Source organism: Diceros bicornis, chromosome 12, assembly GCF_020826845.1.
Source record: "Diceros bicornis minor isolate mBicDic1 chromosome 12, mDicBic1.mat.cur, whole genome shotgun sequence".
NCBI classification, from domain to species: Eukaryota; Metazoa; Chordata; class Mammalia; order Perissodactyla; family Rhinocerotidae; genus Diceros; species Diceros bicornis.
The window spans coordinates 37567010-37711188 of record NC_080751.1 but is presented as its reverse complement, the minus strand read 5'-3'; the positions used below and the strand labels follow the sequence as shown (position 1 = coordinate 37711188).

The 144179-nt window shown below is 39.0% G+C and overlaps 2 protein-coding genes across 6 annotated transcripts; one reads left to right on the top strand and one right to left on the bottom strand.

Annotated features, from left to right (window-relative positions):
* The first annotated feature begins 25602 nt into the window (after nt 1-25602).
* MSH6 (mutS homolog 6) lies at nt 25603-46491 on the top strand. Of its 4 annotated transcripts, none has more exons than XM_058551283.1 (10): nt 25604-25906; nt 35363-35562; nt 37253-37422; nt 39014-41558; nt 42972-43240; nt 44765-44882; nt 45192-45281; nt 45750-45904; nt 46008-46207; nt 46321-46491. In XM_058551283.1, exons 1-10 carry the CDS (start codon nt 25662-25664, stop codon nt 46400-46402), a joined length of 4074 nt encoding a protein of 1357 aa, XP_058407266.1. In that variant the 5' UTR covers nt 25604-25661; the 3' UTR covers nt 46403-46491. The 4 variants fall into 4 exon arrangements, with proteins under 4 accessions (XP_058407269.1, XP_058407266.1, XP_058407268.1 ...); XM_058551285.1 differs by having other exon boundaries at nt 25618-25883; XM_058551284.1 differs by lacking the exon at nt 25604-25906 and adding an exon at nt 26504-26560.
* A 516-nt stretch (nt 46492-47007) lies between these two features.
* FBXO11 (F-box protein 11) lies at nt 47008-140043 on the bottom strand. 2 transcript variants are annotated; one of them, XM_058551289.1, is made up of 23 exons: nt 139056-140043; nt 73272-73399; nt 73046-73127; nt 72485-72626; nt 70792-70921; nt 69759-69842; nt 69293-69425; nt 67809-67915; nt 67612-67723; nt 67407-67513; nt 67192-67329; nt 57519-57736; nt 56482-56567; nt 55476-55570; nt 54398-54520; nt 54224-54309; nt 53088-53164; nt 52854-52997; nt 50100-50210; nt 49005-49112; nt 48582-48690; nt 47869-47967; nt 47008-47782 (listed from the first exon to the last, which is right to left on the bottom strand). In XM_058551289.1, the coding sequence occupies exons 1-23, from the start codon at nt 139276-139278 to the stop codon at nt 47653-47655; spliced, it is 2772 nt and encodes a 923-aa protein (XP_058407272.1). In that variant the 5' UTR covers nt 139279-140043; the 3' UTR covers nt 47008-47652. The 2 variants fall into 2 exon arrangements, with proteins under 2 accessions (XP_058407272.1, XP_058407270.1); XM_058551287.1 differs by having other exon boundaries at nt 72485-72629; nt 139056-140042.
* Between the last annotated feature and the right edge of the window lie 4136 nt (nt 140044-144179).

The window sequence follows — 144179 nt, the reverse complement described above, 5'->3', positions numbered from 1 at the left end:
AAAAAAAAAAAAAAAATCAAGCCAGAGACACATTTTGGGGTGGCAAATTCTCCCCTACGACAAACAAGACTACTCACCCCATAATCATGTCTGAACACAGATCAAACACGAACATTGTCCAAACTACAAAAACAACCAGACATCCCTCCTATTTGTCTAATATGAGTTACTGCTGCTTCTTTACCAATTACAGCCTTAGCCTCGCTTCATTCTGCCTGTCTCTAGATAAGAAATATTAAGATTCCCAGTGATAGACTTTCCTCCACTTTTGGACACTATCTAATTCAGAGCAAAGCCCTGCTTCTTTGAACACTCCTCAGAATTGCCTAACACAAGCTCAGATCCTTAATAAGTCTTTAGCATACAGTTTGGTGAGTTGTGAGATATAATTACTTAATTCAAAGAGGAGGATCCCAGTGGAATTACAGGAATGACAGCAGGGCCATTGGGAAGCTTTCTGCGTCCCTCAGATCCAAAGCCTTCGTAGAAACCTGGTTATGCTTAAAATGTGGGTGAAGAGTAATCCGTGAATCTGTCACACATTTTGGATCAACACAAAATCTGACTAGGAACATGATATCTGCCTCTTACCCGCCCACCCATGCCAGGCTCCAGATTATCCTGACAGAGGGACGTGCTCAGTTCTATTGTATTAAAGAGAAGAAAAAATTTAACCGCTCAAAAAATGATTGGTAGAACAGTGTCTGCCGACAGAGATTGCTTCAATAATGGAGCCCAAAATAGAGCAAACAAATAAAGCCGTTGAGACATCTATGGGTCTAGCTTCAGCAAGTGTTCCCGCTATCTAGAAGACATAAAAATGATCTTTGCAATGAGAAAGCAGTGTTTTATTTTCTTAGGGGAAGTATTTCTCATTTAACCTATTTCCTTTCCTTTATGAAACAGGAGTCCAATGTCTCACTCTTCTGGAAGGCAGTAGCTTATAAAAACACATCTGAGTGTAAATGTGAGACTATTCAGCCCATTATAGTTAAAACTTTGAAATTTGGGCTAATGTTTTATTTTATTTTTTTATTTTGTATTTCTTTGCTGAGAAGATTCACCCTGAGCTAACATCTGTGCCAGTCTTCCTCTTTTTGTATGTGAGCTGCCGCCACAGCATGGCCACTGACAGACAAGTGGCATAGGGCCACACCCAGGAACCAAACCCAGGCTGCTGAAGGGGAGCGCGCGGAACTTAACCACTAGGCCACTGGGGCTGGCTCTGGACTAATGTTTTAAAGGTAAGAAAGAGAATTGATAGTGCAGACAATGTGCTTCATCTCAGTCTTCTGTTCCCAGGGTTGTTTCAAGAATTTAGGGCCCTTTAAGCAGAAAGGAAGTTTGCATTTCATCCTGTGCTGGAGATGGGAGCAAGTCAGGACCCCATGGCATGAGGCGCTGCCCCCTCCTCCTCTTACCTTCTTAGGAACTATGTGGATCCGGAAGCAGCCCCAGACTGGCAGTCCATGGTGACTTTCCACTCTGCCGACTGTGTTCCTAGCTGCTGTGCTTCCGCAATGCCCGGTGTCTGCCTGTGAGCAGGAAGAAATCATTATTTTCTCCTATATGGCAGTGTTTTCTTTTTTATTGCTTATTGAGCTATCATTAAGTCATGGGATTCTCTGGGGAAATCACTTTAATCTCTTCAGTGTGTCTTACAAGCCCCTGAAGGTGATTCAAGTACATTCAGGCAATATTTCACTACTGAATCAGGGAATGAGCTATTAGAAAAACTCATTTGCTGTTTCACTTGAATGTCTTTCTCTCCAGAGGCGGCCTCAGCAGAGCAGCCTGGCTGACGGGGCACGGCCTCCTTGCACAGGCTGCTCCCCTCCTGCTGCCTTCTAAACAGCTGCATCCCCCTTTTGTGCTCTGCACCAGCTGACTCCTAACCCCCCCCCCCCGCCCCCGCTACCGTCTTAATCGCTAACTGCCGGAGGCTCTAGAAGACCACAGCGGGAGTGCGAGATCTCTGTCAGGGGTTTCTATGATTCAAGACACAGGAAAACCTTCAAGAACCAAAGTTATTGTGGTGGGATTGTGGGGGAGGAGAAACATCTTCTCCCTTCTACCCTTCCGTCTAGGTTCTCTGCTGGGTCTCTGTAACAGCAGACAGATTAACAAGAGAAAAGCATACACATTTATTTAATGTGAGTTTTACGTGACACGGGAGCCTTCATAAGGCAATGAAGACCTGAAGAAAGTCGACCCAGAGCAAACCTAGCAGTCTACGCTAGGTTCCATGAAGAGCGGAAAGTCATGGAAAAATGTGATGGGCCAAGGCTATGAGCTAAGTGTAGTAAACGGGGAGACTTAGCGAGGCCTGTTTATTTGGGTTCCTCTCCGCCATCCCCCCGTCTTTGGAGAGAGGAGCTCTCCTTTCCTCCTGGTTCAGGGAGGGCTCCTCCCACGTGAGGGTTTTATGACCTGCTTCAGGGGAGGTCAGAGAGTCCCTCTTGCAATTGCCGTTTCTCAAATTCCTTCCACTTAAAATGTTCATATGCCAGTTTTGGGGTGGCGTGTCCTGACCCCATGCAGGATTACAGGCAGTGGGGCTGATATTCTGCAGCAGGAGGGACTACTCCAGGCGTTAGCGCAGTCTCTCTTTCTCTCTCTCTTTCCCTCCCTCTCTCCGCCTCTTTCTCTCTCTCTCTCTCTCTCTCTCTGGTTTGCTTTCCTTGCTTCCGGTCCTGATGAGCTCAGTATTAAGTTTCTGGACACACAAGGCTGCCAAAGACTCCTTTTAAACTTGCAGGTTTTTCACCCATCCCCACCTTCCAGAAATTTCTCCAACACAGATATTTGCTGAACAGAATTGCTAAAAACATTGGGCTTCCTACTACAGATTCTGCGAGTAGCTGGACTCTTGCCAGCTCAGTCCTCTTCAGCCTTTTCCTATTCTCAGTTTCTCCATCTGTGAAATGGAGATAATCAAAGGGTGGGCTAGCAGGCAGTCCTTGCAGGATTCAATGGAGGATGGGAAGCAGGATGTTTCCAGAAGGTGGAGAAAGACTCTTTATGAGTTTTTTTCCCTTGAGATCTGAGCATTTAACTGTATACTCCTGAAAATAATTATTAATATGCTCTTTTTTTCCCAGAGCAATATGATAGAGTCTCTACTTCATTAACTTGACCCAATCAAGGCTCACAGATCATAGAGCTGGAAGAGACCTGAATTAAAGGACCATTTAATTCAGGGGTTCTCAATTGTGACTTCTCTTTAATCACTTACTGAGCTTTTAAAAAAGTATCATGCCTGGGCCCCATCACCAAACCAACTATATCAGACTCTCTGGAGGCCAGCCCAGAGCCTCCTTTGGTTAAAGCTCCCCGGGTGACTTCGGTGTCCAGCTGGAATCAAGCATCAATGATCTGGTCTAACACTCTCTGAACAAGGGTGAGACAATCTGGAGAGGTGATGTGAGTGAAACTAAAGGCTCATGGGACTGGGATCATATGGCTTGTGGCAGCCAAATGGAGGCAAAGGTCACACAAGGACTAGGAGGGATGGAGAACCGCAGGAGAGCCTTGTCACCGTCACCCAGACAATCCACCAATTGGAATACCTGCTGTGTGCCGAGCTCTGGACTAAGTACTGGGGTTAAAAGGACACAAAAATGAATTACTCACACTGCTCTCAAGGAGAAAACTATTTGCTGCTGGACTTGACCTCAATAACTGAAGGAAGGGGAAAGGGGACCCTATGTTCAACGATGTTCATTGCAGTGTTATTTACAATAGTGAAAAACTACAAATATCTGTCCAGTCATAGGAGAATTCTTAAGTAAACATTAGGTCATATCTATGTCAAGGAGGGAGACATTCCCCCTTCTACCCTTCTTGTGTTCTTGTGACTGGACTAATAATAAAACTGACACAAGACCAGATTAACAGCAGAAAAACCCAATTCAATGCGTATGTATTGGGAGCCTAGAGAAATGATGCTCAGAGAGTGAACAAAGCAGGCAGTATGTATATCTGTTACACAAAGAAAGATAAATTTGTAAGGAATGACAGGAGAAAGACACTTAGATTTGAGGTATGTAATTAGTGAGAAATTTAAGCAGAGTTTAGGCTTGAGGTAGTAAATTAGCAAGGTTTGCTTATGCAGGCTTCTCAGCCCTGAATTCTCTAGCTCTGGTGATAAGGATGCAGGGAGAGCACCTTTCACATGGGAGACTTATTTCCTGTTTTCAGGGGAACAGAGACAGGAGGGTCAAAAATGCCCTTTTTTTGCATCAGCTGCAAGTAACTTGAATTCAAAATAATCAATATGGGGGCCGGCCCCATGGCTTAGCGGTTAAGTGCATGCGCTCCACTACTGGTGGCCCCGGTTCAGATCCCGGGTGCGCACCAACGCACCGCTTCTCCGGCCATGCTGAGGCAGCGTCCCACATACAGCAACTAGAAGGATGTGCAACTATGACATACAACTATCTACTGGGGATTTGGGGAGAAAAAGGGAAAAAAAGGAGGAGGATTTGCAATACATGTTAGCTCAGAGCCGGTCTTCCTCAGCAAAAAGAGGAGGATTAGCATGGATGTTAGCTCAGGGTTGATTTTCCTCACAAAAAAAATAAACAAATAAAATAATCAATATGCCATTATAGGATATTTTGGGTCAGCCTGCCCTGGGCTGACATCTACTTAAATGCAATATTTTGAAGTTGTTAAGCCCAGTTTTCCACAGAGAGTTTAATATCACAAGGAAATGTCCTCATTATAAGTGGAAAAAATAAGATGATGAAGGGGAGGGAGACTATCCTCTTCCTACTCTGGGTCTTTTCTGGCATACAAATTAAATTGAATAAGAGACCAAATAGTAGGAGGAAATCAAACAAAGCTTTATAACATGTATACATGGGAGAGACCCAGAAAAAGCTGAGTAACTCAACAAGATGACAGACGTTCTCTTCTGAAACAGATTTAGGTAAAGACAAGGGAGGATATTGCGGGTGGGGGGAGTCAGTTATGGGAGATTACCAGAAAAGCACAGTAAGGTTATTGTGCAGATTTAAGGCCTTGCCTTCCGCATTGACAAGTTTCTAGAGATGAGGTCATCCCCCCACCTTCCCAGTACAGAGAGGGAGATACCTTTACAAATGGAGATTTCGCTTACAAATGTAAATGTTTGATAAACAGAACTTTGATAAGAATGGGTTTAGCAAGGACCCTCTCAATCTATCATACCCAGAGTTATCTATGGTGATGGTTTGTCCTGCAGACAGGCCTTCTACCTTAAATCCTTTTAGGCAGTGTGGGGGAAGGTCAAATGTCCTTCATGATTCTTCTGAGCCTTTACTGTCTTCATCTTCAAATAATCCACATACCGGAGTGGCACATCTTGGGGCAGCCTGCCCTGAACCCCATCAATGACCTTATACATAGGCTATGATCATAAGTTATACGCACAAGGGGAAGACTAGAAGGAAACACATCAAATATTAATAGGTGCTGGGAAGAGGGTGCTTCATTTTTTTTACTTCTTCCTTCCTTTTCTCTATTTTTTGATTATTTTTAAGTGACCCAGGCCAGGGAGTGGGAACTCATTGGGTGAACAATGGGGGCCATCCTAGCCTCTGTAACCTTCAGAGTGCCCGGCAGTTTGCACCTCATCCATGCAGGGGTCTTCATCTGCAGGCCTGGGCTCAGGGAGACCTGCCAGGGATCTCCCAGGGGTTAACTGGAAAGTCAGAGATGGAACCAAGTCTCCTGTTTTTCAGTCTGAATCTTGGTGCATCTGCACAGTCTGAGCACATGGGTAGGCCTGAGGGATAGAAGCAAGGCTGTGATGATGAGGTGTGCCCATTCTGGGGGAGTGGAGGCTCGGCCCGTCCCCAGAGGACTTGGGGTCACTCCCATCTTCCTCACCCTCTCCTGCAGGAATGGAGACTCGTGAGTAGCAGACCTTACAACCAGGTGATGCAGGAAAGGCACCTGTGGGAGACTGACTCCTTGAAATGATCACCAAAATGATCTTTAAAACCAAAATAAGTTTGTTCTCACTGTGGTGAAGCAGAAACTACTTCACTAGAGTCTTAGGAGCATCTTGGAGGAGGGAGGGCAAAGTCTGGTTGAAGGTGGGTATTTCGATGCAGGGACTTGATCAGAATTGAGTGAGGACCATATTGTAATAGTTTAAAATTGATGGACACAGCAGGGCAAAGGCTTAGAGGCAAAGATTTTGAAGAGTCTTGGAGAGCAAACTGTCTTTTGATGTTTTGAACTGTTAAAAGATAAAATCAGGTGTATTAAAATTTTAAGAATTTATTTGAGCAAAATTGATTCAAATTGGACAGCGCCAAACCAGAAGTGGTTAGAAGCCCTCCATGGAGGAGAGCTGGGGGAAACTTTTATAGAGAAAAGGCAGAAGCAAAGTAAGGAAATTATTGATTGGCTATAGCTTAAAACCTAGTTGGCTGTGATTGGTTGTCCTTAGGTTTAGATTTGGTAACCTTGAGGTATTACAGGCTCAGACTTTGGTTCGCTTATGTAGGCCGCCTTGGCATTAGAAACCCCTGAGTCTCATGGCCTTCGTGTTTAATTAATGTCACACTACTGAAGAGTTGAACGGTTTGATGTTCATTTAAATCATTTTCTCAACCTTGGCACTTCTGACATTTGGGGCTCAATAATTCTTTGTGGCTGCCCCGTGTGTTGTAGGATATTTAACAGAATCCCTGGCCCTTACCCACTAGCTGCTATTGCCACTCAGCCCCAGTGGTGAAAACCAAAAACGTCTCCGTGAATTGCCAAATGTCTCCTGGGGGGTGTTTAAATGAGTCTTTCAGGAAGTTCCTGGAATGAACAATAAACTTATTTGCAACTTTTATCATCCTTGGCAAGAGTTCCCTAGAATAGTAAAGTCAGGTTGATCCAGACAATGGAAGAGGCAAGTCATGTTAATGTCGCCTGCTGGGTGTGGAGGGTTTCTGTTCACACGCCTAGCCTCCAGCCTGCCTCTCCTGCAGTCTTCAGCCTCTTGCAGTCTCCTGTTGTGGTCAGCTTTTAGCTAGAAGATATTACACCTCTAAAGTCAAGAATCAGTAGCTTCTGGAATGAAAAGAAAATGTGCTAAGGTTTATTGAGCCCTTACCTGCACACCACAGACTTCACATCACCCAGTGAAGAAGTATCCTCACCCATTTTATAGATAAGGAAACCGAGGCTCAGAAAAGCGAAGAGACCTGCTCCTGTCACTCAGCGAATGGTGAGGTTGCAATCTGAATGCGACGGTCTGGCTCCAAACCAGGTGGCCAGATTGAGCAAAACTATCGTGTGGGACATTTATACTACTCAAAAAGTATTTGCTGTTTATCTGAAATTCAAATTTAATTACGCGTCCTGTAATTTATCTGGTAACCCCACTTCATTACCCCTTCTCTGATCCCGCGGGACCAAGGCCAGGGGTGTAGGGTGCTGCCCACTGAACTGCTGGATGGGGACAGGCCAGGGAGCCCACGGAGCGCTGGCGAGAGGAGGTGAGGCGTAAAGCCGGCCGCAAGGTCTCTGGTTTGAGCGCCTGGCGAGGAGTGACCCCTGGTGGCCGCGCAGCGCCCTGCAGCCACCGTTGCGGTAGGGACAGGGCTTTCAGGGGCGGGCATCTGTTCTTGGCTCTGACCTCTGCCAAGAGCAGAGGTCCGCCCAGGGACTGTGGGGAAGGAAGCCAGGAGGGCGGGCCAGGCCCAGACCACCTAGGAGCTTTTTCAAACCGTTCGGCTGGACTGGAGGTCCGTTCCTGGGCTGGGTCAGCCACTCTGTCGCCCCCAGGTGGCTGATCTGCAAAGAGCAGGTCCTCAAGCCCTAAAACTTCAAGGACCAGAGGAGGCACGGCAGAAATCCGTGCCTCCCTATCCCCTGCCCCGCGCCGGGCCTCCCGGCCCTTCTGGCCACTCCGAGTGTGGGGAGTCAAGTCCAAACTGAAGGCAGCACGGGAGGCGAGCTCGTTCTTCCAGTCAGCATCAGGAGGACGTGTCTAGGGTGGAGTCCTGAGTTACCTTCCTGTAAATCTGCTTTTCAGTAGATCCCTTCGGAGCCATACAGGTTCCACATGTCCCCCCTTGGAGACTCATTCCTTTCAGTCTTTTGCCGTGCCCTACTCTGTGCCAGGGTGTGTCAAGCGCTGAAGGTCGTGAACATGATCCACACGGGGCCCTGCTTTCTCCGCTGTTGAGGGGACAGGCCTGGACACACGGCTCGGAGAGTGCCTCCTACCCAGGCCTTAAGGAACCCCCTTGCTGGCCCTTTCCTGAGAGCTGCAGAGGCCAAACTCTTGACGAGGTGGTGAGCTGCCACCCCAGGGGCCGCCCCTCCGCTGGACCCAGCTGACTTTTCCTGCTCTTTGTCTGTTTTGGCCCCAAAGGACTCACTGGCAGTACCAGCTTGGCCAGGACTCATCCCGCTCTCTGTTTATGGCTGAGGGCCCTACAGAACTTGAGAGGGTTCACGCTCTGTGCCTGTGTTGCTTATTCTCCTTCTTCCTTCCATATTCACTCTCTGCCCTCCCCCACCCTGCTCCATGCCAGGAGGCTGACTGTTCACCAGGGCTCCCTTGTCCTCTGGCTTCAGATTGGGTTCAGCCAAAGGGGGGTGGTCACTAGCAAGACACAGAGGGGTAAGAGGGTTGCCCCTCTCCCCTCCTCACTGCTGGCCTGAGGGTTGGCAGTGGCTGTGTTTTTCTATCTGAGGCCACAGCTTTATGGATGACCCTCTCCTGTAGCTGCAATCTCCTTCAGTTCTGGTAAGGGCTCTTTTCCTTGCCCTTTTAGGCCTAAGCGGGTAATGGCTTGAGGAAAAACTTTTCCTCTACTCTCTTAGGTTCAGTTCTGGAGGCCTGCAAATTAAATTAACAAATGACAGATTAATAGGAGAACAGGCACACAATTTTTATTAATATTTACATGCATGGGAATTCACAGAAAAGAAGTGAAACTCGAAGAAGTGGTTAGGCTCAGAGCTTATATACCATTTTAACAAAGGAAAGAAGATGTGGGCTTGAAGAGATGTTAAATTGTGACTAGGAAATATATGGGGGAAGCTAATGGAAGATAGGGGTTATTTTAGTAAGTTTGTTTATGTAGATTCACCTTGATGCTGACTCTCTGTCTCTGGTGATAAGAGTCACTCTCCTCTTCTTGATATGGGAGAGTGGGACACCATCACAAAGGGAAATTTATGCCCTGCTTTTAGGTGAATAGTGGGGGAGCAGAGAACTCTTCTTGTATCTGTTGATTCTCCATTACCTTCAGCTCAAAATAATCCTTATGCTAAAGTGGCATATTTTGGGATGGCATATCCTGATCCCCTTCACTTCTTTTTTTTTTTTTTTTTTGCTGAGGAAGATTGGTCCTGAGCTAACATCTGTGCCCATCTTCTTCTATTTTGTATATGGGATGCCACCACAGCATGGCTTGATGAGCGGTGTGTATGTCCACACCCGGGATCTGAACCTGCAAACCCCGGACCACCAAAGTGGAGCATGCGAACTTAACCACTATGCCACTGGGCTGGCCCCCCCCTTCACTTCTTCCCATTGCTTGTCCTCTCATTATCCATCATTATCTGTTGTTGATTTCAATTAACCACGCCAGAACTTTTAATTTTTTTATTTTTAAATTTTTGTATTTTTTTGCTGAGGAAGATTAGCCCTGAGCTAACATCTGTGCCCATCTTCCTCCACTTTATATGTGGGTCGCCACCACAGCATGGCTGATAAGTGGTGTAGTACACGCTCAGAATCTGAGCCCGTGAACCTGGGCTGCTGAAGTGGCGCGTGCTGAACTTAACCCCTACACCATAGGGCTGCCCCCAGACCTTTTAAAATAGTCCCTTACTAAACAGTTTGTCTTGCTAGACTGGTGGAGCACCAAGACCAGTCTCTGATTTCTATCACCGCCCCCTCTCTCTTCAAACATATGTGCAGTACCCAAGATGTCCTAGGCATGTAGTTAGAAACAGAGGGATGATAAGACTCTCAAGGCTTTCATAGCCTAGTGGGAGAAAGAGAGACCATGACAGGTCAGTAGGCTGTGGCAGGAGCTTGGAGAGCCACCCAACCCTGCGTGTTACATCAGGGGTTTTTCCTGAAGAACAAGGAAGGATGAACTAAGTGGAGGAAGGCAACAACGCGGGGAGAAGCAGCATGCACAAAGGGTTGAGCGCAGAGGAGTCGAGCATCAGGCACCAAAATGGCCACAGGGAGGCCCGGCCTGGAAGAATGTTGGTTGTTTAGCATGGCCTGAGCAGATAGTGTGCCCCTGCTCTCAGCACCTCCAGTCTGATTGGAGAACAGCAGCAGCCATGATGCAGAGAGAGTGCATCTTGAAAGGGCCAAATGAGGCCCAGGCAGTAGGTGCTGAGAATGTTCAGGATGTATGCGTGTGTGTCTTGGGGGAGGGGTCCAGCCATGCCCATGCACCCACCCTCCAACACTGTGGAGGTGAGTTTCTTTACCTGTTCTCTGGGAACCAGCAAACAGCTGTCCCTTCCATCTTAGGATTTGAGCAGACTTGAGAGGCTGCCCTCATGAGACTGTGGCTGGTTTTGGATTGGGGTCAGGCTGGCTGCCTCCAGGAAAGAATGGCTTCTTGGACAATGGCTGAGGAGGTGGAAGGCCAGGGGATTTCTCAAGCCAAGTGGACCCCTCTCACACCCCCGACCCTCAGCATCCCACCTGCTTCCCTTGCAGGGGATTTGAGGAGAGCATCAGGCCCAGGTTCTCTACTGGAGACCCAAGGCTGGGCAAATCCCACTGACGCTGTCTGTCTTCCCCTCCTGACCTGATGAAATCCTGTTAGAACCTCACAGAGAGGAGCTTAGAAAGGGAAAGGTAGCCAGAGAGAGAGTGGGGAGGGCAGGGAGAGAGCTTCTCCTTTTGCTTTCTTGCTGGCAGCAGGACCCCATACTGCCTTCGGGGTGTTACCGCACAAAAGTGGGGTTCTCCTACCCGATGCACATAAACGAGCCAGTTAATTATGGCATCAGCGTTTGGGAGAGAAATCAGCTTTATTCAGCAAGATTGGTCTGCAGTGAGACAGGGGGCATGTGCCCTCAGATCTGCCTCTCAGATTCAGGATTTGGGGAGAAATTTAAGAGGTTAGGGAGAACAGGCTGGTACATGGAAACACTGGTGGAACAGGTTTTGATTGGTGGGATTTAAGTATTTATGGTAAGGTTCTAAACATTTGTGATGAGGTTTTAAAGATTTACGGTAAGGTAGGGAAGGAATTTTAACACTGAATCTTCGTGAATGACGGACACTTTGCTTCTGATAAGAGTCCAACTTTTAAGTTGCAGTCATGTCTCAGTCCTTTGGTTCCGTGGGGAGGAGAATCTTTGGTTCCACAGTCATTTCAGGTCAAGATATCTTCTTCTGCGCATACTCTAGCTACATGACTTTGCAAATTTTCTGAAAGCAAATCTTAATCACTCTGTTGATAAGATAGGTCAGGTCCTGGAGGGCCTGCAGTGACAAGGGTAGTGCGGTAGGCAGAATGTCCCACACCCTATGTTATCTCCTCCCCTTGAGTGTGGGCAGACCTGTGACTGTGAGAGAATGTCACTCCTATAATTGGGTTGATAATCAGCTGACTTTGAATTAATCAAAAGGAAGATCATCCACAATGGGCATAACCTAACCAGGTTAGCCCTATGTAAAGAGGGCAGGGCTGGCCCAGTGGCGTAGTGGTTAAGTTTGCACGCTCTGCTTCGGGGGCCTGGGGTTCACAGGTTCAAATCCCGGGTGTGAACCAACACACCACTCGTCAAGCCATGCTGTGGTGGCATTCCACATACAAAATAGAGGAAGATGGGCGCAGGTGTTAGCTCAGAGCCCATCTTCCTCAGAAAAAAAATAAAGAAAGAAGACAAAGTGTCAGAGAGATGCTCTCCTGCTGACCTCAAGAAGAAAGCAAGTGTGGGGCCGGCCCCATGGCTTAGCGGTTGGGTGCTCACGCTCCACTACTGGCGGCCCGGGTTCGGATCAGGGGCATGCACCGACACACCGCTTCTCCGGCCATTCTGGGGCCGCATCCCACATGCAGTGGCTGGAAGGATGTGTAGCTGCGACATGCAACTGTCTACTGGGGCTTTGGGGAAAGGAAGGAGGAGGATTGACAATGGATGTTGGCTCAGAGCTGGTCTTCGTCAGCAAAAGGAGGAGGATTGGCATGGATGTTAGCTCAGGGCTGATCTTCCTCACACACACACAAAAAAAGAAGAAAGCAAGTTGTCATGTTGTGAGAGGCCTACGGAGGGGGACACGTGTCAAGGACCTGGGGGCTGGAGCTGAGAGTGACCTCTGGCCAACAGCTAGTGAGAAAGCGAGAACTTCAGTCCTACAACTGTGGGGAACTGAATTCCGCCAACAACCTGAGCTTGGAAGAGGACCCTGAATCACAGGTGAGATCACAGCCCTAGCTGACACCTTGATTTCAGACTGGTGAGATCCTGCCCAGAGGACAGAGCTAACCTGTGCCCAGACTTCTCACAGAACTTGTGAGATAATAAATTCTTCTTGTTTTAAGCTGCTAAGTGTGTGGCAGTTTGTTAAGCAGCAACAGGAAACTAATATAAGCAGGGTCTACTGGCCTCACCTTAGCTCTGGGTGCCTCCATTCTGGAACATTCCCACTAAACCCTGGCTTCCTTCTTAGCCAGAAAGAGCAATAGAGCTAACTCGACCCATACAATGTCCCCAACATGGGATGTGCTGAAAGGGAGGTCCCTTAAGCCCAAAGAAATCTCCTGTATCTCCTGCCCTGCTCTAGCGTCTAAAATTCACCAGTACTCACTTAGCCAACACATATTCATTGAGTGCTATATCAGTTATCTACTATCAAAATAATGCTGTGTAAGAAATTACACAAAAATGTAGTGAGCTAAAATAGTAACTATTTATTATTGCTTGTGAGTCTATAGGTTGGTTTTTTGGTTTTTCTGGTCTCAGGAGGCTTACTCAGGAGGCTGCAGTGAGCTGCAGGGCAGGTAGGTGGTTCTGCTGATCTTGGCTGCCTCCTTCGCACACCTGAGCATCAGCTGGCCGTGGATGGCCTCGGCCAGGCTCATGCAGGTCTTCTCTGCATTCCTCTCACATCCCTTCAGCAGACTGGTGGGGTATATTCTCATGGCAATGGCAGGACCCAGGAAAGAACAAGCCCAACTGTGCACAGGGCAAGTGTAAGTGCACATGCGCATCTGCTTGCAGTCACGTTTGCTAACATCCCACTGGCCAAAGCAAGTCACATGGTGAGCCCAATGTGGGAGGGGCCTATACAACTGCAGGAAGGAAGGAGGCCATTAATGCAATCAGCCTGGGACAAATGTACACAGGCACCATTCGGGGTGTTCACTGTATGGTGGTCAACAAGCTTTTAAAGCTTGAAGTACAGTGGAGAAGCCAAGCAATAAATTAAAAAAAAAACAACAACACATAATTAGAAACTGTGATTGGTTCATGACAAAAAAAAAGTGTGATTGGTGCTTTGGATGAGAATAGTAAGTAGGACCTACTTTAGATTGCGGAAGACCTGGAGGGTGAGAAGGAGCCCAGCAAAGACCAGACAGATGGCACAGCCAATGTGAGGGCTCAGAGATGAGAAAGAGGATCTGGCTAGAGTGGCTAGAGTATAGTGAGCAAGGAAAGTAAAGGTAAAGCTGGGTACCTGAGGGTTCCTGTAAATATTCAATAAGAACATGATTACCCTTCGACCTTGTTCCCAACACAGACACAGATGAAAAGAAGTTAATCTTGTTAATTTGCTGTTTTCTTGTTTAACCTGAGAGGTGACTCCAGGGCCACAAAGATTTATGAGCTTGTTTTGCAGAAGAAAAGAATGCCTTTGGGCCAGCCCAGTGGCGTAGGGGTTAAGTTCCAGGCTCCCTCTTCAGCAACCCAGGGTTCGCAGGTTCAGATCCCAGGTGCAGACCTACACCCTGCTCGTCAAGCCATGCTGTGGTGGCATCCCACATACAAAATAGAAGATTGACACAGAGGTTAGCTCAGGGCCAATCTTCCTCACCAAAAAAAAAAAGAAAAGAAAATAATGCCTTTAAGGAATTTACAATCACCAGATAACCAGCCCCCAGCTGCCATTGATGCCCAGAAGTCTGATTACCCAAAGGCTTATCTACAGTGAAAGAAACACAGTTTTCCCCTTTGTTTCTCTGAAACTCCTCCTCTCAAGCCCCTTAGCTCTATAAAACCCCCTGCTTTCTTCTTTTGTTAAGTCAGATTTGGGAGAACCTATCCTCCCACCTAATCATTTTGGCCAATTTCAATAAATCTTTCTCCCTCTCCAAGCATCAGTGTCTCAGTGATTGGCTTATTGTGCATCAGGCACACAAACTTGAGATTAAAGAGTTTCAGTATCGAGGGCATAAAATAAGATTAAAGATGTGGCAGGACCTGTGGTATGGAGTTTGGATTATATTCCAAGTGTGATGGGAACCCACTGGAAAGTTCTAAGGGAGTGGGGGTGACAACATGATCTGATTAGTGCTTTTCAAAGGTCGCTCTGGCTATTGGAGCGACCGACCATGGAGAATGGATGAATGGTAGGGAGACAAGTTGGGAGGAGGATGCTGGGAGTGGTGGGGAGAAGGGAAGGGACAGTTGTGTGCTGTGTTTGGAGGTGGAGCTGGCAGAAGTTGCTGAGGCTTTGGATGCGGAGAGTGAAGAGGTTCAGAACAGACTTCCCCAGGGCCGGCCCTGTGGCTTAGCGGTTAAGTGCGTGCGCTCCGCTACTGGCGGCCCGGGTTCGGATCCTGGGCATGCACCGACGCACCACTTCTCCGGCTATGCTAAGGCCACGTCCCACATACAGCAACTAGAAGGATGTGCAACTATGACATACAACTATCTACTGGGGCTTTGGGGAAAAAAAAAAGGAGGAGGATTGGCAATAGAAGTTAGCTCAGAGCCGGTCTTCCTCAGCAAAAAGAGGAGGATTAGCACGGATGTTAGCTCAGGGCTGATCTTCCTCACCAAAAAAAAAAAAAAAGAACAGGCTTCCCCAAGATGTGCCACTTTGGCACAAGGAATATTTTGAGCTAAAGGCAATCGAGACCCTGTGGGCTCAATAAACTTTTACCTCTCCCTTAAAGAATTTAAATTGGGGGCCTTGCCCATAATGAGTTATTACCAGAAATAACTTTTTGTGACCTATCCGTATAGCAAGGCAAATCTCTAATTACCGAACATCTGCTCCTCTTATCCTGTGAATTACTCTCCTCCCCTCTGAAGCCTCAGGCCCCTCTCCCATTCCTCAGCTCAAGGTGGTATACACACCTCATTTTACTTTTTTTTTTTTTTTTTTTTTGCTGAGGAAGATTCACTCTGAACTAACATATTTGCCAATTCTCCTCTTTTTGCTTGAGGAATATTGTCCCTGAGCTAACATCTGTGCCAATCTTCCTCTATTTTGTGTGTGGGTCACCGCCTCAGTATGGCTGCTGATGATCGGTGTAGGTCTACGCCTGTGATCCAAACCCGCAAAGTGGAGCACACTGAACTTAACCACTAGGCCACAGGGCTGGCCCCTCATTTTACCCTTTTGTCTCTGAACCTCTCATGTATGTGGGGTTCCTGTACGTATGCAATTAAATTTGATTTTCTCCTATTAATTTGATTCATGTCAATTTAATTAGACCAGCCAGAAGAACCTAGAAAGGTAGTGGAGAATTTCTTCCTCCCCCACAAGAGTAAGGGAGGAGGAAGTATCAAAGATGTCTGGCTTAAGCCACTGGGTGAGCAGAAAGGTGCCACTTACTAAGATGGAGAAGAGACAGGACAGGTCAGGAGGAGGGATCAAGGGTTCAGCTTTGAATGTGTTAAGTGTGAGATGCCTGTGAGGCAACCAGGCAGTTGGATGTATGGTCTAGAATTCCAGAAAGAAGTCTTGTGTGGTTGGGTCTTGCAAGGGAGGAAACTGGTTGGATGGGGCAGAATTTATGACTTAACGGATTGCTTTGGTCTTGGAGGCAAGGGTCTTGAAAAAGACTTAATAAGTAAGCTGTTAATATTGATAGTCGACTGCTTAGTTAGTTTACAATCTTATCTTTCAGGAGCAGATATTTCCTGGAGCCAGCAGCTAAATTACTTTGCTTGGTCCTAGTATTGTTTAACAAAGGGACAGGAAAGTGTGTTCATTTCAGTTCTCTTCATTAACTAACTGAGTGTCCTCAGGCAAGCAACTTTTTAAAAAAAAATAAATAAGTGTTATATAGTGCTTACTCTGCTGGACAACAACCCAGTGGGATGTGCACTGTTATTTGCCCCATGTTATAGATGTGCCTCTTCTAAGCACAGGTTTAAGGAACCTGTCTGAGGTCACAGAGCTGGTTAGGTGATAAATCTGGGCCCCAGAGTCCAAATTCTTAATCCCTCCCTTGTTTAGCTACTTAACTTCTAAATTTCTCTTTATATGCAATGAGAGGTTGGCTCTGATGATAAGGGCTGTAGCTGTGGGGGAGGGTGGAGTGGAGATGTTAAAGAAAGAAACATTCCTGATGCTTATTAAAGACAGTAATGCAGACTTTATTCAAGAGGGGCTATTACAATGGGGTTTTGTAGTAGGAAGAGAGAGCGAGCTCAACCCCAAATACAATAAGCAAAAGTGGGGATTTATAGCCAAGCAGGTGGGGGAGGGAGTCAGCGGATAGAAAATTACTACAAGGTAGCGTAATTCTTTGCTAAACTGACCAAACAGGATTTTTGCTGAAGGCAGGCCAGAGTGAAAAGAGATCAAGGATGGTCAGACCAATGGGAGGGATTTTCACTAAACTGACTCAGGAGGATTCTTGATAAACTGGACAATGCAGAGATGAACAGGAAGCCCAAAAGTCAGGGCCTACTCGAGAAGAGAGTTCAGAAGAGCCTGACAAGAGTTTGGTCAAGGAGAGAATCTTGTTGGGAGGAAAACTTTTCCTCTACCATTTTATGTTAAGTGAACGGGGCTTGCGAATTAAACTGACAAAAAACAGAATAGCAAGAGAAAAGACAGAGTTTATTTATGCATGCATCCTGCACACACGTGGGAGTGCTCAGTGAGTAACTCAAAGGGGCGGTTAGAATTTGGGGCTTATATATCTAACTTAGTAGGGAAGGACGGGGAGAAAAGCCTGCTATGGGAAGAACAAGTAGATTTCTTTAGGAAAGACAAATGGGTTTTTAGGAGAATAACCCAGGGAGATAAGAAAGTTTGTGATAATGTGTTTATGTAGGTGTGAGTGGTCTTTCTGTCTTGAGAGTCATAAAACTTCTCTGGAGAGGGGATTTATGGGACATTTGCTCTTGGTCTTTTCCTGGGAGCAGACCCCCCCCCCCAAAGAGGGAATTTATGGCAGTCCTCACTTAGAAGTTTCTGCTTTTAGTCAGATAAGAGAAGCTCCGAGAAGGCTTCTTTCTGCATCTGTTGAATCTCAAATGTCTTCAGCTTAGAATAATCCTTATACCAACTCTGGGGTTCCGAGTGGGTCCGCACAGGGCATATCCAATTCCATCATTCTTTGGCTCACCATGAAAAGACAAATGACAACCCGAGATATATCACAAGAACCAAATGCATGCCACACTGTTGTTTGAAACTGAAGCTCTCCAGATCAGGGAATAATGTATCCAGAGGAGGGGCTGGGCTGGGCAAGGACTTCAACTGAGCTGGAGAAGGCTTTTTGGGTTGGGATTGGTGAGGGGAAGTGGGCAAGAGCATTGCATGGGGCACAGACAGCACAGAGAGGGAAAGGGTTTCTATTTGTAGGGCACACATGATATGCTTGGTAGCCATCTTGACTTCAGCTGATTCTATCCTCCCAATAACCCTATGAGATAGACATTAGTTGACCCCCATTTATCAGATTGGGAGACTAAGGCTCAAGTGCAAGTAATTTTCCCAGGTTGCCATGATTTGTGTGTGAGGTTGCCAGGATTGAAACCAGGTCTGTGTGGCTTCAGGGTGGGGACCACCCCAGAGCAGTGAAGGCAGAGGGCAGGAATGGCAGTCAGCTGGGAAGGGAGACTGGGGCCAGTCTTTGGAGATCAGAGGCTGAGATCATCTTCAACATGAAAGAGATGCTCTAGTATTTAGAAAAGTAGCTGGCAGTTCCAACCAGGATGGCTCTGGGAGCCAGAGAAGTGCCCTGGTAGCCTTCCTGCGGCCTGAGATAATATGAAAGTTTCCAAGAAAGCCAGCCACAGGCGGGAGAAGAAAGCAGGGGTGGGGAGCGGAATGCCTCCAGGCTGTGGAAGCCCTCTGGCCTTGTCTTCTCTCTCTCCAGGTGGTCTAGACCCTGTCCTCCCCCAGCCAGGCCCTCAGCCTCCACCTCACCTGGGCACTTTGGAGAGGACACCGGCGTCTTTCATTTCTGTCCCCTTGCTGCTGGAAATGCAGGCTGCTGCTGTTGTCTCCTTCCACCTGGCTGCCACAAAGGTCCTCCCCTCCCTATTTCTCGGGATGGAGAAAGTAAAAAACTAGCAAAGAATGAGAAGTTGAAAACGTGCCTGCCCTTCATGGGGCTGCGATAACAAAGATAAAGCCGGCTACAGAGTTAAGCAGGAAACGCTATTTCTCCCAAGGACCAGCTGCAGCTGCAAAGTGGCACAAGGACTGCAGCCTTCTTACTCCCCGAGAAGCCCTGTTCTCTGCAATCACAGACCATCAGAAGTTTTGTTGTTTGAAATTGTATCCGCGGGAATGAAACACCCCCCTCTCGCCTGGAGCCTCTAATTTACTTTGACACAGAGAAGCAGCTTCGATTTACAACCCAGGTGGACAGCACTCCATACTGGTCCATATCTATTTTAACTTTGTAGCCTCGGGGTGGGGAAAACCCCCTTTCCTCCCTTCTTGTGTTCTTATGTCTGGACTAATAATAAAATGGACACGAGACTAGACAAACAAGAGAAAAACCCAGTTTAATATGTACAGATCGGAGATCATAGAGTAATGATGCTTGGCGAGTGAACAAAGCAGGTGGTATATATATCTTTTACACAAAGAAACAATAAATTTGTGAGGAATGACAGGACAAAGAAACTTAGGTTTGAGGTACATAATTAGCGAGGAATTTAAGCAGAGTCTAGGCTTGAGGTAGTAAATTATCCAGGTTTGTTTCTGTAGGCCTCTTGGCCCTGAATTCCCTAGCTCTGGTGATAAGGATGCAGGGAGAGCACCTTTCACCAGGGAGATTTATTTCCTGCTTTCAGGGGGACAGAGACAGGAAGGTCAGAAAGCCATTTTTGCTTCTCAAGTAACTTTAAGTCAAAATAATCAGTACGCTATTGTGGAGTATTTTGGGGTGGCCTGCCCTGGGACCCAACAGTTGTTTCCAAGGAAACGGGACCTTGCGTCACTTTGCAGTCTAGATTTGACTTTATGCACAGCTTTGCTTTGAGCCTATCCAAACACGGCTTCAGGTAAATCTCTCCTCATCTCCACCCTCCCCTAAAGCACACGACAACTGTAGGTTTTCCTTTCTCCGGTGAGATGCCCCTGGTTCCTCTCTGTGCTATGGAGTCTCCCTCCTTGCAACTGGCCAAAACCCCTGACTTGTCAGACAATAGGCTTGTCCCTGGTGATAAAGGAAGGGCTGACTGGGGTAGGATAGGACCTTCACAAAACACTCCCTCTTTTTTCCAGACAAAGGACGTTATCTCCCAAGGTGCAGACAAAGGCCTTGTTGTGTCAGCCTGTTCCTTAGATGGGCAGAAAGGGAACACAGAGCACTGCATTCTTCTGGAAAGCCCTCAGAGCCTTCTTTATATAAGAAATATGTCCCATTTATCTGGTGTTCATGGTGGGGCAGGCCCGGGGCTGAGGGCTTTACAATGCCAGCTCACTCAGTCCTCACCACGACCCCAGGAAGTAGGTCCTGTTATCATCATTCTCACTTTACAGGAGAGGAAACTGAGGCACAGGGAGAGGTTAAATAACTTGCCCAACAAAGTCATGCAGTTAGTACGAAGCTCAGCTGGGATTTCAACACATGAAGTTTAGGTACTACAGGGGAGCAGAATTTGCCACCCCAAAATGTGTCTCTTTGGCTTGATTATTATTATTATTATTATTTTTGGTAAGGAAGATTGTCCCTGAGCTAACATCTGTGCCAATCTTCCTCTACTTTGTAGGTGGGACACCACCACAGCATGGCTCGATGAGCGGTGTGTAGGTCTGCACCCGGGATCCGAACCCATGAACTCCACGCTGCTGAAGCAGAGCATGCAAACATAACCACTATGCCACCGGGCTGGCCCCTGGCTTGATTATTGTTAAGAACAAAAGACTGGGGAAGAAACTTTCACCTTCCTCCTAACTGCCTAAAAGAATTTAAGACAGAAGGCCTGTTCCAGGAAGGAGCTAATACCATAGATAACCATAGTGTAATATGAACGAGGTGTGAGACAGGGAGGAAACTAGCAAGGCCCCTTTGATCAAAGTCCTCTCCATGTCCCATTGTCTCTGCAAGGCAGGGCAAACATTTGTTTACCAAACATTTGCTTTTTCTTCTCCATGTAATTGCCTTCCTCCCCTTTGAAGTCCCAAACCACTACTCCCAACATCCTCCTTTATCTTTAGCTGAAGTTGGTATTGAAGGTAGTGGCTTCAGCAATTTTGGCAAGTTACTCAGTTTTCCTGGGCTGCTCCCATGTACACGTTATTAAACTTTGTTTGATTTTCTCCTGTTATTCTGTCTCATGTCAATTTAATTCTTAGATCAGCCAGAAGAACCTAGAAGGGTAGAGGAAAATTTCTTCCTCTCCTACAGTAGAGAGCTTGAGTGCAGAGTTTGAGTACAGAGACCTTAACCACTAGGCCAGAGGCCCCTAAACCTAAAACTCTAGTGTCATTAATATCTCAGTACTTTCTTCACCAAACCCCCTAGGCCAAAAGAAATACTTAAGAGTTCCACTTATTAAGCTTTATGTCCATACAACTTAATAAGCATTTGTGTTCTAACAATTTATTTAGTAGCTCTTTTAAAAATATAATACATATAAATTAAAAGAAAAAGTAATATTTTGATTTCATTCTTAAATAACCCATACATAGTAATGGGCTGGGTGTGCCAGTTGGGCACTGCACAACTTCTCAAACTTTGGAATCAGATTTGGATACCACTACCCTTATTCCACATTAATTTTTTTCATGGTACTTGCTTTTTATCACAGAAAACACCAAAACCTCAGCTTCACAAAGATATGATGTTGTGGGGGCCCATTTAGAACCCCAAAGTTGGTATAAAGATTATTTTAAGCTGAAGACATTTGACATTCAACAGATGCAGAAAGAAGCCTTTTTGGAGCTTCCTTAATCTGACTAAAAGCAGCAGTTTCTGAGAAATGAGGCTGCCATAAATCTCCTCTCCAGAGAAGTTTCGTGGCCATGAAGAAGACAGAAAGACCACTTGTACCTGCACAAACAATTATCACAAACTTCCTTGTCTCTTGTTTGTTCTCCTAAAAACCCATTTGTCTTTCCTAAGAAAACCTATTTGTCCTCCCTATAGAAGCCTTCTTCCCCCACTCATTCCCCTGATAAATTAGATATATAAGCTCCAAATTCTAACTACCTCTTTGTGTTACTCATCACTGAGCACCCCTGCATGTATTCGCATTGCATGCAAAAATAAACTCTTTCTTTTCTCTTGCTAATCTCTTTCATCAGTTTAATTCACAGACTCCCAAACTGAACCTAAGAGGCTAGAGGAAAGATTGTTTTTTCCTCCCCAACGATATCATCAAAAGCAACTAGCATGATTTAATGTTGGAACTGTGAACTAACTGAAGTTGGTAGTGTGCACAGTGTCTGACAGATGTCACTGAATTTCCCTTGAAATTTAAAAATACCCCATGGTGCCCCTGTGAATTTGCTCTTGTTCCTTGGGGTACCTTGGTGCCCAGTTTGGGAAACACGGCACTAACCTAAATTCCTATCAAGGTGATCTAACATAATCTACAAGCCCGCTAGGACTGGCATACTGTAACTGCTTGTTTTCTCAGCAGTCTCCATCTCCTCGGGACGTGTGTGTCTGGTTCATGGCTGTATTTCCTGTGCCAACATCAGTGCCTGGTACAAAGTAGGAACTCAGTTGAAGGAGGTGTCACGTGAGCTGGCGGAGCACAGATGCAGAGCACACACAGTTAACTCTTGGGGGATATTTCACCCTCCTCCACTCATGGGTCATCCCAGAGTAAATGGGTCCAGACTTTTGGATATAAATACCATGAATTCCTGCTCTTTTGGCTCTTTTTCTCTAGACTTTATGCAGACCATACTCTCCCTATTTCCACACTCTTCTGTAGAGAACAATACAGCTGAACTAGGTTACTGTTTACCTTACTACACTCTATTCTCAACACAGCAATCCCTGTCAGAGCAGGTCACTCATCTGCTTAAAACCTGCAATGGCTCCCCAGCTCACTCAGAGTCAAAGCCAAAAGTCTCGGAAGGGCTCGGATGATCTGCCCTGCCTTTCTTCTCTGACCTCATGTCCTACAACTCCCCCAGCTCATTCTCCTCCAGCCATTCCAGCCTCCTCACTGGTCCCAAGCTCAAGGCATTTGCTCTTCACTTAGAACTGTTGACCTCTACCTGGAAGGCTCTTCTCTCAGACATGTGGAAACAGTTAAGACCACCCCAGTGAGAACAAGCAAAGGCTATTTATTCAGAGCTTGCTACAGCAAGGGGGGTCAGCCACCATCATTCGTGTTTGGCAGCAACTCAAAGGCATTGCTACGGGGGTTGTTGTATGGCTCCCTGGACTGGTTGCTGCAGATATGGTTGACTTCCTGAGCTGGTTGCTGCAGACTGAAATCAAACCACAACCTCTGCAGTCATCAGGCCAGAAACCAAAGACCTCTGCAGCAAGTGCCCCAGAACGGTCAGGCTTTGGTCAATGACTGATCAGCTTCTCTATTTGTTGTCCCCCCTTCCAACCCAGGACCAATCAGAGAAAGCTAGGTATGCTCTCCAAACCCATCACAGAGGATGCTCTGCTTCTAGTTAGCCCACCTCCAGCTTCCCCATGCCAACCACCTCCAATCACAGCACATTTGCAGCCTCCCCTTTGCTTACTATGAAGTTTTCCTACTCCTCTGCCTGCCTTTGTCTCTGCCAAATGCAAGCCATGGTAGTTGACTCCCCTGCTGTCGCAAGTTCTGAATAAGTAGCTTTGTTCTGTTTGTTCTTATTTGGGTGTTCTTCATTTATTTCTACACACAGTATGTGCCTTCTGGAGATGGCTGGGTGATCTCACCTACCAACGGATTGTGTGTTTGACGATTCTAAGATACATGACTTCCTACTGGTTTAACTTTTATTTTTTTTTTACAATTTTATTTATTTTTTTTCCCCCAAAGCCCCAGTAGATACTTGTATGTCATAGTTGCACATCCTTCTAGTTGCTGTATGTGGCACGCGGCCTCAGCATGGCCGGAGAAGCGGTGCGTGGGTGCCCACCCGGGATGCGAACCCGGGCCACCAGCAGTGGAGCGCGCGCACTTAACCGCTAAGCCACGGGGCCGGCCTGGTTTAACTCTTAATGAAGTTTGTGGGAGGCATCTAACTGTAGCCTCCAAATTTGTCCCAAAGTTAATATCGCTCTCATTAACAATGAGGAAATAGGTTCAGAGAAGTAAAATTACATGGCTGGTGGGCCAGGTCAGAGCCCAGGTCTCCATCTACCCGTAAGCGCTGGCTCTTAACCTCTGTCCCGTATCTGGCCCACTCCCTTTGAGCCTCCATTTCCTTTTGGTAAAACAAGAATAATATATTAAGTTGAACCAAATGGAAGAGGATTTGTGTACTTCAAAAAAAGGTTGAATATTGGCAATTTCATACTGTTCAACCTAATCCAAGGTTGCTGTGGGGGTTAAATAAAATGTTAAATTGAAGGCAGTATAACATTTCTGGACTTTTTGTGTGTGTGTGTGAGGAAGATTAACCCTGAGCTAACATCCATTGCCGATCCTCCTCTTTTTGCTGAGGAAGATTGGCCCTGGGCTAACATCTGTGCCCATCTTCCTCCACTTTATATGGGACACCACCACAGCATGGCCTGACAAGCGGTGCATTGGTCCGTGCCCGGGATCCGAACCTGAGAACCCCTGGGCTGCCAAAGCAGAGGGCTTGAACTTAACTGCTGGGCCACCGGCAGGCCCCCAACATTTCTGTTAATAACACAGGACTCCAGAAACAGCTTCCCAGGATTTAAATACCTACTCCATCACTTTCTAGTTGATCTTGGGCAAGTTACTTGACCCACCTATACCTCAGTTTCTTCAGCCATAAATGGAGATGTAATACAGGTCAACAATCCCTTACCTGCAATTCTGAAATCCAAAAAGCTCCTAAAACCAAAGGTTTTGTGGCAAACTCATCTGGTAGCAAATTTTGACCTGAGCTGATCTGAGGCTATTTGTAGTCTATATTTATCCTACTTAGTTTGAATAAGCATATCTTTTGCTGCAGAAATAATATGTTTGATTTCTGGGTGTTGCCTCAGACTGTCTGGGGGGTGCACATATTAAACTCACGGACGGAAGCGAGTACCTCCCACATGTATCTGAAACAAAGCTGATTTTTTTCCTTGCCTAGGGAAGGAGAACCACGTGGCAGAACACTGCCTGCCCGAACAAAGCAATCGGCTGATCTTATATAGGTTTTGACCAAAGCACAGCTGTTGCTGATTGGGGCTGGTTTCCGGGATTCTGGATTCCACAGTAACTTATTCACATTTGGGATTAGGGCCAAAGAATTGTCAGTCTTCCAACTTCTTTCTTGAATTTGGAGCACAGGAACATTTTATTCACACCATGTTACCTTTCTGAAATCTGAAAAACCCTGTATTCTGAGACACACCTGGCCCAAAAGGTTCAGATAAGGGTCTGTGGACCTTAAGGACACGTCCTAGGATATTGAGAGGATTTAATTAGTTAATGTACGTAAAATGATTGGATTGTTGCCTGGCAGAGGAAAGCTCTGTGTAGCTGGCAGGCTTTTACCATAAACATATAAAGGGCCCGCCGCTAGCGTTCACTTAGCAAGTACTAAGTGCCTACTATGTGCAACGCTCTGCGACTTCAACGTGAATGGGAGACTTGATCCACTGCTAAGTAAAGTCTGGATCCTTTTTTTTGCCGGTTCCCTGGCGGAAGCGCTGTAACCGCAGGATTTTTCATGCAGGCGCTGGCTGGCGTTTCTCCGCAAGGCCCTCTTTCCGCGGCCCTTCGGTTCGCCCCCTACACCGGGGCCACGCGGCCCACGCGGGCGCCTCGTGCTCGCGGCCCCCACGACCGCCCGTCTCCGAGGCACCCGCTTCCGGCCGGGCTGTTCCTGTCCTGACCAGCCCCCGGCACCAGCGCGCCAGGCGCACAGCCTTTCCCGCCGCGGGGGCTGGGGCGGGGGGCAGCGCGGGCAACTGCACCGCGCGGCGTGCCGGCCCCTCCCCTTCCCACGTCGCTGGCGCCCAGAGGGGCGGGGCCGGGCCAGCACCGCCCGCGCCGCCGCCCGCGCACGCCCAGGCGCCCGCCGATTGGCCGCTGAGGCGAGCGTTCCTCTGGCGGAGCGCGCCTCCCCCCAGATTTCCCGCCAGCAGGCGCCTCGCGGTAGATGCCGAATCTCTAGGCGCTCGGTCCGCCAGAGCGGTTGGGCCGCGCCGACCGTCGCCATGTCGCGACAGCGCACGCTGTATAGCTTCTTCCCCAAGTCTCCAGCGCTGAATAATGCCAACAAGGCCCCGGTCCGGGCCTCAGGGGAAGGCGACGGCGCCGCCGCTGCCACCGGGGCCTCCCCTTCCCCCGGCGGCGATGCGGGAGCTGGGCCCAGGCCCTTGGCGCGCTCCGCGGCGGCGCCCGAGGCGAGGAACCTCAACGGAGGGCTGCGGAGGTCGGCAGCGCCTGCGGCCCCCGCCAGGTAGCTGCGTGGGGGGGTCGAAGGCGGAGGCACGGCGGCGGGGCGCACGGAGCCCAGGGAAGGCAGCCTCGCCTCTGGGCCCTGGGCTCGGAGGAGGTGGGGCTGCACACTTGGCTTCGTGAGAGCGCAGGGGCTGACTTTGTAGCATGGTGGGGGTTGTAGATTGTAAACAGGGTGGGAGGAAATAGGCTGCAGGAAGAAGGGTGGGAGGGCAGGGAGGGGAGGCGCGCAGAGTTTGAAGGAAGACGACGAGATGCGTTCCGCCAGGTGGGGGGCTGGGTGGAGGAGAGGGAGTGCAAGCTGCTCGGGGTAGGGAGGAGAAAGGAGAGATGGGAGCACGGGGGTGGGGCGGGCAGAGAAAGGAGCCTTGCCTGCTCCTAGCAGAGTGCGCACCCCGGGCGGGGGAGGGGGTGGTGCCTGCCTGGGCGGGGGAGGGGTGGCGGGAACAAGGAATGCCTCGGGGTAGGATGAACGCCTGCAACCTGGAGCCTCTGGGGGCGCGGCGTGCAGCGAGTGGGATGCGAGGAGGAGGTTCCTCCTTAAGAGCTGGGATAGTGAATTGGGGGTTCAGTAGACGTTCGGGGAACACACTTGATGTTTGGATATGAACTTCGGACGCCCAGACGCTACGGGGGCGGTAGGCCCTCGGCCTGGGTGTGTGGGCTGAGTCGGGGGTGGGAGTGGGAGTGGAGGTGGGCCGGGAGCTGAACGCGCCGGGGGTGTGTCACGCCGCAGACGAAGGGGCCTGATTGGTCCGAGTGAGGATTGCAGGGCGGGTGGGGGGAGCACGAAGTGTTGGGATCCGGGTTGGTCATCCCGTAGGTAGATAGCGTAGGCACCAAAACAAATAAATTTAGAAGCTGTATTAATTTTGATACACGTAGAAGTATTGTGTCGAGTTGAGGAACAACGTTATTTTATGAAATAGTGCATCTTTTGTTGACGATTCCATGGGAGGATGGGGCACCGTGATTTTTTCGGAGTTGAATGAGCCCCTGAAGGGCTCGATCTGGCCCGGGGCAGGGATGTATGGACGCGATTGTGGGGAAGCCTGCCCGGAGCTGTCCGCCTCGCTTTCTGGGCAGTTCGATGTTGTTCCAGGGCTTGGCTGGCCTTTTGTCAGAGCAGCGGGCGACATTTTGAAAAGCCTGCGTTTACTGTAGTCCAGGTATTGTGTTAGGCACCCAGTGTAATGGTAGCCGTTTCAAAGGATGAAGAAGCAGAGGTTCAGAAAAAATAAACTCATTCAAGATCAGGGAGTGGGTTAGTCGTTCTCAGTAGACGATTTCAAATGTAAGTTTTAGGTGTCCTACAGATTTTTCAAACTTTTAAGTGTAATTTTGGTGTTACCTTCGTTTAAGGGACCCTTTCAGGCAGTTTAACTGTAGTAGTAGGATATGCCTACTCAGAATATGCCTCTTTCGCATAAAGATTATTTTGAGCTGATTTTTTGAGAAACACAGGAGACTCAAAACCGTAGAAGTTACTCTTCTGTAAGGGAAATTAACATTTATAAAGGAAATCTCCATTTGCAAGGGTGTCTCCCTCTTTGTACCAGGAGGAGAAGGATGACTCTAAATCACTAGGAACTCTTGTTAATGGAGAAGGCACTGATTTAAATCTGCATAACAACCATGCCCTTGTTTACTGTGCTTTTCCTGGTAACTGCCCCCCTCCCAACATCTTTCTTTTTTCTTTAGTTGCAGATGGTATTTAAGGTGGTGATTTGGGCTATTTCTGGGAGTTACTTTTCCTTAGCAGTGTTACTTCTCCTGTATAGGAGAGATATACGTGTTAGTAAACTTTTGTTTATTTTTGTCTTATTAATCTGTCTTAATTAGAGGGAGTCTCAGCCAAGAATTCAGAAGGGTAGAGGGAAAATATTTTTCCTTCCCTACATGTGCTTTCTCCATAACAGACTATCTTTCATGGTGAGAGATGCATGATGTTTACTTGAACATGAATTGATTCTTTCTGCATCCATGCTAAACGGCCATATTTATTGTATGGTTATTCTTTATGTATTGAATGGCATATACTATTTGTTTTTTGAGGTCTAAATTCAGGAGACTTGTAAAAGCATAACATTGTTTACACTTGACCTCCTACTGTGGGGGACCATTTCCAGAGTGTTCAAGAAAGAAGGACATTTGATACTAGGCTTTTAAAGAAACTCCGGTATATAGATTTGGCCTTCATTCAACAAATGTTGGTGTACCTAGTCAGCTGGGCACAGTATTAGGCACTGTGGATCCTGGCTACTACAGTGAACAGGACAAACAAAAAGGCAGTTATAGAGCATAGTACAGTGTATGAGCTCTGTGCACTTTAGGGGGAGGAGGAGGTATGTATGGGTCGGGGTAGGCTTTCAGCTCTTTAGGCTGAGACCGAGGACAAATAGGAGGTAGCCAGGCTACGGTAGGGTGAGGGGGTTTTTAGGAAGCCAGTGCAGGAAGAGGAAGGTCCTGCAAATTGTGGGCAGAATGAAGAGAGGAGTTGGGAGCCTTGGAGAAAGGATGCACGGATTCAGTCATGAACAGGCTGATGGGCCACAAAGACATTTGGACTTTTTCTGAGGGTCATTTGAAAGCTTTAATGTTTGTCATTTAGATTTCCTCTTGTGTTCACTTGTTTTTTTCTAGTTCGTTGTCAGTCATGTGTGATGCAAAAGTCTTTTTCCACCCTGGGTTGTCCTTCTGCACAGTTTAGGACATCTTTTGAAAGGAGTTACTGATTGTGATGTAGAGTTGGTCAATCTTTTTCTTTATGGCTAATGCTTCTGTAGGTTTTATTTAAGAATCCAGGGCCTGGCCCGGTGGCGTAGTGGTTAAGTGCATTCGCTCTGCTTTGGTGGCCCCGGGGTTCACAGGTTCAGATCCCCGGGGTGCACCGACGCACCGCTTGTCAAGCCATGCTGTGGCAGTGTACCATATAAAGTAGAGGAAGATGGGCACGGATGTTAGCCCAGGGCCAGTCTTCCTCAGCAAAAAAGAGGAGGATTGGCATGGATGTTAGCTCAAGGCCAGTCTTCCTCACAAAAGAGAAAAAGAAGACTCCATAAGGGAGATTGATGTTTTAGAAATATCACTCTGGCTGCAGTGTGGTGTTTGGTGGGGAGACCAGCTCGGAGGCTGCTTTGATAATGGAGAGAGGATGTGGTAGTGGCAGTGGGGCTAGAGAGGATTTAGAAGAGTTGAGAGAGACCGAAGTGGTAGAGTAGGCAGGTGTTGGTGATGGTTGAGATTATGGAAGATGAGAGAGAGGAAGGAGTTGAGAGGACATCAGTTTGAAGTAGATGGCTGTGAGGAAAGTAGTGGGACATGTGCCCTGGGCCTGCTTCTCAATACTTTATTTTTTCTGTAGTTTATTAAGGTCATAATTGAGAGAGCTGTAAGCAAGGCTTCCAACCACTTAAATCTGGCTCTTTTTTTTTTTTTTTTTTACAAATCTTGGCTAGTTTTTCACAGTCTCATTTCAGTAATTATCTCTGTTGATTATGGGTGATGAGGACAGTATATGCCCTTGTCCCCATTCATAGACAAGGAGTGATGTGTCAGACCTGACAAATCTTTTTTTTTTTTAAAGAGCCTTTGGGTAAAGGTAACTCTCTGCCCCACTTGAGGATGCCTTTCCTGAGGATTTTCATACAGTTAAAAATATTTATAGTAATATATTTTTCCAAATGATACCACTCCTAATATTAGTTATTGTAAGAGAAAAGAGTTCAAGGTTTTTTATTTTTTTTGTGGGGGGAAGATCGGCCCTGAGCTAACATCTGCCAATCCTCCTCTTCTTTTTTTGCTGAGGAAGACTGGCCCTGGGCTAACATCTGTGCCCATCTTCCTCCACTTTATATGGGACGCCACCACAGCATGGCTTGCCAAGTGGTGCGTCGGTGTGCGCCCGGAATCCGAACTGGCGAACCCTGGGCCGCCGCAGCGGAGCGCACGCACTTAACCACTTGTGCCACCGGGCCAGCCCTAAGCTTTTTTAAAAGTATCAGTGTGGACTCAATTTCACAGACCTAACTTGTTTTAATTGATATAATTAAAGCAGGTATTTAAAAAGATGCTCAACTTGTCATAATTTGGTCAGTGGAGCCTCTTTTAAGCTGACTTTTGTGACTTTTTAACATTACTTCAGAACTTTTGAAAACATTCTTTCAATCTGATGACAGTTCTCAATTGTCATGCTTCAAGGCATGGAATTGAGCTGCTCTCCAAAGAACCCTGGTTTCTTTTCTAATACTGTTTAGAAAATAACTTTAGAGGCCAGTTTGGATGATAATTTATATGGTCACCCTAGACCTCGTGCCTCAGTGATGGGCCGTGGTTACCCAAGCTGACGGAAAGAAAGCAGGGTGTATGGGCAGAGGTACAGGTGGAGGTACAGGTATATGGTACATATGGTGAGAGCCCTTGGAATTAATTGTTCTGATTACTTCCCTTTTTTCAGTAGTGCATTTAGTTATTTGAGGGTAGGGGAAGTTTGCTGTAATGGTTCACCTTGAGAGGTAGGTGCAAACACTGTTTGATTTTTAAAGTTGGTTTGAGAGTGTTTTCACATCTGTAATGACTCGGTGTTTATGAAAACTCAAGTTTTTGTTAGACAAACCCAGTTTATCTTTTATTGTTTATAGAAGCAAATTCTAGCAATGCTTTGGTATCTACTGATTCTTTGTTTTTTTTTAATTGTGAAATTTTTGTTGTACATTATTGTTTGTCAGTCACCGTATAAATGCATCCCTTCACCCCTTGTGCCCACCCCCCAACCCCCTTGCCCCTGGTTCCACTGGTTCTTTTTTTTTTGCTGAGGAAGACTGGCCCTGGGCTAACATCCGTGCCCATCTTCCTCCACTTTATATGGGACGCCACCACAGCATGGCTTGACAAGCAGTGCGTCAGTGAGCGCCCGGGATCCAAACCAGCGAACCCTGGGCCGCAGCAGTGGAGCACGCACCCTTAACTGCTTGCGCCACCGGGCCGGCCCCTACTGATTCTTTTTTAAAAAGAAAATAGTCAAAAATGTTGATTATAAATTTAGGGCACAACCAGTAATTGACAAGGTTATGGACTAAAAAGAAAGCAAAAATGTGATTTTAAAGTAAAATTTTAAAGATCTGTTCAGTGTATATTTAGCTTTACTAAGTCATTTCTTATTTTAGTTTTATGAAGGCTTTTACATTTGTTTTTCTGAGCTGTCAGTTTTTCCTTTTTCCTTTTTTCCACCGTCGTTAAAATCCCAAGAATATCAAATATTTAAGATATTAAAGTTTTAAAAACACTTGTAAAATCATAAATGAATCTTATTTTTAAGTAAATCATAAGATAATTCCAATATTTGTTTTGGCATTTCAGCTTGTGCTTTAGGAAGAGCCAATGTATTTTACACTGTACTTAATATAATACTTAGATGTGAGGTGACTTGTTGGCCCAGGTATTTTCAAACTAGATGTACATTGCATAGGGCTGGATGATCCTTGTTAATATTAACACAGTCTTAGTTATGAAAAGAGAAACATGTTAAGACTGTCAGAAAACATAGCCAAATATTAAAATACAATGAAGTTAATATACAACTGTTAAAGTTTTAAGTAGAGCCAGTTGTATAGGTCTGTGTGATTTTATAAGATTGCTCTTATAAGGACCAATGTATGAAAGATAGCAGGTATTCAAACTATAGCACATTCCAACTGTGATCCCATGCTTAACTGTGTTTCTGTATTTTTGAAATACAGTATTTAGTATTGGTAGAAAAATCTGAATATTTGCATGGATTAAAATATATGTTCCTTTCATTTTGGCATTCTTTGGAAACTGCACAACTACTAAAGATAAAATTTTTAATTACTTGTGAGAGAATTAAAGTTCACACAAAAAATTAATGAATAGATTAAAAAATTGTTAGTATTGATTGAAGAAAATTTTAATTAAGGAGTGTTTAAAATTTTTAGTTTTACACAATACATTTTATTACCTGCTTGCTTCTCTTTTTTGCTGGAAATGACTGTTTCTGGGGCCGGAATTTTTAAAGTGTCACTTTTAGAATTGGAGGAACCATGCATATTACTAAATTTTTTAGTCTGAGCATTTTATAGTGTACTGGCAATTCTTAACAGCAGAGAAGTTGAGTTATGTATAAGATTCTGTAGGTATAAGGTTATATTTACGGTAAGGTGATGGGGACAAAATTTTTGTTTAAACAGTTCGTTTATAATAGCACTTTAGCTTTACAGATAAGGAATTTATTTCAAAACTGGTAACTGTTGTAATTAGCTTTTTACACATTTTTCCCTCTAGTGAGGATGTGCATTTGCCATTCAAATAAATTTAAAGACATTAAATTGGTTGCTTGGAAAGGAATCTTCCAGTCATTTTTGAGACCTTTGAACACCATGTTACAGTTTAACAATTTGCACTGCATTTGTACAGGTGACACAGTTTTAACGTAACAGTCGTCTTAGAATGCTCAAGTTATTTCCTCTGGGATAAAACTAGAATGATGAACTTATTCATGTTAAAACTACTGTTTTATTACATAGTACATTATAGGTATGAAACTCAAAACTTTTTTCCACATGTCTTTTGGGTCTCTGTCAGCAACTGGAGTTACTCTTAGTTGAGGATAGAAAGGAACTTGCAGGAAGCAGGTGTGGCCATCTCATATTTTCTGCTCAAGAATTTAGATCTAGTCCCTTTAGTTTCTCTAGGAAGCCCCTAAGACAACTGAGATTCCTGCAAGTGCTTTGTTGCCTCGTCCGAAGTCCATTGGGTTTGGGGCATCTTGCTCCTTTGAACTTCAAATATACTGCCAAGATGTGCATCCTTGTCATTCTCTGATGCACTAACTCCATTCTTGAGAATTTGTAACTTTTATAGACATGTATGTAATGAAATAGCTGGTGACCAATTGAACCCTTTTTTAGTCCTTACCCTCCGTGACTCAGTTCACACAAGCAAGAAAAATAAGTCATCATCAGTTTTGTAAATCTCACTCTGTACTGGTCAGCCTCAGAGCTCATCTAGAGATATTTAATAATTTCAATACAGAGAGGAGGAATTGCCTCAAATTAGCCAGTGATGGGGTTAAGGCTTCTCTATTTACACACCAAAACCTTACTCGAATCTCCCTCTCTTAAAGGATTTAGTTGCCTTTAAGAAGGGCAGCCAGGCTTGACATATGGGTATCCCTACTGGCCCCCCTTCAGAAAAATCTGCCTTGGCCAACACACAGTTTGAAGGCTGATGTCTCAAGACTACATAGCCAGAGATATGCTTCCTGTTGGAAGACATGTTTATTGACATAACATCTATTTTCTCTGTTTGGCCAAGCTAAAAGTTAATGTTAGAGTTCAGACTCAGAACTGGTAGTGTCTTTTTTTTTTTGTGAGGAAGATCAGCCCTGAGCTAGCATCTATGCACCCTGGCCACCAGCAGCGGAGCGCGTGCATTTAACCGCTAAGCCATGGGGCTGGTCCCCTGATAGTGTTTTTATAGACAAAGGTTATTTCCCTCCTTTAGCAGCAGGAAAAAAAGTACAACTTTAGGGTACTCTCAGGTACTTAGTACAAAGAAAGCTTGTGGTTTTCTGATACCAGTGTGATAGGCCGTGTGCTTAAGTGGCTACCTGGCCCGAGTTAAGGGAAAGCCTGCTTGATGGTAGGGAGACTTGTATACAAACCATTCCACACAACCATGAGGGTCTTTGTCTCCTGTTAATTAATGAATATGTTAATAAGGAGGAAGCACTTGTGGTAGAAGTTTGAGTTGAACAGACACAGCTTCCTGTTTGAAGATGACCTGTGTGGTGAGCTTGATGGTAATATTTATAAACTTGTGCAGGTCACTATAGATTTCTGTAAGTTGAGAGAAGAATGTATGTACTGTAAAGGTCCTGAAGACAAGCACCAGCTGAAGTCATGCTCCTGTTCTTGTTTCTCTTCTAATTGTCTAGCCTAGGAGTTTCTTTTTTTTTTTTTTTAAGATTTTATTTATTTTTTTCCCCTTAAAGCCCCAGTAGATAGTTGTATGTCATAGCTGCACATTCTCCTAGTTGCTGTATGTGGGACGCGGCCTCAGCATGGCCAGAGAAGCGGTGCGTCGGTGCGCGCCCGGGATCCGAACCCGGGCCGCCAGCAGCAGAGCGTGCGCACTTAACCGCTAAGCCAAGGGGCCAGCCCTAGCCTAGGAGTTTCTATATTCCATTTTTTCAAGAAAGGAATACTTTAATTTCATGATTGGGTCTGAATGAGGTGGCCTCAACTGACTAATAATCACTATCGCAAAATGTTGAAAATACTTTTTTTTCTTTTTAATTAATTTATTATTTTTTTGTGAGGAAGATTGGCCCTGAGCTAACATCTGCCAATCCTCCTCTTTTTGCTGAGGAAGACTGGCTCTGGGCCAACATCCATGCCCATCTTCCTCCACTCCATATGGGATGCCGCCACAGCATGGTCTGACAAGTGGTGTGTCAGTGCGTGCCCGGGATCTGAATCGGCAAAACCCCAGCTGCCGCAGCGGAGCGCGCACACCTAACCGCTTGCGCCACCGGGCTGGCCCCGAAAATACTCGTTTGTAATGTACTTATTTTACTTTTGTAGTTATCCAGTGATAACCTTTAAGCGGGTTTAGGAAATCTTGGTATATAGTACTTTAGCAGGGTTTATCAGGTGTTGTGGCCTCTCCAGCACTGAGGGACTCTTCTGTGGTCTTAGATTTTTCTTCCCCTCCTCCTCCCCCTTCCTCTCTTCTCCCATTCTTAAGAAACCCTCAGGGCTAAATCAGTTTTTGTGAAGACTGAATCTCTGGTTTTGATTTTGTAGGCGTATGTACTCAGTATTTTAGGCACATTAGGCACTTAATCTGTTGACTTGAGTTTTTCCATAAAACTAGATTTTTAGGGGCAGGGGGGTAGTATCATGCTAGGTAGCTTTTGGAGTGTTGGAATACACAGCTTAACTAGAAACAGATTCCAAGCAAAGTCTAATGAGGTAATATTTAATATAATTAGCAAATTACATAGTTGGTATATTTGATATTAATACTCTGGGTCAGATCCTGTTCCCGATATATACTGTATTATAGTACAGGTATGATTCCTTATAATTTCAAGAGTATATACAAAATGAGTCTATGCCTTTTTCCTGCCATCAGTATTCTACCATAGTTTTTAAACTTTGAATGATTCTGAGAAATAATTTCTCAACTTAATACCAGAAGTCATTATATTTGTGTTTGTCTTAATAGTTAAATAAGCATTGTGATAGTTGCTTATGTTTTTAAAAATGACTTGAACATCTGATTTTAAAAAATTAATTCTAGAATTTACATGCTTGAATTTTAATGCCAGAAGACTTTGAAGGAGTCTTCCTTGGAATGGCTTTTTGGTAGATAATTGCCTTTAATGCAAGTTAATCAAATATTAACCAAGTTATGTATTTCCTTTTGGCAACAGTTCTTGTGACTTCTCACCAGGTGATTTGGTTTGGGCCAAGATGGAGGGTTACCCCTGGTGGCCTTGCTTGGTTTACAACCACCCTTTTGATGGAACATTCATCCGTGAGAAAGGGAAGTCCATCCGAGTTCATGTGCAGTTTTTTGATGACAGCCCAACACGGGGCTGGGTTAGCAAAAGGCTGTTAAAGCCATATACAGGTAAGAGAGTCACTCTGCAGAGAGAGAGTGTGTGTGTGTGAGTGCACACATGGCGTGCATATGAGCATCAGTCAGTCTCCCATACAGTGAAATTAAACGTATTTTACTCCAATAAATTGCAGGAGTGTGCGGTGAAAGCTTCTAGCATGGTTTGGATAAGATGCAGCTAGTCTTCAGCCAGTTTGTTGTGTGGAGTGGAATTTTTATGTCTGCTTTTGAGTGTGACTTAACAGCAATATCAAATATCATGCCCTTAAAGGAAAAAGAATTTCATGATTGGATCTCATGATTTAGACCAAAATACCAAATTCAGACCAAAAAAGGGTAAATTAAACAGTGTCCCCATCTTAAAGGACCCAAAAGAAAGGCAGTGCAGTCAGGATACATAGCATATAGATCAATGACATTCTCTAGGACAGATGGAGATGCATGCAACCTGGCCTTCAAAATCCTCACCTATGAGCACATCTGAGTTGAGTTTCACATCAGACTTCTGGAACTTGAACTTTCTCTTCCCAGGCCCAGCCTTATTTATCACAGACATAGCAGTCCTGCGTATGTAGCTTCACTTGGGCTAGGTGTACCCTATCAGTCTCTCTCTCTCTTTTTTTTTTTTTGTGAGGAGATCTGTGCTAAGATCTGCCTCCTCTTTTTTTTTTTGCTGAGGAAGACTGGCCTGGGGCTAACATCCGTGCCCATCTTCCTCCACTTTATATGGAATACCGCCACAGCATGGCTTGCCAAGCAGTGCGTCAGTGTGCACCTGGGATCTGAACCGGTGAACCCCGGCCGCCACAGCGGAGCGCAAGCACTTAACCACGCCACCGGGCCGGCCCCTCAGTCTCTTGAATTACACAGTGCATACACAGTATGATTGCAGGATACAGTGCCTGTACACCAAAGCATGAGAACAAGTCCTTATCCATTATCCTCAGACTCTCCAGGGTACGATGTTGTTGAACTCAATGTTTTGGAAACAGAACAAGGGTCAGTTTCCCAGAAGTCTCTGGGAATCATGCCTTTTGGTTATAGTGCTCATCCTGCAGGGCAGGGAGGGCACAGTGAAGAAAGTTAAATCTCACAGAAATCTGATGTGCAGGATGGAAAGAGAATCAGGAAATTTGGTTCTGTATTCTCCACTAATTTGCTGTACAATCTTGGCCAACCAAAGTAACTTATTTTCTGATAATATTTACTCATATATAAAATGAGAGAGTTGGACCAGATAAGAAATGAGGTCTTTTTTCCAGGACTAATTTTGAGATTCTAAACAAAGCTTAGGTAAAAGGACTTTTAGAAGATCAAAAAAAAGGTAACACTTATGTTATTATTTTATAGTCACCCCTATTTACTGCTCTTTCCCTTTTAAATTTCCAAATTGTTGCAATACACATATGTGAATAAATCAGCAGAGGCATGGATGAAAAAAAAACTTTCTTTTTTTTTTTGCCTTGGAATTTTAGAGTTTGCATCGGGGTTTTTGGGAGTGACGATGTTATTAGATAGCTGCAGCAGGCACTTTGGAAAAAGTTCAGAGCCACCCTCCAAATGATTTTGATTGTTAAAATTTGTAGCTTTAAAAATTATACTTGATTGTTGTCATTCTTGTTCTTTAGCCACGAGTGTTGTAGGTTGAGCCAACTCTCCAGCTAACAGTCTGTATTTATAAATATATATATATATTTTTTAGGTTCAAAATCAAAGGAAGCCCAGAAAGGAGGTCATTTTTACAGTGCAAAGCCTGAAATACTCAGAGCAATGCAACGTGCAGATGAAGCCTTGAATAAAGACAAGGTTAAGAGGCTTGAATTGGCAGTGTGTGATGAGCCCTCAGAGCCAGAGGAGGAAGAAGAGATGGAGGTGGGACATTGCAGTCAGTCAGTTGTTATTTCTGTTAGGAGAATGGTGGTAAGGGGGGGGGGAGCATATTAAAGTGATGTTCCCTTGTTTTATTTACACACACACACACACACACACACACTTTGGTACTCATACACATAGACATCTATACTTGCCTGGACTGTAGGTTAAGTTAGATTACTTAGAATTGCAGCAGCTTGGCACCCCATTTTACTTAAGTTCTCAAGCCTGCTGGAAGACACATGCTATAAGAGGTGGTACCATTTTGGTAACAAGTAAAGAGCTAGGGACAAGGACATGGTGATAAAATTGGTCATGGTGTCTGGTAGTAAGCTTCTATATGAGGGTGTGGTCAGGCCCTGGAAATTAATTTTCCAGTTTTATGCTCTATTACTTTTTGTTGTATTTTGGATTGATAAGAATAGAGCTTGAGTAACCTGGAAATACAACCTTGGTTTCAAATGTTAATGGTCACTATTTGAGTGAATTAAATCTTGTTAAGGAAATGAACAAATAATTGGTTCATTTAAAACAAACATGATCATTCTCTAATTTAGTAAATTAATGAGCTATGTGCTTAAAACAGATTTCATCTATAACTAAGCTTGATTTTATGTTTTATTCTATTGTCTTATAGATGAGATCAGGAATAAGCAAGTTAATATAATGGGTATTTTAAGAGAAGTGAAAGAAAAGTTTTTAATCTTATTTTTGAGGTTGAGACCAGGGATCCTCACATTAATCAGAGGTTTAGAACTGGATGGTAATTACCAAGATCATTTAGCTTCATACTACTTTACATGTGAGGGAGATCCATGATAAGTGAATGTGCCTTGCCCAAGATGATATAGCTGGTTTGTGGAAGAGTAAGGGCTAGAACCCGTATATGTTGGTTACTGCCTTATACTAAGGAACGTATAAAATGGTCAAGTTCATAACATGTCCATCTGTAACGAGGAGAGGTGACCCTGGAAGAAAGATGACTGAGGGAGATTGATTTATTTTTTATTGATTGATTGATTGATTGAGGAAGATTACCCCTGAGCTAACATCCACTGCCAATCCTCCTCTTTTTGCTGAGGAAGATTGGCCCTGGGCTAACATCTGTGCCCGTCTTCCTCTACTTTACATGGGATGCCACCACAGCATGGCTTGACAAGTGGTGCATTGGTGCGTGCTCGGGATCCGAACCTGCAAACCTCGGGCTGCTGTAGTGGAGCACGTGAACTTAACTGCTATGCCACCAGGCAGGCCCCAGGAGATTGATTTAAAGTTGTTTATTTCCACAGCTGACTGTTAATGAGGCCATCATTTATGGGTATTTGTGATTTATGGTCATGCTAATAGCTTCATCACTATGTATAAGATAAGACTCAAATGACAGAATCACTTAATATTGTAGGGTGATAACTTGTTTTAATGTTAGGTGAAACTGAAATTGATATTCCTTGAGAAAGAATAGTGTCTCGTTTCTGGAGGTGGGTTCTTCTCTTGGTATATGAAGTTGCAGCATACTCAGAAATACTCCACAGCAATATTGTAATTTTCCAAATTTTGCTTTGTTTTTAAATGCTCTTTCCTTGCCTGTCAGGTAGGTGCAACTTACACATCAGATAAGAGTGAAGAAGACAATGAAATTGAGAGTGAAGAGGAAGTACCGCCTAAAGTGCAAGGATCTCGGCGAAGTAGCCGCCAAATAAAAAAACGAAGGGTCATATCAGACTCTGAAAGTGACATTGGTGGCTCCGATGTGGAATTCAAGCCAGATGCTAAGGAGGAAGGAAGCAGTGATGAAATAAGCAGTGGAGTGGGGGATAGTGACAGTGAAGGCCTGGACAGCCCTGTCAAAGTTGCTCCAAAGCGGAAGAGAATGGTTACCGGAAATGGCTCTCTCAAAAGGAAAACTTCAAGGAAGGAAATGCCCTCAGCTACCAAACGAGCAACTAGCATTTCATCAGAAACCAAGAGTACTTTGAGTGCTTTCTCTGCCCCTCAAAATTCGGAATCTCAAGCCCACGTTAGTGGAGGATGTGATGATGGTAGTCGCCCCACTATCTGGTATCATGAAACTTTAGAATGGCTTAAGGAGGAAAAGAGAAGAGATGTGCACAGGAGGCGACCTGATCACCCCGACTTTGATGCATCCACACTCTATGTGCCTGAGGATTTCCTTAATTCGTGTACTCCTGGGATGAGGAAGTGGTGGCAGATTAAGTCTCAGAACTTTGATCTTGTCATATTTTATAAGGTGGGGAAGTTTTATGAGCTGTACCACATGGATGCCCTTATTGGAGTCAATGAACTAGGTCTGGTATTCATGAAAGGCAACTGGGCTCATTCTGGTTTTCCTGAAATTGCATTTGGCCGATATTCAGATTCCCTGGTCCAGAAGGGCTATAAAGTAGCACGAGTGGAACAGACTGAGACCCCGGAAATGATGGAGGCAAGATGCCGAAAGATGGCACATATATCTAAGCACGATAGAGTGGTGAGGAGGGAGATTTGTAGGGTCATTACCAAGGGTACACAGACCTACAGTGTGCTGGAAGGTGATCCCTCTGAGAACTACAGTAAGTATCTTCTTAGCCTCAAAGAAAAAGAGGAAGATTCTTCTGGCCATACTCGAGTGTATGGTATATGCTTTGTTGATGCCTCACTGGGAAAGTTTTTCATAGGTCAGTTTTCAGATGATCGCCATTGTTCCAGGTTTAGGACTCTAGTGGCACACTATCCTCCGGTACAAGTCTTGTTTGAGAAAGGAAATCTCTCAACGGAAACTAAGATGATTCTGAAGGGTTCATTATCTTCTTCTCTTCAGGAAGGTCTGATACCAGGCTCCCAGTTTTGGGATGCAGCCAAAACTTTGAGAACTCTCCTTGAAGAAGGATACTTTACGGAAAAGTTAAATGAGGACAGTGGGGTGATGTTACCCCAGGTGCTTAAAGGTATGACCTCAGAGTCTGATTCTATTGGGTTGACACCAGGAGAAAAGAGTGAATTGGCCCTTTCTGCTCTAGGTGGTTGTGTCTTCTACCTCAAAAAATGCCTTATCGATCAGGAGCTTTTATCAATGGCTAATTTTGAAGAATATACTCCCTTGGATTCTGACATGGTCAGCGCTGCAAGACCTGGTGCTGTCTTTGCTAAAGCCAATCAACGAATGGTGCTAGATGCTGTGACATTAAACAACTTGGAGATTTTCCTGAATGGAACAAATGGTTCTACTGAAGGGACACTGCTAGAGAAGATTGATACTTGCCATACTCCCTTTGGTAAGCGGCTCCTAAAGCAGTGGCTTTGTGCCCCACTCTGTAGCCCTTATGCTATCAATGATCGTCTAGATGCCATAGAAGACCTCATGGATGTGCCTGACAAAATCTCGGAGGTTGTAGACCTTCTCAAGAAGCTTCCAGACCTTGAGAGGCTACTGAGTAAAATTCATAATGTTGGGTCTCCTCTGAAGAGCCAGAACCACCCAGATAGCAGGGCTATAATGTATGAAGAAACTACATACAGCAAAAAAAAGATTATTGATTTTCTTTCTGCTCTGGAAGGATTCAAAGCAATATGTAAAATTATAGAGATTATGGAAGAAGTCGTTGATGACTTTAAGTCTAAAATTCTTAAGCAGGTCATTACTCTGCAGACGAAAAATCCTGAAGGCCGTTTTCCCGATTTAACTGTAGAACTGAATCGTTGGGATACAGCCTTTGACCATGAAAAGGCTCGAAGGACTGGACTGATTACTCCCAAAGCAGGATTTGACTCTGATTATGATCAGGCTCTTGCTGACATAAGAGAAAATGAACAGAGCCTCCTGGAATACTTGGAGAAACAGCGCAGTCGAATTGGCTGTAGGACCATAGTCTACTGGGGGATTGGTAGGAACCGTTACCAGTTGGAAATTCCAGAGAATTTCATCACTCGTAATTTGCCAGAAGAATATGAGTTGAAATCCACCAAGAAGGGCTGTAAACGATACTGGACCAAAACTATTGAGAAGAAGTTGGCTAATCTGATAAATGCTGAAGAACGGAGAGATGTATCATTGAAGGACTGCATGCGGCGACTATTCTATAACTTTGATAAAAATTATAAGGACTGGCAGGCTGCTGTGGAGTGCATTGCGGTGTTGGGTAAGACTTTGAACAAGTTTGTTCCTACAGCTTTGGTTATAATGCCCTGTGTCCCGGTTGTACATTAATAAGAGTTAAATCCATTGGAGAGTCCCCATTGATGCATATCCCTCAACACAAGTAACAAGGTATATAGTCTGACAAGTATATACTTGCTTCCTCACTAGGCAGAATGACTAGGTTGTCCATAAGCAATTTAAGTTGTTGACCGGAAATTGACTTTTAATTATTAGTAGCCCTCTGGCCTTTCTTCAGTCTTGAATAACTGAACAAAAGATTGATAAAAGATTTTTAGTACTTTTAATGAGACAATCTTTTAGATCAAATTTCCTTTTTTTATCTGAATTTTTAGTAGTTGATAAATACTTTTTAAGCTTCTGTTTTTTATTACACACCAATGTAAAACTATCCTTTTACCCATCACTTCTTTATTTTTATTGTAATCTTTGCATTCTTTAGTATTTCTGTATTCAGTACAGTATTCAGCACTGTATTTCAGTGAATCTCTTTACATATATATTTTGAAAGATTTTAATCTTCCCTTTTTCTCTTAGCCCAAATCGTCACACTTTCTTTCCTGTAATTGATTTCTAAGATCCCTGATTTATGTGTTTGTAATTTGGTAACCTGATTTTCAGCTTCATAAATAATTTCCTTTTTCTTTAAATTTCATGGCCAACTTATTTGGAGCCTTTCAGTTTGTTTTTTTTTGTGTTTCAAAAATATAGCACCCATAATTTACCCAAATTTGTAAGAAAACTATTTTGATCTGAACACAGCTGTCCAGAATAGAACAGTATCTTTCTGTTTGAGTGTGCCACATTTATTCCTTGAACCAATACAACTTCAAACAATTTGGCAGGTAATTTAAAATCTTCTCTCAGCTTAGTTGTTCAAAATCAGTGAATTTATTTTCCTATTAAGATTGTCTATATCAGTGTGCCTATTGTCAGAATGTTCTGCTTCGCCTAAAATGGGTTGGGTTAGCTCCAGGATTATATCAAGTCAGAGAGATCAGTATAGCATGTCTCTGCTATATCTTTTAGTTTGCCCACGGCATTCTTCTGGTCCAGATGTTAGGGGACTAAGTCTTTGAGGGGAGAGATTCTTGGGCTGAAATTGAAAGTTATTTCTCATTTCACTACAAGTGCTATAATGAAGACACACAAAACAGGCTGATGACTCATTTTCAGTAAATGAATGTGTTAACAAAGCATTTTATGTATTGGTGCAGATAGTGATAATGTCACTAACTACAGTGCCTACTGTTAGAAAAAAGCTGCTATGTCTAAAAAGCAAGTAGAATACCACCTCCACTGAAAATGCATTTTTGGAAGACTATAGAAGTTGAGTCTTTGTGCTTATCAAAAAACCTCAAAAGATGAAGCTTCACTTTTACCCTCTCTTTAACAGATGTCTTACTGTGCCTGGCTAACTATAGTCGAGGTGGTGATGGCCCTATGTGTCGTCCAGTGATTCTGTTGCCAGAAGAAGACACTCCCCCCTTCTTTTACCTTAAAGGATCACGCCATCCTTGCATTACGAAGACTTTTTTTGGAGATGACTTTATTCCTAATGACATTCTAATAGGCTGTGAGGAAGAAAAGGAGGAAAGTGGCAAAGCTTATTGTGTGCTTGTTACTGGACCGAATATGGGGGGCAAGTCTACACTCATGAGACAGGTAAACTGACCTTTAAGGTATTATTATAAAGTCATTTAGAACACTTTACTACATATTTAGGCCATCCTTTTCCAAATAGCACATGAATTACATAGAACTCAGTCACTGACTTATTAGGAAACAAAAGGAAACTTCTTGTGTTGTAAAATGGAGAATTGTATTTACCTCATTGGTCAAATATCTGCCTGATGTTAGGGGGAAGTATATACTAAAAAGGCGAGGGAGGGGCCGGCCCGGTGGCGCAGCAGTTAAGTGCGCACGCTCTGCTTCGGCGGCCCGGGGTTTGCACATTCAGATCCCGGGCGTGCACCAACGTACCGCATGTCAAGCCATGCTGTGGCGGCGTCCCATATAAAGTAGAGGAACGTGGGCATGGATGTTAGCCCAGGGCTGATCTTCCTCACACACACACGCAAAAAAGGCGAGGGAGGTTTCAGTTCATGATTTCTTTACAAACTCTTTGACTTGATTGAATTCATTTTCTTTGAAGGTAGATGTATTCATAATGAATGAAATTTATGCAAATGTTGCAGGTTTGTACTCAGGTTACACTCATTTGTAGGAAACTATCACAAAAGAATCATGGCAGACTTATCAGGTAGGACAGCAAATAAATTCATGACCTCTAGTAACTGCTGGGAGCTGCTTTTAGGGAAGACAATAAAAGTATTTGTCTTCTTTTATACCAGGGGTTGGCCAGCCACTAAGCTAAACATGATTGTTACATATTTATTGGGTTGTAGGAAAAAAAATATGTGACCGAGACATTAGGCCCTTGACAGAGAATGTCTGTTGACCCCCTCCATGATATTATACTTCTGTTCACCAAATTTGCTAACTAGAGAGAGGCAGTATACTGTAGTACAGTGGTTTTCAACCTCCATTTCATTTTTTAATCAAAATCACCTGGAAAGCCCTACAAAAATGTACAGAGGGGTTCCATCCTCTGAAATCAATTCATTTGGTCTGGAATTAGTTCTTAGCACCAGTAGTTTTAGAGCTCTCAAGTGATTCTACTGTGTAGCCAGTGGTAAAAATCACTAGTGTAGTAGGTTAGTGTACAGGCTCTGAGGTGTTTTTTTTTGGTGAGGAAATTAGCCCTGAGCTGACATCTGTTGCCAATCCTCCTCTTTTTGCTGAGGAAGATTGGCCCTGGGCTAACATCTGTGCCCATCTTCCCCTACTTTATATGGAGGCCGCCACATCATAGTTTGATAAACAGTGCGTCTGTGTGTACCCGGGATCTGACCCAGTGAATTGCGGGCTGCCAAAGCGGGGCACACGAACTCAACCACTACACCACCATGCCGGCCCCCAGGCTCTGAGGTTTTAAGCCCAGTTAGGCCCCTAAGCCTCTTTCTTCCCTTTATAAGCCTCACTTTTCCTATAAATGTTCATTAGCTTGGCGTATCGTGTCTCTCATGGATATGTCGCTATCTCTATGTATGTCTATGTCTCTATCTCTATGTATGTCTATGTTCTTGAATACCAGTCATAAAAGACCTTTTCCTCCCTCCTTCACAGGCTGGCCTATTAGCTGTAATGGCCCAGATGGGTTGTTACGTACCTGCTGAAGTGTGTAGGCTCACACCAATTGATAGAGTGTTTACTAGACTTGGGGCCTCAGACAGAATAATGTCAGGTGAGTTTCTCCACCTAAGGCTTTATTATTTGACAATTCATTTCTATATTTTAAATGATAAATACATCTGCCTCTAAATTTGTATGACCCATTTAAATTTGATGTTTGATTTTTCTGATGTTATGCAGAATGCTTTCAGACATTTGAAAACATTACTTCTACTATTTAAAATATAAGGTTTAACCTTTAGTACCACTGAAACTGAAGTATTTCATAATAGATTCGAATGATATGAACCTAAAAGATGAATCTACTGTTACAGGATTCTTAAAACATCAGCCATTTGTGGTTTTTTTTTTTTTTTTTTAGGTGAAAGTACATTTTTTGTTGAATTGAGTGAAACTGCCAGTATACTTACCCATGCAACAGCACATTCTTTGGTGCTTGTGGATGAATTAGGTAAGATTAAAATTTCCATTTGAAAGGTATCTTTAAAACATTAGTACAAAGAATTTTTCTGGAAGATGGTCTGAAGGACATCTCTTAAAAAAAAAAATACGAATGTACTCACCTTGGTGCCATAGACCCGTACTTAGAGGTAAGAGATAATGTGCAAGGTCTTTATTAATTTCTTAATCTTATTAAAATTTAGTTGTTATAATATGGGGATAATGAAAATACTTATTGGATAATGATAATATTTAAGGAGAACTAATAGGAAGTTGCTGAAGATCAGTGGTACTTACTAGCAGGTATTCCTGCTAAGCAGGCCTGTTTAGCTGAGCAGGGCCCATTTACAAGAAGGCTCTTCCATGTATTAACTGATGATACTTTTCTATCCTTTTTTTTGCATTTCTTTGAGGTACATTCTTTTTGGTATAAGGCAGATTGTATAATATATAATTTATGCATATTTTACTTTCACAGGAAGAGGTACTGCAACATTTGATGGGACAGCAATAGCAAATGCAGTTGTTAAAGAACTTGCTGAGAATATAAAGTGTCGTACATTGTTTTCTACCCACTACCATTCATTAGTTGAAGATTATTCTCAAAATGTTGCAGTGCGCCTAGGACACATGGTATGTGCAAACTGTTTATTCAAAAGTTGCTTAGGTTTTTGAGAGAATCAAGTTGGGTACTTGCATTGCTGGCACATGAATATAACTAAGAAATTTTTTTTAGGCATGCATGGTAGAAAATGAATGTGAAGATCCCAGCCAGGAGACTATTACCTTCCTCTATAAATTCATTAAGGGAGCTTGTCCTAAAAGCTACGGCTTTAATGCAGCAAGGCTTGCGAATATTCCAGAGGAGGTTATTCAAAAAGGACATAGAAAAGCAAGAGAATTCGAGAAGATGACTCAGTCACTGCGATTATTTCGGTAATTATAATTAGATACAATTTTGCCATGCAGTTGACCTTATTAAACAGTAAATAGGGATGGATGATGCATTCAGACATGTGAAGCAAAACTTTTTTTTTCTTAATTTTAAGGGAAGTTTGCCTGGCTAGTGAAAGGTCGACTGTCGATGCTGAAATGGTCCATAAGTTGCTGACTTCAATTGAGGAATTATAGACTACGTTGGAAGCTTTGCGTTGACTTTTGACAAAGGTGGTAAATTCAGACAACATTATGATCTAATAAACTTTATTTTTTAAAAATGACCATTTTTCCATTTTCTTTCTAGGAAATTAAACCCTTTTAATTCTTATCTACCTTCTACATAATGGTTATTGAATACTCCACAATATATTAAGTCTAGATGTTATGGTACATGCATACACTTTCAGGCTGTTTATACCCACTGTCACCAATACACATAAATGGGGGAAGGGAAAGCTATGAAACTGTATAGGGCTGTATATATACTTGTCTCAGCTTAATGCAGGAAATTGTTTTAATTTCCAGCAATTTGTCTAAACTGTTCAAAAAAAAACTATGAACAGAGTTCAAATACAGGACTGTTTTGAAGAGACTTTCTAAAGTGTACTTTAAAACATAGTAGTTTTTACCTTTCACAAAACTGAGTTACAAGAATACTTTTGTTTTACAGTGCATCCCTTCCTAGGAAGTCTCATTAAAACACTCACTTTTCTAGGGGCGATTTTGAATGCTGCAAAGGGAAGGGAAGGAAATAATAGTCTTAACTTTTCTTAAAGGATACCAGAAACATTGCTGGATATAATTTAAGATTAGTGTTTTCTCTTTCATAGAAAGAACGTACATACTGGGACATGAGTACAGTTACAGCAAGTCTAGGTGTGCTAACAAAACAGGGCACATTCAAGTACAATAAGATTTTGCTTGAAATTAAAAACAAACTACATGAGATTAAAGCATTAAAATCATATTTCTCAATCTGAATACATGTTAAAAAAAATCAAAAGAAACGCAGAAGTGCTAGCTCACATTTTTACCATATTACAAAAGCAATTGGTACCCATGTCCATAAAGGCAGCAACAAAGCTGCTTGTCTATTGAAGAGTACTACTGCAAATTGGACTGCATTCAATGCTAGTTGTAAAAACACCAGCTTTTTTTCAGAAGTTGGTATCTGTACAAAATTGCAGCTTATTTTCTTCACTTCTGTCCCTTCAAAAGTCTTTACACAGTAATGCTAAAACACCCAGCTTTGAGATCCTGAGTCAATATATTGCCACTTTCTTTTTGGTAGCTTGAGCTTCATAGTGTCAACTGACCTCGTGTATCCATTTTTAATACAGTCTCTTCCTGTAGCATGGGCAAATACTTTAAATCTTCTTCCAAAAAAAAATGTTTTAAGTTATGATGTTAGAATGGCAGGACTTTTTCTTTAGGGAAGGAATTCAGTTGTGCTGCAATGTATTAGATTCTATAGGTGGAGCAGAGTCATATAGTGTGTCTGTATCATGTGTAGGCTCACCAGCTAATGTACAAGGATTAGACAGTGTTCCAGCACCACAGTCACAGAAAAACCTAAAGCAAAATGAAAACCCAAAAATTAGGAAAGTGAGGGGGGAAAATAATTGGGTATTAATAGAGCAAGCAAGTGCGCTACATACCTATCATGTCTAATAAATTCTACATCATGTCCCTGATGGCACTTCTTAATGCAGTTCACACATATGGCATTTCGATCTGTGGTGTTACAAGTATGACATCTAAAAAGCAAAAGCTTACATTATTTTTCTTAAACATGTTAAAAATACTGCATTTTGTTTATATATTACCCCATGACCTTGGGCTTACAAGAAAAAAGAGGACCAAAAAAATTTGGACTTAAAGGGGATAAGTGAATCTCCTGTTGTGTTTTCTGAGGAAACACTGCTGAAAGGCAGTTGAAACTTTAATTTAAAAAAAATTAATCACGCTCCTGTCAAATATTTACTGAACCATTTTGGGGAAGGAGGAGTAAAAATCCACTCTGTGACTGGGATACATGGAACACTTAATGACAGCTTTACTTTGAAACTCCTAGGAAAACAATATTAACATTGTGTTCCACATTTCTAGTGATATCAATAGTTACTGCAGTATTACATTTTTCATTATTTATGGTCCCAAACAGGATCCTCAAGTAGACTGATAACAGAACTCAATGTGGACAATTATAAAATTTTCAGTTACATTCTCTTTCCACTAGCAAAATACCCAGTTTACTCTGTCTTAGCTCATACATTTAAGGCAAAGAAAGCTAAAAATGCTAAATCTTGCCAGTTTAGAAAGGAAATCACTATCTGCCCCTTTTCAAGACTCAAATAATTTAGAAATATACCTGTAGAAATCATGCATGGGATAGCTGGTATAACTTGATATTTTATATAAACATTGGCCTCTACTAACAGCCTTTTCTATAGCATCTTGATTGTTCATTATTTTGTTATCTGTAATAAAAGAAAAAATAAATTCTAGAGGACAAAGACTTAAGATAGAAATACAGACTATAGGACTATTCGAATACAAGTCATTAAGTGCTTTAAAAGAGGCTAGCCAATGAAGTAAAAAATCAGCTAAGAGAAATGGAATCCAACTATTTAGAGCAAGTCAAAACAAAACTTTCAAAATAGTTCTCTTGAGTTAATGCTAACTTTGTAGAACAGTGACAGAAGGAATCAAGTTATTGAATAAAAAGGGCTTCTGATTATATCTTTTCAAGGCATATTTCGTGTATTTATAGGCAGAACAGACTCACACATACCTTTCATTGTCACATTAACACCAGATGCTAAAAATAAGCCTCCAAACCGGTTGTTAAAAATCTGATTGCCTTCTAGTGTTGCAGTTGCATGATTTGTAATTTCAATACCTAAAGTAAAATTTACAAACAGTAGATACATCACTTTATATACTTTCTTAAAAGAAACCTGAAATATAGCAAATGTAGTAAACTAGTTCTTTTACATAAAATGTATATTGACATTTAACATCTAAATAATAGAATGCAAATGTTTATTTGAATTATTGACAGTAACATTCACTTTCCACTGTTAATAGTCCACATCCTTGCTAAAGGAAGGAATGATACAGATGGTTTATAACTTACTACTTTTATTAATACATTATTTTTTAATTTCTTTGCAAACTATAAGAGGATAGTACCCAGAAGTATGTTTAGGTAGCAGCCAGTTTACATACTGAAGAGAAAAGCAGCTAGATAGTTATTTGGAATAATTAAAGTAATTGTCCTCTTCACTGGCAAAACGTTGAAATATATATGCATGATACCAGGAGTGGCTATACTTATGTCAGACAAAATAATCTTTCAGTCAGAATCTGTTCACAAGAGACAAGGAGGTCACTATATGTTGATACAGGGGCAACTCATCAAGAGGACATAAAAATTATAAATATGCTGCACTCAACATCGGAGCACCTAACTATATAAAATAAATATTAACAGAAACGTGGGGAGAAATTGAGAGTAATACAATAATAGGAGGGGACTTCATTACCCCACTTCACTTATCAAGATTAAAAAAAATGTGTTTGGGAGGCCAGAGGGCTTGAATTTATCTGTATTCGTAATGGAAGTACAAGCCTGCATTTATTCTATCCCAGTTAATATTTCATAATACTAATGAATAGCAAGAGCAATATTATAAGTTTGGCTTAGAGTGGAAGTATCCAGAACTTGGATTAGGTGCTCTCATAAGCGATTATTAATAGACAGGCATTCAGCCACTTTTGCAGCACACTTTGCACACCTTTAGTTATTAAGCAAAAGAGAATTAATATACTAATAAGCAAACACTTTATCAAAAATAAGCTACAGGTAAGAAAAGAAAATACAAACCTGCAGCAAATCCATCAAATATTCTGTTTTTCCTTAAGACTGGATGACTATTAGTGCTGATGAGAACACCTGCTTGAGCATTCCTGAAAATATCATTTTCTTCAAGGAGACCTATAATAGAATATTTCCTCAGATTAAGGCTAATGCATATGACAAATTTTACTAGCCCTTTTGGTGGTATTTAGGTTTTCTTTTAGTTTCTTATTAACTGCATTGTAAAATTCACAGTATTAATTTTTCAGCTAAAAAGAAAGCTTTAGTAATTCAGAGCTATTTGGGTAGGATTTAACCAAAAATTGCTAAAAATGGTAGGTAACCATTCTAACCAATCAACTGGAAAGTTCCATGGTAGCAGGGACCATGTCTAGTTTACTCACATGGCATCCCCAGTGCCTGGCACATAGTTGATTCTCGCTGAATTAAAATTAATTCCTTTGCAATATTTTTAGAACTTTTGCACACTCAATGTTTTAGTCCAAGCCCTGATATTTCTGGCCACTATTACTATAATTGCTTGGTCAATTTTCTTTACTCCAGTCTCTGCTGCTATATTTTTCCCAGTTTCTTACAGATCTATCATGTCCCTTTTTCTGCTTCAAGAACTACTTTGAGTAAAGTTTAAAATTCAGTTGCCATTTAAAACCTTTAAAAACATTCCCCTAACCTACTCCTTTGTTTCACTACATTACCTATGCTGTGAATATGCTATACATTTTTATCCCTAATGTCTTTGGTCTATATTATTTCTTCTTCCTGGAATAACCTGTACTCTTTCTTTCTACTGTCACTTCCTCTGGGAGGTTTTCAGTTTCCCTCCATCAAAATTATATAATTCTGGCAGTATAACATAATGATTAAGAGTAGGCTGAGGACTCAGACTTCGTTTTTTTTTTTTGTGAGGAAGATCGGCCCTGAGCTAACATCTGCCAATCCTCCTTTTTGCTGAGGAAGACTGGCCCTGGGCTAACATCCGTGGCCATCTTCCTCTACTTTATATGGGATGCTGCCACAGCATGGCTCGACAAGCGGTGCGTTGGTGCGCGTCCGGGATCCGGACCGGTGAACCCCGGGCCGCTGCAGCGGAGCGCGAGCACTTAACCGCTTGTGCCACCGGGCCAGCCCCAGGAATCAGACTTCTGATCTTCAAATACTGATTCTACCACTTAACTAGCTCTGAGTGGGCAAATTACTTACCTTCTCTTTGTCTCAGTTTCCCTATCTGTAAAATGGGCAGAATAGCATCTACCACATATGGTTATTATGAAGAATAAATGAGTTAATACATGTAAAAGTACATAGCACTAAATAAGTATTAGCCTATAAAAGCTTTTACTTATGTACAGTGAATTATAATTAGTTGTCTACTAGTGTTTCTCTGCTCCCTGAAGATGTGAAACATGTTTTTATTTCTCTAGACATTTGACCCGTCTGTGGTACTTCACAGTATTGATTTCTAAATTCCTTTTCCTTGCCTCTAATCTTGCATATGTCCACTACAACCTCTTCAAGTGCTACTGCTAAGATCTAGTCCAAACTCTCTACTGCATATAATACAAAGCCTCTTATGATTTGGCTCCGCTCCCTTTCCAGCCCCAATTTTCAGTACCTCTTCTCTTACTACACCACTCTGTTTCCTTTCGACTTTTGTTTATAATGTGCCACTCAATGGAGTTACAAACTTTCTGGATGTACTACTGTTTTATTCACCACTATATGTTTAACATCTGTATCACAGTGGTTGGTACTGAGGTGTTCAATTAGTAAATATGTACAGAACAAATGAAAAGAGTGAAATTATCATGCTTTCTATACTTGGAATGGCCTGCTCTCCCCGCCCACCCCACACCCCATTTACCAGTGAATACTATTTTTCAAGACACAGCTCAAGAGTCATTTTACTCCATGAAACTTTTCTCAACACCTTAGAAATAAAACTGATCATTCTGTATTGTGTTTCCTCATTATATCTTGTAAAGACTCCTATAAGAGATATGTCACTATTGAATTACTAGATTATAAGCTCCTTGAGACTTTATGTCATTAATGGAATCATCACTGCTTGGTTGTAACAGTAAATTTTGTTGATTAAATCTTGGTATGTTAGAGTAATATCTAGCTATCCTTCCATATAAGATATGTACAATGTTGGGTTACTAACATTTCAGAAATGGTGATAAATTTGCATTCAACATTCTCGTCCAGTCTCTTTATGAACAACATGTATTTGCAAGGGGCAGGGACTGGAACTTTTGCTTCAAAGCAAAGTGAGTTGACCTTTACGGTTACTAAACCAGGCACACCTCAGCTTCACTAATTCCATTCTCCAACAAACACAGCTGTAAACAGGTACAAAGCAATACTTATTTACTATAGATATTTTCATATATTTACAGACCAATTAATTTCTCACATCTAGTTCTATAACTTGACTTTGAAGTTTATTATAATCGTATCACTGTTCTGAATAATAAAAGGTCCAGAGAGGATGTAAACAAATTCTGTACCTTAAAAAAGCCTTACTAACAACTGGTACACTCAAGGTGGCTACAAGAGGAAAAGAAAAATTCTGTAAACATTTGTCTCCTTTAACTGTAGGCACTAATCTAAACCACCTCAAGACCTGATACGGAAAAAGACGGAGATTCACTCATTTATTAAATAATTTACATTAGTTGGCAATGTCGCTGATCATTAAAGATATGGAAGAATAATGGAAAACTGGGTTTTTTACTAATGCAAAATTAACAACAATACCTCGACCCCCATTAAATATACAGATGCCACCATCTCTTCCATCATGGATTTTATTTCTTCTTAGTGTAGGATTACTATCTGTCTTAATCCAGACTCCAGCCATTGCATTGTCAAATATTTCATTGTCTTCTATACAGCCTAGACCTATAAATGTAAAAATTTAGGTTATGTTATTTAGAAAGTATATTTCCAAAGACTATCAGCACTGAGAGAACGATGAAAGATTAAACATACCAGAATTATAAACCAGAATTCCACCATTCTGTCCTCCCCAGATTTTGTTGCGTCTAATTTTGGGGTTGCTTCCAGTCCTATGAATAGAAAATAATGCCATTTCAATTGCCTCTACTCCCGTATGCCATGTTAGATGAGGTAACAGTGGAAATATACAATAGAGTCCTTCCAGATGCTCTGAGAAGTCTGTCACTAAAGAAACTGGTTTAATTTTGCTTAATTCTACTTCCCATACAACACACTTAACTATAGATTATATTATTACTATAAGAGTCTCCTAATAGGTAAACTAAACTGAGAAGGTTAGATTAAATATTATTATATACTCCCCTCATATGTAAAATGAAGGGCTGAATTATATGATTAGGATTACTCAGGTTCCACGAACTGTTAAAATACAGGAAAGAGGGGTGTAAAAAACTATCAATTTTACAGAAATAGCATAAAAACAGAAGCTTCCGTGTACTGAGTACCTACAACAAGCCAGGTATAGCTGATAAGTATTTTTTTTTAAAGATACTTTTATTTTATTTATTTATTTATTTTTGTGAGGAAGATCAGCCCTGAGCTAACATCCGTGCTAATCCTCCCTTTTTATGCTGAGGAACACTGGCTCTGAGCTAACATCTATTGTCAATCCTCCTCCTTTTTTTCCCCCAAGGCCCCAGTAGATGGTTGTTTATGTCATAGTTGCACATCCTTCTAGTTGCTGTATGTGGGACACAGCCTCAGCATGGCCGGAGAAGCACTGCATCGGTGTGCGCCTGGGATCCGAACCTGGGCCGCCAGCAGCAGAGTGCGTGCACTTAACCGCTAAGCCACGGGGCCGGCCCATTCACAAGTATTTTTATATAGCCTTCCCACTCTCCAAGTATTTGGAGTACACTGGCAGCTGACATTATTGTCATAGTGGATGACAGAACAGTGGAAATGAGCTCTTGTGGCCATTCGCTGCTGTCTCAGCTAGTCCAAGAAAAGTTTTATTTTGACAATTTAAGCCAAGAGTGCAACAGATGTGACTATATATGCGAAAGGAGGGATAAAGACTGAGCGTTAAATAACAAGGAAATTTTTTCTACATACCCCACATACTCCCAACAGCCCCCCAAAAGAAAGCCAAATGTGAAAACATTTACCTTATCTGAACCCCTGAATACATATGATTATAGATATCATTGTCCTCTAGCACTCCATGTCCATTGTCATAAAAGTAAACACCAACCTAAAATTAAGAAAATTTTTTTTCAAATGACAATAAAGTGTTTTACAAAACAATATATTTCCCATACAAGAGTCCAAGATAATCTTACCTGCTTGCCACTGTGTATCCTGTTTCTTCTCAGTACTGGAGTGCTGCCAGTTGTCACCCAGACCCCAGCCAGAGTATTACTATAAACTTCATTCTCTTCTATTACACCTTGTCCTTTCTCATGCTAAATAAAAGTTACAGTGATTATAATATGTATCTTGTGTAAGTACTTTATAGTGTGTTCCTCCCTTTAAAGACAGTTATGTCAAAAAAATTTTTCAATTTTTGTTTTTTTCCTCTGGATAAGGAGGTAATGATAACATTCTTTTATGTAGCCTCTACATGAGTTTAAACTTTCTAAATTATTATATTGTTCTTTATGTGGTTTTGTACTTTTAAATCTATTTTAGTAAGAGAGTAGTAGCATTCAATTTTCTTTAGCAAAAGAACAACTTATTTCATTCTAAGAAGTATAACAAACTGAAGATCTCTCATTTCTTAAGTTAATAGTTATTTCAAACTTATCACTGGTGAAACAACTTCAAAATGATAAAGTCTCAGGTTACTGAAATTTTTATTTTTAGCAGAAGATTTAAGACACGGAAATTTCTAGAACTGTAAATAGAAATTAGAGCCACAACTGGCATTACACAAAGACCTTGCTGAAATTTCCCACATCTTTTTACTTGAATCAGTTGTAACAGTTTCAGATACCACGGTGACAGAAGACAGGACTAACACACAAGTTTTAAAATTTTGTAAGATGCTCAATTGTGTTTCAATATAAATTCAAATGAAAAATTGGCTTTTTCAAAAGACAAAAATATTCAAGTCTAGTATTACTAGTACTTTCAGTGACATTATGATTTTACCTAATACTTTTGGAAAATTTCAGAGACTCACACAGTAGTCACATTGGCAAAATTCCAGTGTAACACATATACCTCAGATTGCTAATCAGTTATGAGTTCAGCCCATATTGCCAATTATAATTAAAGACTTTATGTCTAAATATTAAAGAAAGTCATAAATTTATACTCTAAAATTTGAATATGGCCTACCTAAAGCTAGACATAATTCTGCCCCCCCAACTTTTCTCCCCTGGTTTTGATGCATGAGAACTGTATTTATTAACTTACCACATAAATCCCACCATGCTGGCCATCGTGAATTTTGTTATGCCGAACAATTGGACAACTGTTTGTCCTAATCTGAATTCCTGCTAATGCATTGCCTATTTAAAAATGAAAGTTACAATATCAACATAAAGAGCCTAGTGGAACATAGTTAAGCATTTTACATTATGCAGTTGTTAAAATTCTTACTAGAATTTTAGTAAAAGCACGATTCTATAAAATATGCCATATTAAGAACGATACTTACAGCCTATGAGCACTACAAGACAAAACTAAGAGAACTAGGAGTATAAAAAGCAGCAGCAGGATTGTGGGCAGTACAGGTATAATGATCAGAGTAGAGACTTTGGAGCCAGGCTGCCAAGTTTTGAATCCTAGGAATTCTACCTACTTCCTGTGTGACTTGGAGTAAGTTATTTAACCTCCTTGTGCCTTTGTTTCCTGATCAATAAGTGGGGGATATTTAAAAGTGTCTACTTCACAGGGTTGATGTGAATACTATATGACTTAATTCAGTTAAGGTGCTCAGAGCAGTGCCTGGCACTGAGTATGCTTTATGTAAGTATTATCTAGTTAAGCGTTAGCAAAAGGGAAAGTCCAGGAACATATCAGTGTCTAGCACATAGATATCTAATAATTGTTCGCTGAATTAATACCTCAAAAGTTTTAATGAGGAATAAGTAGTTTCGCTTTATAGTTAGTCCCAAAGTGTATTAAACTATACCAAAGAAATAATTTATTAATTGTTAAACAATGGAGTGAGTCTAAGGAAGCTGTACTCTTTGAGACCAGAGTTTTATTTATATCTTCATTCCATTCTGACACAGTGCCTGGTACACAGTAGGTACTCAGTAAATGTTTGTTAAGTGAATAATCACAGAATAATCTTTATTGAGAATTTAAAGAAATTGGATCAGTTCTACTTGGATGGTTTCAAAGTGGTCCATTTTGCTAATGTCAGAAAACAGGCCAAGCTCTAAAATTTTACAGAACAAAACCACATGCTTACCATAAATGTCATTTCCTTCAATAAGGCCTCGTCCATCACCAAAGATGTAAACTCCCCCTTGATTTCCATTAAATATGGAATTCCCCCTATAATTACATGAAATAATAAAAAATAAGCATCTACTCAGCAAAACTTGTTTTAAACAATTAATTGTAAGGCCACTCACAGTCATGTGACCTTGGAAAATTATTTAACTTCTGTGGACCTCAGTTTCCTAATCTGTAAAATGAAGGACTCAGACCCGATGATTTCTAAATTTCCTTCTAGTTCTTTCTAAGACTTAAAGCTTTGGAAAAGCCACTTCGAATTTGAGACAAAAATTCCCCTCACAACAGCTAACACATTCAAAAGGACTTTTTTTTTTTTAACCTGATCTAGAAATATTTGCTGAATATTAACAAGATGGAAATCCCATAATCTACTTTCATATAGCCAGTGGAAAATAAACTTTGACAATTAAAAATAATTCATGGTCTTTGATTAAATCATAACAGCTCTGTTCTCCAGTCTTCAATGCCTTGAATACTAGATCTGGTTGTTTCCTTACTGTAGCCAGAGGGAGTGGTAGGAACTACTAAAAGAAAAGTGACAGCTTGAAGTTTTGACTTTTTATTATTCTTGGTCTCTCTGGCCATAAATCTTTGAGTAATTAGTTTCCTGAGTTATTCTATCTGCTGACTCTCAAAAAAAAAAAAAAAGAAGACAAGGTCATTCAGGTTCCAAGGGAAAGTCACAGCCCTATTTACTCATCTGTAATGCAGTTTGATGAATTTAAAATAAAAATCATAGCATTTGCAATTGTTCATAAAATAATATCATGCATGGCTTAGGTCACTAATAAAAAACAAACAGAACACCCAAAAATAAATGCAATATCTATGCTCATTCAGATGCACAGACTTTTACTAGGAAAATCTATTTCACAGTAGTCAGGTGTCTAGGAAAAACATTAAGAGTGAAAGCTAAGTATCTTGACTTTTCTTATAACAAAACATAAAGTGAAAAAGTAATTTCCACCCATAATTATATATAAATACCTTATTGTTGGGTCACTATTTGAGGTAATCCATACACCTGCAAAATTGTTTGCATAGATTTTGTTCTCTATGAATTGTCCTCTTCCTTTCTCATGGACATATATTCCTCCAGTCTGCCCATGATGAATTTCACATCGAACCACTGTGGGGTTAGCATAGGCTTTTACTTCAAAGCCTGCTATCCTGTTCCTGTGTATGTTGCAACTTTCAAAGTAACCCTGAAAAATAAAGAAATTAAACCTGTAGGTAAGGCTACTTTCCAAAAAGAAATGACATTAAAAAAACCTTTTTAGTATATACCTCAAAATTAAGTATCAAAAATGTTCGACAGTAAGAATGAAACACAGATAGATATACAATAAATTTAAAATGATAAACATGGAAGGAAACAGGTTTATGTGTTTTAGTAAAACAGAGAACTGCAAATCCTCTAATTAGTCTGAGTACATTCAAAGCCAGGAAAGAAAAATAGGGAAAGATTTATTCAATAAATACAAATAAATAAGTATATATATATCCTTCACCAAAAGACTTATAAGTATTAAAGAAAATAAACCCTCGTAGCCTTAAAAATGTCCCAAGAAATCAACTTCTAAAATGTTGACCTAAGGACAAAATCAGAGACTACTTGACAAAGACATACAAAATAATGTTCATCTTAGCCCAATAACAGGGAACTGGCTAAAGAGAATGTTTTTGAAGACTTATGCTTATGCTGTACAGCTATCACGTTAAATGAAAAGAACAGTATATACTTCAAGATAGTACAGTATATACTTCAAGATAGTATACGTTAAGTATGATCTCAATTTTATTTAAAGAAAACTTGAAGGATGAAACAAAAATATGACAGTGTGATTATCTGAGTAATGGTACTATGGATGATTTTTGTATCCTCTATACTTCTCTGAATTTAAATTTTCTATAAGGGACATGCTTTACTTATTTTATAATGAGAATAAAAGTTACTGTAATACTGATATCCTAAGTTCTAAGACTCAATCAAGACCGAATATTAAGAGAAAAAAAATAAGAAACATAAAAGATAACACTTCTAAAAGCCATTTCATCCCCCTTTAACTGAATGTGCTCTCCTCTCTTCAAATACCCTTTAGCACTAAGTATTTTCTTATGCTACTTCCATGTCCTACCTTGTACTACTATTTCTATATTTGTCATATCCATTTCTACCTGATCGAAAGCTCCCAAAGAGAAAGGAAAATACCAACCAACTTCTGGAGCATCTATACAAGACTTCACACATAGCAAGCATTCAAGTAGGATTTGATGAACTTTTTGCTAAATCTAGTAGAAGTTAAAAACAGAATGTAATTCTGAATACTCTAGTACATTACATAATTAACTCCTTAAGAAAATGGACCTCTAAAACAACATTGAGAAGTAGTTTTCAGGTTTCATTTTCCACAAATAAAGTGCAAATTATCTATAACTTATATTTCTACATTTGGATTATAATCTTATTATTTTTTTTTTGAGGAAGATTGGCCCTGAGTTAACATCTGTTGCCAATCTTCCTCTTTTTTCTTTTTTCTCACCAAAGCCCCAGTATATCCTAGTTGTAGGTCCTTCTAGTTCTTCTACGTGGGACACTGCCTCAGCATGGCTTGATGAGCAGTGAGTAGATCCACGCCCCAGACCCGGGCTGGTGAACTCTGGACCGCTGAAGTGGAACATGCAAACCTAACTGCTACGCCACCGGGCCGGCCACATCTTATTCTTTTTTTAAAAAAACTGAGGATTACATCAAAAATACCTTCTTTAAATATAAAAAAGTTTTTTCTTCTTCGATTTTATACCAAATAAAAATGAACGTACACTGGGTGTATACACAGACTGTTATGACAAAGCTCAAAGAAACAAAAACAAATTTAAAAAGAGGCTAGACTAAAAGAATGTCAGATTGGTACGATTCAACATTTCTGATGTTATCATCATTGAGAAGGGAGTTCAATTAGTCTCTTAGTCTCTTTCCGCCAGGAGTTGAATGACATGTTAAACTCAGGAAAGAATGAACTGGGTATGCTCAATTCAGCTTCACCCTTTTCCTCATAGAAGTGAGCTGCCCTTAGGGAGTATGCCTTCTGCTACTACTCCACAAACACTGCCAGTGACTAAGTTGGTGAACCTATTTAATTTGGGGGTTGGTTCTCATTCTAAGCTGTATCCTCCAACTCAACCTTTCAGAATAATAAAGGTGATATTTCAGCCTCCTCATGCTACTTCATGGCTGTATTTCTTAATTTGTTCAGACTGTGGCAGGGAAAGGTGTGCTCTTTATTGGGCTTCTAGGAAGATTCCGTATAAGCCACTGTCATGTCCTGGTTATACTAGTTAAGCATAAAGCAGTGCAAGTATATTTTGCTATATATTGACTAAACATTATTCAAATACAAGGATGCTCTTTCTCTGTTTTCTTTGGGTTTTGGTTTTGCACAGTTAAAAGAGAGTCAATCAGATTTACAAGTTTATTAAGGGAAACAGCAACTCCCTCTCCTCATTTTCCCTTATCCAGAGGCCCCCACTTTCAATTCTTTTATATCTCATTCTTTTGATCTACCTCCGTATTTTTAAGTAAAGATTCGTATTGCTATATCTTGAGTTTACAGTTTTAGATATTACCTACTGACTTCCTACTATGGAATATGAGAATTTAGCTTTCCTATCTTTCTATGCCCTATTACACACATTCACATGCTGTATCCTTCCAATGTAGTTATATCACAATTTTGGTTAGATTAGTGTGTTATTCCGAGCTGACTCATAAAGTATAACTACATATTCTTTGCTGCACAACTTTTTGTTTTCCCTGAAGTATTTATCTTGTTGTTCTCCTTTGCTTAGATCTCTAGTGATAATTCTAGCTTAAACTTGCTACTAGTTGTTTAAATCACTTCTTACTATATTTACATTCACATTAGGTTTACCAATTTATCTTCCTAAATAAAAGATTTTATAAACTGCTCTAATCTGGACTGGATGCCCTGCTCGTAGCGTAGGCGCATGGTCATTTACCATATTGTAATTTAGATTAAGGGTTAAAAACATCCCCTAGTCCCATCAAAGACAGAGTTTGTAATCTGTACCTTTTGTTTTAGGGTAACTTTAGAGAAAAGAAAAGAACAAAAGAAAATTTTTCCTTCATGTTCTTAAAACCAGAAGCCTCTAACATTGTTTTAATTGTGATTCTATTACATTCAAAAAGCACAATGATTGACTGACATAGTTTTATAATTTTACAAGGAAACCTAACTCTTATTGTTACTGGTAAACGGTTCAGTTAAAGCAATACTGTATGATTTCCTTCATTAAGTAGTAGATAATAACAACAATAAACAAACACATAGGGACAGAGATTGGATTGGTGGTTACCAGAGGGGAAGGGGGGAGGGAGGAGGGTGAAAGGGATAATTTGGTACATGTGTGTGGTGGTGGGTTGTAATTAGTATTTTGGTGGTGAACATGATGTAATCTATGCAGAAATAGAAGTATAATGATGTACACCTGAAATTTATACAATGTTATAAACCAATGTTACTGCAATAAACAAAAAATTTAAAAAAAAAAAAAAAAAAGGTAATTTTGCTTTAAAATACATTTTAGGGGCCGGCCCTGTGGCGCAGTGGTTAAGTGCATGCGCTCTGCTGCTGGCAGCCCGGGTTTGGATTCCAGGCGTGTACCGTTGGAGCGCTTATCAAGCCATGCTGTGGTGGCGTCCCATAAAAAGTAGAGGAAGATGGGCACGGATGTTAGCTCAGGGCCAGTTTTCCTCAGCAAAAAGAGGAGGATTGGCACGGATGTTAGCTCAGGGCTGATCTTCCACACACACACACACACACACACACACAATAAATAAATAAATAAATAAATATTATAAAATACATTTTAATGGAATGCATCTGTTTTGTTAAGAGATGCCTTTAGTGCAAAATACTTTAATAATACAGAAACGTAAGTTAAATTTAGACAGAATTCTACTTTGCCTTTTAAGATGCAAACCACAAAAGCTCCAACATATATATATAAAACTCTAAAGGCAGGGACATCTTACCGGACAACCCCATATTATAAAATGATTTATTTTCGTGCCAGAAAATACCAGAATGCTAAGAGGCTTTTTCATATTTAAAATAAAACCTTTATGTTAACTTCTCGGCACAAGCATTTCTAAATCTCTGCTATCCATGTTACTGTAAATCTTTGAAAATTATTCTATCAAGTTAAAAACTTAACACTGATGATAAAAATAAAAGGTGAGATTAAGTATTTTTTCATTTTAAGTTTTTTGAAGTGAAAAAATCTTTATGAAATATGACAGACAAAAAAGGCATTTAAGAGTTTCTCTTAAAACTTTCCAAATAAAAGACTCATAAGTTTTTCTTGTTACCTCCTCGTTAACTGCCTAAAAGAATTCAGATAACACCACCTGTCTCAGGAAGTGTATCACCTTAGCATACATGAACTAGGTGGTAGACAGGGAGGAACCTAGAAAAAGCCTGTTTGTTGGGCTCCCCTCTGTGTTGTTCTGTTTCTGTGTGGCCAAACACTAGTACTCCAAATGTTTGCTCCTTTTCACCTACCTGTGACATGCCTTCCTTCCCTTTGAAGTCCCTGACTCTCCCCACTCCTCAACATCATCTTTTGTCTTTAGCTAAGGATCATACTAAAAATGAGGGCCTTCAGCCAATATGGTGAGTTACTCAGTTTTCCTGGGTTTCTCCCATGTATACATGTTAAACTTTTGTTTTTCTCCTGTTAATCTGTCTCATGTCAATTTAATTCTTAGACCACGCAGAAGAACCTAGAAAGGTAGAGGAAAACTTCTTCCTCCTCTAGAGTACTTACATAAACCCAGATGGTATAGCCTACTACACACCTAGGCTATACGGTACTAACCTTATGGGACCACTGTCATATATGTGGTCTGTCATTGACCAAAATGTCATTATATGGTACATGACTATACTGTGAAATCTGGATAAGGAAGAGTAGGGTGCTGAGAGCTAACAAATGTTACCTTAGACCTTCAGCAAGGTAATTACTCCCAAGTAACTGTAGGTTCTAATAAGCCTAGCCAATGATCTTCTACTAAAGTGATAAGATCTAGTGGCATGAACAGAGCATAAAAGCAGAAAGAAATACTCCCATAGCAATATTCTCATAGAAATAACTCAGGCACAAGAAGTAAATCTGAGGAAGAAAACACACTGATATGCAATTTCTGTCTAAAATTTGTTTCCTATCTAAGGGAGACTATCCAAAGTAAAGTGAAATGAAAGAAGAGAAACAGATTTCAACATAGAGAATCTGTCATCTGTCAAGAGTTAAATTCATAAATTTAAAATAAATGTCTGGGGCCGGCCCTTTGGCTTAGCGGTTAAGTGTATGCATTCCGCTACTGGCGGCCTGGGGTTCAGATCCCGGGCGCACACCGACGCACCGCTTCTCCGGCCGTGCTGAGGCAGCATCCCACATACAGCAACTACAACGTGCAACTACGACATACAACTATCTACCGGGGCTTGGGGGGAAACAAAAGGAGGAAGATTGGCAATAGATGTTAGCTCAGAGCCGGTCTTCCTCACCAAAAAGAGGAGGATTAGAATGGATGTTAGCTCAGGGCTGATCTTCCTCACAAAAAAATAAATAAATAAAATAAAATAAAATAAATGTCTCAAAAATTTTACAGCAATTTGGCACTGCTATGACATTTTAATTTTATTTAAAAAAAAAAACCCACTGCAATAGACTGAATATTAAACAAAAAAATATAAATGGGGAACTGTGAATATTAATAGAAAAATTATTTTTAGGAGTGAGATTGGCATTGTGGTTATATGTAGGAAAGAAAAAAGAATCCCCATCTTTTAAAGATACATGCTGAAATATTTATTGATGAAATGATGTCCAGGATTTGCTTCAAAATAATCCAGAGAGTAAAGAATAAATGAGGAGGTACAGATGAAACAAAATTGGCCATGAGTTGATAGTTGCTGAAGATGGAGGATGGGTACATGGGGATTCATTATACTATTCTCTCCACTTTTATGTATATTAGGAAGATTCCATAAAACAAAAATACATTAAAAAATTAGAGATAAAAACCATACCGGAAACAAAACAGAAAAAGAGAGAAAACTATGGAGACATAGGAAGGGACACAGATTTGAGAAAAATCACACAAAACTTAAAGGAAAAGAACACAGCAACATAAATAATAGAGATGATAGCCAAGTTACTAAAGAAAGGAACATATGCAACTGAAAAATAGTAAGATAACACAACATTAACAACAACAAAAATCTACAGATGGATACTGAAGTAGAAAAGCAAATCACCACCAGAAAGAAAAAAAACCCACAATGATTTCAGACTTCTCAGCCACACTCAATGCTAGAAATATAAAAATGACTACAGAATCCTGAGAGAAAGTAAGTATCATCAAAACTGTCTACTCAGGGCGCCTATCCCATGGCCTAGTGGTTAAGTTTAGCACTGTGCGCTTCGGCGGCCCAGGCTCAGTTCCTGGGTGCGGACCTATACCCCTTGTCGGCAGCCATGCTGTGGTGGCAACCCACATACAGAATAGAGGAAGACTGGAACGGATGTTAGCTCAGGGCAAATCTTCCTCAAGAAAAAATAAAGAAAAAAACCTGTATATTCAGTTAGGTTAAAAGGTAACAGGTAGGCATTCTCAAGTGGCAAGAATTCAAGCTACAATACCTATAAACCCTTCTTTAAAAAAAAAATTGCTAGATGACTAAACTCAACCATACCAAGACTGAAACAAAATAAAAAAACTTAGGAATGGAGAAACTGTGATAAAAGGACTAAAGGTAAATAAATATAGAGTAAATATAGACCACTAACTACAGGAATGTAAATGTTATAAACCTTTACAAAGGAAAAAAAAGAATATAAATGATGGGGTGAAGATAGGTCAAAATATAAAGCATGTTTATTCCTCATTTTTCATAGGGGAGTTCATACCTTATTCTAAAGTTTAAACATGTAGTCAACAAACTCTAGAGTCATACCCTTTGAAATCCTAGAATTGTCTTTTATACTGGGAATGTAGTATTTTTCCAAAAAAATTAATTTCTTTAAAAAAGAAAGAGCAGAAAATCTTTTATGATTCATTCTTACAAATACAGGAATTTAAATGCAAAGTATTTAGTCATAGACAAGGAAAAGGAAAGAAAATTTCAGAGAACAAACAATAAATATAAATATATTTAGACATAGAGGACATAAAGAAACTAGTTTTAAATGTTTATTCTGATATTCTTTGAAGTTCCATAGAAAACAAAATCAAATTTTAAAAAGGTTATCCTTAGTGATGGCAGCCCATGATTGGTAGGATGACAACGCAGAGAAGACAAGCCAAAAGAATATTTGGAATGGAAGAACATTCTACCAAAGGATTTTAAAGAATTGTGTCACAATACTAAAACAGAAGATAAGCCCAAGATATGCTTTATTTCCATCCTTCCCTTACAAATTCATAATACTTTACAAATCTCTTCATTAATCCTTAATGGGAATATCTATCTATAGTGTTGCCTAGAGTTGTTTTTTATTTAAAGTTCAAAATTTATAAACCCAAATCTATAAAAAATTAACTGTATCGGGGTGTGTGATGAGGAGTAAATTATGACGATGAACTTTAGTAAGCGACCATCACCACAGGTCTTTTAAAAATGAGGAAATGTACTCAGGTTAAAATTATCTCGGCACCTCAAATCATTTGTGAATGAGACCAGAGGCATGCATAAATATGATACTTAAATTGTATGTAACTCTGGGGCAATGTCTAAAGGCAACATAGGCAAAGAAATACTAACACAGAATAGTTCCATTACAAAATGCGAGTTCCATTTAGGAACTGTAGCCAATAACAACCCTCTAAGGGAGGACAAATTCTCAAGACTCATATATTTTGACATCCTCCATACCTCTGCCCAGACTTCTCAATTCCCATGATCTCCTACACCCTTCCCCACTCTTTGGGAAAAAAAGCTACAACTTGCAACAAAATGTCAATTTCTTTATTCCAGCTGGAGAAGGGCAAGTGGTCATCTTCACTCTTCTTTCTTACCTATAGGCCCAAGCTATAGCCTGAGTTGTAAGTGAATGTTTTTCTCAGGTTACAGTTGCCCCAGGAATATGATGAACTGGATGGTCTGAAACTACTGAGGTCTAATCAGAACTTGATAAAAGGGTACTTCCTCAGGGTCTAGTTCAGTTTTAAAAAAAGAGTTCTGCATTAGGGTTTTAGGCACCAACAATGAAAACAAAAAATCTCCTTTGCTAGTCAACAATTTGTATATGTGAATCCAATGGTCGTAAGTTGCTTGATTAATTTATCATATAACAGCAATAAAACTTCACCATAACCCCCATCTGCCACCATGTCACCACCTCCTCTCCTATCTCTGACTCCTTAACAAAAAATGTTGCCAATCGGTACTAGGACTTGAAAATTACCTCAACGAGAATTACACATTAAATGAAAAGAATAGCTAAATATACACCCAAAAACATTATTTTGAAATGTGGCCTAAGAGAACTCAAAAAATCATATCTCTAGAAAAACTGTATAAAACGACATAGTAGTATTTAATAATTTTATTTGTTTATTTTTCCCCCCCAAAGCCCCAGTAGATAGTTGTATGTCATAGTTGCACATCTTTCTAGTTGCTGTGAGACGCGGCCTCAGCATGGCGGGAGAAGCGGTGCGTCGGTGTGCACTCAGGATCCGAACCCGGGCCGCCAGCAGCAGAGTGCGCGCACTTAACCACTAAGCCACGGGGCCAGCCCAACATGGTAGTATTTAAAACATAACAGCATCCACAAAGATGCCTAATTAACTGCTGCATAACAGATTTATTTATTTATTTATTTTTAATTAATTAATTAATTTATTTTTGTAAGGAAGATCAGCCCTGACATCCATGCCAATCCTCCTCTGTTTTGCTGAGGAAGACTGGCCCTGGGCTAACATCTGCGCCCATCTTCCTCCACTTTGTATGGGAGGCCGCCACAGCATGGCCTGACAAGCAGTGCATTGGTGCGCGCCTGGGATCCGAACCTGGGCTGCCAGCAGCGGAGTGTGCGCACTTAACCACTACCCCATGGGGCCAGCCCCTGCATAACAGTTTTAGAAGTGATATTTTATTATCACTCTATTATTAAAGTTTTGCCAGTTAAAAAAATTCTAAGAGGAATAAAATAGAAGTCAAGCTAATGATGAAACCATTATTTCTCAAAGTGTAGTCTACAAACAATCTGCATTAAACTCACTTGCAGTACTTATTAAAAACGAATATGTTGGGCCCCATCCTTGAAAATTCTGATTTATTATATCTGAGTGATTTTTACACACACTTAGATTTGAGAAATACTGGATTAGACAATACTCGTCTCAAAGATCACATCAATTCCCTAAGGATTCCATCTTTTCTACATGTGTATAATGTTAGATCCATGAATTAACAGAATGAACATTGCGTACTGATTTTAAAATATAATGCTGAAATCTCTTTAAATCTATACTCTTCACTTCAGGCAGTTTGATGATGAGAAAAATGCTGAAATCTATTTGAAATTTAACTGATACAAAGGCAGTTTTTCTATTAAGAATAAATGTTCTTACCATGCCATGATCAAATGTGAACACACCAACGTCACGTCCATGATGAATATGATTCCGTCTAATAATTGGGTTTCCATGATTTTTAACCCAAATCCCAGCTAAAGCATTATTGGAAATTTCATTATCCTCATATATTCCCTATAATAATCAGAAATAAACATTAGTAGAGCTTTAAAAAAAATTAAAAAAGAAAAAAATCCATAAAATTTAAATACCTGGGCATGATCTGTTATATAAAGTCCAACATTTTCACAGTCGCTGATGTTACAGTGCTTGATGGTGGGACATGCTCCTTGACCACTAACACATACTGCAGAGCCAACTGTAAAAAAAAAAAAAAACAAAAAATGTTTATTTAAAAATCTATTGGGCAACAACACGGTGACTCATTTTATAATAAAACATAAAGGAAACACTAACCTGTACATGTACTTCGGATGATACAGTGATCAATAATAGGGCTACAATTTACTGTAATCTCTAAGCAGTGGTGTGCATTGTGGTGTTGAGCAGATTTGTCATCAGGGTTAAACTGAAAAGTAGAAATTTTGATTGAAATAAACCACCAGTGCCTTAAGGATTTCAACATATATATTTTAAATCTTAAAATTTCTTACCCTTATTGTCATATATCCAACATAAGCATCCTCAGAACCTTCCATAAAGACGAAGGTTGAATCTCTAGTGTTTTCAATTATAACTTTGTCTGCTACTTTTCCAGGTGCTGTGGAGAAGATATTTTAAAGCATATTACCTTTATCAGGCAGATGAAATGCAAGTAAAAAATTACTTTTTTAATCAGTAAAAATACTCTGCCATAAAACTAGTAACACAATAGAACCCTTCTGTTTTTAAGTTGGGTACTTTTTTTTTGGAGGGGAAATTTTAAAAAACATTAGTATTGAGTAGATAGGACTAACATTCATTTTATCAGATAACTATGTTTCACTGGCCTTTACTACAAGCAGTCATATTTAATGTGGATATTATTTGAATACTATTATACTTATATCCATGTATAATCAAACTTCCAATAAGATTCAACTACAAAGAGTATTTAGTACCAAATGCAATGGCATATTAAAAAATGGTTTCTGGTGGAAACAAAATCACCACTAGCAGCACCAGAAAAAGAGCCTCAGGGAGAGGAAAGAAAAAGAGAACAATGACTAGGGAGAGAAAGAGAGAAACCTCTTTATCTGAACTGATTTCCAATACTGGCCTTGATTTGGAAAATAATGAAAATCACTAGGCAAACATTTTCTATACCCTCCTCTGCCTTTTCTTTGTGGTGAAAACGGGGAAGGGAAGCAGAAGGGGCAGTAAATGCAAACTTCATTAGCAAGTAATAATTACTAGCTGTCTTAAAATAGTCTCTGTGCTGTATCCTTAAAAAAATCAGAGATAGCACAAATCTTCAAATGACTGATCAGTGCTCAACAAATATTACTTTTTTTTTTTTTTTTTTGTGAGGAGATCAGCCCTGTGCTAACATCCGCCAATCCTCCTCTTTTTTTGCTGAGGAAGACGGCCCTGGGCTAACATCTGTGCCCATCTTCCTCCACTTTATATGGGACGCCGCCACAGCATGGCTTACCAAGCAGTGCGTCGGTGCGCGCCCGGGATCCGAACCAGCGAACCCCGGGCCGCCGCAGCGGAGTGCGCGCACTTAACCGCTTGCGCCACCGGGCCGGCCCCAACAAATATTACTTTTATTCTTAGAAACTTGAGCATAAAAATAGCTTTGAAATAGTACAATATTTAAAAAGTATATTTGTTTCATTGAAAATACAGCAATGAAAACATTAGCATCTTTATTTTCAAATAAAAGATAACACAATATTTTTTTTCCTTAATGAACAAAGTACTGACATCAAGAAATATATACATGTAAAAGAAAAGAAATAGATACATCTATAATTTCTGAACTCTCATGTATCCATTTTCATCATGTAAAATATGCAAGATATTTAATTCCTATTCTTTCCTACCATTAACGTATCATCAAAGTTCACCTAGACTTTTAAAAGTCACTAGCATTTTAAAAACCCATCATGTAAATAAAATGTTAAAATTCTAATGACAATGCATTTCAAAATACCTGCACCAATCATGGTGATTGGAGATTCAATATATATCCATTCATCAGTATATATTCCAGAATGAACAAAGATAAGTCCATCAAAATGAGCTTCTTGTACCCCACCAAGGGCATCTTCAATTGTATCATAATACTAGAAAAAAATAAAAGTGTCAGTGCAGAACTAAAAGACTATTTTTTTTTTTTGAGGAAGATTGGCCCTGTGCTAACATCTGTTGCCAATCTTTCTCTTTTTTCTCCCCAATGCCCCAGTACACAGTTCTGTATCATAGTTGTAGAGTTGTAGTTCTTCTAAGCGGGACGCCACCTCAGCACGGCTCGATGAGCAGTGAGTAGGTCCGCGCCCAGGATCTGAACCAGGGAACCACAGGCCGCCAAAGCGGAATGTGCAAACTTAACCACTATGCCACCAGGCCGGCCCAAGATTACTATTTTAAGTCTTATAAAAATGCAAACAACAACATACCAACATATTTTCTCTTCCTTTGTATCTTGCAGGGTTACTGTAGAAATGCTCAGCAAATCCTGGCTTTACATGTGCACCTTTATACTAAAATGTCAAAATAAACAAACAAACAAATAAATAAATAAAACAAACACTGACTACTTTTTCTTTTCTTTTTTTGCTGAGGAAGATTCACCCTGGGCTAACATCTGTGCCAATTTTCCTTTTTTGTAAGTGGGTCGCCGCCAGAGCATGGCTGCCGATGGGTGGTGTAGGTCTGCACCAGGGAACCAAATCCGGGCTGACAAAGTGGAGTGTGCCAAACTACTAGGCCACAGGGCTGACCCCCAAACACTGACTACTTGTATAAATATTATATTCTAAATTAATTTAGTACTGTATGAACATTTTTTATTAAATATCAAAAACAATTATCAAATATCATATTCCAACTAATTTTCTGTTGCATAGCACAATGTAAAATCTGGAACAGTTTATGGATTCAGTAATATCCAGTAAGAAAGGACAAGGTTTCTCAATCTCAGCACTACTGATATTTTGGGACAGATAATTCTTTGTTGTGGGGGCTGTCCTGTCTAGTGAAGGATGTTTGTTTAGTAGCATCCCTGGCCTGTACCCACTGTATACCAGCAGCACGCTCTTCTCCAGTTGTGACAACCAAAAATGTCTCCAGACATTGCCAAATGTCTGCTGTGGAGCAAAATCAGCCCCAGTTGAGAAGCACTCATAAAGGACCATATGAAAATTAAGCTAAATGTGAAACTCCAAAACAACCACTGAACACTAATAATTGAAATAAAAGTTCAAACAGACCCACAGAAAGTATAACTGCTTTGAGGCTACTGATGCTTACTCCCGCTGTTTAAATTATTAATAGATATGTTAGTAGTGAAAAGAATTATTAAACTTTTTGATGGCTGGCAAATATTCATTGGCTTGAAACCTATTCTTGAGCTTAAATTAATTTCTTAAAAAATAACTTTTATTTACAAATATATAATATAAATCAATATTTTCTATTTATACTTCATACCAACTGCTGGAAACTCTCTTTCCAAGGATTTGGATGTTCATATTCTTCTGGATTAATCTGGTAGAATTTGCCAGGTTCAGGATGCATCATAGGGCGGGTATATTCAAATACTTCCATGTATAATCGTTTCCTGAAGGGGGAAAGGAATTAAAGATTTCTTCGTAAAATGTCCTTTAAACAACTATAAAAATTATTTGAGGCCTCAAAAACTTACAAGAATTGCAAAGAACAGAATTTCAAATATAAAAATCTAGTTTTTAGCTAAAACAATATAACTGCATATGAAAATAGTCTACCCAAAAGAATAAAAAATCTCAATTCTTCAAAATTTGACTGTTCAGTCAGGGGGAAAAAAAAGCCACCCTTATTACAAAAGCCTCATAGAGTTATTATTTAAGAAAATGATTTTCAATAAAATACTTTCAACTTAACTCTTCTTCTACCTTTAGTTCATTTACATCCTACCAAGAACCATCAACTCCTAGAAATGGAGTGATAGTAACTATTATCACTTCCTGTACAAAGCAAAATGTTTCTTATTCTGCTCTTCATTCTCTTTTTCCTTTCTAAAACAAATATAATTTTTTTTCTTAAATTTAAGGTGTCCTTATTTTTTATTTTTATTTTTTGTGAGGAACACCAGCCCTGAGCTAACATCCAATGCCAATCCTCCTCTTTTTTGCTGAGGAAGACTGGCCCTGGGCTAACATCCATGCAGATCTTCCTCTACTTTATATGGGATGCTGCCACAGCATGGCTTAACAAGCAGTGTGTTGGTGCGCGTCTGGGATCCCAACCGGCGAACCCTGGGCCGCCGCAGCGCAGTGTGCATACTTAACCACTTGTGCCACCGGGCTGGCCCCCTAAGGTGCCCTTACTGTTAGCATCATAGAAGTAATACATACAGCTGCTGTAAAGTATAGAAAAGTATAAAGAAAAGAGATAATCTATACTTTCAGTATATTCATTAACGGTTTACTATATTTCCTTCCTTTTCATCTACATAGTTTCATTACAGTTCTAATTATATAGCTTATAAAATTCTGTGTTCTCCTCTTTTCAGAAATTTTTTTAACATAGCATTTTCCCATGTTCTTAAAAGCTCTGTAAAAATCAGTTAATGATTATATCACAACCCTGCAAGAAGACATTACATTGCTTACTTAGTCCACTCCTTTACTGCTGGACATTAGATTATTTTTAATTTCCTCCCACTATTAACTATGCTATTATGAGAAATCTGTACATAAGGCCAAAAAATTTTCAGAAGTGGAACTGCTGGGTCAATGGGCTTGCATATTTTAAGGTTCATGAATACAAATGTCAACATTTTCCAAAAGTGATGCACAAAATTTACATTTTCACTAAACTATAAGATTAAATTAATTAGCTGTTTCAAATTAGACTTAGTTGTTTCTAAAAAGCAAATAAAAAACATTTCCCACAATCACTCAGCTGCTATTAACTGATAAAAAGTACTTTATTGTCTTATAAATACCACCTGGACTGACAACTCACATTTATGATAAACAGATAACTTGGAAGTTATAAGCATTCTAATTTTGTTCTGACTATTTAACTGTAACTAACAACTCACTTTAACTTCCCTACCCTCTTTAGCATTTTCAGCAGTAAATAATATATATATTATATATATTGATATACATACAATAAGAAATAAATTTTCACTTACCATAAAATTGGATCATTAGCAAGCTCACTGAAGCGTTTACACACACAAGCTGCTCTACACAGATCCTGTTCCAGCAAGTAAGAGAAGATTTTTAGAACCACTTCATCTGGCAGTTTCTCCTGAAGATATTGTTCAGCAGGTGCTGCTATAAAGAGATTAACAAACAGAATATAAACAATCTATCATGCTAGCAACAACTTTCTTAAAAAGAGTATAATTTTTCATTTTATCTGATGAATAACTTTTTTTGATGATAATCATTTTATAAGCATTTTGCTTTCATAGATGACAAACATTTATCTTCTTTTATCTTGACTTAACAGGTATTCTTTCTTTATGTACCATTTCAGAAACTGGTTAAAATAAATATATAAAAAGTATTTCTATACAAGAATTAAAGTCAAAGAGGGAGAGGTCAGGGTTCTCATGTTTATTCTACCATAATCACCTTCTCAATCCTAAATGTAACACTTAAACTACATTTAATTTAATTTTTTGGTATCAAAGAAAATTAAAAAAAATTTTTCTGACCCTATTTCTTAGTTTTCCCATAGGGAATACCTGATAGATCTTGTGATTTTCCAGATACTCTTGCGCGTTTTGCACGATGACCAAAGTTCTCTGTAGTTGAAGTTGAGGCACCCTTCAAAAACAAAATGAAAACGAATTAAGCAAATATTTTTGCCATACATAATCATTACTTCTAAAAAATTATGACATTCCCTTTTATGTTTGTTTCATAACAATTCTTTCATTACAAAAAGAAAAGCAGTTACATTTAACTTACCTCCATACTGCTCTTTGTAGGACACGCTGTTCTTTTCGGCAAAAGAGTTTTTCTACGAAGTTGGTATGGACTATTTTGTGCACCAGGACCTGATTCTTCTGCAACCATATCTGCAGGTGCATCATCATCTGTTACAAACAAAAGCAATAAGAAAAATGACACCTATTTTTTTAAAAAAGCTCTATGGATGCAGTAAACTTTTTAAAAACTTCATATATTTTTTTGGGAGGTAGGGGGGAAATACAACTTTTATATAAAATTCCAGCCAACTGGATAACCATCTGAAAGAAATGTTGGATTTCTACTTCGAAATAAATTCCAAAACAGACCAATACCAAAAAAAAAAAAAGGAATAGAATCACTAGGAGAAAACAAAGATTATTTCTTACAATGTTAAAGTGGAGAAGCTCTTTCAAGGTATGACACAAAACTTGGAAGGCATTTAAAAAAAAGGTAAGGAGGATGTTCACCTTTTAGAGTGAGAAGGGTAGCCTGGCAAGTGGTGTCAGAGTCAAAGCAGGGAGAGGAAGGTGTCCATGGAGAGGGACAACTCAGTATAGGGTATCAGATACCAGGTAGAATGAGAAGAGCATCCATGCAAAGGGTAGTCTGGCATAGGGTGTTGGAGCTCCCGTAAGACAGAAGTCTGCATGGGGACAAGGTAGCCTGGAACAGAGAGTAAGAGCCAGAGCAGGGAGAGAAAGACATCGCACTGGAGAGGGTACGCTGGAACTGGAAGACTGGTTACATACAATACAGGGATTGATCAAATAATTAAATAGAATAATGGAAGTCAAGTGTCTGTCAGAGAAGAGAGTTAAAATATAAAAAGAGAAAGCCAGAATACACTCTATGGTGTTAGACTGGAATTAGAGGTATCAATGTGAATGCATGGTTTTTAGTAGATAGACAGATATAGAAATAAATATGGAAGTAAATGTTTGAATGTGTGTGGATATGTGTGTGTATATTCCCTAGTTCTAGCCACTGACAAAGACTGGAAGCAGTGACACTCCAATAGCAATGAGCATGACTAGCATTAGGATCTTAGCTTCTGAATAACATTTTCTTTACACACACACACACACACACACACCTTTTTTTGGTGAGGAAGATGGGCCCTGAGCTACCTGTGCCCATCTGCCTCTATTTTTCTGTATGTAGGACCCCGCCACAGCATGGCTTGATGAGTGGTGTACGTCCGCACCTGGGATCTGAACCCACGAACCTGGGCCGCTGAAGTGGAGCGTGCCGAACTTAACCACTATGCCACTGGGCCAGCCCTGAATAACATTTTCTATAAAAGGAATAAAGGCTCCTTGGAGCAATGGCTGATTCCAGGTCAGGGGAAATATAAGATGAGCTTGGAATATCTTGTGGCAGAAACAAGAAAGTGCTCAAGAGAATGATGAGTACATGGACAAAAGAACACAGAAATCAACCTGAGTGATGAGCCTGAGTGATAACCTACTAGCACAAGTATGTTGGAGCATGAAAACTCATAAGATAAGATAGTAAAGGGATTATAACCCACTGAACGGACAGCAACCCATAAATTCATGCTGCTATAAACAAACGAATGAATAAATTGCAAGTTTGATAAAGGAATGGGATAAGTAAAGTACCTCCCCCACAAAATACTTATTAAGTAGACAGGGAAAAAGAGTAACTTTATAGTAGCAGTGCCAATCAGACACTGCCTTAATCAAGCGATCAAAGTGAACATCATCGTTAATAGGACAAATTGAAACTGTGTGCCACCTAACACACGACAAGATCACCGCATTACTTCTATGATACTGCTGACAAAGATGCATAACCTAAATCTAATTATGAGGAAACATCAGCTAAACCTGAATTTGTTCTAATTTGTTTTAAATTATCCTCAAAATTGTCAGTCACGAAAGTCAAAGAAAGTTTGAGGAATCGTTCCAGACTGAAGGACACTGGGATTGAAGGAGATTGAAGAGATATGGCAACTAAAGCAAGTGTGACTCTGAACTGGATCCTTTTGTTAAAAAGTTGCTATTACGACAATAAGTGAAACTTGAATGGGTGGGGGTCTGAAGATTAGAAGACAGTAATTTGTCAATGTTAACTTTCTGATCTTAATAGCTGTAGTATAGTTATTTAGGAGAATGTCCTTGTTTGTAGGAAATACACATTAAAGTATTAGGAGGTAATAGGACAACAGGTTGGCAACTTATTCTTGAAGGTTCGGGGAAAAAAAATACTTCTTTGTACCGTACTTCTAACTTTTCTAAGTTTGGATTGTTTAAAAAAGAACTAATAAATTTGAGTAATACATACAAATTTAAAAATTCTACTTGGAAAATGAACACTGTAAACACAGTGAAAAGAAACAACACAATTAGGAAAAAATATTTGCAACACATGTCACAAAAAGGTAATTTCCTTATCATATCTGAGTGCCTACAAATCAATATGGAAAAGATCAACAATTCAATAGAAAATTGGGCCAAGGACATGAACAGACAATTCAGAATTAAGGAAAAACAAACCAAATGCTAATAAAAACAATAAGATAAATATTTTTTGTGTGTGAGGAAGATCAGGCCTGAGCTAACATCCGTGCCTCTCTTCCTCTACTTTATATGGGACGCCGCCACAGCATGGCTTGGGCTAACAGCTGTGCCCATCTTCCTCCACTTTATATGGGATGCCGCCACAGCATGGCTTGACAAGCGGTGTGTCAGTGGGCGCCCGGGGTTCCGAACCTGCGAACCCTCAGGCAGCTGAAGCGAAGCGCACCCACTTAACCGCTGTGCCACCGGGCCAGTCCCACAATAAGATTTATATTTTTTTATGTAGCAAATTATCAAAGATCAAAAAGTAAGATCACATACTAATATCATCAGAGGATAATCTGAGAGAATAAAGTTCTTAATTGCTCTAACGAGAGCGATTTGGCAATAGCTGTTATTAGCAATTCCATATCTGGGAATTGATTCTGCAGCTATATTCACATACATGGTCAAAGCAGTATCTACCAAGATATTCATTGCAGTACGCTTTATAATACTGCAGGGTAACAATCAAAATGTTCACCAATAAGGATTCGTTAAACTATGGTATAGCTATACAATAGCTACTATGTAGTCATTACAAAATATAAAGCAGTTGTATATAGACTGATAAGGAACTATCTCCAACGTAAGTATTAAAAACCAAAAGATACAGAACAATGTGTTTAGTATATGTGTACGTGTTTTAAGGTTATACATACATATGCTTATATATGCATATTAAGCTCCATGATGGCAGGGAGCCAACTTGAAGAGGATCCCACTGGCCAAAGATGGGACAATCTGATAATCAGTAAGAATAACTGAAATGAACTGAAAGAAACATATTTAAATCCATGAGTTTATATGATATTTAAAAAAAAAAAAAGGTTACTTTGAAAGATGCTAGTGAAAACCAACTCATCGTTTTGAAAATTGGTGAATAATGGGAAATAATTAAACATTTATTCTTCCTCTCTTACATAACATGAACCACCAGGTAACCAAGTATTAGATTGAGGGGAACAATCCAGCAATAAAGGAAGAAGAAATAATAAAAATTTGCCATCTCTGAAGAGTTAATGATTTAACCATTGAGTATCAATAGTTCCTAATATCACAAAAAGAAAAACAACCAGACATTATATATCTCCTAAAGAAAGAACACACCACCCACCTACGAAGTTTTGCCAAGAACATCAAATCTGAATGTGATCAAACCTGTAAGCAACTCTGAAAGGTCAAACTATACCAGTTTCTTCAACAAATAAATTGCATGGGAAAAACAGTGGGGAAAAAATAATCAAACTAAAGCTTACTGTTTAAGAACGTACACTTCAGTATTAAAATTATAAAGAAAAAAGCCAGAAAATAATTACTATAAAAATACTTTTTGTGGGGAAGAAAGCGGGTTATGACTGGAATGAGGCACATAAAAGGGTTCTGCAAAGGCTGGCAAAGTTCTATTTCTTGACCTGTTGGTATTACAATACCAACATTAATAATAATTCAATGCCTTAATAATAATTCAATAAGCTACATATTTGTTTTATATGAGTTTCTCTACCTCTATATTTTATAATAAAGGTGTTTTTAAAAGGTGGGGGGGATGTAACAGTGTAATTTTTTTTTTTTCATGAGGAAGATCAGCCCCGAGCTAACATCCACACTAATCCTCCTCTTTTTGCTGAGGAAGACCGGCTCTGAGCTAACATCTATTGCCAATTCTCCCCTTTTTTTTTCCCCCCAAAGCCCCAGTAGATAGTTGTACGTCATAGCTGCACATCTTTCTAGTTGTTCTATGTGGGACACGGCCTCAGCATGGCCAGAGAAGCGGTGCCTCGGTGCGCGCCTGGGATCCGAACCCGGGCCGCCAGTAGCGGAGCACGCGCACTTAACCGCTAAGCCACGGGGCCGGCCCATAACAGCGTAATAATAAAAAAACAGGTTTTTCCAACAGCAGACCTTGGGCAAATTAACATTTCTATGCCTGAATTTTTATCATCTATTAAAGATGATAATGGTATCTTATAACTCATAGGACTGCTAAAAGGATTTAAACAAAATTACATATGCAAAACAGTAGTATGCCTGGCTCATATTAAGTATTCAATAAATATTTTAGCTACTATTATTTCATTTACATATTATTCTATTAACATCACTTTCAAATGAATTTGGAAAACCAAGTAAATTTTCTCTGTACTGCACTATAGTCAGAAAATACAGTCAGTGTGATATGCCTGGGTATTTTGTGAAGTCATCCCTTTTTAGTTTAATATGTAGTTAATTTCCATAGACGTTTCATGTGTGCTTGAAAGGAACATCTACAGTCTATCTTTTAGAGTAAATGCATCTAAAAGATCAAGTTTGTTAACTGTGGTGTTAAATTTTTGTTGAGGTGGTAGTAGTGGTGGTCTGATTTATCTATTGGCTTCTGAAGTAAATGTGCTAAAATCTCTAAACATATCTGTAAGTAGTCCATTTATTTTTAGCATGTACATTTTTGCTTTATATACTTCGAGAAAATGTTATTTGGACATACAGATCCAAGATTATTACTTCTTCCTAGTGAATTACTTATTTCATCACTATGCAATGGCTCTCTTTATCCTTAATAATGCTTTTTGCCTTAAAAATCTACTTTTGCCTGATAATATTTCCCTAACAGACTTTGATTTTTTTTTTTTATATCATCCTAGTATTTTTTCAACCCTACATTTTCAACTTTTTACTTTTGGGTCATTACATTTTAGATTTAGGTCTCTTTAACCATTTATTGTTAAGATTTTCTTTCCTTTTCAGCCAAAGCAAGAGTATCTGTCTAATCTGCTATTTAACCCACCTAAAGCCAATTTCCATGATTACATTTTTAATTTCTGAAAGTTGATTTGGTTTTTCAAGTCTTCTTGTTTCTTTTTCATACTAGCCTGTTCCTTTTTTTAATCCTTTTCATCATTATACACACATTTTTTATTCTTTTAGATTGTTCTATCGTTGGGCACTTTTTAAAATCTGTGCACAATTAGGGAAGTTGTTTCAGGTTCTAGGTGGCATGCCTGAGTCTTAGTGCTAGCTCTATTTTGAAAGGGCCCAAGGCCACATCTCCTAATCCAAATATGTGCACTAAAATTCCACCCCAGATTCCTTAGGACATATATCTAGGACTAAAAAATGTCCCTGTGCTATTTTATATAGCAGCACCAGCTCCCACTTACTGCTCTGATTTCTCTCATTTCTGGCACCTAGGAATTTCTTTCTCTTCTTTCCTTCCTTAGAGTTTAGCTGTACATTTAGTTTTATGTTACATTTCTACATGTTTGTAGTGTGTATGCACGTGGGGGTGATACCTCTATCAGCTTGGTTTATCATGCGGCTAGTAGTCAATTTCTACAACACTCAGAAGTATATTCTCAAACTTTTTATCCTATACAACCCTCTCTCTCATTACACTCCCACTCCTGTTTAAAATCTATAGATCTTATTATTACCGATATCCACCTACCCACCCCACCCCGCCGCCGTCCTTCTTTCCTTCTCACTGCCAACACAGCCAATATTAAAGACTGAAAAGTAAGGAATTCAGAGGTAACAACAGGAAACAAAAAGTGATGGTTAATTCAGCTGCAACCTGAAGTTCCCACTAAAGAAACACATGAAGCTACATGATTTGAATCATGTAATGCCATATAGTAACCTCAATTTCCCCTTTGTAAATACTGTCCTGTTCTAAAGCACTCAAAGCTCAGTTCTAAAAGAACTGTATTAAACTCTTATTTATGCTGAGGTAAAGAATCTGTGCTAAATTTCTATATAGTTCTCATAATAAATTATCACTGACTGTTCTGAAAATCAGGCACAGTGCCAGAAGGTATTTACAAAGAGGTCATTCTGAAAAGATCACTTGGCTACTATTATAAAAAGAAGCAAGGAAGACAGCTTTAAAAAAACCCAAAAAACACGTCTAGCCATTAGTGTTCTTTTCATCTTCTGAACTCCTGTAGAACTGTAGATATACCATATATTCTTTACCATATCATAGCTGCCTTCCGTTATTTACTTTTTTGGTATATGCCATATTTTCCTAATAAAACTATAAGCTCTGAGGGCAAGGCCCCTCTTTTATATTTTTCCTCAGTGTTTAGCTCAGTACCAATAAATGTTGATTCTCATCTATGGAGAACCCTTTAATTTTACTCAATTCAAGGGTTTTTTCCCAGATACCATCACTAGTGGTAGGCTATGATGACCTTACATACTACTTTACAGAAAATAAAAACCTAGACAGGAACTGCTTCACTTCTTCCTACCTTCTACTCCACGAACTCCATTTATATGCATATCTATTATTTTTTGTTCCCTTCTGAAACTATGGAGAAGTATTCCGCAAGATAGATTAGGCACATATAAAGCAAACAAAAAATATCTATTAAATAAATAAATGAAACAATAATGTGAATAATTCATCGTTGCTGCCAAACTGGCTCCAATATAAGAACCAAGAAATCATGAAAGATTAGTTATAGTTTTGTTCCAACAACAAAGTCTAAAAACAAGACCTCAAAATAATATTTTGTTAAAAAAATTTTAACTTTATAGCTTTCACTTTTGCATCTAATATTAGAATGCCAACATATGGATGTCAAGCTGTAATCTAAGACTAATAAAAAATAATTCTTAATACCAAAAATGTTCAATTTCTATCATAACTTACAGAAAACTTAACTTACAGAAAACTTAATTTTCAATTAGAAAAAATGGCTCGACCACAGATGTCCAAAAGAAACAGAATGTGATCCATATATGCAATTTTTAATGTTCTAGTAGCTATACTAAAAAAAAAATCAGTGAAATTAATTTTAATATAATTTTTAATCCACTATATCTAAAATTTATCATTTCAACATGTAATCAATATAAAATTGAGGTATTTCTTTTTTTCATACTAAATCTTTGAAACCAGTAAGTATTTTTAACACAGCATGTCTCAAATTTAGACAAGCCATATTTCAAGTGCTCAATAGCCACATGTGGCTAGTGGCTACCCAAATTGGACTGTATATACAAACACACACACACACACCCTTTTTAAACCCTTATCAATCCTCTTAAAGGATAAAAAGTTAGTACCATGAAATTTAAAGGGATGCTACATGCACATACATAATATCAAAATTTATTTTATAATTTTTAGACTTTACTACCAGTTCTATATAAATATACTTGAGTCTTCACTATTAATAGTAACTACAGAGAAAAGTAAAGGATTCTGGAAAATAAGCATGCTTCTTTACCTGAAAAATTATCTTTGAAATCTTTGATATTAAATAGCATTGAAAACTTATATTAGGATTCATTTCAACAAAAGAAGAGAACTAAGTCTATACATTCTGGGGTAGCAGAATACCTTAATTTTTACATACTTTTACAAATGTCTTAAAGATTTACAAAAAACTATACTATACACTATACAATAGTATAGTGTATAGTGTAAAGTCTGTACACTTTAGGTTATAGACTAAGCAAAAGTTAAAGGGTAGTTTATGGAATTTAATTTACAGAACTCCCCCCCCCCCCAATACCATACATATTCCACATTACTTACCCCATAGCCACAGATCAGACTGGAAACTTAGGCAAATCTGTGCTAGTGACTGTGTGTTTAGAAACAGCTCCCAGTCTCACCATGTAAAAGAACCACACTTGACAACTGTTTCTAACACAGTTGGGAACTACCACAGCTTTTTTCCAACTACTAAAAAAAAAATCCACGAATAAACTGAAATCAAGACAAAATTTATTTTAAATGCTTTTTAATTTAAATATTTTACTTAAAATTTAAATATTTTACTTAAAAATTTACTTAAATATTTTAAGGTAGGGAGTTCAGAAGTTAAGTCATTATAAAAAACTGGTTCTTAAAAACCTGACTTGCTGTAATTAGATGTTTCTAATTATATTTTATATATAGTTACAAACTTTAAAAACTTAATTATTCAAGATACTGTTATATACTTCAATTAATGTACTCTGTTATTACTTATACACACATGCACACAAACACACACATATATATTTCTGCTAATTTTTCACCACAACATGAACTATAGGGATTATCTAAGATGGTCAAAGAAAATATATTTACACTTAGACCACTGAATAATAATCTTCAGAAGGCACATCTTTGATATTAAAAAAACTACTGAAAAGTCAAAGGAGGCTTCATTTCAACACAAGAAATTTAGACCAATTCATTCTAAACTGCCTAACACAATGTGTGTTCAACAAAAATTTACTGAATGAGCGAAGAATAAATGAATAAATATGCCATGCGCTGTGTGAAGCACTGGTGAAAGAGCAACTAGTAATTCTTCTTGGAATGTTTGGTAGAATTCACTAGTGAAGCCATCCGCTTCTGGACTTTTGTTTGTTGGGAGGTTTTTGATTACTGATTCCATCTCCTTACTAGTAATTGGTCTGTTCAGATTTTCTATTTCATCATGATTCTGTCTTGGTAGGTTTTTATCCATTTCTTCTAGGTTGTCCCATTTGTTGGTGTATAATTGTTCACAGTAGTCTCTTATGATCCTTTGCATTTCTGTAGTATCAGTTGTAACATCCCTTCTTTCACTTGTGATTTTATTTATTTGAGTCCTCTTTCATTTTTTTGGTGAGTCTAGCTAAAGGTTTGTCAATTTTGTTTATATTTTCAAAGAACCAGCTCTTATTTTCATTGATCTTTTCTATTGTCTTTTTAGTCTCTGTATCACTTGCTTCTACTCTAATCTTTGTTATTTCCTTTCTTCTATTAACTCTGGGCTTCGTTTGTTCTTCTTTTTCTAGTTCCTTGAGGTGTAAAGTTAGGTTGTTCATTTGACTTTTCTTGTTTCTTGAGGTAGGCAGTTATCACTATGGACTTTTCTCTTAGAATTGCTTTTGCCGCAGCCCCTAAATTTTGGTATGTTACATTTCCATTTTCATTTGTTTCAAGGTATTTTTTGATTTCTCTTTTGATTTCTTATTTGACCCACTGGTTGTTCAGTGGCATGTTGTTTAATTTCCACATATTTGTGAATTTTCCAGTTTTCTTCATGTAATTAATTTCTAGTTTCATACCATTGTGGTTGAAAAAGATGCTTGATATGATTTCAATCCCCTTGAATTTATTAACACATGTTTTGTGGCTAAAATATGATATATCTTGGAAAATAAATCTCTTGTAGGCAGCATATTGATGGGTCTTGCTTTTTTTTTTATGACGGGTTCTTGGCTTTTTTAATTGATCGGTTCTCATTTTTATGTTCTACTAAACATTCAAAGAAGAATAATATCAATCCTTCTCAAACTCTTCCAAAAAATATAAGAGGAAGGAACTCTTTCAAACTCATTTTATGAGGCGAGCATTATTACTCTGATACCAAAACCAGACAAGGATGCCTCAAGAAAGAAGAATTACAGGCTAACACCCCTGATGAACACAGATGCAAAAATCCTCAACAAAATATTAGCAAACCAAATTCAACAATACATTAAAACAATCACACACCATGATCAAGTGGGATTTATTCCAGGGATGCAAGGATGGTTCAACACCTGCATATCAGTCAATGTGATTCACAATATTAACAAAATGAAGGATAAAAATCATACAATCATCTCAATAGATGGAGAAAAGCATTTGACAAAATTCAACATCCATTTATGATAAAAATTCTCAACAAAGTGGGTATAGAGGGAATGTACCTCAACTTAATAAAGGCCATATATGACAAGCCCACAGCTAACATCATACTCGACAGTGAAAAGCTGAAAGCTTTTCCTCTTAAGATCAGGAGCAAGACAAGGATGTCCACTCTTGCCCCTTTTATTCAACATAGTATTGCAAGTCAGGGCTAGAGCAATCAGGCAAGAAAAAGAAATAAAAGGCATCCAAATTGGAAAGGAAGAAGTAAAACTGTCACTATTTGCAGATGACATGATATTATATATAGAAAACCCTAAAGACTCCATCAAAAAACTGTTAGAACTAATAAATGAATTCAGGAAAGTTGCAGGATATGAAATCAATACACAAAAATCTGTTGTGTTTCTATACACTAAGAATAAACTATCAGAAAAGAGAAATTAAAACAATCCCATTTACAACTGCATTAAAAAGAATAAAATACCTAAGAATAAACTTAAGCAAAAAGGTGAAAGAACTGTATATGGAAAACTACAAGACATTAATGGAAGAAACTGAAGAAGACAGAAATAAATGGAAAGATATTCCATGCTCATAGATTGGAAGAATTAATATTGTTAAAATGTCTGTACTACCCAAAGCAATCTACAGACTCAATGTAACCCCTATCAAAATTTCAATGGCATTTTTCACAGAAATAGAACAAACAATCCTAAAATTTGTATGGAACCATAAAAGACCCCAAATAGCCAAAGCAATCTTGAGAAAGAAGAACAAAGTTGGCGGCATCATGCTCCCTGACTTCAAACTATATTACAAAGCTATAGTAATTAAAACAGTATGGTATTGGCATAAAAACACACACACAGATCAGTGGAACAGAACAGAGTGCCCAGAAATAAACCCACATATAGATAGTCAATTAATTTGGAAAAAAAGGAGCCAAGAATATACAATGGACAAAGAACAGTCTCTTTGATAAATGGTGCTATGAAAATTGGACAGCCACATGCAAAAGAATGAAACTGGACCACTATCTTACACCATACACAAAAATTAACTCAAAATGGACTAAGTCGTGAATGTGAGACCTAAAACCACAAAACTCCTAGAAGAAAATAGAGGCAGTGAGCTCCTTGACATAGAGCTTAGTGATTTTTTTTTTTTTTTTTTGTAAGATTAGCCCTGAGCTAACATCTGTTGCCAATCCTCCTCTTTTTGCTGAGGAAGATTGGCCCTGGGCTAACATCTGTGCCCATCTTCCTCTACTTTTTATGGGATGCTGCCACAGCATGGCTTGACAAGCAATGTGTTGGTCCATGCCCAGGATTCGAACCTGCGAACCCTGGGCCACCAAAGTGGAGTGTGTAAACTTAACTGCTATGCCACCGGACTGACCCCCTTAGGGATGATTTTTTGAATCTGACATCAAAAGCAAAAGCAACAAAACCAAAAATAAACAAGTGAGACTATCAAATTAAAAAGATGCACAGCAAAGGAAACCATCAACAAAATGAAAAGGCAACTTATTGAATGGGAGAAAATACTTGCAAATCATATATCTGATAAGGAGCTAATGTCCAAAATACATAAAGAACTCATACAACTCAATAGCAAAAAAGCTCAAACAATTAAATTAAAAAATGGGCAGAAGATCCAAACAGACGTTTTTCCAAAGAAGACATACGGATGGCCAAAAGGTACATGAACAGATGCTCTAGATCATTAATCATCAGAGAAATGCAAATCAAAACCACAATGAGATACCACCTCATACCTGTTAGAATGGCTATTATCAAAAAGACTAGAAATAACAAGTGTTGGTGAGGATGTGGAGAAAAGTGAACCTTTGTCCACTGTTAGTGGGAACGTAAATTGGTGCAGCCACTATGGAAAACTGTAAGGAGGTTGCTCAAAAAATTAAAAATAGAATGACATGGATGGATCTCGAGGGTATTATGCTAAGTGAAATAAGTCAGACAGAGAAAGACAAATAGTGTAGGATCTCTCTTATATGTGGAATCTAAAAAGGAATAAATAAATAATCCCAAGCTCACTGATACAGAGAACAGATTGGTTGCCAGAGGCAGGCAGTGGGGGCTGAGCGATATGGGTGAACAGTTTTTGTCGTTTTTTAGTTTAAATAAATTAAATTAAAAAAATAAAAGAAAATATTTTAATTAAAAAAAAAAGAAAAGAAAAGAAAATGGACCCAAAGAAAGTAGCTCCAAAGTTGTTGGCAACCATAAAAAAAAAACAAACAAAAACAGAGCAACCAAACAGAATATTGTACTTGCCCTCCAAGAGCTTAGGAGAGACAGAGACAACTAAACAGGCAATAATTATAATAGAGTATTCACATGCTGTAATAGGGATAACCAGATAGTACTATGGGAACACACAAGAACATCTAATCCAACCTTATATGATGCTTTGGTATGATGTTGGGGTATTAGTGAAGGTTTCTTGAAGGAAGTCCAAGCTGAGATAACTGGGAGTTACTCAACCAGAAGGAATAGTGTGTGTGATGACCTGAAGGTGCTCACCTCTGGCAAAGGTCTCAAGGAACTGCAAGTTGTTCTGTATGGCTGAATCATGTAGCAGACGCCAGATTACAAAAAGTGCTATAAAAACTTTAAAGAATATACATTTTATCTTGAAGGCCAAGGATAGCCACTAAATGTTTTATATAGAACAGTGTGACATGTTCTGATTTGTGTTTTAGGAAGATTACCTGAACAATGTAAAAACAATTGGAAGTGGATGGCTCTGGTGGTGGGAGACCACTTAGGAGGCTATGGCAGTAATAGAACGGAGAGATGAATATGGCTTGAACAATGGTAATAAAAATGGAAGAACTCAATAGATTTGAGATATATTCATAAGGTAAACTGATAAAACTTGGTGACTGAATGAATATGGATGTGGTGGAGAAGAGGATGGAGCCAGGAATAATATTAATTTGGGCAATCCAATGGATGGTAGTGCCATGTAATAAGGCAGGGACTTGTGCAGGTAAGGCAGGGATGGGGAGGGGGAAAAAAAGACAAGCTCAGGTTTGGATTTTGAGTTTTGAGGTATCTGTGGGACATTCAAGTGGAGATTCTCAACAAAACTAAATATATGAATCTCAAGCTCCAGTGAGGGATTTGCGTTGGAAATAAAGAATTAGAGAATTCTGTCACTCTGAAAATATACTACGGTAGGACTGGAGAGTTAGAAAGTATAGATTAGCTATCATTATTTACATGTGGCACACTACTGATGTTTCATAGTAGATGCGCCATCCAACTCTTGAGAAATAGTTATGTAATATAAAGTGAATTGTTATCTACTGATGTCAAAATTATCAATACTGTATATAAAAAAAGTCTGTGGGTCCCAGAACCGACAAGAATTCATAACTCTAGCTTGATGAAAAACATAAGAAAATATCCAACTGACAACTACTAATTCAAGGATTAATATCCTTTGGGAATAGTTTAGCTTTATTTTCATTCTTTTCTGTTACATATCACATTCTGTTCTCCTAAGACATTTTCTCCTATCGCTTTCAGGAAAAAGAGAAGTATATAACAGCCCCACCCCAAAATGGAACATCTTAGAATTCTGTCTTCTATTCTCATATTTTTACCTCCAGTTTTGCATTTTCAATATTTCCTAAAGTGACAAAATTCACAAAATATAATCACTTTTCTATTTTATCAAACAAGAAAAAATTATTTTTAAAGCCAGTAACTTTCATAAATTTTAAGTATTTTTAAGTTCAATGGGACAACAATGTAATTCAAAAGGAGCATTCAAAGTAGAAGCTAATACGATCAGAGTATCAAGTGCAGCATTAATTCAAGATCAGAATGACCATGGGCCCAAATCAACAATTCAGACAAACCTAATTTTAGGCTAACTTAAGATTCATATAAGGCAGCAATTAAAAGATGTTCATTTTCATCTAATATTTGATAGTCACTATGAATATAAAGATCTGTTATAGAGGGACTCAATCTGGTAGGGAAGCTAGACATGTAAACAAATAATTGAAGCAATATAATAAGTGCTATATTAAAGGCACACACAAGGTGTTAGGAAAGTATAAAACAGGACACACACACAATCATAATATGTACTCAACTTAAAAGAAAACAATTCAGCCTGTCCCTAGTTTTATTTTCACACTAAACTTAGAAATTTTTAGAAATGCCTTTTATTAGTTTAGTTTTATGGGGAAGGAAGAGCCAAGACCAGGAGAGTAAAGTATGAAGATCAAAACGAGAATAAGCCTATACTATATTTTTACAAGCATTAAATGCTTAACCTTCGTTGTGAATTCACGCAAGAAACTACTTTTAAGAAGGAAAATGGACCTCAAAAGAAAGGGGGGTCGTGCTGAGCATGATCAGTTCTCTTTCTTTCACAGTTCCATAGTTAGACCATAATTTCTGGGACTGCAGGATTTCTAGTAATGTTTTACAGATCAAAAGATCACTTGACAGGAAAGCTACTATTAGCCTGTTTTACTGATGGGGCACCTGAGGCCCATTAGAGGTCAGTGAAATGCTGAAGGTTAAAAAAGCTAGTAAGTGGTGGCAAAATAATTTTTTGGTCAATGAACTTCAAGTACAATGTTTTTATTTATTTATTTTCACTAAAAGTAAAGTGGATGTCTTAAAAAAGTTGATTATATAATCAAATGAATGATGATGATGATAATGATAGTAATTGGATATACTACTGGTGTACCTAACACTGAAAACTTACAAGTGCAGGCACTACTGTTTCAAGTGTTTTATATACGTATTAACTCATTGAATCCTTATATCAACTCTATGAGGAACATATTATTATTATTTTCTAGATAAAGAAACTTGGCACAGAGGTTAAGCATCTTGCCCAAGGCCACACATATTAAGTAGCCAAGGCAGAATTTGAATTCAGTCTAGCGCCCTAGCCCTATAATCATAACCACTGTGCTATCTAAATACAAATTAGTCTTGTTAAATACTATTGGATATACTTATTACTAGGAGTATATTAGCATATAAAAGAATACCATGAAATGGAACATATACTTTTGGAAATATTTAAAGAATTTTTAAAAAATCAAATCATACTTTTTCATGTTTTATTTTATTCAAAATGTTAATGAGTTAACATTTTATACAAAAACACCACAATAGATATACATCAGACCCTTTATTTTCATAACAGGTATCTCCTCAGATCTTTTTGTATTGTGAATATTAATATTTGGAGATAGTACAGCACAACAAATCTAGAAAGATTGGCTCTTGGTTAGAATCTTGGCTTAGTAGCTGTGCAATCTTGGACAAGTTCCTTAATCTGTCTGATTTTCAGTTCATCTATAAAATGGAGATAATAATGGTGCTTACCTCATAAAATTGTTGTGAAAATTAATACTTAATACAGTACCCGGCAGAGACAACATTCCAACATTAGCTATTATCGTAACTGAGATGGGATGCTGAAAGTTAACCATGGTGTACTCAAAATATATTTCAAATTCCAGCTAGAGGTCCTTTTTTTTGTATTACCCAATTCAATCTTCAAACAAAAAACCTCAATGAAATAGAAATAATGATTCCTATCACAGAATACTACTCTTGAGTGTTTAGAACAGTTCTTGAATAGCAGAAAATAAAGTGTGAAATCCACACTTTATTGTGAAACTAAATTGTGAAATCCACAAATGCCAAGGGCTGACCACAGATAAAAATGAATACTGTCCTCTTTATTTTTATTTTTTTATTTTTTGTGAGGAAGATCAGCCCTGAGCTAACATCCGTGCTAATCCTCCTCTTTCTGCTGAGGAAGACCAGCTCTGAGCTAACATCTATTGCCAATCCTCCTCCTTTCCCCGCCCCCGCCAAAGCCCCAGTAGATAGTTGTATGTCATAGCTGCACATCCTTCTAGTTGCTGTATGTGGGACGCGGCCTCAGCATGGCCGGAGAAGTGGTGCGTCGGTGCGCTCCAAGGATCCGAACCCGGGCTGCCAGTAGCAGAGCGCGCGCACTTAACCGCCAAGCCATGGGGCCGGCCCAATACTGTCCTCTTTAAAATATCAGTAGTCATTTGGAAGGGTATAAAATTATTCCAATGACCCTGCCACAATTCAAAGTATGTGTCACATTAATTTTTTTTCTAATTATAAAAATACGTTCACTTAGAAAATGTGAATAAAGAAAAACACCAAAGAAAAAAAAGCCACTCAAAATCCCATCACTTCCAGTTTATTACCATTAATATTTTAGAATATTCTTCTAGCTATTTTTCTCTATACAAATTATATAACTTAATTGAATCACTGTATGCACTGCTTTATATCTTGCTTTTTCATTTTCATTGTATCATGAATATGAAATATGTTCATGACAGAGGTCATGAACTTTTTTCTGCAACATGATTTTCAATGGCAACAGAATATAAATGTTCCATGATTTATTTAATCAGTATCTTGTTGTTAAATTTATTTAACCACTTCTTTCTTATTAAAGTTTCCATTTTTCTTCTCGGCCAGATTTGTGAACTCTTTCTATCATGACAAAAATTTACTCTTTCAGGACAGATACGATTTTTGACATTAGCTTTATGTCATTCAGTCAAATAAAGTGACATATCAAGCTAGAAAGTAATGATAAGTATTAAATAATAGTTAAATAAACAGATATTTATTACAGCATCTATTATGAAGCAGGCACAGCATCAACAAATATTATCTCATTTAATCATTACTACCACCCTATAAAGTTGATGCTATTAATCCCATTTTACCAACGTGGAAACTGAGGTTTAGAGAGATTAACTTTCTAGAAGTCAAACAGCTAGTAAGTGGCAGGGCTGGGACTTGATTTAGGAACCCAGTCTTAACTTCTATTCCACACTGCTTCCCTAACAACAACAACAAAATCAACAACACAACCAACAACAATAATAATCTGCAGCTAACATATTATCAATGTGCCAGGCACTGTGATCATTATTTTACATATATTATCCCTATACGCCTATAAAGAAGACCTACTGATTATTAGTCCAACTTGTCTATTCTGTTCCCAGGATATATTTATATCTATCTATATCTCCATGCCTTTATTTTATTTATTTTTTTTGTGAGGAAGATCAGCCCTGAGCTAACATCCATGCTAATCCTCCTCTTTTTGCTGAGGAAGACCGGCTCTGAGCTAACATCTACTGCCAATCCTCCTCCTTTTTTTTTTTCCCTGAAGCCCCAGTAGATAGTTTCATGTCATAGTTGCACATCCTTCTAGTTGCTGTATGTGGGTCGCGGCCTCAGCATGGCCGGAGAAGTGGTGCGTCGGTGCGCCCCAAGGATCCGAACCCGGGCTGCCAGCAGCAGAGCGCGCACACTTAACCGCTAAGCCACAGGGCCGGCCCTCCATGCCTTTATTCACTGTGGTCTTCAGTGCTTACAATATCCATCTCCTTTCTCTCTACATATATAAGGTTATAATTCAGTGTTCTGTCAAGTCCCGCGTTCTCTATAAAGCCTTTCCCAACTTTCCCATCTCAGATTGCTTTCTAACTGCAACCTGTAAAAAGTCAAATCAAGTGTAGAGTATTAGAAAGAAAACTCTACCCAGCTGTATGACTTTGTACAAGCCAATTAACCTCTCCATATCTCAATTCTGTGCCTACAAAATGAGAGGGATGGACTAGACCAGCAGTCCTCAAACCTTAGCATGCATCAGAATCATGTGGAGATCTTGTTAAAACACTGCTAAGCTCCACCACCAGTGTTTCTGAATCAGAAAGGGGGCAGAGGGAGTGATAATCGACACTGCTAACAAGTTTCCACGTATGCTGCTGCTGGGCCAGGGATCACACTTAGAGAACCACTGGAGCTTAACAAAGAAAAGTCCTGAAATGCCAAGGTAAAGGGTTTGGTCTTTATTCTGTAACAAAAAACCTTAAAATTTTGTATCAGTGCCATAGCATTTATTAAACCTTTTGTTAAGAGGTGGCTTAGGCAGCAATGTATATAAAGAAACTAGGGCACAATAAAAAGACTCCTTCAATAACTGCAACAAACCAGAAAGCCCTGGATTAGGGTGATGGTAGTAAAAACAGGAGAAAAACAAAAAAAGCCCCAGAACATTATGGTTGGCACTCTTCCCTGCTAATGTTTGTGCCATTATCCACTGGAAAGCTACATGTATACATACTACTATTACCTATAAAACACAATGTGAAATCAGGAATCACTTTCCGGTATACTGAAATCACTATGATATCATTGTTAGGAATCTAATGTTCAAGTTACTTTCTTAGTATTTCAACTTTAAACTTTTAAAAATAACAACCTGGGGGAAAATGGCAGGGTAGGTAGACTCATTTTATGTCCAAAACTCCTTTACATTATTAGTAAGGAAATAAAAGGATATAAACCCCTACAACAAAGAGAACAGGATAAAGCCATCGTTACACAAGAAATATTTCAATGGATTTCTGGAAGACACAAAATAAGAGTGTTGACTGGTGAAGCAAAGTAGAAGTGATGGTCCTGTAAGAATAGCACCATGTAGCCTAAGTGTGTAGTAGGCTATACCACCTACGTTTGTTTAAGTATACCCTATGATGCTCACACAACGAAGAAGTCGCCAAATGATGCATTTCCCAGAATGTATCCCTATTGTCAAGCAACATGATTACATAAAATGCTATCTCGGTAGTACAAATGATTTCTATAAAAGAAACTATAGAAAAACAATTAAAATAAAAGTAAATGCTGTCCACAATCAAAGGGGAAGATTTCACAGAATGGGCAGAGGTAGAGTTTGAGGATAAGATACGAAAGATAAGACTACAAAAGATGAAAAACTAGGTGATTCAGAAAAGAGAATGGACATAGAAAACACGAGCAAAGGTAAGCAGGGAGTCCAGTGGCCCTGTCTTACTCAGGAGCTTTCATGGGAAGACATAGAAAGCTATAGAAGGAATTCTTCAGGAACTCAGAGGGACTGAATGAATATGCCAAGTGGCAGAGGTAAGAGTACAGAAATATTTTTTAGACAAGCCTATTTCTGACCACCAAACTTTCAAGGAGATAGCCTTAGTAGTTGGAAATATAGGAATCATAAAGGCAGCTCTGGGAGATTAAAGAAAAACTCCATTATTTTTGTACTTTATATGCATAAATAGAAAAAATATATATATTCAAATCTACCTACAAGTTTTACCAAAGTAGATGAAATATCACATTAAAGAACAGCAGATGGCGCCAAAATATTATTTTTTTCTATTGCCTTGGGTCAAATAAATGATTAACTGAAACCAAAGGAAAAAACTCTTCATATTAGAGCTGAAGAGTATAAAAAAACTTCACAAATTATCCAGGTTTTCATGTGGTATACCCACAGACTGATGTCAATAACTATGTTCTAGAGCATGAATACTGAAAATCACAAGGTTACATCAAACGCAAAAACCTTAACTAATAGGAAGTACTTTTGGTTTTACTAAAAATTTAACTATATTTCTTACAAAGGAGTTACTAGTCTAGAAAAAGTACTAATAACTACAAAATTAAAAGGATTCATTCAACATCTACATAATAAACTTAATGGCACTAACAGAAACGTTTGATTGGCAATATGGGTAATTTAAAGCTACTCTTCACAGAATATATTTCTCTTCTTGATTCTTAGATGTGTTAAGAGGGAACACTACCACAATAAAATATACCCACTGATCTCAAGACCATCCAGATTTTATTTTGATTTTAATATCAAAATATTAAAATATAAAAATTAAAAATACACTGGAAAACAACTTGTGTCAACATCAACGGTTCACTTTTATGACGTCTGTGTTAGGTTAAGATTAAACCAATTCGCACTGATTACGCTAGGCGGAGAGGGAAAAATTTGGCAAGATTTAAAACTAATAGGTACTGGATGATTTACAGAGAAAAAAATAGTACATTTTCATAAATTCATAAAGGGATGAGACCTCAAGAATGATTCTGGTCCAATCCCTTGTGTACAAATAGCTAAAGCTTTACTGTGTCTTATCTGTAGCCCTCAAAGCAAGTGTTTTCATAGCTACTTTTTCAGCATAGCTGAGGGTTTTACACCCTTCAAGCACCAAAACAGAATTTTTCTAACAAAGCTATTTTCTAGAGTAAGTTGTCTTAAACTGCTGGGTTTCTTGTGTTACTCCTGCAGTACACTTTTTTCCTCCCTTTCTTGCTGTCATATTGTTAGCTGTCACTTCTTCTAGCTGTCCATGAGACTAACTACAGACTCCTCTTTTCTCTGATAAACCAAAGAAACAGCTTGCTAGACTTATCTATTTTTATTTATTTTTTATTTATTTTTTTTGTGTGTGAGGAAGATTAGCCGTGGGCTAACAGCCGTGCCAATCTTCCTCTACTTTACATGGACGCCGCCACAACACGGCTTGATAAGTGGTGCATCAGTGGGCGCCCGGGGTCCGAATCTGCAAACTCCGGGCCGCCAAAGCAGAGCGCTGCGCACTTAAACGCTACGCCACGGCTCCCTAGACATGGCTATTTTTAAAGTAAGGGTAAACAGGCACTAAATAGGAGCTTAGGAGACTTTTCCAAGAGTACATGAGTTTTAGAACTATGTCATGCTGCTTAGAAGTCTTTATTGCTTCTGTTTCTTAGCGTTAAGATAAGTGAGACTGCTGGGCAGCTTTATTCAAAATAGTTAATTCTTTTTATCACTGTGCTCTGAGTGGTTAACTCATTTGCCATACAGCACATAGCCACAAGATCTCTAACAACAGCCACCACATTAGAAATAGACTATATTTCACATGACTGGTTAATAAATTCAAATGACAATTATGAATCAAGTTTTCAATTCTTATCCTTAATTAATAGTTATTTTTCCCTGGAGCCTTAACCAAGGCTAACCAAACTTTAGCCTCTTGAGCTCAAATCAAGAAGATAAGTTAAAGCAAACTGTCCTTTGCCCCACTGGAAAATGGAAAATAAAAAAAAGGTTTTCTTTCTTCTCTATTATTTTTTGAACTGGGAAGTATAGCAGTGCTCAAACGTTACTGAATCACTTGCAGACCTCATAAAAACATATACATATATCCACACGTTACTTCCTATGAAGTGGACATTGTGACTGACTTCATAATATCCATTCCAGCACATATGAATAGTCTGGCTATTTATGGTAATTCCATACGCTTCAAGGATGAGCAGGCCTAAGCCAGTTTGGCCTACTGAGACACAAGCAGCAGCCTGCTTTTTGGGCTTCTGGGTAAGACAGGTCCTTCTCTCTTTCCTCCTAGTAGATACAAACAAGGCTAAATGTTGCCTTTATGGTAGGCAGCCATCCTAGGTCCTTGAAGGGAACCAGCTTGAGACAAAACTTCTTGTCATCTGAGCTAAGTTTTCTTATTGTTTAAGCCAGTTTGAGTCAGATTTAAGTTACATCGAAAAGCATCTTGAATTTTGAAAAAAAGCTCCACTGTTCATGATACACAACAAGGGGTAAAAGCCACTGGACTAGAGAAGTAATAATCTGAAATTCAAAAGGAATTAAAGAAAGCAGAGTGATGTGAAGAACTGGGAAGGAACGGGAAAAATAAGAATCAAAACCCAATCTATGGGGCAAACTCTTAATCATAAAAATATTAAGTGCAAATCTCAGAATATGCACACATGTCTAATTCTTTCTTTGGATCCTCCTCCAACAGGGATTATCACAGCACCAAGCATACCAATGCTGTTTAGTAACTAACAAATCTAAAACAATTAGTCCAAAGACTTACATTAGCTTCAGATACAATGTTTTCCTTCCCTGCCTTCAAACCTGTTTCAGCATAGAAAATAAAACCAAAAACACTGTTGTTAAATTAGCTCAATATGACATTGTCTCAAGTTTAAAATGCTGCAAATCTGTTGGTACCATTGGAAAGCTAATGAGCTAATTATTAAATGATAATTCTATTTACATATTTTTGTCAAAAATATCCACTACTTGATTTTATAGGAGTTCTTCTGCTTTAAGGCTAATAAAGAACAGAACTAAAAAAAATGTAATTTCCACCACTGTTGTGGTTAGCTCATTTACATGGCTCTGAAATAATCCAGTTACAGAAAACTTAAGTGAAACCTCTAATAAAATCATAAGGGCATTAGTTTAATAAATTGTTCAAAACAAAGGGTCTATAAACAGCTCCTGACTTATGAAGGACCTAAGTAAAAGTTATAACTTTATTTCAAAAGTTTCACAGTTTTCATTAGACCTAGTATTTTGGGGTTGTAGTTACAAAAATTTTCAAAGGTACTGGCTGACTTTGAAAAAATATAGCATCTTCTACTAGGCCACAAAGATAAACCTAAAGCTGGATTTATGGTTTTGATTGTTATTTTGAACAAAATGGTAACCAATTTACAAACTGGCATATTTGCTGGAATTTTACATTTATGGAAGTTAAAAAGTTGGTAATTTGGTCATGTTTACAAAGGCATGTGACTGTGCTGATCCTCAGTTTATAAGACCATTACCATAACTAAGAGAGTTAAACAGAATCTATCCTAAGTAAATATTCCTATTAAATATAAAAAAACATTTATTAAGTACTGCTACTGCTTGAGAAACCACATGAAACAGAAACAGAAACTACCTCTGAATAACTCATAATTAAAGAAAATAGCAGCATAAGTACCTAGATTTAATAAATTCTTTATGTTATATACAAGCAATAGGGTCTTCTATCAAGATAAGTAAAAGTCCTTACAGAGGTGAGGTAGATCACTAACTCATATTCACTAGGGAAATGACTTGCATATCAGTTAGGTATTTTTGACCCACCAGTAACAGAAGGGAAAAGTAAAAGAGGCAAAGCCTTGAAATTTGATTTTACTTTTTAGATTCCTACATGTCTTATTAATCATACTCTATTTGTTATGTGAGATAACAATACTCTCTTCTCATTATTTTGCCAACAACATTTTAAAGTAAAATAGTAATCTAACACTTTCAGACTTTTCTTCTATATGTACAAACATCAGAGTACTCTTTATTTTAACCTATTTAGAGTAAAAATTTCCTAACCTGTAAATGAACACAAGAATTAATAGTTTATCATTGTATTTATTTATGAACCACAGTGTGTGGTACTTAATAAGTGCTCAATAAACACCTATGAATAAACAATTTGAAACAAAACTGATTACATCATTGTGACAGCAACTGCTATTACCCCAAATCTATTCATCTCTTCTGTGACAGACCCTAGATTTTAGCTGACCAGATGACCATCTAGAAGACAGCTCCCATTTCTCAGCCTCCCTTCCTGCTGACTAGGTTTTGGCCAAAGGGATATAAGCAGAAGTGTCCTGTATGACTTCTGGGGTAGGTTCTAAAGGGAAGGAAGAGGGCCTCTTCACCCTTGCTGCTTCTTGCTAGCTAGAATATTGGAACATGAGCAGATATTTTGAACCGTAAAATGCAAGTCTTGTGTTTAAGGATAGTGGAGTAATAAAACAGGAGCCTAGATCCCTAATATCACGGTGGATCCTTCATACCAACCTTAGATGCTTACTGCCAGACTTTTATCACAACAGAGAGTAATAAACTTCTATCTTTTTTTTTTTTTTTTTTTGTGAGGAAGATCAGCCCTGAGCTAACATCCATACTAATCCTCCTCTTTGTGCTGAGGAAGACCGGCTCTGAGCTAACATCTATTGCCAAGCCTCCTCTTTTTTTTTTTCCCCAAAGCCCCAGTAGATAGTTGTATGTCATAGTTGCACATCCTTGTAGTTGCTGTATGTGGGACGCGGCCTCAGCATGGCCAGAGAAGCGGTGCATCGGTGCGCGCCCGGGATCCGAACCTGGGCCGCCAGTAGCGGAGCGCACGCACTTAACCACTAAGTCCTGGGGCCAGCCCAACGTCTATCTTTTTAAACAATACTTGCTTTGGATTTCCTCATTCTGACAAATCTAATTTTAATTAATAATCACACAAAGTAACAACATTCTGTACATTTGTGTAAGAATCTTAAATACACTTAACGACATTAGTGGAAACAACATGGGCTATCAGAGTCAACAGAACTTGTTCAAATCCCAGCTCTGCTACTTAGCTATATGATCTTGGGCAGATTACTTCGCCTCACTAACGCTTAGTCTCCGCAACTGTAAAATGGCAGAAAATATCTATTTCTTAGAATTATTGTGAGGATTAAACATAATGAAGGGGGAAAATGAGGAAGCAAAAGGAAAACAAATGTCAGCAAAGAGAGCTAAGAAAAATATTATCTGGGAAAGAGAAATCAAAATGGTATTTTAAAACTTAAAAACAATGTACAAAGTAGGTAATTCAAACATGTTCTTTATTTCACCTTTTATAACATATAACATCTATAAAATAAGGGTGTCATGTTACATGATATCTAAGGGTTCTTCTAGCTCTAAAATTATATCACAAAATTATGTCATGTCACAAATATCTATAATGTAGCAAAGTTGCTTAAAAACTTTCAGCTCCATGACACTCTAGAGAAAAAATAAACACACCTTTGATAACAAGCAGGATTCTCCATGATAAGCCTTGATCATCATCTGATTATTTTTATGTACGTAACACTGTGCTGACTCTACAAAATGTTCTGTGATCTCTGGCATATCTTTTCTGCATACTCTCAAAGTTACAATTTCTAAGAATTAAGTCCTTTGATGACACATAAATAACAGTTACCCTAAAGACTAAAAACAATCTTCTAATAGCTTGCAGGTTACAGATTTTGTTTAACATAGCTGCCTTTAATTAATTGTTTTAATTAGCTAATTACATCATTCTTTCTTCACTTGATTGCTACAGTGTAGTATCAGTCAGATAGGCTAGGTTAAGCTGCAGTTAATGAACAACTCCAAAAATCTCTAGCTTAAAACAACAAAGATTTATTTCTTGCTCACTTCACATGTCTATTGCTGGTTAGTAAAAGAGCTCTGTTGTGTATAATCCTTCTCTAGAACTCATACTTATGGAGCAGCCACTCTCTGAAACACTGCTAGTGGCAGCAGCAGAAAGAAAGAGAACTCTGAAAGGTCTCATACTGGCAATTAAATGATCAGCCTAGAAGTGACAGACTCACTTCCATTCACAACTCTTGGGCCAGAACGGCCCAATGACAGAGGGGTCAAGAAGTGACAGATGGAGGAGAGCCAAAAGTATTTAGCAATCAGTATAAATGACTACCTCAAGAGCCCAGCCTAATGACACAGAAAGAAATTAAATAGATGTTTTTCAGTGATACAGATTTGAGAAATTATTAGCTCTAATAGTCATATCATCACTTAAAAAAATTAGGACCTTAAGAAACGTCACTGAATTCATCAACATTCTTCTTATAGAAACTACCAGACTCCAGGGGGATCCATATCAAATTCTTTGAGCATACATATCTATGTTTGTATCTATATAGATATCTATCTATAGACAGACATAGATACATACATAAACATATTTTCCTAAAGACACAGTACAGTTCAGGGAAAGAGAGATGGCAATGTTAGCCCAAAATCGAGGCTTTTTAAAAAACCATTTAATTTATCATAATTAGTGTTAGTTTCCCATGCCACAATCAATTAGATAAAACAAAATTTTTTCTTTTCTTTCTTTCTTTTTTTTTTGTGAGGAACATCAGCCCTGAGCTAACATCCGTGCCGATCTTCCTCCACTTTATGTGGGACGCCACCACAGCATGGCCTGACAAGTTGTGTGTCAGTGCGCACCCGGGATCGGAACCGGGCGCCAGCAGCGGAGTGTGCGCTCTTAACTGCTACGCCACGGGGCGGGCCCCAAAACAAAATTTTTAAAAAGGCTCTGCATATGGGCCAATAAGGTAGCAAGGGTCACACACTTACATGCCGCCAAAGGTCACAAGTAAAGAACGTGAGTGAAGTGAATCATTAAGAAATGGTGAGGGATGCAGAGAACTGGAGCATTTCCGGCTCATGCAATCTTTACCCAGCGCTAAACCCTGGCTAACTGTTGCCATGTTGGAATTCAAACCAGTGATATCAGAAGATCTGAAACGTTAAAGAAACTTGGGAATCAAGATTATGTGAAATCTCACATTTAAAATGTTGGAAATGAACTGAATTTATTTTCTAGGGCACACTGTGCAGAACGAATTAAACATTCTATTGACCAAATCAGTCTGCGGGCTGCAAATCTGAAACCTTTGGTCTAGGCAAAGTCAAAGACCTTTTGTGCACACATCTCTTGGGAAGCTGCTCAATTCTTGACTAGTTGTCTCAGAGGCATCTTAGAAAAAATAAACCCTTATTTTATGGGAGGGGGGAATTTTGAGGTAAACTAGGAGTCTGACAGAATAGATCTAAAATAGTTTATACAAATCTGCTTTTGAAGTTATTTAAAACACATAAATATAAAAATTACTGTAAGAAGCATTTTTAGCAGAAGCTCCTAATTAAAGTAGTATTTTAATGAAGTCAAGGCATGAGAGTTTAGTTCTTTCGTAGGCATTAAACAAAGGGAACCAACAGACATCCAAGAAGATCTCCCAAAATCAATTAAAGAGTTCAGATTTTTCTGAAGTAAAAGTTGTCCTTTAAATATAGTGCTATACGAGGGCCAGCCCCCTGGCTTAGCGGTTAAGCGCGCGTGCTCCGCTGCTGGCGGCCCAGGTTCGGATCCCAGGCGCGCACCGACGCACCACTTCTCCGGCCATGCTGAGGCCGCGTCCCACATACAGCAACTAGAAGGATGTGCAGCTATGACATACAACAATCTACTGGGGCTTTGAGGGGAAAATAAATAAATAAAATCTTTAAATATAGTGCTATACAGAGCCAGCCCCATGGTGTAGCGGTTAAGTGCGCACACTCCTCTGCTGGCGGCCCTGGTTCGGATCCCAGGCGTGCACTGATGCACAGCTTCTCAGGCTAGGCTGTGGAGGCATCCCATATAAAGTGGAGGAAGATGGGCACAGATGTTAGCCCACGGCCAGTCTTTCTCAGCAAAAAAAAAAAAAAAAAAAAAAAACAAAAAAAAGAGGAGGATTGGCATGGATGTTAGCTCAGGGCTGATCTTCCTCACATACATACATAAACAAATAAATATAGTGCTATACTATGGAACCCTGATAGACATGCCTTAGGGTTGGTTTTGGGAGTACATAAAAGTTTTTTTTAAAGGTATAGTTCACCCTAGTAATGACTGATAGGGATGCATTTGTGAGACTGTTTATCCGAGATTAAAAATAGGTCTTTTTTTTTTAAAGATTTTATTTATTTATCTTTTCCCCCCAAAGCCCCAGTAGATAGATGTATGTCATAGCTGCACAACCTTCTAGTTGCTGTATGTGGAACGTGGCCTCAGCATGGCCAGAGAAGCGGTGCGTCGGTGCGCGCCCAGGATCCGAACCCGGGCTGCCAGCAGTGGAGCGCGCGCACTTAACCGCTAAGCCACAGGGCCGGCCCCCCCCCCCCAAAAAATAGGTCTTTCTATGTGAAATTAATTTATATGACCTTTACTTCATTTAGCACTGTTTTCAAATTAAACTTAACTCCTAAACGTATGCTCATCACTACTTTAGAGCTATGCTAAAGATACGGTGCTACAACATTTAATTAATAAGCTAGAGAAACAACTTACTTTTTTCCTTTAGTCTTTCTATGAAAGACAAAAGTAAAATTGTTCTAAAAAAAATTATATATACGGATAGTCTTTGAATTTCAAGTTTTTACTAAGAAACACAACTTCCATACATTTATATTATAAATTATATTAGATTATAAATACATTATATATTATAAATCTATTTATATTCCATACATTTATATTATCACCTCTAGACACGAATTTCAAACTTTTAAACTTCAACTGATAAACACTGAGTTATTACAAGACAGACTTTGCTGGCCAATAAATCAACTTCAGCAGTTGTCACCATATTTTCTGTAGAAGAGTATTTATTTATCTGATTATTTTACAGTAGAAGTCTTCAAATTGTGTTTAAGGAAATGTAAATGCCAAAGTGACTGAAGTAGAACAGAGATGGAAAGAAGAGACTGAGGGTTTATATTTAATGTGTGAATGATTATTAGTAATAATTATCACTTTCTGTATCCTTTATCTGGTTTATGTTTATTCCTAGCATTTATCACAACATCTAACATTATTTACCATTTGTCTTATACTAGACTATAAGCTCCATGAAAACAGGACTCTGGTCTGTACACTGCTATACCATTAATGCCTAGTTCCTGGTAGATGGTGGATGCTCAATATCTGCTCAATGAATATGCTGAATACTTTTACTCCTTTAATTTGTTGGAAGTGACAGGTTACATTAAGAGGTTTTCTGGTATTAAACCAACTTTGCATTTCTGGGATTAACTCCACTTGATTGTGATGTATTCTTTCGTTAATATAAACTGGGTTTAATTTGCTAATGTTTTAAGATTTCTGCATCCCTATTCATAAGATTTAAGTGATATCTTTTCTTGTACTGTCACTGGCTGCTTTGAGTATCAAATATTTTCATATTATTTCACTCATGTATACAGTATAGACTCTAAAAATATTTGTTGTAAAATGGACAACTCTTCTTTTCTTCTCTGTAACCACAAAATTTGGGGGTCTGGTATACTTTTGGTGCAGCAGTTGGTACAGCGGAATCTGTTTTTTGTTTTCTACTTAGCATTTACTGGTGGTTAATTTATTAGTGTAATCTATTTCTAAGGTTAATTTTGGCAAATTACATTTTTGTAAAAAATTCTTCATGTCATCTAAGATTCAAATTTATTTGCATATTCACGGCATTATCTTAGGATTCTTAAAATTCTTATTCTCTCTGTGGTTATATTCTTTTCCATTTTAACACTGCTTATTTGTATCTTTTTTCCTTAATCACTCATTAGAAGTTTGTCTACTGATCTCATATTGATATGTACATTTCAATAAGTTTGTCTATTGACACATATCAATATGTATATTGGTCTCATTATCTGTCTTTTATTTCATTAATTTCTACTTTATACTTATTTTTATTGTTTTTGTCCTTGGTTTTATTCTTTTGTTGTTTTTCTAGCTCCAAGAATTGAAGACTTAATCACTTTATATATTCAATCCTTTTACAAAAATCAGTATTTTTAAGCCAACAAATGCCTGCTCACCACATTAGTTGCAACCTACAAGTTCTGACATGTAGTGTTTCTGCGTCAGAGTTCTAATATTTTGTAATTTCTATGATTTTCTCTTATGTCGTAAGTTATCTACATTTAGTTTTCAAATGTAATTTGTAAAACTCATTGTTGCTGATTTCTCGAGATCCAAGAATATGCTCTAAATGACAGATTCCGTGAAATCTGATGAAATTTCCATCGTGACTTAACATAAATTTAACTTGCATAACTTCAATTTTGTATACTTGAAAATAATGTATATGCTCTATTCATGTTTGTGTATACAGGGTTCTATATCTTTGGAATCAAGCTTGTCAATCGTATAGTTTAATCATCAATAGCCTTACTAAGTTTGTGAGGTATGACTATGACTGAACTTGTCCATTTTTCTGTACTTTCTGACTTTATATTTTTCTTCATGTATTTCAAGGGTATTTTATTCTACTTCACACTTGATTGACAGTGTCCTTAAGTAATGAATTCTAAGGTAGAAATCATTTTTCCTCATAAATGTGAAGACATTGCTCAAGTGTTTTTCAGGTTTGTTTTTGAGAAGTTCAATGATATTCTGACTCCAGATCATTGGTATGTGACAACTCCCCTCCCCCAAAGCTTTTAGGTTTTCCTTTTTATTCGTGGATGTCCTAAAATTTCATCATGATATACCACAATTTGGGTCTTTTATCATTCACTGTCATGAATGCTTGGTGGGCCCTTCTAACTTGCAAATTCATGTCTTATTTTTGAGAAATTTTCTTGAAATATTTGTTTGAATTACTTCCTCTCAATTTTCTTTTTCTGGAACTCCTGGCGTTTGAGAGTTAGGCCTCCCTAACTGACAATTCTCTACCTTTCTTACCCACAGTCCATATTTTTGGTCTTTTGAATCTAGTTTCTGAGAGACTTCCTCAGCTTTATCTAACAATTCTATCTGTATATTTTAAATTCTTGTTATTTATTTTATCGTCATTTTCCACTTTCATTCCCCTCCTTATACAAAAGGTAACTATTCTAAAATGTTTAACATGAATCTTTGTTTTTATTGCAAACAAGCTATAGTTTATATAATGATGAGGGATCTTGATCGCCTTTTCCTTTCACAAGATATCACAGTGGTTTATTACATTGATGACATTACACTGACTGGACCTAGGGAGGAACTAGTTTACGTAGACTTATTGGTAAGACATTTACATGTCAGGAGGTGGGAAGTAAATCTGACAAAAATTCAGCGGCCTTTAACTTCAGTAAAATTTCTATGGGTCCAGTGGTGTGGGGCATGTTGAGATATCCCTTCTAAGATGAAAGGTAAGTTGTTGCATCAGGCTCCTCCTACAATTTAAAAAAAAGCACAATGCCTAGAAACACAATGCCTAGTGGGCCTCTTTGGATTTCAGAGGCAACATATTCCTCATTTGGGTGTGTTACTCTGGCCCATTTACTGAGTGACCTGAAAAGCTGCTCGTTTTTAGGGGGGCCCAGAACAAGAGAAGACTGCAATAGGTCCAAGCTGCCATCTAAGCCACTCTGACACTGGCCATATGACGGCAGCAGATTCAATGGTGTTTGAAGTGTCAGTGGCAGACAGGATGCTGTTTGGAAACTTTGACAGGCCCCTATAGGAGAACAGCAGCACAGGCCCTTAGGCATTTGGAGCGAAGCCCTGCCATCCTCTACAGATAACTACTCTCCTTTTAACAAACATCTCTTGGCCTGCTACTGGGCCTTAGTAGAGACTGAATGCTTAACCATGGGTCATCAAGTCACCATGTGACCTGAGCTGCTCATCATGAACTGAGTATTATTTGACTCATCAAGCCATAAAACTGGGCATGCACAGCAGCACTCCGTCATCAAATGAAGCAGTATATGTGAGATTGGTCCCGAGCAGGTCCTGAAGGCACAAGTAAGTTATATGAGGATGTGGCCCAAATGCCCCTGCTCCCTACCCCTGCCACACTACCTTCTCTCTCCCAGCCTACACCTATAGCCTCATGAGGAATTCCTTACAATCAGTGGACGGAGGAAGAGAACAACTCAGACCTGGTTTACACGGCTCTGCATGATATGCAGCCACCACCTGAAAGCCAATAGCTACAGCACTACAGCCTCTTTCTGGGACATCCCTGAAGGACAGTGGTGAAGAAAAATCCTCCCTGTGGGCAGAACTTCGAGCAGTGCACCAGGCTGTTCAATTTGCTTGAAAGGAAAAATAGCCAGATGTGATTATATACCAATTCACGGGCTGTGGTCAATGGTTTGGCTAGATAGTCAGGGACCTGGAAGGAACATGACTGGAAAATTGGTGATAGCACAGTCAGGGAAAGATGTATGTAGACAGACCTCTCTGAATGGGTGAAAAACATTAAGATATTTGTGTCCCATGTCAATGCCCACCAAAGGGTGACCTTTGCAGAGGAGGATTTGAATAATCAAGTGGATAGGATGACCTGTTCTGTGGATTATCAGTCAACCTCTTTCCCTAGTCACCCCAATGGGCTCATGAACAAAGTGGCCATGGTGGCAAGGATGGAGGTTATGCATGGAGTCAGCAACATGGACTTTCACTCCCCAAGGTCAAACTGTCTACAGTCATTGCTAAGTGCCCAATCTGCCAGCAGCAGAGATCAACACTGAGTGCCCTATATGGCACCATTCCCTAGGGTGATCAGCCTGGTAGCAGGTTGATTACACTGGACCCACCTTCATAATGGAAGGAACAGCATTTGTTCTTACTGGAATAGACACAATCTGGATATGGATTTGCCTTCCCTACACACAATGCTTCTGCCAAAACAACCATCTGTGGACTTAACAGAATGCCTTATCCATCCTCATGGTATTGCACACAGCATTGCTTTTGATCTAGGGAACTGACTTCATGCAAATGAAGTGAAGCCATGGGCCCAAGCTGATGGAATTCACTGGTCTTACCATGTGTCTTACCATCCTGAAGTAGACAGCTTGACAGAATGGTGGAATGGCCTTTTGAAAACTCAGTTACAGCACCAGCTAGGTGGCAATACCTTGCAGGGCTGGGGCAAGGATCTCCAGGAGGCAGTATATGGTCTAAATCAGCATCCAATATATGGTGCTATTTCTCCCATAGCCAGGATTCACAGATCCAGGAATCAAGGGGTTGAAATGGAAGCGGCACCACTCACTATTAGCCCTAATGACTCACTCGCTAAATTTCTGCTTTCCTGTCTCCATGACCTTATGCTCTGCCCTAGAGGTTTTAGTTCCAAAGGAAGGAATGCTTCCATCAGGAGACTTAACAATGATTCCACTAAACTGGAAGTTAAAACTGCTACCGACATTTTGGACTTGACCTCATGCCTCTAAATCAACAGGCAAAGAAGGGAGTTACTGTGCTGCTAGAATGACTGGACTAAGGGGAAACCAGACTACTATTCTACAATGGAGGTAAAGAAGAGTATGTGTGGAATACAAGAGATCCCAAGAGCATTTCTTAGTATTACCATGCCCTGTTATAAAAATCAATGGAAAACTACAACAACTCAATTCAGGCAGGACTAGTAATTGCCCAGACCCTTCAGGAATGAAAGTTTGGGTAAACGCACCAGGTAAAGAACCATGACCAGTTTAGCTGCCTGCTGAAGGCAAAGATAATACAGAACGGGTAGTGGAAGAAAGTATTTATGAATACCAGCTATGACAATGTGATCACCAGCTATGACAATCTGACCAGTTATAGAAATGAGGACTGTAATTGTCATGAGTATTTCGTTTTTTGTTACGAATATGTTTGTGTGTGTATAAAGTAAATATCTTTGTTTTTCTTCTCTCTTATCCCCTTATCATTTAACATAAGATGTACTGACTTTATGTCATAATACAGGCATACCTCAGAGATACTGCAGGTTTGGTTCCAGACCACTGTAATAAAGCAAATAGTGCAATAAAAGCAAGTCACATAAATTTCTTAGTTTTCCAGTGCATATAAAAGTTATGTTTACACTATACCACAGTCTATTAAGTGTGCAATAGCATTATGTCTAAAAAAAATGATGTACACATCTTAATTAAAAAATACTTTATTGCTAAAAAATGCTAACCATCACCTGAGTCTTCTGGGAGTCATAATCCTTTTGCTGGTAGAAGGTCTTGCCTCAATGTTGATGGCTGCTGACTGATCAGGTTGGTGGTTGCTGAAGGTTAGGGTGGCTGTGGCAATTTCTTAAAATAAGACAATAATGAAGTTTTTCGCACTGACTCTTCCTTTCATGAATGACTTCTCCGTAGCATGAGATGCTGTTTGATAGCATTTTACCCACAGTAGAACTTTGTTCAAAACTGGAGTTGATCTCTCAAACCCTGCTGCTGCCTTATCAACTAAGTTTACGTAATATTCTAAATCCTTAATGTTGCCATTTAAACAATCTTCACAGCATATTCACCAGGGGTAGATTCCATCTCAAGAAACCACTTTCTTTGCCCATCCATATGAATAAACTCCTTATCCATTAAAATTTTACCACGAGATGGCAGCAATTCAGTCACATCTTCAGGCTCCACTTCTAGTTCTCTTGCTATTTCCAACACATCTGTAGTTACTTCCTCCACTCAAGTCTTGAACCTCTCCAAGTCATCCATGAGGACTGGAATCAACTTCTTCCAAACTGCTGTTAATGTTGATATTTTGACCTCTTCCCATGAATCACAAATGTTCTTCATGGCATCTAGAATGGCAAATCCTTTCCAGAAGGATTTCACCTCACTTGGCCCAGATCCATCAGAGGAATTGCTATCTATGGCAGCCATAGCTTTACGAAATGTATTTCTTAAATAATAAGACTTGAAAGTCAAAATTACTCCTTGATCCATGGGCTGCAGAATGGATGTTGTGTTAGCAGGTGTGAAAACATTAATCTTGTCTGTCTCCATCAGAGCTCTTGGGTGACCAGCTAGCATTGCCAATGAGAAGTAATATTTTGAAAGGAATCTTTTTTTCTATGCAGTAGGTCTCAACGGTGGGCTTAAAACAGCTAGTAAACCACGTTTCAAATAGATTTGCTGTCATCCAGGCTTTGTTGTTCCGTTTACAGAGCACAGGCAGGGTAGATTTAGCATAATTCTTAAGGGCCCTACGATTTTTGGAATGGCAAATGAGCACTGGTTTCAAGTTAAAGTCACCAGCTGCATTAGCCCCTAACAAGAGTCAGCCTGTCCTTTGAAGCTTTCAAGTCAGGCACTGACTTCTCCTCTCTATCTATAAAAGTCCTAGATGGCATCTTCTTCCAATATAAGGCTGTTTCGTCTACAGTGAAAATCTGTTGTTTAGTACAGACATCTTCATTATTTTAGCTAGATCATCTGGATAACTTGCTATTTCACCTTGCACTTATGTTATGGAGATGACTTCTTTCCTTAAACCTCATGAACTAACCTCTGCTAGCTTAAAATTTTTCTTCTGCAGCTTCCTCACCTCTCTCAGCCTTCAAAGAACTGAAGCGAGTTACTAGGGCCTTGCTCGAGATTGGGCTTTGGCTTAAGGGAATGTTATGGCTGGGTTTGATCTATTCAGACCACTAAAACTTTCTCCATATAGGCATTAAGGCTGTTTTGCTTTCTTATCATTCGTGTGTTCACTGGAGTAGCACTTAATTTCCTTCAAGAACTTTTCCTAACTGTTTGGCGCAAGAGGCCTAGCTTTTGTCCTATCTTGGCTTTTGACATGCCTTCTTCACTAAGCATAATCATTTCTAGCTTTTGATTTATACTGAGAGATGTCTGACTCTTCCTTTCACTTGAACACTTAAGAGCTCATTGTTGGGTTATTAAATTACTTAATTTCAACATCGTTGTGTCTCAGGGAATATGGAGGCCCAAGGAGGGGGAGAGAGATGTGGGAACAGCTAGTCAGTGGAGCAGTCAGAACACACACATTTATTGATCAAGTTCCCCGTCTTATATGGGTGCGGTTTACGGCGCCCCAAAACAATTACAATAGTAACATCAAAGATCTCTGATCACAGATCACTATAACAAATATAATAATGAAAAAGTTTGAATTATTGTGAGAATTACCAAAATGTGACACAGAAAAACTAAGTGAGCAAATGCTGTTGGAAAAATGGTGCCAACAGACTTGCTCAAAGCAGGGTTGGCACAAACCTTCCATATGTAAAAAAACACAGTATCTGCAAAGCGCAACGAAATGAGGTATGCCTGTACGTAAAGTATATATAAAAATAACATCATAGTATTTAAGTTATGGGATATCAAGACGACGACTAAACATCATCCAAGGACTTTGTATCTTTCTCTGAGGAAAGGGTTAGTGCGTCTTTGATTGTATGCAGGATAGTTGTATGTATCAAATTAAGTGGAAGTACAACCTTGTTACTGTCTTTATTTGGAGACTAAGTATGGTTTAAGGAGATGTCCAGGGGTGTCAATTTGACAAGGGGCGGACTTCTGATGGTTAATTTTATTTGTCAACTTGGAGGATGTTTTGGATAAGATTAACATGGCATCAGTAAACTTTGAGTAAGCTGATTGCCCTCTGTAATGTGGGTGGGCCTCACTCCATCAGTTGAAGATTTGATTAGAACAAAAAGACCAGACTCCTCAAGGAAGAGGAAATTCTCTAGTAGACTGTCTTTGGACTTCATCTGCACCATCAGCTCTCCTGGGTCTCCACCCTGCCAGCCTACACTGCAGATTTTGATTTCCTAGCCTCCATAATCATATGAGCCCATTCCTTACTTCCTCTCTCTAGATAGACAGAGAGACAGATAGATAGATAGACAGACAGACAGACAGACAGGTCAATCGATCTCCATCCTATTGATTTTGTTTCTCTGAAGAATCCTAACACACAGAGATTTTTCATTTATATAAATGTTATTGTTACTACCCCCTCATTCTGTTTCTTTTATTTTCCACTATGTACTACGTGCATGTGTACATCTAATCAGTTGCTTCTGATTGCTGCATAATAGTCCATATGTATATGGGTTGAATTGAGTCTCTCAAAGATATGCTGAAGTACTAAACCCTGGTACCTATAAATGTGGTCTTATTTGGAAACAGAGTTTTTACAAATGTAACAAAGTCATTAGGTCATGAGGTCATTAGGGTGGGCCCTAATCGAATATGACTGGTGTCCTTATAAGAAGAGGAAAACACCATGTGAAGACACACAGGGAGAATGCCATGTGACAATGGAGGCAAAGACTGGAATGATATAGCTGCAAACCAAGGGATGCCAAGCATTAACAGCCACTACCATAATCTAGGAATAAGCAAGGAAGGATTGTACCCAGAGTCTCAGAGGAAAGAGCATAGCCCTGCTCTCACCTTGATTTTGGACTTCCAGCCTCCAGAACTGTGAGAGAATTTCTATTGTTTTATGCCATTCAGTTTGTGGTACTTGGTTATGGCAGCCCTGGGAAACTAATACAACATGCATTCACAAATTTTTACCTATCCACAATCAGACTGGCATATGAGACACCTAGATTGCCTCCAACTTCCTGCTGCTACAAATAATACTGCAATAAACATCCATGTATATATCCCCTATGAACAAAATTACTAGGTCATACGGCATTCATATTTTTAACCTAAGTACTGCTAGATGGAGCTTCAGAAAAGACTGCAGTCTACACTCCTACTAACACTTGGCATTATCCAGTGTAGTAATTTTAGAAAGTCCACAAATTCTTTGATACTTCTCCCTTCACGAATGAAGCCTTATTCTCCTCCCCTTAGGTATTGGCTGGACTCAGTGACTTGCCTCTAACAAACAGAAAGAGACAATATGCAAGCAATTTGGGAGAAGAGGTCATAAAAGGCACAGTGGCTTCCTGTTTGCTCCCTCTTGGATCACGTGCTCTGGGGGAAGCCAGATGCCATGTGTCTTAGCTCAGACTGCTATAACAAAATACTATAAACTGAGAGGCTTATCAACAACAGAAATTTATTTCTCACAGTTCTGTAGGCTCTAGAAGTTCAAGATCATAACGCCAGCATGGCTGGGTTCTGACTGAGTGCCCTCCTCCAAGTTGCAGATGACTGACTTCTCCTTGCATCCTTACATGGAGGGAAAAAAGTGAGCTCTCTGGCCTCTTCTTATAAGGGCACTAATCCCACTCATGAGGGCTCCACTCCTGTGACCTAATCACCTCTCAAAGACCCCACCTCCATATATCTTCACATTGGGGATTAGATTTCAACATAAAAACTTTCAACTTATAAACTTTGTGGGGGATGAGGAACACAACATTCCGTCCGTAACACCACGTCATTAGGAGCAGCCTTATGGGTCCCCTCAAGCAGCCCTGTGGATAGGCCCACGCAGTGGAGAACTAAGACCTTCTGCCAACAACCAGCGAGGAACTGAGTCCTCCTGCCAACAGCTAAGTGAGTGAGCCATTCTGGAAGCAGATATTCCAGCCCCAGTCAAACCTTCAAATGACTGCAGCCCTGGCTGACAGCTTGACTGTGATACAACATCATGAGAGACCTTGAGCTAGAATCATCCAGCTAAGCTGCTACCAGGTTCCTGATCCTCAGCATCTGTGAAACGTTTGCTGTTTTAAGATGCTAAATTTTGGGGGTAATCTGTTATGAAGAAATAGATAACTAATGCATTCAGTTTTCTCATTTTGTCCAAACTAATAGGTATACAGTGATATCTTACTGTTTTAATTTACATTTTTCTGACAACTAATGATTTTGAGCATTTCTTCATAGGCTTATTAGCTTTGGGGTTCCTCCTTCTATAAATTGCCTCTTTAGAACCTTTATATATTTTTATATTGGGGTGGTCGTCTTTTTCCTTTTGATTTTTAGTAGTTCCTTGAATTGCCTGGCTGTTAAATTCCTTGTTAGTTTTTACATTCTACAAATATCTTCTCCCATTCTATCATGATGTCCAGAGCTACTTAATTCTGATGTAAACAAATTCATTCTACTTTTTGACTCATACAATGTGCTTTTGAAGTTTTGTATACGAAGTTCTTCCCCACTCATATGTTACAAACATAATCTGTCAACATTTCCTTCTATTACTTTATAGTTATACCTTTCACAATTCATATCTGCTCTGATATTTTTAATTTGGAGCTCATTTTTACTCTCTGATGCTCCTTATTTATAACCTCTAGCTCTGGTTTCACAAATACAATAACTTCTTTTAACCTTCTAAGGCTATTAGTTTCTTTCAAGTTTCCTTTTCCCTGTACCATTCCTGCTTCTTCCAAGTCATTTGTTTCCATCTTTCTGCTTTGGCTTCCATCTTGCATGTTACAGATTTTCCTCAACTGTCTGGTAATCTCCAGCTGTCCATTTATATATTAGAATAAGGCACTAAATGCTATTTAGAAATTCTGTGTGGGGTTATGACTGGGGGGCTTTACTGTAGAGCAGCTCTTCTCAAAGTGTGGTCTGGGAACCCTTGGGAGTCAACAAAGAATGACTTTCGGGGACTATTAGGGTCAAAACTATTTTCATTGTTAACACAAAGACATTATATTTTTTCACTCTCATTTTCTCACAAGTACACAGTGTTTTCCAGAGCCTACATACGTGAAATGGGATTATCACATCTGACCAAATGCAGAAGTAGATATTAAGATCCTGCTGATTTCTTATTAAGCTGGACAACAGACTTGCGAAAACGTAAAACAACGCTACTCTATTATTCTGTTTGGAAAATAGTTATTTTTCATAAAAGCATGTTATGTTAACATAGAATGGGTTTACTGTTGTTTTAAATGAGTATCTAAACGTTTTAATTTATAATATAGTAAATAGCTATAATCCACATTTTAAAAAGCTCTTAGAGGGTCAATCAAAATAATGTGAGAACCACTGCTGCAGAGTAATAAAATTGCGACACAAAAAGTTTCAGTGTCAGTATTGACTAAGTCTATGGTTTTAGACAGGTATGTTTTCCCAGAAAGTACTCTTCTAACCTCTTTCCTGTAAGACATAAATCTATAAATCAAGGAGGTAAGGAGGATTAAGGCACTGGGATTTTCAACTTTTCATATGCAGACTTTCCATTTAATCATCATTTTAGATTTGAAGGCCCTACTCTCACCTGTGTGTGGTATATTTTCTCCCATAATAAACTTTCAGCTTTTTGCCTTGATGGTGAAGAGGCAAATACCTAGTTGTGCAGGACGCAGGAAGGGAGCTGAAGTTGAACTGTTCTTTTTAAAGTCTTACAACCAATACTCTGGGCTTTAGCCTTGTCCTACACTCAGCCTTCACAGGTACCTGTGTCACTAATTCCTTAGTCTTTTGGGGGATCTTAGCATGATTTGGCTTGTTTCTTGTAGCTTCCATTCCTGCAGGCTTACTTTCAACTTTAATGGGTATGCTAAGTTGGTTACCACCCATTCATTCATTTTTCAGTTTCCAAAATGCTAATTTATTTTGTCTCTTTTCCCCTTTTTCTCTATTTTTGTAGGTTTATGCCTCTTAAAAATTATTTTGCTATAACATTACGGTGTTTCGAGAGGAAACAAAGATACACACATGGATTCAACTCACCACATTTCCATCCTTTACTTTTTTTGTGTGTGTGTGTGAGAGGAAGATCAGCCCTGAGCTAACATCCGTGCTAATCCTCCTCTTTTTGCTGAGGAAGACCGGCTCTGAGCTAACATCTATTGCCAATCCTCCTCCTTTTTTTCCCCAAAGCCCCAGTAGATAGTTGTATGTCATAGTTGCACATCCTTCTAGCTGCTGTACGTGGGACGCGGCCTCAGCATGGCCGGAGAAGTGGTGCGTCGGTGCACGCCCGGGATCCGAACCCGGGCCGCCAGTAGCGGAGCGCGTGCACTTAACCGCTAAGCCACGGGGCCGGCCCACCATCCCTTTACTTTTAATTTGTGTTCCTTTGCTTTCAGTATACCTCTTGTAAGCAGCAGTTAACTTGATTGTTTTTTAAAAAACTTATAAAAATATTATAACTTTTAAATACACACATTTTATCCATTAATTGTGATTAATTATATTTCTACTTTTTTGTTATTACATTTATTCTGCTTTTTCTTTACTTCCCACTCTCCCCTTTCCTGCCTTTTTCTCATACTTTAATCCATAGTATAACCATTTACCACCTGGGTCCAATAGACTCCTTTAAAAAATTTTAGGGGGCTATTCCACTTTGGTGGCTTGAGTTCACAGGTTTGGATCCCGGGCGCGGACCTATACCACTCATCAGCCACGCTGTGGCAGCAACCCACATATAAAGTAGAGGAAGTTGGCAAAGGTGTTAGCTCAGGGCTAATCTTCCTCAGCAAAAAAAAAAAAAAAAAAAAAATTAAGGTCATTTTACAAATAATTTACAGAAGAAAGGAATAGTGAAAGACAATCTTATTAGAAATTTTAATAAGAATTTAAACATAGCAAACCTCTTTGTTCTAAGTAATTTTTTACACACAAACATCATACAAGATGAAAGAACACTGCCACAGGACCTTTTTTAGCAAAAAAGGATAGTCCAGGTTTATGTTACAAAGTATTCCTGTTGAATGACTACTAATTAGAGGAGAATATCATATTTCTTTTTGTCCTTAGAAATAGATTGTGCATTCATCAGAAATATATTGTCTGTTCACCAATTCTTGATTTGAGAACATTCATACAGAATATGTTCATCTCAAATCTCATAATCTGAGATTTCACGTATATGATCAATTTTACTATTACGATTAGAGTCTAGAGCAGTGACATCCAATAGAAATTTCTGCACTGATGAAAATGTTCTGTATCTCTGCAGTCCAAAATGGTGGCCATGGTGAAATGAGGCTAATAGTTATATTCCCTCTACATAACCATTTCATGGTTAGTGTAACTGAGGAACCGAATTCTAAATTCTATTAATTTTAATTAATTTAAATATAATAGTAACATGTAGCCAGTGGCTACCATATTGCACAGCTTAGGTCTAGAGTGCTATTGCTCTCTATGCATTTATTTTCTGATCCGTATGTCTCTCATCCTCTTTTATACCTTTTTGAAGGAGGATGCAATACTTGAGCAATGCAATAAAAAAACCTTAAAAATGACTATTTCCCTATTGCATCTTTCTTCTAGGAGATTCCATCATTCTTGCTCTCTTATTAGTCTCTTCTAGCATAGTAGGAAATGATTGGTGGTAAAGATGAAATTCCTAGAAGTAAATAGCAAAATATTTCGAGATATAGGAGAAGTAAGATCACTAAGATCTCACATCTCCGTTACATTTATAAAAAGGGTCTGATGGACCCATACGGTAATTGCAAGATAGAATAATTTTTTAAAAAATAAAATTTCTCTGTTCTTCAGAAGATCTCTAAGAAAGAATAAAAGTCATAAAATACCAACACTTATAAGTAGTTAGAACTGCTCAAAAAAGAAAATAAAAAACTAAATTTAGTCCAACTGATCCTAATGGTTATACTGAGGGTTAAGCTTTCATTACTTTAAATGAAGTAAACTACAGTTCTGCTGGCCTGGAAGCCATAGATTTTATTTCTATTCTTTTTGCGGTTACCCTTAAGTCAAAAAAATAAATAAATAAAAGCAGCAGTAGTAAGCATATATTGAGTGCTTACATATACTTGCATAGTGTTCTAATGGCTTTACACGTATTTCATTTAATCACCCCCCCCAACACTATGAGCAAGTATTACTGTCATTTCCATTTATAGATAAGGAAATTGAGGCACAGGAAGGTGAAGTAACCTTAATGTCACACAGCTAGTAAAGGATAAGCTAGGATTTCATCCAGGTAGTGTAGCTGCAGAGCCACAAAAATAAGCTATTTACTTTTATAAGATGTCCTAAAGTTTGTCAGTATCTCTGTACTCGCTTGTACTTGTGAACAAGACAAGTACAGTGGCATTCCTGATTCAATGTAATCCCCTTTCTTCCAACTTTCTTGTTATTGTCTAGTATTTTAGTTCCATCTTTAAAAATATTATACGTATGTATAATCAATAGTCAACTTGATTTAACATATTTTACCAATTCTTTGCTTCCAATGTATTCTTTTGCCTAAGTCCCCTCTCTCTCTACGTTACTATTTATTCTTCCTGTACATCCTTTGGTTCTCGCACCAAGTTTTTTTTTTTTTTTTGAGGTCAGCCTTGAGCTAACATCCATGCCAATCCTCCTCTTTTTTTTGCTGAGGAAGACCAGCCCTGAGCTAATATCTGTTGCCAATCTTCCCCTTTTTCTCCCCAAAGCCCCAGTAGACAGTTGTATGTCATAGCTGCACATCCTTCTAGTTGCTGTATGTGGGATGCTGCCTCAGCATGGCCAGACAAGCGGTGTGTCCGTACGTGCCCGGGATCCAAACCTGGGCTGCCAGTAGCAGAGCGTGTGCACTTAACTGCTAAGCCACGGGGCCAACCCCTGCCTCAAGTTTTTATAAGCGATGAACTCTTAGTTTTTGTGTGTATCTTCACTTTGGGCCTCATTCTTGCTGACAGCTGATAGTTTAAATGGGTATAGAAATCAAGGTAAACAGTTATATTCTCTCTACATTTTGAGGAAGGAGTATCCCATTATCTTCTGTAAATTACTGTTCTGGTAAATACACTGTCATCATAACTGATGTTTTGGTGTAGGCACTCTGGTTTTTGTCATAATTTTAAAGAACTCTTTATTTTTTATGTTCTGCAATTTCACTATTGAGCATTTAGAATATTTTTTTTTGTATTTATTCTGCTAAGCAATTGTTCAGTAACGCACAATTTCAATATGGAAACTTAGGTTTTACTTCAATTCTGAAAAATGTAATCATTGTCTCATTAAATATTGTTTCTCTACTACTCTATCTAATCTCTCCTTCCAAAATTTCTTTTGGACATATGTTTGAATCTCTTGATCTATCCTCTTAATATTTTTTTTCACATTTTTCACTTCTCTCCTACTACATTCTAGGTGAATTCCTCAATATTATGTTCCAAATCACTAATTTTTTTATTGACTGTGTTCAGTCTAGTACATCTCATCTACTGAGTTGAGTTAAATATTTCTAGTGTTCTTTTTTTATATCAATTTGTTAACTGACATTTACTTAATTTTGGTTTTCTTTTATGGCTATTATTCCTTCCTTTATCTCCTTGAGGATCTTAAATATACTTAGTTTTTTAAGATTTTTCTTCATAGACTAAGGATTTACTTGATGAGAGTACCAACCATCCCCTTACTCCTGCACAAAAGAAAACATACTCTAAACAATGTATTATGATTTCCTTTTTTCCCACTAAGCAACAAATCTTGGAGATATTTCCATATCAGTACACAGAGAGCATTTTCTTTACTCTTCTTTTTAACGAAGGTGTTGACTTTTTTGTTGTTAGCTTTTCTTGTGTGTTTCTGAATTTTTATTTGCAGGTTCTTCATAAGTCAAAGTTGTGTATGTTGCTGCGGGGGAGGGTGCTGGTGGGTATGTTTATGTGCTTACCTCACCCTAACAGTTTTTCATTTGCTGCCACCTCTCACCCAAGCCTCCCACCCTAGAATGAGGCTTATAATTGCTGCAGATGTCTCTTTCCAGAGATCCAGTCACTAATTCATAGGCACGTTGGCCCAGATCTTACCTAGGAGGCTTTTGCTACTTCCTTCCATCACTGTGGACATGCAATTTATACATGCAATTCATATTCCCAAGCAGTGATCACACAGCCCTTTTCAGCTCCTTCCTGACTCAGCCCCCTAGTTCCTTGAGTAGTAAACAAACAGGTTCTCCACCACCCTGTTCAATCTGTCCACCAACATAAGGTAGTTTTGGTCTCTATCCTGATGGAAATGAACTCTCAGGGCACATGCCTGCTTCTAAACCAGATTCAGGTAGACTCATGCATTTCGTCCCTACTTAACACATTGTTTTTTGTTCTTTTAAGTCCAAAGATGTTTATCTTTGTTTTGTTCTTAAGAGTAAATACATTTTTATTCTAGGAGATAGTGTCCAAATGCTTTCCACAGGGATTATCTCAATTGTACTCTCAAGAACAATATATAAGAGAGCCTTTACCCCCATGAGTCTGTTATCCAACTTTTAAGTTTTTGCCTAATAGGTTAACTATATATCACTTTGATTATTAGAATTTCTTTTACCGTGAATGAGGTTAGCAACTTCTCATACAGTTAAAAGCCATTTGCATTTAATTTTCTGTTAATTACCTATTCGTATCTTTCCCCACTTTTTACTGTGTTGAAGGGTCTTTTTAAATTGAGTGTCTAGGAGCTCTTTATATACACACACACACATATACATACAATTGGCCCTCAGTATCTACCAATTGTTGGTTCCTTATCAACCAACCTCAGATGGAAAGGCCTGATATTTGCATCTGTGCTGAACATGTAGACTTTTTTCCTTGTCATTATTTCCTAATAATACAGTATAACAACTATGTACATAGCGTTTACATTGTATTAGATATTATAAGTAATCTAGAGATGATTTAAAGTATATGAGAGGATGTGCACAGGTTATATGCAAATACTATGCCACTTCATATAAGGGACTTGAGCATCCACGGACTGGTATCTGCGGGGGTCCTGGAACCAATCCCCAGTGGATACTAAGAGATGACTATAAATGTTAAGACTATCCTTTGTGATATGAATTGCAGATAAGTTTTGCTAGTTTTTAATCTGTATTTTGATTTTACTTATGATATTTTTGACATTCAGAGTGCTTTTTTTTAATTGTGGTAACATATAAAACCATCTCATCATTTTTAAAGGTATACTATAGTAGTGTTAACTATATGCAAATTGTTATGCAACAGATTTTCATATCGCAAAACTGAAACTCTATACCCAGTGAACAACTCCCCTTTTCCCTCTCCCACTACCCCTGGCAACCACCACTCTACTTTCTGTTTCTAAGAGTCTGACTACTTTAAACGTCGCATATAAGTAGAATTATGTAGTATTTGTCTTTTTGTTACTGGCTTATTTCACCTAGCATAAGGTCCTCAAGGTTTATCCATGTTGTAGCATAGAAGAGGATTTTTTTTTAGTCTGAAGAGTATTCCATTGTATGTATATATCACATTTTCTTTATCTAGTCAGAGACTGCTTCTTTAATGTAGTAAAATTTATCCATTATTCTATGAATTCTGGAGTCAGTTTGAAAGGTCTTCCCTACACCAAAATTATAAAGACTTCTTTAATGTTTTCTTTTATTACCTGCATGGCTTTATTTTTCATTGATCCATTAGGTATATTTGTGAAATACTTATCCAACTTCTCTCATATGGCTATCCAACAGTCTCCAGAGTTAACTGAACAGCTGATCTTTTCTCCACTGATTTGAGATACCACCTTTATTATATTCTTATATGTATTTGAAACTATTTCTGGACTTTCTATTCTGTTCCACTGAGCCATGGATGTTTGTTTGCTGGCTGGCACCTTGATGTTTTAGGTATTTTATCTTTATATTTTAACATCCGGCAAGGCTAGTTCTCTCTCAGTTCTCTTTACTTTTTTTTTCAGTTTTACTGGCTATTCTTGCTTCTTTTTCCTTATTAACTTCAGGATGAGCATGTCTAGTTTTAAAAATTAATTCATAAATTACCTCAGTGAGAACTGCTAGCATTATTCTTCCCACCCAGAAAACATGGTATGTCTTTTCATTTGTTCAAAGCTTCTTTTGTGTCTTTCAATTAAATATTTCCTACTACTGACATGTTTCCATTTTTCCTCATATTTCTGTAACTTCTGTTAACCTAGGTCACTGCTATGTTAGCTGACATATGGGTATTCACAGCTGGTAAACTTTCCTTATTTTAAGAAACAAGTGCCCTTCTTTACCTATTGCTTTTTAGTATGAACTCCACTTTGTACGTTAAGATCACGACACCTCTAAATTCTTTTCACTTGCATTTGTATCTTACACCTTTGCCCATCTTCTAAAATGCTATCCTTTCACAATCACTTTGTTGTAGGTGTATACCTTATATAAGCCACAGAATTGGTTTTGCCTTGAATCTGATCTGAAAATCTTTTTCTTTTAAAGGTGAGCCTATTTATATTATTTAACATGAAAGATATGTTTGGTCTTAGTATTGCCATGTTTTGTTATGTGTCTGTGGCTATATGTGAATATTCTCTGACTAGATGATGTTTTCTTTTTGATAGGTTTGTAGTTCTTTCAGTATTTAGTAAGGTTTACATTTTTGTTCTAGTGGTTACTCTTATAATTATAACTTAGTAGAATTCCCCCAGATTTCTCTCTTTAGATAATACCTATTAGTTCCTTAATATGAACAACGTTAAAATTAACATACTTCCTCTTCTTCCCCCTGCCTGATTTAATCAATAGTATTATCCTTAGGGTTTCCTTTGAGGTGTTATGTTTATACTTCTATTACTCTAGTTGATTTGTGATCTTTAAATATCTTTTTGACTACCAGTAAGTATAATGAGGTAATCTATAAACTTCCTTCTCTCAAATTTTATTATTTTTATCATTTCTACATCATCAGGTTATATAATATTATATTCTGTCATCATGATCACATTTGTTTTAGTCTTTACACCTATAATATACACATATTCAACATTTAACACCAATCCTTTCCTCAGACGTCTCTCAGTTGCCTGAAGTTTATACTTTAGTAGTTGCCTCAAGAAGAGTTCATGTAAATAATATTCCCCGAGTTCTGTTTGTACCTTTTATTACACTTGAAGAATGGCATGACTGGATATGAAATCTTTGGCTCACACTTTACTTTCTTACTTTGTAAACGTTGCTCTACTGTCTCATGGTACTGAATGTTGTGGAGAAATCTGAGACAGGCCTGATATCAACCCCTTACAGAGGACTTTGTTGGGGGGGATGAGGAGGGTGGTTGGCTGCCCAAAGGAATCTTTGTTTATCTTATGACCATTCAGGTCAGTTTTTCCTGGTACAGGTGTTCTTTCAATATGTACATTTCAGTTCAGTTAGGTTTTAATTGTACCTTTAACAATTTGTTTTGTTGCATTGTTTTGGTTTTCTTCTATAAAAGTTTCAATTTTAAGTGTGTTGGATCTATTGTCTTTTCCGTCATTTTCTAAAACTTAAAATCTTTATTTCCATTTTATTTTGTTCATTTTTCTTACTTTTATCGCTATGTCCTTTATTGTGCTTTCCTTGGATCTAGCCTGCTCCTTGTGCTCCTTCTAATTTTATCCGCATTTGCTAGTTTTTGCTCTTTCTTCAATTTCTAAGTTCTTTCATTTCACATTTTGTCTCTTCCTGTTGCCTTGTCACCTCTTTCCTGAGTTCCTCCATTTCTGCTTTGCATTCTTCTTTCATAGAAGAACTTTTAAAAGTTTTTTCCAACTCCAAAAAATTGTATGGCAAAATGGTAGGTCAAAATTTTCATCTGCTCTGTAGCAACATTTTTCTAATGGGTGTCCTTTGTCCTTTGGTTAAGTTTTGCTGCTGTGTCAGCTTTCTTTTGTATTTTTCATCCTAAGGTAAGTTGGACTTTCCTGAACCAGCTATTTACAGTTCCTGGGGAAAGGGAGGCATGGAGTAAAGGAAGGACAGGCTTTACAGTTCAAAGACTCCTCCTTTGATGCCCTAGAGAATACGGAGAAAAACTGGTTCCTGTACATATGCCTCCGTGTGCATGTAGCTCTACCCTTCCTTCTTTTCTGAATCAAACCAGGTATTTCTGTCACCATCTCTGTCATTTCAAACAAGAGATTTAGCTTTTGAATGTCAAGGTGAATCACTCACCTTCACTAAGTATATTTAAGCTCACAGCTTCTTCCCCTTCTCAGATGCTTTTCACAGCCCTTAAATATAATCTGGAGTCTACATATCATGTCTTTCAGTTCACTGAAAATGGAAGTTGAGGCATTTTTTAATTCTTCTTTTCTTTCTTAGTTTTCTTTTTTTTATGACTTCTAGAGGGGAAAGGTGCAGACTTATGTAGCTATATTCATTCCAAAAGTCTGATTATTAACTTTAATAATCAGATTATTAACTTTTTTAAATCAGCATGTTTAATCTACCATTGTTGTCTTTGGAAAGGTGGGGAATCTCAATGCTGAAACTCACAACACTCTTCCTGATGATTTCTCCTTACAGTGTAACTTATAATAGAGAAAAATTAGAGGTAAGCTCCCTGTCAAAAACTGGAATGATAGGGGCTGGGGTGGCGCAAGCGGTTAAGTGCGCGTGCTCTGCTGTGGCGGCTCCGGGTTCGCCGGTTCAGATCCCGGGCGCACACCAACGCACTGCTTGGCAAGCCATGCTGTGGCGGCGTCCCATATAAAGTGGAGGAAGATGGGCACAGATGTTAGCCCAGGGCCAGTATTCCTCAGCAAAAAAAGAGGATTGGCAGATGTTAGCACAGGGCTGATCTTCCTCACCAAAAAAAAAAAAAAAAAAAAAATTGGGGAATGATAAAATAAATTCAAGTACCTACATAAAATACATTATGTAGCCACTGAGACTCATTTTCAAAGAATATATACATTTATACACACATATTTATAGTGGGAAAACAATGCTATATTAAAAAACAAGGGAGAATACAAAACTATATAGTATGATTCCGATGAACACATTATATGTAATTTTACACATATCTCTATATATTATATTTATAGCAAACGAAAGAAATGCATACATTTTCTCTAGTTTGACTGTTGTTAAATTTCAATTTCTCTTCATGCTTTTTTTTTTTTTAAAGATTTTATTTATTTATTTTTTCCCCCCAAAGCCCCAGCAGATTGTTGTATGTCATAGTTGCACATCCCTCCAGTCGCTGCATGTGGGACGCGGCCTCAGCGTGGCCGGGGAAGCGGTGTGTCGGTGCACACTCAGGATCCGAACCCGGGCCGCCAGCAGCGGAGCGTGCGCTTAGTGACTTAACCGCTAAGTCACGGGGCCGGCCCTCTTCATGCTTTTCTGAATTTTCAAAATTTTCTTGGGAAATGTATAATTGATTCTTCATTACTCCTTCCTTGCCTTCCAAAAGCAGGTAAATGCAGTGCAACTAGTGATCATTTTCATGTAACAAATATTTCTTAGAAATATGTATTTTTAAAAATTTATACATGGGAGATAATGATTATTGATATAGCATAATACAGTAATTCAAACTTTATTCAGGCTATTTAATCATAAAGACATGGACTCTAATGCTATGCTTGCCGTTTACTAGCTCTTGTGAGTTATTTAAATTCTCTAAACTTCTGTTTCCTCAAATATAAAATGGGTACATTACTTACATGAAGGGGGCTGTTGTAAGAACAAAATGGGCATTTAGTGTCTACCTAGAACAGAGTGATCAATAAATGACGGCTATTAATATTACAACTAATAAACAGTAATTATAATTATTATTACAAAAATCCCGTGTCATTTTCCCATGGATATCAAGACAGCTAAGTGGTACTTAAGTGCTTTCAAAAATATTTTCTTCTTGTTATGCTTAATATACAAATTATACACTATTTCTATGGTGTATGACAAGTCTATACAATGATATCAGATATCTACTAATAAGTAAAATACATTCTGGTCAGTTTTCAGAAACTTCATTGGGAAATAGTATTATAAACAAAACATTCAGGACATCGAACAAGATAAGATGAGCTTACTATATAAAATATTATCAAATATTTACTGATAATCCTTCAAATATTAAGCATAAATGGACCTATCAACAACTGTAAATGACAGCAAGCATCTGAGGTTGGGATATGGGGAGCTACCAAGAAGGCATGGGGGCACAGACAGAAGTGATCAAATACTGAAGTCAAGCAACCACTGAGTTCAAAATTTTACAATAGTGTCAAAAAAACATGCAGAGTAGCAATGTGTATAGTTCATTCAAGAACAATATGTAGGTGAGTCTGTCAAAAAAAGAATCATATAAAAGAAAAATAGACAGCCAAAGTGTAGAAGACTTTGAATTCTGGGCTAAAGAATTTAGATTATTCCACAGGTGGTAGAGTAAAAGCCTTGAATACAGGAGAAAGCCTAACTCCACTTTAATTTCCTTTTTGGACAAGAAACACCAACATAAAGTGAACTGAGAGATGAACAGAGTATGAGGGCAGAATAAAAATTCTGTCCTGGTAACTATTCCTTGCCCTTTGTCTGGCCCATTTTCTCCTACTAAGAATATCCTTTTTTTCCCTTTTCTCTATCTGTGACATACTCATTCTTCAAGATCTAGTCTACGTATCTATTTTCCCAGGGAAATCTTACCAAACCATTTTAGCCCTCAGACTAGTTTCTCCTCTTAAGTATTTCATGTATTCATTCATTCAATAATATTTAATCTCATACATTAATGGTGAGATTTTTTTCAAAAAACAAATTCGGCACCATTTATCAAACTTTAAAATGCAAATATCCCTTTGACTCAGTAACTCACTCTTATGAAGCTACTAAAATCGTGACATAAACATGTAAAGATATTTGTACAAAGACGTTCACTGCAGTCCTATAATAGCAAAAAATAAGAACCTAAATATTAATCAATAGAGATCATTTAATATAAATTGTGGTACATTCATATAAAGGACGATTCTGCAACCGTAAAAAAGAATGAGGTACTTTATATTTATATTGATATGGAAAAATGCCCAGGATGTATTTAAGTAAAAAACAAAAAAATTTACAAATTAGTACATACAAGTGTGGTTTCTTTTTAATGAAAAGAAGTATGTGTGTTTATATACATATGCATTAAAAAAAACTCAAAAGTAAACAGAGTTAAGAGTTACATCTGGGGAGTAGAAGGACAGGGGAAAAGAAAAGAACTGACTTTTCCTTTAAATTTTACATATTTCTGTATTCATGAATTCACTTAGCAATCATTTTAAAATTTCTAGAGTGCCAGACACTCATGATTTATACCTCTCACTTGGCACTTACACATTAAATATCTTTTTATTTATTTAATTTTTAATTGAGGTAACACTGGTTTATAACATTATATAAATTTCAGGTGTACATTATTATATTTCAATTTCTGTGTAGACTACAACACGTTCACCACTCAAAGACTAATTACCATCCATCACCATACACATGTGCCCTATTACCTCTTTCACCCTCCTCCCTACCCTCAATCTAATCTGGTAACCACCAATCTAATCTCTGTATCTACGTGTTTGTTGCTACTGTTATCTTCTACTTATGAGTGAAATCATACGGTATTTGACTTTCTCTGCCTGACTTATTTCCCTTAGCATAATACCCTCAAGGTCCAACTATGTTGTCGAAAATGGCACGATTTCATCTTTTTTTTTTTAGCTGAGTAGTACCCCATACTGTATATATATATATACCACATCTTCTCCGTCCATTCATCCATTGATGGGCACTTAGGCTGTTTCCAAGTCTTGGCTAGAATATTTTATGTTGCTGTTTACCCCACCGAACCATAAACATCTTGAAGGCAAACTTACTTTCCCACAGCAACAACCATAACATCTTACAACTAAACGTTTACAGATGCACACATATAGGTAAGAGTATTTTAAAAAAAGAATGAACAGGCTCATATCAAATTCATGATAGTGGTTGCTTCTGAGAAGGGTGAAAAGTGAGGAGGGGAATGGGATGAAAGATACTTTTTAAAAAGAAGATTCAGCTCAATAAGTAATATTTTATTTCTAAAAATTTTTTTCATAAAAACTCGTATATGATATTAATCTTCTGTATATTAGATAAGGTGCATATTTTTTCATCCAGTCTTTCATTTGCCTTAACTTTGTTTATTAGCACCTTGCATAACACGAACTTTCAATTTATTTTATGTAGTCAATTTCCTGATGTTTTCTTTGATGACTTTTGGATTTTTTTGGAATTGCTTAGGAAAAAGTACTTTCTTCTAATTCTTTTACTATTTTTTTAAAATGTTGAGCTCTTACTTGGAGGACATTATGCTAAGTGAAATAAGCCAGTTATAGAAGAACAAATACTCTATGATTCCACTTATATGGGATATCTAAAATAGTCAAACTCATAGAAGTCGAGTGTAGAACAGGGGCGGGGAGGAAGGGTAAACGGGGAGGTTGCTGTTCCATGAGTATAAAGTTTCAGTTACGCAAGATGAGTAAGTTCTCGAGATCTGACGAACAACATCTCACCTATAGTTAACAATACATACTGTATGGTAGGTACCCTTAAAACTTTGTTAAAAGGGTAGATCTCATGTTAAATGTTCTTACTACAATAAAAAAATTTTAAAAATTAAAAAAAATGTTGAGCTCTTTAATTATCTGCAATGTATTTTTTTGATGTTGAACAAAATAGGAAATTACTTGAATGTTTTTTCAAATATGAATAATCAATAGTCTCAATCACTCATTAAATAGTAAATCATTTCCTCATTGATGTGAAATACTACCATTATCATAAAGGGACACTTGAATTCACAGTGGAGAAGAACTTTGCTTTACCTTTTCAAAAGCATTAACCAGTTTTTAAGCATCTGAAATCAGTTACACTGGGAATCACCACATGAATCTATCCTCAAAATGGTTCACCTTACACTGAATAATATAACTGACTTTGCATATTCTTTTTAAGTTAAGACAAGTATTCTAAAAAATTTAATTTTGTTTAAACTAAGGAATTACAAGACTATCAGATCAATAGGTTCAACAAATCACTAAACTGAAAAATGAACAGAATAATAAAATTCTAGAACAAGAATAGATAACACCATCATCACCAATTGGGAGTCAGGAGACCTGGGTTCTAATTCGAAGTGCTAACTTGACCAAGTGAATAAACCTCAAGAATTGGAACTATGGTTCTTTCTATTTCCAACATTCTATAATTTCTAACAAATTTACCATGTCTAAGATAATTAAAATATCTAATACTAATAGCTGCCGCCAAAAAGGGAAAGTATATAATCTTCTTTAGTGACATGTTTTAGAGTTTACCAGACGTACTTTACACCAGTCTAAATTAGCAATCTAATAACTAAAATTCATTTTCTCTAGCTATCTTCTGAGCATACAGAAAAATAACTGAGTAACATTTTTCTTTTAGGAATCACTTTCCACCAAATGAAACGTTTATTCACCCTTTAAAAGCTTGTCCCTCTTTAGAATAACACTTAATTTTTTCTAATAGACGTATTTTTTTCAACCATTCCAATAGACGTATTTTTTCAACCATTCCAACATTTTACAAGTCTTATTGCTATGATACAATATCATATGTTTACATGTGCATACACACTTTAAAATGATTTATTCAACTATAGTCCATATCATTTTCTGCTATACTTAGTTCTGGCTTGACATTTCTAAGCAACTACTCATTTTTTTGTTGTTATTTCTAGAAAGATTAAAGCCCACTGGCTTTTTTTTTTTTTAAACAGACTATTCAAAGTAATTTGATTTCTATTCTTGGTTTTTCAGGTACTTAACCTCATCCCATTTTTTTATTATTATGAACTTAATATGCTCAGTAACCTAAATTAGTAATTATATGAACAAATCTGGATCCAGAAAAGGAAGTTGAAGGGAAACATAAACAACCATTTACTGAGTGTCTATTTGCAAATGGTTAGCACTAAATATTTTTATTTTATAAGTTGTAACTTCCATATAACACAACTTTAAAACATTTCTCCAACTGTCACAACACCAATATGACTGCTTCATAAAAGAATAAAAGCTTTATTTAAACCTGGCTATGTTACTCTTGTTCCCTCTTCAGCTTCCAAAAGTCACTGTTTTGAAAAAACACTTTAAATACATCTGTAATCAGCTCTTCATTAGAACTGTGTTGATTATTATCTAGAATCTACACTTAATGACTGATGTGCCCTAAACCACATCAACAGCCCCTACTTTAAAAACAAAACAAAAAACCAAACAGTTCACCTCTTTCAATGAAGGTTTTTAGTGTATTTTCTAATAGCAAAATGCTTGTTTTCTCTTCGTTTACATTTATAGAGAGTCTGTAACACTAGTCAAATGAACATCAGATGAGTTAATTCCAAATCTAATAACTAAATTTAAGCTCAAAGGCCTGTATCTTTTGAAAGCCAATGCCAGGTTCTTATTTATTCCCAAACACATTAGGTCCCACAATCCAAAACTTCTTAGAATATAATACCTTAGAAGGGAGCACTACGTTTTTTTTTTTTTTCTGATAATGATGAAACAATTTCCCTTAACAATCTGTTTCAACTTAATAAATTGACAGTCATTAATTTCTTCAGAGCTAACTCCAGTTTGTGTTTTTTTTTAAAGAAAAGATCCCCCACATAAAATTATCAAATAGACATGATTCCATACCACCAGTGTACAGAATAGCCACCTGTTGTGGCCAACAAGAAATTTCTCTTTTCTTTCTAATTATCCAGTTCGTTTGTACACTAAATTTCCATCTTCCATCATTCAGCCAGGCATATGATTAAAATTTTATTTGTATGTATTTACTAACATAATCTAGAGCCACAAACTTATCCTAGAAAGACAGAATCACTGGCTCAGTTCCAAATATCAAATTTTAATTCTGACTTTCTGATTATCAGTTATCTTCATTTCCTATAAATGATATAGCCAATTATTATCTTAAAGTTACTGTGAATACAAAAACTAAAAATGTTCATAAATTAATAAGCACTTAAACCATAATTATAGTACTGAAAAATGTACAGTTTCAAGCTTTTATTCAAATTTAAAATGACCTATGTGAAGACTATGTCATCAAACCAAGTAGTCTAAGTTCACATCATAATCACAACTACTAAATTCTTTTAAAAATCTCCTTTGAGATTCCATATACAGTACTTGAAACACAAAGAAATGTAGGAAGAGTAACAAAAATCACCTCACCTCCACCATCCCAAGACCCTATTGCTAACATTTCACCAAAAATTTTTAGACACTTCACAAAGTCAAGAGTGTACATTCCCAGCTTCACGGTGTGTGTGTGTGTGCGCGTGCGTGTATGTGTTATCAATGCATGTCTATGACTGGTATGACATTTTTCTAGCCCTCTAAAACCAGACTTACCTTTACAGACCCTGGACAAGCTCACTACATCCATATCTCCCAGCTCAGTTTTTCAGCTTTAAAGATTTGAGCTAGGAGGTCCTCAAATCAAATGACTCAGAAATAGAGAATAGGATGAGATACAGCAACAGAGATAGTAAGGCAGAATCAGAAAAATCCATACAGGCACCCTGAGAGTTACAACCACTTGGTATGTGGGATTACAGACACTATGAAGAACCTTAAAGTGTTGTTTTATCTTTGCATTTGAGGAGCTTAGGTTCTAGCAACATATAATCCAACTTAAACCTGTCCTCCTATCTTCAGTTTCCGGATATGGATATAACTGCAAAACAATGAATATAATGAAGAAGGATAATACCATGAAACAAAATGAATGACCCCAACTCTGTAGGTAATTTCCTTCACTAGGCACACTTCTTTCTTCCTTACTTACATAAATATGCTATAATTTAGCTTAATCTTTGGGCTGCAATAACTTTCTAGGTGTGGCACAAAGGTAATTCAATGAATGGTTAAAGGGTAGAACATATACCAGACAGTAGCGGGTCATAACACGTTCATCTTCATAGCATTTCATAGAAAACTCTCTAACAGATTCTGGTCTTGCAAACAGTCTAAGGATAAGGTTACAAATGAAACTCCAGATATATTTCTCCATCCTTAAAAGTATGTATCAGAAGACAATGAAAACAACGTCAACACGCTTATTTGCAATTCATCTTGATCCCAAATGTTATTTAAATTCAGTCTGTAACTCAACTGGAAGTTCCATAAAGGCAAGAACTATGTCTGTATAGCAATACCTAACAAATTCAGACCTCACTGATTTATACTGGAAAATCAAATGATAACAGTAAGAGCTTTAGAGCATCTCAGAAGTCACCTTATTCAAAATCTCCTAATTTAGAAATGAGATTAAGAAACCGGGGCAGGGGGAAGCCACTTTGAAAAAGCTCAGGCTCCTCACCCCCAAACTTAACAGCAACATTTAGGTTACGTGGCTGTGTGCACCAAAAAAAAAAAAAAAGAGAAATGGAAGGGAAGGTGGCAGTCTCCTCCAAACTGCTTGTTGTGGACAAGAAAGAACAATTGTTAGCACTAACACTGGACTGGTAAGTGCTGAAAGAGCAGACACTAAATAATGAAATCTTACTCTTATGGTATCTAAGGCTACTATATCATCAGTTTTAAACAAGTAGTTCCTTAAAAAGAGCCCCATCTGTCATTCTCAGGCGATACTTGTATCAAAGGGAGTACAAGCTTATAAGCCACTAGCACTTGAGCACAAGCTTTCACTTGAGGAAGAACTTATCGATGATGCTGGCAGATGGACTTCTGCCAGTAACACCTTCTTCCTATACATCAGGAACTGATAGATCTGGTGAAGGACTAGAAAAACAACTCGGCAAGTAAAATGTGCCCCAATTTTTCTGTAAAAGTTTTATAATTTTAAAATAAGATGAAAGTAACATAATAAAGGATAATCAAGATATGCAGGAAAAAAGAAATAAAATGAAACAACTGACCAAATAGTAGCAAAATATTTTAACGGGAGTCAAAAGGATAAGCTTAAAAGTAGTAAGAAACAGGGTTCCAAACTGAAATGAAGAAACAAAAATATTTATGGCAGTAGCAAAAAGAAACAACAGTTTTTAGAAGGGAGACTCAGAATCAATATTAAAGCCCACAGTACTTTTAAAAATTCCTAAACATAAAAAAGATTTCCTCCCTCCTCAAAACAACCCAATCTACAATCTTTGGGGAAATTAAAGTACATTAAGTTGATTGGTTAACTCCTTGACTAACACCGGACTGTTAAAGGATGCAAGAGCAGACATACCAAAAGACTTAAGAAAAACACTAATATTTGAAATAAAATCATCAATTGTTTTATATCGTCAATCAACATAAGAATGAGAGGCCACATTCATATCTGTTTTAATGCTTTTTTATCTTCCATTTCTTGTAAAGTAAATGGAAGTTTTGCCTTTGGAAAAGATAAGCAATGGTATACATCAAGGTATAAAACAGGGAATGTGTACATCTGTTTTTCAAAAGATACACATAAAATACTCACAGCAGCACTATTCCTGACAGCCAAATAGGAAAACAACTCTATGTCTATCAACCATAGAATGGACAAATTGTAGTATATTCATACAATGTAATACTATACAGCAACAAGAATGAACAAACCATTGCTGCAAGCAACAATATGGATGAAACTCACAAATAAATATTAAGCGAAAGAAGCCAGACACACAGCAATACATACTGGGCGATTACATTTACATAAAGTTCAAAAACAGGTAAAATTAATCCAAGCAGTTAGAAAGATAGGGTTGGGGGTAGTGACTGGGAAGGTACTGGAGAGAGAGGGGGACGACACACTGGGGAATGCTGGTAGTGTTTTACTTCTCGATCTAGGTATTATTGGTTACACAGATGTGTTCACTTTGTGAAAAGTCATCAAGTTGTACACCAATGATTTGTGTACTTGCATACTTTCATTAAAACCTTAGTTAAAAAAAGACTAATAAAAATTATTTCCACAATTTAAATAACTACATATAGATATATATACAGTATATATATACATATAGATATATAAATAATTATATACAGGCTGCTTCTAATTCAAATGACCATTGCTAATTTAAAGGACTCATACATAGTGCCACTCCTTCCTGCTCTTTCTCTTCCCTCCATCCCAATCCTCAACCCAAAATTAGTCTTTTGAAAAAAAATTTTTTTTAAGAAAAATTTTAGGGTCAGAAGTAGATTAGGAAAAACAATATATGTACAAGGTAAGTGACTCCTGCAAAAATCTTCCACTCTCCCCTCCTCTGATGTGCTTATTCTGCCTCTGAGGAAGCACTCCTACCCAAAAAGTCTTTCTCCAAATGGCTTATTTCTCCTATCTCTCTTACTGGGCCTAAAATACCAAAATTTGACTAAGTTTCTTAAAAATGCAAAAACATTTCAAAGGATTATGAGGCTATAAGACATTCACACGCAACTGAATTAGTTCTGTGGCTACTTGTAACATATAACTGACCTATGTAAAGAAGAAAAATGAGTGATTCCACAATTTCTTTTACCATACAATCATTTTGCCAAAAATATTACATTTCAAAATACAGTGTCTTCACACACCCCCACTTCTTTCAAACAAATCTTCTTTAATCCTTCTTCTCTGACATGATACAAACCTGGAATGACTCCTACTTTTAATCTGTTCAATTCTAATTTTCCTTAAAGCCTGTTTTTTGTTGTTTTTTGTTTTTTTTCAAAAAGGTATGTTCAATTATGTGGGAAGAAACAACTACTAGTGACAGAAATATACCAACCCTGTCCATCTCAAAATACATACAACAGGTGAATAAAAAATAGTTATATGTTCTTCCTCTTTTCCACTCCCTTCCTCCTAAATGTTAGATTCTCATAAACCCACATGTTCTATATTATATATCATGGCTGCAAGATACAAAATCAATACTTGAGTGTAAAAAAGAATTCTCATATTTAAACCCAGGTAGTCTGCAAACTGGCAACGGCTAAACTGATTCAAGTCACTTATCAACACATGGCACTAAAAAAACCAATACCAAACATTGAACCCATATAGTAGCCAGCTATTTCCACACTAAAGAAAACCTTTCAACAGTCAAAGATTTTGACACGACCCCACTGGACCATCTGGAAAATGAGTGTTGTTGTACACTTGGAGAAAATAGTGAAACTAAGATTATCACTGTTACTAGAAAAATAATCTTAAGCAAAGGTTCTTACTCCATTTCTATCACTCAAATAATTTCTAAGCTTTGAGAAAATAGAAAAGTAGGCTCTCTTCACAAAAAAGACAAATGACACCTCTTCTCTCATGAAATGTTTAAGTATCGCTTAATGTTTTTTAAGGTTTAGCCACCAGTTGACAGAACTGCATTTAACAATTTTTTCTCCTTTTTTTGAACATAGTCACATAATTTTCCATTTGTTAGAAGAGGAAAGCATTTGACAATTGCATTTTTATAAATTGGGAAAGTAAGCAACTAACATACAGAATTCACATTTGCTTTAACATGCTATCTTATTTTGGGTGTTTTAAAATAAAAAAATACATAATAATGCATTAATTTTCAAAGTAAAATAAATCTTTTTGATATTTGCCTTCAACTAAAATAAATTATGTAAAGGAAGTTAGTTGGTTTCATTTCTCTATTTTCTAAGGATTAAGTTCAAGCACATTTCTTGTGTTAACCAAACATATATAAAAATCCCAAGCTATGCATGTGAAGACATCAAGATATGGTGAGAAAAGGATATTTAGTCCACAAACCTGTCAAAACTACCACTGAAGACTAATTTAACTCCCATTTTTTCCTTCCTGAAATAGTCCAGTCTATAACCACGAGTTAAAATGACTTAACAACCTTTATTCATAACTTATGAGTGATTCAAGGGAAATCTACCCTTCTTTGTACAATGAGTGCTTAGTGATTTCATCAACAGGAAAAACATGCTGGCCAATCAGTGCACTCTCTTCTGGAGATAAATCTACATGAAAAGTAAAATTATGATCAAAAGGTTACTTAGAAAATGTGAAACCCGATGATTTAACAATGGCATCAGACTACTCTATCTAGTCTCCAATAGGATAGATGGGATAGGATAGGGGAAGATGTGCTGCAAGGGCTAGGTTATTCCCTCTCTTGAAAGTGATGGAGACATTCTGCCAAATGTATTTCGGTATCTATCTCCCCTTGTCTGTGGAAAGACTGCGTGATATAAATCAATTTTGAAATTCTTTTCTGCTACTAACAATGCATATTCACTACTGTGTAACATCCATCTTACAGAATTGCTAAGAGGGTTACATGAGATAATATATAAGCAAGTGTTTGGCATAGAATCTAGTACATAAGCAAAAACAGAGTCAATGTTTATCATTATTATTCCAAATGCGCATTTCTTCTGTTTCCTTATGCTTCAAAGAATATTTCAATCCATTAGATATAAGATAAGTGATTTACAATTACAAATACCAAGTCACCTAGATTGCATTTTGGGGTATGCCAGAAACTCTTTAATGACTCATGCACATTTTATCTCGAGTTCAGTTTTACATACAGTGGATTCCACTCCTCACTATTATTTTTAATATTTAAAAGAGCTGCCATTTATTCAGCAGCTACCATATACTAGGTACTTTACTATCTCTTACCCTTACAATTACTCCAGAAAGCAAGTGTTATCATCCCCATTTTAAAGATAATGAAGTAAGGCTCCGAGAAGTTACGTTGCTTACCCTGTGTCAAATAGCTCATTACTGGTGTAGACAGGATTAGAACCCAGATCTAGCTAGCTCTAACTCTGAGCTCTTTCTAGATACTCCCTGGCAGTCTCATCCCTTATATTTTGCTTCATTATAATTTTATTTTCAGAGGGTAACAACTGCAATTAGGGGGTACCTTGCTAGCAACCTCACATACTAACTGAAGTTCTCTGGAAGACAAGAATGCAATTCAAAGGGATGATTAAACTAGAGAAATGGAAGGTCTAAAATAGAATAACCCTTCAGAGACCAGTGGGACAATACAGACACAAAATAAGAGTAACTGATTAGTTAGGAATAAATAGGGGGACAATAAGACCTCAAGTTGAAAAAACTCATTATTTAGATTATCTTCAAAGTTAAGACAAATAGAAAAAAAACAAACTGAGAAAATACTCATAGCCTTGAATTCTGCAAATCTAAGTCCAGGAGTCCTCGCTAACAGGTTAGGATCTACTAGTGGTTCTTGCCTTACGTGGTAGGTCTCCAAGCTGAGTGGCCTTTCCTTGGGTTTGCCAGAATTTCCAGTAGAGAAAGAGAAAAGAAGTATAGGGACAACTCAGAGGCCTCATTAGCAGAACTTTAACACCAGCACTGTCACTACCCCATTTCTACCCCTCAAATAATTTCTAAGCTTTGAGAAAACAGGCTGTCTTCACACATACATACAAAGTTGGGTGGCATCTCTCCTCTCACGGGATGTAAATATTTTGAAGCTTTAGCCACCAGATAGAACAGCAGGACAGTAGTGCCCCAGAGTACTTAATTCGTAAAACAGGAAAATCATGTTCCTTGTCCAGAACTCTTCTATCTAGAAAGGTTGCAGAAGTCCTTATTCTATAAGTAATAGAAAGAATGGTAAAATATCATGAGCTACAACAATCCCACAGAAAGTATAATTAGCATGCATGACTAGAATACTAAGTTTCCTGGCTGCTGCATATTATAAACATGTAGCTCCATGAGGAATATTTTATGTAATACTGTATGTACTTAATTATTTGAAAAAGTTCAGTTAAAAAAAAACAAAACAAAACACAATCCTATAATTCCAGGGTCACAGGTGAGATTTTTATCCCACAAATATGGGATTAAAGAGACTGACTGCGTTTTTATTTTATATGATTATTTCAGACTAGAAATTAATAGCAAAATCCATTAATATATTGTATTCATTAAATTTCTTGAACTACAAATGATCACAGTTAAAATTTCAGCAGTTCAAAACAATCTTATGAATTTTCCAATAACCAGAACAAAAATTACATCTATTTTCAAAAACTTCCATATCAAGATAATTCTCAGAAGTCAGATTTCATCTTTTATTAAATACATAATAAATAAGAAACTAATAATAGCAATTGATTCCAGGTAGGAGAATTTGGTAGCTGAAGGCAGGTGTAAGAAAGGGAGCTCTAAATCTTAAATTATGTGCATTTATTACCTATTCAAAGTAATCAATTTTAACAACTAAAAACTAAAAGTACTGAGCATACATAGCACTTCTGTAGACCTGTAAGCCTTCCTCTAGAAAAAGACTACCAAACAGATATCAAGATAAATTCAGCAGAACAAGTTGCAAAAGCTAAATCCTTTTAGGATTTTAAAAGAAGACAAATATAAAAAATCCAACCCCACATTACTTTCAGTTTCAATGAATCTGGAATATATTATCAAAGTGTCCCTATGTGGAACACCAATTATTTTCTACTAGCTAAAGCTAGTAGAAAGTGGCATGTGAAATCCTAAACTCAGAAATTTAAATTAAAAAACTAAAAAGGCTAATGATTAGGCATTATTAGTCCATCATAAAACAGTGGACCTTCTCAGATAACAGGAGTGAAGACAGCATTCCATTTAATACCCAAGCCAATTATTTCCCAACGTGGGGTGCAAGAAATTCTCCCTCATGGAAGATTTTGAAAAGTTCTCATAAGATTTCACTCTATAAGGCTGTTTCTTTCTTCTTCAAACATCGGCCATTACACATAAGAGAAAGTGTCTGTGTATTTTTTTTAAAAAAGAATTTATTTATTTATTCCCCCCCCCCAAAGCCCCAGTAGATAGCTGTATGTCATAGCTGCACATCCTTCTAGTTGCTGTATGTGGGACACGGCCTCAGCATGGCCGGAGAATCGGTGCAGGCCTGGGATCCGAACCCTGGGCCACCAGCAGTGGAGTGCGCGCGTTTAACCGCTAAGCCACGGGGCCGGCCCCCGTGTATTTTTTTTTTGAAGGAGGTATCAAGGAAGTTTTCAGACCAATTAACTTGTGGGCAAAGAAGCAACTAAAAACCAATTCTGACAGCATTTTTACTTGAAAAAAATACTATCTTGTAACTATTTTATTACCACTAAAAAGCCTAAAGCCCATCCTTTATATGAAATAAAGAGATTTTATATAGAGATTGAATTAACTTGTCTTAAAACAGTGAGTCTGACTTCAATTTCCTACCTGAAAAGTTGTTTGATCCACTATTATGTAACTCCATCCAAGACACTCAAACAAGAGTTACATATCCATTAAGAGTTAGTAAAAAGCAATACACACACACACATTAGTGTAGTTCCTTAATTACCTTGTCAAAATTATAAAACCCAGCATATTCTTAAACAAACAACAACAGTAAAACCTCTCCTATCCAAACCAGAAATACTGACACTTTGTGTGCTCCAGAAAACTTTTAAAATAAAGAGTATTCTTCTTGGCTAACTTCTCATCATTATGTGAACTGCACATTTTAAAAAGGTAACCAAAACATTAATTTTCAAAGAATGACACATTTTTACATAAAACTAGCAAAATCTTTATTATTTTAGTCTTTTAAATCATCTTAACGTCTTATTAATTTAGAAGCCATTTATTTGCCCTCTAAAAGACCCACAGCATTTTCCCTGAAGGCTAATCAGCAAGTTCTTTTTCCCTCTGTGCCAACATCAAATCTCCAGAACAGTTTCTACTAGCTGCAGGAAAGCAACAATTCTACAGCGGATTTGATTTACCCCTTGGTTAGATACATACTGAAATTTTGATTCACGAACATCTTTGTCAGTCAGCTTATAGACATCAATGAAAAGGAAATTGACACTGTAGCATGTGACTGCCAACAACCAAGTCACTTTACTTCAAAAGGAAGTAGACTTCAGTAGCTAACAATTTCGAACAAATAAAGAAAAGTGTCCAAGATAAAAGTACCTCGACTAAGTTTGAAATTACACACAAATCATGAAAAGGAGATTCAGAATATACATTTAAAAATACACAATGGGACTAAATTAAGTTTGGCTGAAAGGATTTGATTCAGCACTACTGTATTAACAAATCAGTACATCTTGAAAAAGCTTACTTCTACCAATAGAATCATTATTATGCCCGGATTTCAATCCAGTGTCACGGTTTTCTTTAAAAATTTGTGAACTCTATTATATATAGCGCCAATTCTGGAAGGAGACTTGAATGGAACACAGGAGAACCCTAACATGCAAACATCAAAGGAAATGATGCAACTAGAAATATTTTTTAATTTACAAAGAAACTGGTAAATGTATCAAAAAATCATTAAAACATGTTTACCAATAATGTTGCACAAGACCTCTAACTGGCTTGAAACATCACATTCTTTCCAGCAATATACAGCAAACTGCTTTCTCAAGGACTATCTATAACAGTGACTAGTGAAATCTCTTTAAACTATTTTTCAGATTATCATCTCCCTCCTTCATTTGTTAAGCATTTTGATCAAGCACAACAATGAAACAGTTTTTAAGGAAAGAATGTATAATTTTTAAAAGGCACTTAATCTCAATTCCCTTAATAAAAGGAGGCGTGACAACCAACGCATGTAAAATTAACCTTAATCCGCCAACGAAAACACGCAAAATGTCTCCTAACAATTCCCCTCCTCCTTAAAACAACAACCGTACACATAAATACGGTACTGACCTCCACCCCCACGGAGGGCAGCTAATTAATAAAGAGAACAGTTACGTTTGGAGACCAAGGTGCAACACCGCACCTCATAAACCTCCCAAAATAACCACATCACCAAAGTAGAACTGAACATTATTTTTGCTAAAGCAAGAATCCAACCCCCGGGAGCCTCAGCCCTTAGACAATGGTGGTTACCAGACAGAGCTGCACAGTTGGGTCCAAATGACACATTTCACTAGGCCTTGGACACAACACACAAACACTGACTCCCCCCGCCTCCCCCAAGGGGCCTGTTCTAAGGAAGGGGAGTTCAAAGCCCACTAGGAGATGGAAGGTGGCACGGCGGCGTGGGGGTTCGCTAGGGGAGGACAGGCGAGAGGTGTTGATAGAGCGGAAGGGTAACCTCACTGCACGCGAGGGAGGGGGCTGGAAATGGCCGATGGATTCTATATTTATTTATTTAAAGGTCTTGATTTAACAGGTCCTTCCCAGGGGTTCTGTAACTAAAGCCAAACTACGCAGCAAACATTGTGGGGCTGGGAGAGGAGTCGCTGCTCCCCCTACCCCGTGACTCGGGCGGGGGGGGCGGGGGAAACAAGTTCCCCGGCCAACACCACAGACCACTCCGATTCCCCTTCTCCCCCTCCTCCCAGGAAGGGGGAGGCTAACAGAGAACAGGGGGAAAACAAGTTCCCCAGCCAGCCCCAGCGCCGATCACTCGCAGGCGTTCTCCCACCTCCTGTAAGGAAGGGGGAGACCAAACCGTGGAAGGCAGCAGAAAAGGGGCGAAATCCCACCTTTCGCTTCCCCTCAGCCACCACGAGACTCCTGCGGGGTCCGTGAGCGAGCTGAGAAGCCAAAGGGATGGGTGGGGGTAGAGAGTGCCGACCCCCGAAACCAAACAAAGCGCGGCCTGAGCGAGAGCCCGGGCGAGCGGGGAAGCCGCGGCTTTTCCTGCCGGCCGGGCCCGGGCCGGGCTGACACTGCGGCACCGGGGGACCCGCCTCCGCTCAGCCTCCGTCTCCCACTCCCGGAGCGCACAGGCCGCCCCCGCCCCGGCCTCCCTCCCCGCGGTCCCGGCCGGCCGGGCGCCCAAGGCGGCGGGTGGCGGGGAGGGAGCGCGGCCTTACCCCGCTCGCCGGCGTTGTTCCGCTCCTGGGGCAGCGGCGGAGGCGGCGGTGGCGGCGGCGGAGGCTGCTGCTGCTGCGGCGGCGGTGGAGGCTGCTGCTGCGGCGGCTGCTGCTGGGGCGGCTGCGGCGGCGGCTGCTGCGGGGGCTGCTGCTGCTGTTGCTGCACCGGGCGCGGCCGCGACACTCGCCTGGGTCTCCGGTTGGCGGCTCGGACGGAGTTCATTTGCCGGGCTGAGGTGGCGGCGTTGGCGGAGGGACACACACACACGCGCGCACACGCACAGCGAGCTCCCGGGCCGGAGAAGGGGGTGGGGAGGGGGGGAGGAAGGAGAGGGGCGAGGGGCAGGGGAGATGGTAAGGGCGGAGGGGGCGAGCGAGACCCCGAGTCAAGAGAAAGGCCCGCGGAAACAGACAGAGCCCGAGAGAGGCCGGGCGGGCGGGCCTGACGCACGGGGAAGGCCGAGGCTGCCGGGCGGGGCGGCCGCGAGGGACGGAGACAGAAAGACGGGCAGAGCGAGAGAAAGAAAGAAAGGGCGTCCGCCCGCCTGGGGATCCCGAGGCGAAGCGCGGCGTCGGCGGCTGAGGAGACAGACCCCGGTCCCGCCGACTCCCGAGCGGCGTCTCCGGCGGCGGGGGGAGTGGGCGGGCGGGTGAGGAAGGGAGAAGGAGGAGAAGGGAGGGAGGGAGGGAGCAGGGGGCGCCCGGCTCTTTTTTTTTTTCTCTTCCTCCCCCCCACACCCCCTGAAAGAGATTTCTGAGAGGAATTTTTTCTCTCTTTCTTCGGCCTCTTCTCTCTCCTCCCCCCTTCTCTCCTCGGCGAAGGGGAAATGAGTGTGAAGGGAGGAGATAGGGGGAAAAAGAGGCGTCGTCGTTCCTCCTCCTTAAAGGAACCTTTTCTCCTCCTCCTCCTCAGCCCCGTCGCCGCTGCTTCTGCTGCTGCTCCGTGGCAGGAGGAGCCATTGACACCGGCGGAGCCTCCACTCGCCCAGTCGGTCCCTCCCCGCCGCGGGGCTGACCAGGGGCGCGGGGGAGGGCCGCGGGGCGGCGGGGGGAGGGGTGAATGGGCGGGGAAGAAGAGGGGCGGGGATTCCGGCCAAGCAGCCAGTGGGAGGCGACCATACAACCTTCGGGCCAATGAGGCCTCCGCTCTTATCGCGAAGTCCCTTCCTTCAACGCCCTGTTTCCTCTCTCGGGTTTCCTCCCTCCCCCCGAAGGAGGGGGAAGGTGGAAAGGGGGAGTGTGGTGGGGCGGGTGATAATGGGGAGGTATCAGGGTATATAATAGAGCGGGGGGTGGGCGAAGAGAGCGCTAGTGCGTAGCGACGATTCTAGGAGAGGAGGTGCTCGGAGGAAAGGGCGGGGGCTGCTGATGTAATGGGGAGAAGTGATTAATCCTTCGGTTCGCCGTTTGAGTCTCCCCCCCTTCACCCGATTTTTTAAGCGGAAAAAAAAAGTGGAGCGAGGGAGCCGATCTTTGGTAACTCGGTTTTTTGTGGTAGGTAGGTTCCAAGTCTGAGCTGTAGGGAGCGCTAGAGATTCTGTGCCCTGTAGCCAAACAGGGTATTTGCAAACCTTGGAGATCCACTTTACTGAGCTTTGAGCTTGATAACGTAAGTTTGGAGTCGGTTCCTAATCGTCGTCTAAAAGGAGTCATTAAGTCTTGAAACGGTTTTGGTCAATAGGCAATAGGCCTCTGGTCAATTTACTTTTTGGAGACGTGGTCTATATAAAATGTTCGGGAAAATAATATGTGAGGAAAGGAGAGTAGTAAATGTGTTGAGGTTGTGATTGTGAGTTAAAAAAATTTCTTTCAGATCCCACAAACTCAAAGGAAAAGAAAAAACCCCAAGAGGAATTGTCTTTTGTATCTGTATCTGGTCCCCTCAGCATAATCTCTCCCCAAGGAAAATGCGCTTTTATTCCCTAGCTGTTGTAATGACTGAAAAAGTACCTTTTTTCAATTCTCTCCGCTCTTTTGTTTATCATTTTATGGATGTGGTAAAAGTGGCTGTTTACCTGATTCCTGGTTTTCAGACCTTTGGGTGATTTCTTTCTCATTTGAGTTTGAGCAATTGCCGTCTTGGGTTTCAGGTAGATAATTAAACGGTTACAAAATATGATTAAAAAAAGTAAAGCTGAGAGGGAGAAAAGTGTGTATTTTGGGAGGAAGTAAAGTGTCGAGGAGAGCCAGTATTGTGTACGGTGTTTGAGTCTCTGATTTGATATGTGACTGTAGGCGAAATACCTTACCTTTATAGATATCAGAGTCCCCCCACCTTTTAATACGAATTTATTTTGGACCTCGTAATCCTGTTTTCAGTTTTTAAAAATTCTGTAATTTTGAGATGATCTCTCTTTGGTCCTGAAAATGGAGAAACTGAAATCTAAGTTTCCTTCGCAAAAAAAATATTTGAGGAGGAGGGCTGTTAGAATATAAGTGAAGAACTCCTGATTTTTGTGGTTGTTAGCTGGGTGCAGAGAGGTAAAAGTTTAGATTTGGTTCAAATAAATGTAGGGGGAAAAAGGAACATTACATGTTATTATACATATTATAAGTGGACCCATAATTCTGATTTTTCTAAAAATTCACTTTTTTATTCAGCCGGCACTTATTGGTTCCTCCTGTGTATGCATTACTATGTAAGCTGCTGTGGGAAATACCAAAAAAATAAAAGTTAAAATCTTTGGCATATAAGAGTTTGAATTTTGGTATGGCAGAGGTGAAGGTATAATTCAGATGTACAAAGAAAATATAGCTTGTTTATCTTCTGTAATTTTTAACCTTCTTGAGTCCCCACATTATCTCTTCTTTTTTACAATGCTGAGTCTTCCACTCCCCTCTCATTCCAAGATATGTATGGGGGTTGAGGGTTGCTGTTTGAGGTATAGACAGGGTGTCTTGCACATCTTCGGTATCCTAGATTTCTAAGTTTATTACGACAGTTCTCTGGCATGTGGCACTAAGATGCCTTGTTCTAACAAAACCAATATATTATGACAGTTTTCTGATAGATGGAAGTAGTGACTTGAGAAAGGGAGTGCCTTTTTCTAAGTCACACAGTGATGGGTGGGCTGGTAGCAGCCCTGAGGGATGGGAGGCTTACGTGGCATCAGGGAAGGGCCCTGAGCCGTGAATGCCTGTTCTTGTGTTGTCCTCTGTTATGGAGTGGCTGGTATCGCTTGAAAGCAGGACTGCTAGCCTCAGAGGTAAAACATCATTTCTGTCCTTTTAAGATGTCATGCTGGTTTCTCTGCAGTTTCTTTGCAGAAGTCCGTACCTGAGCCATTTGCCCTATACACTGCAACCTCTGTACTGACCCCAGGTCACTGCAGATCCATTGATTTTCACAGTGCCACTGTCTCTTCTCACTGAGACGTGGGAACTCCTGGATTCCCTGAATACCACACGTAGGCCTTGAAGAGCCAGGAGCCTTGGTTTGGGCTCATTTATTGAGCCACTTCCCTCCACCAGTGTTGCATTATTCTCCCCACGCCATATTGAACATACTGTCAAGCTGAAAGCAGAGTCCCTAGAGGGCTCAGCCTCTCACAGGATGCCCAGGGAAGCATACTCTCCCCAATTTTCTTGGATTTCCCCATATCTACATGAATATTTCAGCTATATCCCTCCAATTCTAGTTTCCACCATGAGAAAGGACAGAAAGTAAGCACACTGAGTCTGATGACCTCTTCCTTGTCTCCTTTTCTTCTTTCCATTGTCCTTCAGGGCTACATGAGGTGGATTTTTCTCCTTCTTGTATGTCAGGAGCTTTCCTTTTGTACCATATCCTCTTTATTCTTGTGAGCAGAGCATATGCTCTGCTCCCATTCTTGGGGCCATGATGGTTGATGACCATCATGACAAGAGAGAAACTAACTTAACAATAATGGAATATCTATTGGGAAATATTAAAAAATATAATCGTATCCCCACATCACTGGCTTCTACATATTTTTAGTATATATTTTGAGATTAAATGTTAGAAACTTCTTTGTGCAAGTGTTCAAAATCATCTTAAATTAAAATTGTGGAACTTGGGAGTTGTTAGAATGGGCCTTAGAGATCATGTAATTCTCATTTTGGTACTTGACAGACTGGGAGACTAAAGTTCAAAGAGGTGAGGTGACAAAACCAAATCCCATAACTAGTTAGTAGCAAAATTACTGCCTGCTAGTCCAGTGCCCTTTCCATTTACAGGTATTATAGACTCTTAATTCTTCCAGTGAAAACCCAAGATCTTCCAGATGGTTTTATCCATCAGCAGGTCCACCTGGTTAGCAAATAATCCTGTCAATTAACTGTCATAGAAATTATGTGTGAGAGAAAACAGGAGAAAAACTTAAAGGGGATTGTTATTTTGGGGTAGGAGTCTCCTAGAATGATTTCAGTATACACTTAGCATAATTTCAGAGGACTAAATTCCCTCAGGGTTTGCTCTCCAAGAACATTTGTGTTTGTTTTTCTCAACTAATTACTGGTGCTTAACAGGTTAGTGTACTTAAAATTATTTGTTTATAAAACCTATCACAATAGGAGTGTGGAAAAAATAAGCCCTTTAATCATTTTAATACATGGCAGGTGATATTTACTGTGATTTTTTTTTTTTTTTTTTTTTTTTACCATTTCAAAGATTCAGTTTCCCTTTCCTCTGTCATTCCATCATCTAGTCCCAAGCCATCAGCACTCAGTCAGTTACATAAGACACCTCAAAGCTGCTCACTCCTTTTTTGTCATTTAGGAAATTAGTTTGATCTGAATATGGTTTTCCTGAAGGAATAACCAGCTCTGTTTAAAATATCCTTGTTAGAGTATGAATGACTTATCTCACTAAGCTGCAAAAATTCATTCTTTAGTACATGCTCAGATAATATTTTATCAGTTAGGCATTGAAAATTAACTTGGAACTGAGGATTTAAATTTAATGTATATGTGGGAAAACCTGGTAAGCATACAATCCAATGATACTCATAAGAGAGGTTATCTTTAAAGAATTATAGAATCGAATTTTAATACCTTTCCCTGTGGAATAATAGAGACATAGAAGTATTAAAAGAAATTAATTATGTTCAAGATTTAGGATGGGCTGTGATAGACAGTCGTAAATCTTTATTTTTGCTTTTTAAA

What these genes read in the sequence shown, in the direction of transcription:
- FBXO11 (XM_058551287.1), bottom strand. Translation starts at nt 139,278, where the DNA reads ATGAACTCCGTCCGAGCCGCCAACCGGAGACCCAGGCGAGTGTCGCGG. An exon ending in AAGGAAGAGAAAATATGTTG is followed by an intron (nt 69,426 to 69,758) that starts GTATGTTGTTGT and finishes ATTTTTTTCTAG; the next exon opens with TATTATGATACAATTGAAGA. An exon ending in GGATACACAGTGGCAAGCAG is followed by an intron (nt 54,310 to 54,397) that starts GTAAGATTATCT and finishes TCTTAATTTTAG; the next exon opens with GTTGGTGTTTACTTTTATGA.
- MSH6 (XM_058551283.1), top strand. Translation starts at nt 25,662, where the DNA reads ATGTCGCGACAGCGCACGCTGTATAGCTTCTTCCCCAAGTCTCCAGCG. An exon ending in AGGAGGAAGAAGAGATGGAG is followed by an intron (nt 37,423 to 39,013) that starts GTGGGACATTGC and finishes CTTGCCTGTCAG; the next exon opens with GTAGGTGCAACTTACACATC. An exon ending in AGTCTACACTCATGAGACAG is followed by an intron (nt 43,241 to 44,764) that starts GTAAACTGACCT and finishes CCTCCTTCACAG; the next exon opens with GCTGGCCTATTAGCTGTAAT.